The 144,179-nt window shown below is 39.6% G+C and overlaps 2 pseudogenes; both read right to left on the minus strand.

Moving 5' to 3' along the window:
* Window positions 1–24,668: 24,668 nt before the first annotated feature.
* LOC122749656 lies at window positions 24,669–61,252 on the minus strand (annotated as a pseudogene).
* Window positions 61,253–83,460: 22,208 nt separating this feature from the next.
* LOC122749664 lies at window positions 83,461–86,510 on the minus strand (annotated as a pseudogene).
* Window positions 86,511–144,179: the final 57,669 nt, after the last annotated feature.

Here is a 144,179-nt window from a genome sequence, read left to right on the forward strand (position 1 = left end):
CTACACATGCAATTTTATATTATAAGTTCCTAGAGGGCAGGTATGGTTTTTTCTTTGTGGTTTCTCATTACAGCATTTACTTATACTGTATAGCATCTATCACAGAATCCTAGATGGTGACAGCCTTAATGATTTTAGATGATTAGTGTTATCTTCATATAAATGCTTGTGGTTCATGTCATAGAGACTCACTCTTTTGTCTCACAAAACATCCCTTTTCATTACCATCAGAGATTGAATCCCAGGGCTGGACAGATCATGGTTCTAAGGGACTCATGCTGGTGGTTCAAAATAAGTGAGTATTGTTATTGTGATGTGGGGTACGTGTGTGTGGCACCAGAAGGTTTTCTTCAGGGATATTTTTCATTGCTAATTTTAAAAAATCAGCTCAAAAAAGAATGACATCAACTATCATTTTCTGGAGACTCAAAAACAGATGAATAAAAAAATAGCATTTATTAAGCACTTACTATATGCTTAATTCTGGGGTTATAATAGCAAATTAAGACATTCCTTGATTTTGAGGAGTCCACATTCCTAAGGGGAGAGACAACATATATGGAAGATTTGGGGGGCAAGTCAGATGGGAAGGTTCCATAGTCCTTTAGGGTACAGTAGCAAAGCAAATGGTAATGCTTCTTCTTTAATGTCATTTTCATTGATAAAATTATATTAGTTTCTGATATTGAACTACTCGACAGTGTCCAGGACTTTGGTGGCAAAACTTTTTTCTTTTCTAGGTTATCAGCAGTTGTGCCTGTAGCACCTATAGGAACAGTTGTCAGACTGCACTTCCCCAGGGGTTGCTTCCCAGGATGCCGCCTGAGGGTACTAGGCTGGAAGTATTGCTATTCCCAAAGCTCTTGGGTTCAGAGTCCTTGGGCTTGTCTTCATCAGGGCCAGAGGGGAGAGGGTAGAAAAAGCAACAAAACAGAAAATTTGGATCTGAGAAACTGAAGTGGGAGAATGGGTTGGTTCAACTCATTGACTGATTTGATGGAGCCAGATCCTGGCTCTGTTCTTTACTAGTAATGGCTAACATTTATACAGAGCTTTTAAGGTTATAAAGTACTTAACATAATAGTCCCAAACTACCTTTTATATTGCATTTTAAGGTTTGCACAGTGCTCTGCATACATGGTCTCATTGGATCCTCATAACACGCACTCAAAGTACCCGTAGGATCACAGTGGGATTACAGTGACTTTAGAAATATTTTTTTTTCCAATCCTTTGATTTTGCAGATGGAAGCTCACAGAGTTAAAATGATATTTGCTCAATGTACTAAGTAGCAGAGCTTGGATTTGAACCTAGGACCCAGTCCTTTTTACAGATGGGGAAACTGAAAGTCAGTGGCATTAAATAACTTGTTCGTGGTCACACAGCCAGTGTGTCCAAGACAAGATTCTTTTCAACACACTACATGTGTGACCATAAGCAAATCGCAAAACCTTTCTGAACCTCAGTATGCTCATCTGTAAAATAAGGGCATTGGATTAGATCAAAGCTTCTAAAACTGTGGGTCGTGGTCTTATAATTGAAGTGTGTGTGTGTGTGTGTGTGTGTGTGTGTGTGTGTGTGTGTGTGATAGTAAAAGGCTGTGTATACCTATTTTATATACCTATATACCCAGGGTCTCGTAAACATTTCTCGGGCGCAAAAGGGGTCGCAAGTGGGAAAAGTTTAAGAAACCCTGGATTAAATGGCTTCAAAGTTCCCTTTTCGGCTCGGAATCCCAAGATCCTAGGATCGCTCGCCTCAGGTATGCTGAACACTAGATTCGTTTCTCGGACTTTCCAGCAGGGGGCATTGTATCCTTGATTTTTCTGAGAACTAGAAAATGGCTTTCTGGTACTCACTGTGCATTCCACCCATTAATAATAACAACAAAAAGTCCACATGGCAAAGATAAATAGTAAAAAGAATTATTAATGAAGCAAAACAGGAGCTATTAAGGAATCTTACTTGCAACGCTTAGCGTTTGGGGGCCAAACATCCTTTATGTGAAGAGGTGGCCTTATTTTCTCCACTATTTACTTATGTTAGCGATGAAGTGACAAAGAATGAAGGCGCCGGGCTTCTCGCTCACAAGGAACAGTGGATAATATATTTGTTTGTACTATGGGATTGCAGTTCTACGAGAAGGAACACTTGACATTTTGATGAGTGCCTCCAGGGAGAAAAGGTACTAACTTCAGAACTTAGTTTTAATTATACTAAGGAGATTACATTATTCAAAAAGCATCCCACTGGTAAGGTGCAACATTTCCCGAAACAGTTTAGTGGAAAATGCCACATTAATCAGTTCGATATTTCACTGAGATGGCTTAATGATGGGGAGAAGTTTAAAGTACCATAGCACTAAAATACAGAAAGGGGTGAGTGGGGGTAGCAATGGGGGGAGGTGAGGGGATGTATAGGATATTCATTTAGGGGAAAAGATGGGTTTAGACACTTCAGAGGCTGCCTTGTATGTTCCTTATTCTAAAGCTGGCTGGCTGTGCTAGGAACCCAGTAGGGATCAGATGCAGCATATGGGTGCCCCATGATTCATGAAATAAAGGAGATGGTAGAGGTCTGAGAAACAGCATCAGGGGAGAAGGAACAACGTGCAGCTCTGTTCAGGGAATCTTGGCTTCCCAACTCTTCTGTTTCCAAGCCCAAGCCCTATTTATCTCTGCTGATTTCTTCCTCATCCAGATGGGCAAAAGGCCTCTGTAATTTAAAAGTGGAGGGCAAAAATAAGACCCTGAGGGACTCTGTCTTCCTCATGCACTCTCCCTTCCCCCAGCTCATTCCTTCTGGTCACCATCTTTACTTTCAATTCAGTGACTGTAAATAATCTTAGGGCCAAATCTCAGTCTCTTCTCCATCTTGGGTTCCCACTGACTTCTAGAAATCACCACCTATAGAAGTCACCTTGCCCATGGAAACTATTTATAGCTGAGAATGGCCAGACACAGAGATTAAGTCATTTAGAAAAGAATTAACATCTGTGACCAGACATGCTGAGGCTGAGGCCAAAGGATCCTTGCTCCAGAGCTGGGAAGGGACCTTGGAGGCCATGTAATCCAACCTTCTCAATGTATAGATGAGGCATCTGAGGTCTAGAGAGGTTGAGTGGTTTGCCCAAGGTTACATGGGGAATAAGGTGGGATTTGAACCCTGGTCCTATGACTTTGGGCAGCTAGGTGGTGCAGTGGATAAAGCACCAATCCTGGAGTCAGGAAAACTCTTCTTGAATTCAAATCCAGCCTCAGAAATTTATTGTGTGACCCTGGGCAAGTCACTGAACCCTGTTTGCCTCAGTTTCCTCATCTGTAAAATGAACTGGAGAAGAAAATGGCAAACCAGTCTACTCTCTTTGCCAAGAAAACCTCAAATGGGGTAATAAAAAGTGGGACATGATTAAAAAAAAGACTGAGCAACAACCTCTGATTGCCCCCAATGCACTTTCCACTGTGTGGCAGTGGTACAATAAATGAAATTAGCAGCCTTTTCTACTTGCCTGGGATTAAAGGACTGCAAAGGTTTAGAGCTAAAAGGCACCTTGTGGCTCAAATGTTACTGCAGCCAGTCAAGAGACTGGATGACAGCCACTCCTATAGGCCTTCATGCCCTCTAGGAGCATGTCAGCAAGGGACAGGGGCCACAGAGAAGCAGGAAGTATCACGACTTTTATATTTGTTGAAATTTGTAGCCAAGAGCTAATGTCATTTGTCTTCAGCCTTTGCCGCAAGGAGAACCTAAACCGCCTTTGGATTGGAGGAGAAAAATCAATACAAAAGTAGCCTAGCTAGATTGTCCTCAATGTACACACTTGTGACATTTCCCTGCTAGGTTTTCTTTTCTCTATTTCTCAGTAAATGTTATAAGGGGTTTTCACTGTGTACATGCTATCAGTTCTCTTCTGGTTTGTGCATCAAGGTCCAGCTCCTTGTATACACCTGTACGGCTCTCCCCTTGTGCTGTCACACTTCTTTTTCTCCTGATCGCTTTTGTTGCCCAGTTGTGTCTGACTCTGTGCCCCATTTTGGGTTTTCTTGGCAAAGATAACTGCTGTGCTTTGCTGTTTCCTTCTCCAGCTCATTCTACAGATGAGAAAGCTGAGGCAAACAGGGTTAAGTGACTTGCTCAGGGTCACACAGCTAGTAATTAGGTTCAATTTGAACTCAGGAAGAGAAATCTTCTTTATTCCAGGTTCAGTGCTCTATCTACTGTGCCCCCTAGCTGTCCACTCCTAATCACTACTCTGCTTCCTTGGGAAGAATTCACCTCTCTTTAGAGGTGCTCTCCTCTGACCTTTTTACTTTGTATATTTTTTAGGGTAGCTCATCTTTGCAAGAAATGGTGTCAGCCTCACCATCTTATGAGCTAACTGCTTTCTTCAGTTGTTCCACCCAGTGGGAAACAAGTTCCAGCCCACTGACTGCCCACCACCTTCCCTGACCCAGCTTGCCAGGTCCAGATGCTACCCTTTGGGTCTGATGACTACAGGTGTGATGGGATGCCCTCTTCTGTCTGCCTTCTTGCCACTGTTCCCTTCCCCCTTTCCTTTCCTGGCTGGATGCTGATCCAAACCCTCTCCTGTGGAAGAGAATAGTAGTAAATAATATGATAATAGCCAGTATTGAGGACAGCTAGGTGGCGCAGTGGACAAAACACCGGCCCTGGATTCAGGAGTACCTGAGTTCAAATCCGGCCTCAGACACTTGACACTTACTAGCTGTGTGACCCTGGGCAAGTCACCTTAACCCTCATTGCCCACAAAAAAAACAAACAAAAAACTGTAATAGATAATAGCTAGTATTTCCATAGCACTTTGACGTTTGCAAAACACTTTCTACATGTCATCTCATTTCGTCCTCAAAACAAGCCTGTGGGAGATGGATGTGATTATTATTATTCTTCCCATTTTACATATGAGGAAAATGAGGCACAGAACATTACAATGATGAGAACCCATAACCAACAAGGTAAAAGTCATCTTTTTCACAATGGCCTAAGCCAAGCTCGTGTTCCTTATCAGTGAACAATCCAACACTTGGTGAATCCTGTTTCACAAGGATAGGAAGAGCCAATATCAAAGGAACAAAAAGTGATGTAGCAGGGGGCAGCTAGGTGGCGCAGTGGATAGAGCACCAGCCCTGGATTCAGGAGTACCTGAGTTCAAATCCAGCCTCAGACACTTAACACTAGCTGTGTGGCCCTGGGCAAGTCACTTAACCCCAATTGCCTCACTAAAAAAAAAAAAAAGTGATGTAGCTATGAATGACTTTTATGATAACTTGAACAGAGAAATCATCCATATTTAGTTCCCAGGGTAAGTGTCTGAGGTAGAATAATAGCTCATATCTTTGTGACTCGAAGTCCAGCACTCTATCCAGTATGTCTACTCTTCTCCAACTCTCCAGCCCCTTTGCCCTCACGCCCTTTCTAATGATGGTGGCCCCTCTCTGGCTGGCTGGACATGACCTCTTAACATACTTGGAGGGTCATGGGAGGTGGAAGACTTTATGGCCTTTTCATTTTCTTTGCTCTTGCAGATCTCAGAGGCCAGTCCAACTTTTTTATTTTTACAGATGAGGAACTGAAGCCTAGGGAAGTGAAATGACCTGCCCAAGGCCATACCAGCAGTAAATAGAAGAGGTAGAATTTGAACCTCTGATTCTAGAGTCAGTGCTTTCTTTCTTTCTTTCTTTTTTTTAAATGAAACCACACTGTCCAGCCACTGCATTCTCTGGCCCACCATGATGTCATCCAGATCTCCAAGTATTACCAACTGACTTGATAGTGCACCCTAAGAATCCCTGAGCCTCATTATCTGCTTTTCAAGTTGAACCCTCCTATATATCTCTTCAGGCAGCTAGGTGGCACAATGGATAGAGTGACAGGCCTGACTCATCTTCATGAGTTCAAATTCAGCCTCAAACACTTGCTAGCTATGTGACCCTGGTCAAGTCACTTAACTCTGTTTGCCTCAGTTTCCGCATCTATAAAATGAGCTGGAGACAGAAATGGCAAACCACTTCAGTATCTCTGCCAAGAAAACCCCAACTGGGGTTCTAGAGAGTCTGCCATGACTGAACAACAACAACAACAACAAAATATATCTTTGCTTCCTCTATTAGAATGTGAGCTCCTTGAAAATAAGGTCTGTTTCATTTGTCCCGTTGTATCTTCCATGGTTAGTGTTGCGCTTACTGTATTAGAAATGGTTTTCATTCACTTGTACAATGGGTATAACAACGAGATAATATGTTTAAAGCACTTTGCCAAGTCTTCGAGTTCTGTTCACATGCCAGGTGTTATTCCTGTGGTAATAAAGGGTGCAGTGGATGACATTGGTGTCTTTGATGTCTGACCGAGTGCTCCGCAGTTCCTGCTTTAGCTGCCTTCATGACTATTGGAACAAATTGTTCTCATCCACCCATTCCTCCAGTCTTTCCCTGCTTGGGGTAGACATGCCCCTAGCTCACTGATCGGTTTGATGCCTGTTGGTTACCCTCAACCTGAGTTAGTCTATTTGCTGGGGTGGTTTTATGGGTGGGGCCACAACGTATACCACAGGTTCTTGGAGCCATAGTTGACAGTTGGGTGAGAGGTATGCAACTCTGCCTTACAAAGCCAATTTACACACAAGTCAAGACATCCCCGTATGATGTCATTGGTTCTCTTTGAAAATGAAGGATGAACAACAACAATAAAAATACATAGCAATATCTGTGATTCTCGGCTTCTTTGGTATTGCGAGACCCTTATGCTTTTTGGTTTGATTTTGCAACCCCATATAAAAGGTAAAAGGCCCATTTTTTTAAAAGATGAAAATGAATTCAAATTTTGTCCCATGAATTTTAAAATCTCCTATGAAATAAATGAAGAAGCCTTCAGGACATATAAATAGAAAGGACATGTAAATAGACATGTAAACCTAACCCACTTACTGATAAAGAGTTAAGTACCTGGACAGTATTTTTCCCTCCCTGGCTTCCCTTGATTTTTGTCATGTTTTGGGGTTCTTGTTGTTGTTTGTCCTTCATTCTTTTTTTTTGTGGGGCAATGGGGGTTAAGTGACTTGCCCAGGGTCACACAGCTAGTAAGTGTCAAGGGTCTGAGGCTGGATTTGAATTCAGGTCCTCCTGAATCCAGGGCAGGTGCTTTATCCACTGTGCTACCTAGCTGCCCCGCTGAGGTTGGATTTGAATTCACATACTCCTGACTCTAAGGCCAGTGCTCTATCCACTGCTCTACCTAGCTGCCCCTGGGGTTCTTATGAAATCAGGATAGAAGTCATTGGTTTTTATTTCTCTTCAACCTGTTTTACTAAACCTCCTTTGTTAGGGTTTACCTACTATTCTCCTTGTCAGATTAGGTGTTGGGCCCTTGATCTGCCAGTCCTGGGCTCCCTATATTTTCTTAACCCTTAGTCCTGATAAGGAGGCAGAGAAGCCATGGATTTAGGGAATTCATGATTAACTTAGGTGTCTTGAATCCTGTTTGCTTACCAATTGATTTCTGAGCTCAACTCTGCTGGTCATGTCCATCTGGCATACGCTTAGCCTGATAACACAATAAAATGGAGCCTTAGGTAGGAATTCTTGTGATAGTGCTTCAGGGATAATGGGGGGGTGCTTAGTCATAATTCTGAAGACAGTGTAGCCCTGAGTGTGGTTGCATCAGGAAAGGAGACAGCCTATTTCCCAGACAACCTGACTTGCACCCCTATGGGGTATGGGGTGGTTAGGAGAAGGTAGGTCTAATGAGATGGGAATGAGGGTGGTGCCTGAGAATGGTCACATTACCTGGATGGGGCTAGTCTGTGGATGCAAAGCAAGATATAGAGATGGTGATCACCTGGACAGGAAGCGTAACCCCTCTCTGTTGGTGCTCTAGGGCAAAGCCCTGGTTACCCCATGCACTAGTTCCAACTCTTTCTCAAAAGAAATTTGAACATACAAAGCTTCTGAGAATCACTCAGAGAAGGAGGAGCAGCCTGCTGTCAAACTGACTTGAAATATGGAGTGTTAATAAACAAATGTAAAAATACACTATGCCACTCACTGGTGCAATGTCTTCATTGTGAGTTTAGACTTGTTTACTTTTAATTTGCTATTCTGGTACTCCTCCATAGCCTCTCAGTTCTAGAGAGCAGAACTCCAGAGTACTTTTTAAAAATTGCCATTTTAGAACAACTGGAAAAAAATTCCATCAAAACACAATATCACATCCAGAAGAGCAAACTATTAACAGTGCCTTGTATAGTTCAGGGCATATAGTGTGTGTTCAAAATACTTATTCCGAATGAGTAAGTAGTTCCTGGTCCTTTCTGGGTAATGGTCCTGGCTGCTCCCTTGACATTCTCTTTCTATGTTGATAACTCTTTTCTCAGCTTAAAAAGTCTCATGTTATTTATTTAATGTTGTTGGAATAATGCATTTTACTGGGTCTGGTTATATTTTTTGGTAACATCTGGAGTTCTTACCATCCTTTTATGGTGATGGGTCCAGAATTCTATAGCTTATCACTGCAGTAGTCTGAAAAGAATTTTGGGGGAGCCTTTGTAAAATCACATAATGGGAGAGGGGGCTGATGCAATCCCTCCTTTGGAAGGAACTGGGAATCCTGCCTCTGGAAAGGCATGTTGATGCATAATGGAAACACCTTGCTTCCCGACTTGGCACATACACATATACCCTATAACTGGTTAAGGTGGGCTAACTCATGAGGAGGATGTGCACTACTGATTGGCTGTGTTGTTGGAAGAAAGGTGCATTTGAAAGGCCACGCACTAGCCTTTGCCCTTGATCTGATTCTTTTTTACCTTGCTGAGATCTGGTTAGAGATAGTGCCAGAAGGAGAGAGGCCTTAGGTCCTCCCAATCCAAAACTTATAGGTTACTTGTGAATTTTGTCTCTTTGAGTTGGTACTTTCCTGTTTTAGCTGAAGGAGAATGGTGAAATCTATGACCTTGTAAGCTTTGAAAGATCAGGAGAGTGAGCCATTAGAGTTCAGGAGCTGGGGTCCATGACAAGATTCTCTGAAAGCCACATAATGAGGAGCAAGACTCCAAGTGACTTGCTTGACACTGTCAAGTACTGACAGAGATGGAGATTTCATGCATCCATTGGCCATGCTGTATTTTGGAAGTGAACTTGGTAGAGTGAATACTATTTAGAAATTGTATGAAGTCTAAACCCACTCTCTCCAGGGATAGAGGTTATATAGGGAAGAGTGTGCTCCCAAGAATTGGCATAATTATCCCACCAGTCTGCTCTCACACTTTTTTTGGGGGGGGGCAGGGCAATGAGGGTTAAGTGACTTGCCCAGGGTTACACAGCTAGTAAGTGTCAAATGTCTGAGGCCGGATTTGAACTCAGATCCTGAATCCAGGGCTGGTACTTTATCCACTGTGCTACCTAGCTGCCCCTGCTCTCACATTTTTATAAGTTAATCTTCTCACCTCATTCCCTCCAGAGTGATTGTCCTCCCAGGTTCTGCCCTGGTCCCTGTTAAGCCTTTGCAGTAAATAACTCTTTGTGAAAATGAATTCATGTTAATTGATTAAGTGGAACTAGGGGTGCCAACCATTTGTGGTTAGCAATGGGTGAACATATTTGAATGGGGGTTTGAGGTGATTCAATTAAAGAAGAAATGCTCCTAACTTCTCAGGGGTACATCTAAAACACTGAAGGAGAGATGTAGCTGGCTTCATTCTGGGAGAGCATGGCCAGAGTCTTCACTATACATAAGATCTTGGGTTTAAAAACTGGAAGGGACCTTAGAAGTCACTGGGACAAGACTCTCATTTTACAGATGTGGAAACTGAGGCACATCTTGGTTAAATGACATACCTAGGGTCACATAGCTAGTGTATCTGAGTTGTTTTCCTGACTCCAGTTCTAGTGCTTGACCTACTGCTCCATAATGCATATCATTGGTGGCAGGTTGGCTCTACTCTAGGTATAGCCTCCCCTTCAGCACCCCAACACTGTTCTTTCCTGGAATCTTTAATACTAGAGGTTTGTCGTTGTTGTTGTTGTTTTTTGTGGGGCAATGAGGGTTAAGTAACTTGCCCAAGGGCACACAACTAGTAAGTATCAAGTGTCTGAGGCCGGATTTTGAACTCAGGTCCTCCTGAATCCAGGGCCAGTACTTTATCCACTGTGCCACCTATCTGCAACTAATACTAGAGTCTTGATGGAGACTTCCTGACCTTGTGCATCTTGAGTGAGAGCTAACCCCTGGCAGCTCCCTACTTGTGACAGCAGCTTGGCATAATATTGTAATGACAAGTCTGAGGATAGCCTCTCACGAGATCCTGGCTGAATACCCTTCCTCCTCCTACCATGGTCTGAAAACCATCATGTCTTAGGCACAGTGGTTCTCCTCCCTTTCATGATCAACACTCTGCCCTAGGATAGAGACCACATTGTATCCTTTTCTCTTTTGGTGACTATTATTTTCCCCCTGAACCCCTCTTCCCATCCTCCATATTTTCTCATGTCTCAGCTACTCATAAGACTATGTTGAGCCTCAAGGCTTCCATTGTGTGAATTAAAAATGAATCTGTAATAAAGGCTTACTTATCTTTAGTGTTTATTGGCCCATCTCACTCTTTTATGAAGGCCTCTAGGTCCCCACATCACCAGAATAAATTGAAACAAACAAATAGGCAGTATATCTGAGTGACTGTGTCACCAGAGCCTTACCATCCAGCAAGGGAATCCCCTTTTCCAGGGCAGGTACCAAACACATTCACAGAACATGAAACACTAAGGGTAGAGGTGGGCTGTCAGGAAGGCCACAGACATGCTACAATTTATGCCTGCAACTGTTGCCTTTCAGTGGGCTGATTGTTACCACTGCATGCTGGAATGGTGCTGTGATCTTCCCTTATTTCTTCTGGGTTTACTTCTCTTATTTCTCATACTTCTAATTTTGCCAGATTGAATCTAAGATTTGAATATCCGGTGCATAAAGAAATCCCTTTGCAAACAGTAGGCACTTATTAAATGGTCATTGCTGCATCCAGTTACTGACAAGAGAATTGTCAATGACTGGGAGAGGGATATAGTAGTAGTGGGGGAGGATTGTCTACCCAAGGCTGGAGGATTTGATAAAGTGAGAATGAAAGTGGAGACACTGTAGATGTAGCTGGCAGAGAAACCCTTCCCAAGCAATTGCTAGACTGGTGGCAGTGACAGGGTTTGAGGTCAAATGTGTGCAGGATAGCAGCTGTTTTTTTGAGCACTGAGAACAGGGCACTGCCCCCATCAAAGGTTGGATTAATATGTTTCCTGATGGGGGCACCAGAGCATGTGTTTAGCAGCCTCTCTGGGCAACCAGAGGTTGGTTGACTTTATCATTCCCCAAGTATTACTCACCAAGATACTGTTAGTCATCTTTCAATGTCTCCCCTGTTTTTGTATATTAGCCACCAGCATATATGCTCAGTTCTCATCTGACCTTCAAAAACCTTGACTCAACTCAAATATCCTATACCTGTTTCGGTGCTAAATTTCCAAAAGGAGTCATCTGCACTCCCTAACTCTGTTCTTTAGGTCCTGATTATACTATAGATCTAATAACTGTAAATTCTGATGATCTTCCTCAATCTTCATTCTCCTTGGCCATTCTGCATCTTTTGAAGATGTTGACTTCCCCACTTCCTGGATATTCTCTTCTCTCTATACTTCCATGACAACACTGTCTCCTAGCTATCCTCCCAACCTGTCTACTCTCATTTTTCAATGGTTCATTTTCTTCCCTCAGTCCCTTAAGTCTCTGTCTGTCTGTCTGTCTGTCTGTGTCTCTCTGTCTCTGCCTCTCTGTCAATCTGTCTCTGCCTGTCTGTCTCTCTTTATCTCTCTCTCTTCCCTTGATCTCATCTGTTTGTGTGGGTTCAGTGATCATTTCTGCACATGTAAGGAACTGACATTTTCACTGGTCAAAATACTGCACCAAGGTTCTCAGTCAGCAGCTGATAGATAGGCATAATAATGACAGCAACACTGGCTAGACTGGGGGAGAATACTGACCTTTCCAGTGCCTTCACATAGACCTCTTTATCCCATTCCCTTTAATCAACCCCTCTCCCTTTCTACTGGTTCCTTTCCTGCTGCCTTCAAATATGTCCAAGTCTCCTCCATCTTTAAAAATAAAAACCAAACTTCACTAGACCTTATCATCCCTGCTAGACTAGCTAACATTTTTTTCCCTTTCTCAGCCAAACTCCTTAGAAAGAGCTGTCTATACTCACTGTCTCCATTTCTAATTCTCTCACTGCCTTTTTCAATCTGACTCCTGGTTTTATGACTACTGAGACTGCTCTCTCCAAAGTTACCAATGATTCCTTAATTTCCAAAGCTGTTCTTCTTTTAGTCTTTATCCTTCTCAACTGATCTGATGGAATTAACACTGTTAGCTACCTTTTCCTCCTGAATACTCTCTTCTATTTGAGTTTTCATCACAATATTCTCTCCTGAATCTCCATCTGTTCCTCTAAATGCCCCTTAGTCTCCTTTGCTGGCTCACCATCATCCATATCATGACCCACTAACTATGAGTATTCCTCAAAGCTTTGTCTTAGGCCTTTTTTTTTTTTTTGCAGTCTCTGTGTTTGGTAACCTTATCATCCCCCAGGGTTTTAATTTTCATCTGTATTAAGATGACTCAGCGATCCTATCTAGCCCCTCTCCTCAGCTTCAGTCCCACATCATTAATTAATTTCCTATTGGACATTTCAGACTCAACACATCCAAACCCCCTTCAGTTGACAGTTCTATCTGAAGAGCTTTCCTTTTTTTCTGACAATTAGGTTGTTTTGCTGTGATAGTTTATCAGTTCTTGGCATTGTTTTGCAATTGTGATTGTATATTCTTTTATGTTTTGGTGCAAATGATCCTTTTTGATCATGGTTTTGAATGATCCTTGCAATATCTCTAGCAGTCACCGAAGTATGTCTCTTTAAGAATTACAACTTTGGTTCATTTTCTTGGAGTAATACCCATTCTTATAAACCATGGAATTACAAATGTAACAAAAGAAAGTAAAGAAACATGTGGGCAAAGGAACTGACATTTTCACCAGCCAAAATACTGCACCAAGTCTCTCTGTCAGTGGCTGATAGGCTGGAACACTGATCTAGATGGGTGGAGAATTCTGATCTCGCTAACCTCTCCATATAGGAAAATGACACTCAACTGACATAGTACTAACTAAAGCTGGGGGAACCATTTCTTCTGACTTCTGGTCAAAGTTAGATATTCTGAGTCAACCTAGTGTCAGTGGAAGCATAAACTCTTGACCAGTGTTGTTACAGAATGAATCTTTATCTTAATTATTGTTTGTTACAAGTAACTTACATACCATTGTATATGGTCAAACTTGTTCCCTTTTATTGAAGTTCTCTAATCCATCCAGTTTATTACTCATATTTTGTTCATTGGCATATAGAAACATTAGGCCATAGTTTGCCTTCAATGGAAGAAAACCGGCACTCTTCTTGGATATTCTCTCTTCTGAATTACTGGTCCTTTCTTCTGTTCTTCTTCAAATGTTGTCCTTGATACCTGCCATGGTATCTAGCTTAGCCAATCTATTTGGGCTACTTTCTCCCTCTCTCCCCACTTTTTAAATTTAAAGCAATCTCAATCCAATTATTTGGACAACAGGAAAAATATTCTTACTGGCTCTTGTGAGATATGTTCTATCCTTGCCACATTTTCCTCTGTTTTAAGCTGTATTCCAGAATTCCTTGCATTCTTGGACATCATCTTCTTAACCAAATGTTCACTTCTCAAATCTACCATTCTGTTCTAATACCCTGCCTTCAAAAGGAAGTAACAATGAAAGCACCACCTCTGTCCTTAAGATCGTCAATCTTTAGCATCCTTAGTGATGTTGCCTTCTTTTGGATAGTCTCCTTGCTAACCTTTCATGGATAACAGCCATAAACTACCAGTTTGGCATATCTTGTCACTGTTCTGGGACAGAACTATGACAGTTTTCACAACTTGGGAGACTTGACCAGAATAATGCTCTTAATTTGTGTGTGTGTGTGTGTGTGTGTGTGTGTGTGTGTGTGTGTGAAGGAGAATCTATTTGAGGCAGTACATATCCTGGGACAAAACTAGGGAGAGGGCAAGGAGTGAAGCAGAAATTGTGGCACACCGCTGGAGAGGGAGTAGTGGGTAGATATTAGTCACTGGCTGCTTCTGAGTGAGGCTTAATTTATCTATGGTGAACTTTCCACCTTTTCTCTTCATCAGAGTTCTCCACATAGTTTCCTTTTATGGCAATGAATACATTCAGGTCACATACAGAGGCAAAGAGGAGGAGATAGAAGCTGTTTAAGAAAGAGGCAGTTGGAGAAGAGCAAATAGAGAACTGGATTTGGAGTTGGGAAATTTTGTGGTTGTTTTTCCAGTTGTGTCTCAACTCCTCATGAACCTTTTTTTTTTCTTGGCAGAGGTATTGGAGTGGTTTGCTCATTTTACAGATGAGGAGACTGAGGCCAACAGGGTGAAGTGACTTGCCCAGGGTCACACTGCTAGGAAGTATTCAAATTTTGGCTCTCACACACACACACACACACACACACACACACACACACACACCAGCTCTGTGATCCTGGGCAAGTCACTTAACCTTTTAGTGTTCTAGGCAACTCTCAAAGACTCTGAGTTTCATAGCAGGTGCTGATCTGCACTGGAGGAAGGAGCTTCCTCACTAGGGATTACCCAAATGGATGAAATCACAAATCTGATCCAAAAATAAAGGATCAGCATGAGGTCTGCTGCTGGTGATCATTAGACGAGCTTATTCAGTTCTGGATGAGTCAGTGATTACAGTATAAAAGAACAGATTGAAGTCTCAGTAGATTGGCCTGGGGTCATGCATCAGAGAGACTGCTGAAGTAGTGGTGGTCTTGAGGTTGTGTCCTTTTCCAACCTTGTATGTAAATGGTTATCATTCTCCATAATTTCCTTTTATAGTGTTCAGAGCCCAGTTGGGTTGGTCTTAGTATTGGAAATAATGGGAAATCTGGAACAAGGTTCTATTCTATCAAATTTGACCATATGTTATGCAAGGAAGCTTGGGTGTGATCTCGAAGTCTCATGTCACAAAGGGCAAATTTTGTCCTGGGCTCTGACCACTAGTACATATCAGCCTGAAGCTCTAGGTACTTTTGAATGTAAGCTCCTTGAGGGCAGGGACTATTTCATTTTTTTCTTTGTATCCTCTGTGCCTACCAGAGTGGTCAGCACATAGTAGGTACTTAATAAATGCTTGTTGATAGATTGTCACAAAGCCAGGAAGGGTGGTGTGGGAATTTATTGTGATTTGGGGACCCTGCCTTCAGGCTGAGATTAAAAAGCCTTAGGCCCTCAGGGTTTTTCTCTGTGTGAGACAGGCTGGTGTCCCTCCCCCTCTGCTTCAGTGGCCAAGCTGAGAAGCCCCGTGGGCCTTGGAGCCTTAGAGGCTGCTGACCAGCCTAGAGGGCTGCGAAAAGCCCCAGCTCCCTCTGCCCTGAGGGGATCTGCCCTGGAGATCCCAGGCTTGCCCCTGCCTGCCCCTGGCAAAGCCCTGTGGAGGCCCCCCTCGAGCCCTGGGCATGGTATGCATGGCCCCTTGAGACCCCGGCCATGGCCCTAGGGCGGCTAACCAATTAGCTTGTTGTGGGGGGGGCTTGGTCCTGGGGTTCTCAAGGAGAGAGGCCTTTTATATACTGGGGTAGTTAGACAGTCAGGGAGGACACCAGAGGAATGAAGACTCTAAGGAGATGCAGGGGGAGAGGCTAGAAGAAGGTGGGTCTGTACAGAGGACTAAGGAAATGCTATGGAGAAAGGAGATGGTCAAGGGGAGCTACGAGGACGCTACAGAGATAGGGAAAAGATGTAGATAGAGATGCTGGGGGGCAGACAGTGAAAATATAGTGAAAGGAGAAGAGGGAAGGTAGTGAAAGACAAGATAGAAGGAGAAAGTGCAAGCAGCAAGAAAGTTGGAGAGGACTGAAGGCAAACTGGTCCAAGCAAGGTGTGGCTGCAGGCCTCAGCTGCAGCCAGCATACCCTCAGGCCGGTGGCGGCAACAGCAGGAGAGAAAGTTTAAAAGTCAGGTCATATTCCTTGCTTGTTTCTACATTTACTTCTAAGTTTGCTTCATATAAATAAACCCTGTTTTGATTATTTTTAAAAAGAGGTGTTTGCTTATCAATTTGGGAGAAGCAGTGTGGAAATTTTTAAACAGCCCATACTAATTTAAAAGCAGTCAGATAGCCAGTCAAAAGTCCACAGATTAGGCCCCCAGTTAAATTATTTAATAAAATAATTTTTACAGTGGCTATCAGAGAAGGAGAAAGGAGCCATCTGCCTTTTAATTATTCTAAATGTTTAGAATGGAAAAAAATATATTTGACTTGCACAGTTTGAACTAGTCTTCCATCTATCAATAATGTCCCTCATCTTTCCTCAGCCTCCTCTCTCCTTTTGCTGCCTCTCATCTCACTGGACCAAGAGAACAAAAATAGCCTATAGTAAATATACTTAGGCCTTCTGCACAAATCAGGAATCTCAAGAAAAACAAACCCAAAAGGGTTGGAAGGGAGAATCAGATTATTTTTGGATGCCTCTTGCCTAATTTTCAGATTCTCTCCCCAATTTCCTTGTAGTTGCTGCCTGATTTCTTTTAGGTCCTAAACACATGCTCCCATGCTTCTTTTTATACCTATTCACAGGAATGTTGTGAAGCTAAAATGAGAAAATGTATGTGAAAGCACGCATACTGCCTCTTAAGGAGGAAAAGTGCTGAGAAACCAAGGATAATAGGAATAATCTTTTTAGAGCAATGTTTTGACGGAGATGACTATCTACTAGAAACTAATGTGGGCTCATGCACTTTTCTGAATTCTGAGATTCCTTTCTCTTCTGTAATGCCTTACTGGCTTTCCATTAATTGTTTTGAAAGAAAGATTCTTTCAAAGAGAAGGACAAGAACAGCTGTTTCTGGAAGTTTCAAAATATATATTTAGACATACATATATACACACACACATGTAAATGTGTTGCACATAACTGCCCTTTAATTTAAAAAACCATATTCCTTCAATCTCTCCTCTAGCAGTTGGCAACAGAGAACCCAACTCTAGCTTTCAGATCTGGGCCATCAGTCATAATCTATTTCTAACTCAAGCAGGTGGTCCACAAGTAACGAATGCTGTGCCCATTGAGGAGAGGACCAAACAACAACTAAGAAAGCCTCTCCTACTCCAGAGACAATGTGCTTTCAGCAAGGTATTTAGGCTTTAGGGCCCTGGGGCCTGGCACTTGGGGTTTGGGGACTCTAGAATTCAATGTTCGCTCAGAGTTGTTAATGTGGCTCTTAGCCTGGGGACTTTTCTGCTTCCAAACCACATATGTTGTGTTTTTTTCTATTTCAACCTTCTACTCATTTCCTCTAAATTTTGTACTTTAAAACCTAACCCCATGTTTCTTTTGTGTTTTAAATTCTTAGAACTAGAGTTGTGGTTTTAGTGTCTTTAGGGCATTAAAATCTATATTTCACTGTAAGGAACAGGAACAAATCTCAAGATTTCTAACTGAAATTCTTTCTAGCCTCCCTCCCACCCCAGTCCTATATTGATGTTTGCAGTTTCATTTTGCTCTAATTATCCCCAGTGGTGCAAATAGGCAGGAACTCAGCCATCACCAATGGCTGCTGAGCTACTGCCACCTTTTCCTGCCTAAGAAATAGAATGGGTCCTGGGGGAAAAGATTAGGCCTTTTTAAAAAGTGTATAGAGTTGGGGATTAATACCTTAATGTCTCAATTTTAACTTTATCTATTGATTATTCCTGTTGTCATTACCTGGACTGCTGCTGGCCAGAAGCTCCTTTCGGAAAGAAGAGAGAGCAATTGCTGGATTAAGTCAGGGAGGCCATACAAAGGAGGTTCAGGAAGCCCTTTGGGATCTCTCAGGCTGAAAAGGAGCCATAAAATGTAAAATGGCATCATTAATAATAATACTTTTATGATCATAAAATAGAAACAACTATAACACAGCTGCTTCACCATGCAGGGCTTTTACTGGACTACCTTAAATAGTCAGGCTGATGGGTTACCTCCCCCCGCCCCCCGACCTTTCATCATTGCTCATCTTGTATTCTATAACATGTACCTCTTCAAAAGCTATAAACAAATCAGTTAACTCACAGGAGCCAAGCTAAAAGATGGAACATACATGGCTAATGCAAGCACTGCCGGGGCTGTGAGGAAAAGTCATGGCAAAAACTCAATGGATAGTATTTGCAAACATAGAGTGTGGCCTCAATGTCTAATACTACTATAATTATTAATAACATATCATTGGCTTATCAAGTGGTTATCCCTGGCACCAAACATCCTCATCTTTGCCCTGGCCATTTTCTACCTTGTCGCCATAGTCAGAACATCTCTCTCTCCCTCTCCCTCTCCTTTTCCCTCTCCCTCTCTTTCTCTCTCCCTCTCTTTTTCCCTTTTCCTCTCTCTCTTCTTCTCCCTCTCCTCCCTCTCTCTCTCTCCTTCTCTCTTTCCCTCTTCCTTTCCCTCTTTCTTTTCTCCCCCTCTCTCTTCCTCTTCCTCTCCCTCTCCTTTTCCCTCTCCCTCTCTTTCTCTCTCTCTTTCCCTTTCCCTCTTTCTCTTCCTTTCCCCCTCCCTCTCCCTTTCCCTCTCCCTCTCTTTCTCTCTCTCCCTCTCCCTCTTCCTTTCCCTCTTCCTCTCCCCCCTCTCTTTCCCCTCTTCCTCTCCCTCTCTACTCCCCCCTTCTTCCTCCTGTTCAGATAACTGTAATCAAACCAACCCTATTCTTGCCTCTGGAAAAGGGTATGTCAATGGACTGTCTTAAAGCTGCACTTAACCAACCATTTTTATGGTTTCCGAGACCAAATTGTCTTTCTTTGATTGCTACTCCCTATATATGTTTTCCCACTGGTATTAGTTGTATTGTACACAACTGGTAGAATGTAAGTTCCTTGAGGACAAGGATCGTCTTTCTTTTCTCTTATATTCCCAGTATTTAACACAGTGTTAAGTACATAATAATGCTTAATAAATACTTGTTTCATTCATTCATTCATTCATTCATCTATAGGAACACTTCTATTATTAAAGAAGCTGTGATATTTTTGAGGTTTGTATAGAGCTCACAGATGCAGATGACAACTCTTCTTATACCTTAGTAGATAGTGTCATGAATTGCTTGGGAAAAAGCATGTATCTCATGGTTGATAATCTGTGGATGAGCCTCTCTGAACTTTAGTGGTGCTAGCATGAAAGACATAGAATGTCACTGAATCTGTATTCAAACCTTTTCCAATTTGATTTGGCATTCAAAGACCTTCATAACATAGACCCACCTACTTTCCAGTCTTATATTTTACTCCCCAACACATACTCTTTGATGCAGTGACTCTGCCTCCTGGTTGTTCCACAAACAAGATACTCCATCTCTTTCTTGGCTCTGGACATTTTTTCTGGTTGTCCTCCATGTCTGGAATTTTCTCCCTTCTCCACTCCAACTACAGAATTTCCTGGCTTCCTTAAATCTCTCTCTTTTTGTTTTTGGTGAGGCAATTGGGGTTAAGTGACTTGCCCAGGGTCACACAGCTAGTAAGTGTCAAGTGTCTGAGGCCAGATCTGAACTCAGGTCCTTCTGAATCCAGGGCTGGTGCTCTATCACTGCACCACCTAGCTGCCCCTAAATCTCAACTAAAATCCTACTTACTACAGGAAGCCTTCCCCAATCCCTCTTAATTCTAATGCTTTCTCATTGTTAATTATTTCCTATTGATTTTATATGTAGTATGCTCTCTCTGTATATGTGTATATCTGTATGTATGTATTTTTATGTTGTCTCCATTTGATTGTAAGCTCTCCAAGGGCAGGGACTTTTACCTCTTTTTGTATCCCTAAGTCTTAGCACAGTTCCTCTTGTATAGTAGGCACTTAGTAAATGTTTATTGATTGATTGGTTGCTTAACCCCTTCTAGAAGCAGCCTAGCATAATGAAAAGAGCAATGGATTTTGAATCAGAAGACTTACTTTTTATTCTGGTATAATATTGTGTGTTGTGGGGGAGAACCATTAGTTAGGTTGCCACATAACTGTCTTGCATACTTCTTTTTTTTGTTTGTTTTTTGGTGAGGCAATTGGGGTTAAGCGACTTGCCTAGGGTCACACAGCTAGTAAGTGTTAAGTGTCTGAGGCCGGATTTGAACTCAGGTCCTCCTGACTTCACCACCTAGCTGCCCCGCATACTTCTTTCAAATCAGGGTTCCATTTAATCCCACATTTATTAAGGACCTAATATTTTTTTAAAGTTTTTTTTGGGGGGGGGGACGGGGCAATGAGAGTTAAGTGACTTGCCCTAGGCCACACAGCTAGTAAGTGTCAAGTGTCTGAGGATGAATTTGAATTCAGGTCCTCCTGAATACAGGGCAGGTCCTTTATGCATTGTGCCACCTAGCTGCTCTCGAGGGCCTACTAATTGACAGCTACTGTACTAGGCACTGGGGATAGAAGAAATACCAATGAAAGCAGTCCATGTGCTCAAGGACCTTACAATCCACTGGGAAATATAGAGGAACTACAAAATAGAAACAGATAAATAAGTATAAAATATATAAAAATGTGAAGTTGTTGAAGTGGGTTTGGGAGAGAACTATTAAGTGGGAAAGCAGGAAAGGCCTAGTATAGGAGGTAGAACGGGAGCTGAGCCTTGAAGGAAGGCAGGCATTCCAAGAAATGGAGATGAGGAGTGAGATCTTCCCAGGCAAGAGATACAGATTGTATGAGGTGGGAAAGGTGATGTTGGATATGCTGAAAGGCAAATGAGCCGGTTTAGTTGGACCCTAGGGTGCATGATGGGGAACAATCTGAAACTTATGAGGGGATGTAGGTTGGAGGAATATGGTGAAGGAGTTTTACTGTTAAACAGAAGGGTTTGTATTTTGTACTAGATGGAGTCACTGAAACCTGTGCCTTAGGGTCATCTAAGTAGAAATATTTAACAGATCATTGTTTTGTTTTGTTTTGTTTTTTAGTGAGGCAATTGGGGTTAAGTGACTTGCCCAGGGTCACACAGCTAGTAAGTGTTAAGTGTCTGAGGCCGGATTTGAACTCAGGTCCTCCTGACTCCAGGGCCGGTGCTCTATCCACTGCGCCACCTAGCTGCCCCAAAAGATCATTGTTGATGTGGGACTGGCATTTAAGGGAAAGAAGATAAGGGCTAGACAAACAGATTTGGGAGTTATATACATAGTGATGAAGACTGAATGAATGGGACCTGATCATCATGATGAGAGAGAGAGAGAGAGAGAGAGAGAGAGAGAGAGAGAGAGAGAGAGAGAGAGAGAGAGAGAGAAAGAAGAGGATCCAGGAATCCAGGACAAAACCTCTAAGACACATAGGGCTTGGGGTGGGGGACATGTATAATAATCTAGCAAAGGAAAATGAGGAGTGGTCAGCCAGGTCAATGGTCAGACAGAACAAGGAGAGAGCAGTATCAACAGGGAAAAGAGAGAGAGAGCATCCTGGTAGACAGTGTGGTCAAGAGTATCAAATGGAGAGAAGTAAAAAAAAAGGATGAGATCTGACAAAAGACCATTGGATTTAGCAATTAAAAAATTATTGGAGGGGCAACTAGATGGCACAGTGGATAAAGCACCAGCCCTGGATTCAGGAGTACCTGAGTTCAAGTCTGGCCTCAGACACTTAACACTTACTAGCTGTGTGACCCTGGGCAAGTCACTTAACCCCAACTGCCTCAGTAAAAAACAAACAAACAAACAAAAAACCAAAAATATTATTGGTAATATTAGAGAAGGAAGTTTCAGTAGAGTGATAGAGCCAGAAGTCAGATTTTTTAAGTGATTGAGAAATGAGCAGGAGGGGAGAAAACGGAGGCAATGTATAGAGACGGATTTCTCTAGGAGTTTAGCCATGAATGTGAAAAAAGTTATGACTATAAAAAAGTTATAGTTATAAGTTGAAGGAATAATGAGATCAGCTGAAGGATTTTTTAAGGATGAGGGGGACTTGGGCATATCTGTAGGCAGCTGAGCTCAATATCTTACTGGTACTTGTCATCTCCTAATGTGCTCTGGTACTAAGTAGTTCATACAATACATTCTCTATCTTACTCTGAATTCATTCCACTCTTCTTTCTAAGCTTCTGTGATGACTATTCTACCATTCTGTCCTGTAGACATATTGAATTTATTTCATGCTGAACCAATTCACTTTTGCTCTCTTGCCTAGTGCCCTTGATCAAACCTTCTAAAAATACTAGCTTTTCATATATTTTTCTTCCTTAGCTGCTCTTAGTGCTGGTCTCTTAAACTCTAAGGACCCCTACCAGGACTGAGGTTACTTTCTTCACATCCTTAAAGAAGCCTGGGGACTAGCAAAAACCTGTTCCCACTCCTCACACCTCCCCCCGCCCCAGCCTCAGAGGTAAAAATTCTTCTCATTTACCATTGTTTGACTCTTCAGCAGTCTGATGTCAACAGTATCTGAGAGCTAATGCCAAAAGATCCCTACATAGGGACAATCTGGGACTTGAGGCTGATTGCTTTTAGCTAAAGTCTATGGATGGAGGGATGAGAACAAGGTTGGGAACCCACAGGAAGAAGATGGTGTCTCATTCAGAAATAGGACTTGGTAGCAGAATCAAATGGACTATAATGAGTAAGACAAGAGGTATTGTCTGAGTGTCTTCTTCTGGTTTCAGTGGGAGAAGGTTGTATGGGAGAAAAAAACAGGAGAAGGACCTGAGCAAAAAAGAAAAGAGTAGAAATAATTGAGAATGAAGTTTGCAAGATATTGGAATTGTAAAGAAAGCCAGAGATTGATTTGTGGGAAAAAATTTGGAGGGCTGGAGTAGAAATCAAAGAAAGAGGTGGAGTCAGTGATTGTGTATACACAGGGTCAAAAATCACAGAGTGAATCAATCAGTGGTAGTACCCCATACTGGTGGAAGCCTGGCATTGCCACTAATGACTTAGTCTATACTTTCTTTGTGGGGTGGAAGTGATCTGGTTTCTTGAAAGCATTGCCAGCAGATCAGATGTTCCAGCAGGTCCTACATGGATGGGAAGGTTTTGAGAATGGACCTGTCATGTGAGGACCTGCCTAGCTAAGTTCAGAGAGGTTGATTACCAGTTGGCTACAGGGTAAAGAATTTTGGGGGCATAGCAACTCATAAAGATTGTGTACTGATGCATAAAGTGGGGTTATAAACTGATAGTGGAGGAAATATCCATAACACAAAATCACAGGCCCTTGAAATATGAAAGATTGGCCCATCAATCATCCTCCGTCTTTCACTCATCTTCCTTTTTTTTTTTTTTTTTTAGTGAGGCAATTGGGGTTAAGTGACTTGCCCAGGGTCACACAGCTAGTAAGTGTTAAGTGTCTGAGGCTGGATTTGAACTCAGGTACTCCTGACTCCAAGGCCAGTGCTCTATCCACTGCGCCATCTAGCTGCCCCCTTTTTTTTCCTTTTTTTTTTTTTTTTTACTCATCTTCAATATTTCCTAATCTATAGTGTTCTTCCTGCCATCAACAAATATGCTTGTCTCTCCCTCTCAGAAAAATCTTTATGTCATCCCCTCAAGTTATTGTCCTATATCTCTTCTCTCTTTCACATTCAAACTCATAGAACATGATTGTGGAACCTGCTTCTTTGATTTCCTTATTTTCTCACTTACTTTTCAACACCCTGCATTCTGGCTTTCAGTTTTACCACTCAACTGAAACTGTTTTCAAGATTATCAGAAGTCTCTTATCTGTTAAATTCAATGACCTTTTCTCAATGCCAATTTGTCTTGAGTTCTCTGCAGCTTTTGACACTGACCATTCCCTTCTTCTGGATTAATTTCTTTTCCTTAGGTTCTATGACCCTGTTTACTCTTGGTTCTTCTACATATCTGATTATTCCCTTTCATTTTTGGGAGGGGGGCAGGGCCGTGAGGGTTAAGTGACTTGCCCAGGGTCACACAGCTAGTAAGTGTCAAGTGTCTGAGGCTGGATTTGAACTCAGGTCCTCCTGAATCCAGGGCTGCTACTTTATCCACTGTGCCTCCTAGCTGCCCCTTTCCCTTTCATTTTTATTTTATTTTTTCAAGGCACTTGGGTGTTAGAGAAAAAGGGTCTGGACCCTCTCCCCTGGCATATCAGGTCATACCAGGGAGAGTTGGACATGCTGACAATCCAGGATCTGGCTGTGTCCCTCAGCCACAGCCTGATGTGTGGCATCCAGGCTAGGAAAAGTGACAAGGGCATCATGCTGAGGTCAGCCTCTGAAACTGTGGAGGACCAGGACAGAGTCTGCTGGGAGCTGGGACCCCTGGGAGAAACTGAGAATGTCCTTCATGCCAGCTATGTTCAGGAGTCCCTGCATCCTCACCAGAGCCTCTGGTTGCTGCAGCACTAAGGCAGGGGCTGGGGCCACAGCTGCAGAGGGAGCCGTGAGCTCGCCTGCAGTTGTGTGAGAGATTGGGGGGGGGGGCGGTAATAGGTCCTGTAGTTCATGTACAGCTGAGTGGCTGGTGGGAGAATAGGGGCCGAGAGAGCTCTAGCTTGTAAATGAGGGCATCTTTCAAGGCTCTGTCCTGGGCACTCTCCTCCTTTCCTACTCTCTCTCAGTGATCTCACCACCTTCTTTGGGTTTAATGCCAGACAACACCACACAGCTGATCTGGGTGTCCATGAGGATAACTGTAACAAAAATATCAACCAACACAGCTGGCGTTGCCCTCCTCAGGATCAAGAATCACTTGGCAGCGTCACCATGATTTTTATTTGACATCATAGGAAACAAAAACCAAATTACCATAATGAGAAACAACACAATGCCATGTGGATATACAAGCTGCCATCATATGTAATGGCAAATGACACCACAGTCTTGAATCTTGTCCCAATGTCTCCTTTGACCTCCTGTCCCATGCCACCACCACTTATTGGAGATTTCCAACTGGATGTTCTGTAGTGTTTCAAACTCAACCTATCAAAAAACACAAGTTATTTCTCTTTCAAATTTCATTATTTCTGTTAAGATCAGTACTATTCTTCTAGTCATCTAACTTTATTCTTTTTTTTTTTTCAGGGCAATGAGTGTTAAGTAACTTGCCCAGAGTCACACAGCTAGTGTCAAGTGTCCGAGGTCAGATTTGAACTCAGGTCCTCCTGAATCCAGGGCTGGTGCTTTATCCACTGTGCCACCTAGCTGCCCCCCTAACTTTATTCTTTAGAGTAATCACTTCCCCTTGATTTCTGCCTCCCACCAATATCCTTCCAGTTGTTTTTCAGGTTCAATTTCATGACAACTCTTTTTTTTGGAGGCGGGGTGGGGGTGTGTGTGCTGTATTTTTTTTTTTTTTAGTGAGGCAATTGGGGTTAAGTGACTTGCCCAGGGTCATACAGCTAGTTAGTGTTAAGTGTCTGAGGCCAGATTTGAACTCAGGTACTCCTGACTCCAGGGTTGGTGCTCTATCCACTGCGCCACCTAGCTGCCCCGTGTGCTGTATTTTAATTTTATTTTTTTAATTAACATTTTTATTTAAAATTTTGAGTTTTAAATTCAATTCCTTCTTCTTTCCCTCCCTTCCCTCCCCCCCTCTCCCTGAGGCAATATGCAATCAGATATAGGTTATACATGTACAATTATATAAAACATTTCCATATTTGTCATTTTGTATAAGAAGACTCGAATAAAAGGAAAAAAGTAAGAAAGAAAAAAGCAACATGCTTCCATCTATGTTCAATCAACATCAGTTCTTTCTCTGGAGGCAGATAGTGTGTTTCATCATTAGTCTTTTGGGATTGTCTTGGATCATTGTATTACTGAGGATAGCTAAGTCATTCATAGTTCTTCATTAAACTATATTGCTGTTACTGTGTACAATGTTCTCCAGGTTCTGTTCACTTCATATTCATCAGTTCATTTAAGTCTTTCCAGGTTTTTCTGAAATCATCCTGTTTGTCATTTCTTATATCACAATAATAATCCATTACAATCACCATAGCTCATTTAGTCATTCCTCAATTGAGGGGCATCCTTTGATTTCCAATTCTTCTTAGCCACACAAAAAGAACTGTTATAAACATTTTTGTACAAATAGGTCTTTTTATTTTTTTATTTTTTGGATGTCTATAGGATATAAACCTAGCAGTGGTATTACTAGATCAAAGGGTATATACATAATTTCATAGCCCTTTCAGCATAGTTCCAAATTGTCCTCCAGAATGATGGAATTAGTTCACAACTCCACCAACAGTGGATTAGCATTCCAGTTTTCCCACATCCCCTCCAACATCCAACATTTTCCTATTTTGTCATATTAGTGACTCTGATAGGTGTGAGGTAATACCTCAGCATTGTTTTAATTTGCATTTCTCTGATCAATAGTGATTTAGAACATTTTTTCATACAACTATAGATAGCTTTGATTTATTTGCCTGAAAACTGCCTGTTCATAGCTTTTGACCATTTCTCAATTGGCAGGTGAATTGTATTTTTGTAAATTTTACTCAGTTCTCTATATATTTGAGAAATGAGAACTTTATCAGAGATACTTGTTACAAGAATTCATTCCCAGTTTTCTTTTTTCCTTACAATCGTGGTGGCATTGGTTTTGTTTGTGCAAAAGCTTTTAAATTTTATATAATAAAAATGATCTATTTTACATTTCATAATGTTCTCTATGCTTCTTTAGTTCCATAAATCTGACAAATAAACCATTCCCTGCTCTCTTCATTTGCTTGTGGTATCATCCTTTATGTGTAAATCATGAACCCATTTTGACCTTATTTTGGTATATAGGGTGAAATGTTGGTCTATCCCTTATTTTTGCCATACTGTTTTCCATTTTTCCTAGCAGTTTTTGTCAAATAATGATTTTTTGTTCCAAAAGCTTGGGTCTTTGGGTTCATCATATGCTAGATTACTATAGTCATTTACTGTAGTATTATTCAAACCTATTCTATTCCACTGATCTACCACTCTATTTCTTAGCCAGTACCAGATTGTTTTGATAATTACCACTTTTTAATACAGTTTGAGATCTGGTATGGCTAGATGACATTCTTTTGTATTTTTTCACTGATTCCCTTGATATCCTTGAGCTTTTTTGTTCTTCCAGATGAATTTTGTTATTATTTTTTCTAGATCTATAAAATAATTTTTTGATGCTTTGATTGGTAATACACTAAACAAATAGACTATTTAGGTAAAATTGTCATTTTTATTATATTGGCTTGGCCAACACAAGAAATTAATTTTTTCCAATTGTTTAGATCTAACTTTATTTGTGTGAGAAGTGTTTTATACTTGTGTTCATATAGTTACTGGGTTTGTCTTGGCAGGTAGACTTAAATATTTTATATTGTCTACAGTTATTTTAAATGGAATTTCTATATCTGTTGCTGTTGGACTTTTTATGACATCTCTTATATCCATCCTCTTCTCTCTGATCACAAAGCCACTAGCCTCATTCAAGTTTTTATTGCATATTGCCTGGACTGTTGCATTAGCCTTCTAATTGGTTCTAACCCCAACTTCCATTTAAAGCATCTTCCTTTTCTAATGTGTCAGACAGCATGACTATAGTCATACTACCTCTTGAAGCATGTGCTCCTTATAACCTGGTATAGGCTTTATAAGCTTTATTTTGAGTAGTTGGTCTCAGATCCAATTTGCCAACTTCTGCTTAAATTGGTCCATCAATACTGGTTCCGTTGGGAATTTGGGGCCATTATGAAGAAGGTACTAACTGATTCCACCATGGAAATCCACCCCTATAATAGATGACACATCTGAGGATTGGCAAATTCAGTATGAATTGAGTCATCAGAGATGAAGCAGTGTGCCCAGCTTTGCATATACATCCTTGCAAAGGGGGCAGGTAGGCTCGTAGAATGTAGAGCCCCTTAGATTGTCAGATGAACAGCTCAATCCAATCATTTCCATTGTACCAGCATTCTGTTCTGTCCCTATTTGTAAGAACAGTTTGGGGACTTACAGAAGGTTTCTAAAAAGAATCAGACAGGCCAATAATGCATAAAACAGAAGCCTGCTTTGTGTTGTGATTTAACTTACAGAAGGAAAGGTCCCAAGGCCCAAAACAGGGCACTTGCTGCTGGGAAAAGGAGTGGGCAGAGACAATTAAAAGTACAACCAGAGGGGTTGGGGAACCTGAGTTGCGAAGGTCTTTAGGACACAGCAGGAGATGGGAAGAGAGAGAAAGGGAGAAATCAGTGATGGTGCTGAGAGGCCAACCTCATCCTTGGAACATCCAGGTTCCTCCAAACTCTTATCCTTTCTTCTCTACCACTTCCATGCCAGGGCAGTTGGATGATGTAGATAAAGACTGTGGGCTGTGGGATAGGGAGAAGGTAGATTTTCAACTGTATCTGGTTGATTTCCCATCTCTTAGGTCTCAGCCAAGGCAACACGGACATTTTAAGACAAGAGAAGAAAGATATGGTGGTTCTAGAGAAGAGAGAGTCACTTGGGTGAACTTGCTGGAAGGAAGAGAAGTCCCAAACCAGATTTCTTTTGGGCTATCACACTTCACCTTTCTTTGTCTGAGATAAGGATTGCTACCACTGCTTTTTTACTTCAGCTGAAGTGTAATATATTCTGCTCCAGCCTTTTACCTTTACTCTGTGTGTATCTCTCTGCTTCAAACGTGTTTCTTGTAAACAATGTATTGTAGGATTCTGGTTTTGAATCCACTCTGCTATCTGCTTCTGTTTTATAGGAGAGTTCATCCCATTCAAATTCATAGTTATGATTGTTATCTGTTGTATTTCCCTGCATTCTCTTTTTTGCCCTTGTTTGTACTTTTCTCTTTCCTTTTCCCTTGTCCCTGTGTTTTGTTTCTGGCCACCTCAGTCTACCCCCCTTTTATCAGCCTCACCTCCCTTTTGTCCTTTCTCCTTTCCCCTCCTAGTTTTCCCCTCCTTTCCATTATTACCCCACCCTTTTCTTTCCCCCTTTCCCCTTTTACTGCCCTATAGGGTAAGATAAAATTCTATACTGTTAAGGCTAAAATTCTAGCTAAACTGTCTAAAATATCTAATGAGTGGTCGCCAATAAATTATAAGCTTTAGCAAGAGTTAGACTTTTAAGCATTTATTAAGGAGAATAAGAATTTGGTAAAGAGAGAGAAAAAGGCCTAGATTCCTATCTATTAAAGGGAGAGCACATTTCTAGCTCCCTTCTCCGCCAGAGTCCAGAGGAAAGAGAGTGAGACCGAGCGCCAGTCTCTTCCTTCCTCCTCCCACTAGTCCGCGTCACTTCCTGACTCCTGGTCTTGCCCTCAAAGACCTTCCCTTCATGGGCAGAACTCTTCTACAGTAAGTATCCAGCAGGTGGCGTCATTCCAATCGTTACAGTCCCCCCTGTTGTTCCTCAAGAAACAAAATGTTTCCTTGACGGAACAGTAAAAACAATATAATAACTATTGCTAACTAATAATATGTGAACAACAATATAGAAAAGGAAGAGAGGAAAGTTTTGTCCAGAGGGGCGATTTTTTGTCCTCATGAACCGACGCTTTGACATTGGTCTTGCAAAGGGAGGACCTCTGCAGAGAGTACATGTTACAAATGGTGTATATTATAACAGAAAGAGAAAAAAACAACAAAAACAACAAATCAAAACTGTTCATTTAAAGTCTCTGAAAGTCTTTTCTTAGATGTCCTCTAGGTGTAGTCGTGGAATGGAAGTCTTTTCAGGGGTTGATGTGTGGATGCTGGTAATCAGCCAGGAATCTTTCCTACAAAATTGAGCTTAACACAACTTTAAAATAGCTTTGTCAATAATCAAATCAAACAATGAAAGTTCTCAAAAACATGTCTAAGGGAATTCATAATCTTAGTTGTTACACATGAAACATATAATAAAACAAAAATTGAAACATTCTTTAAAATTATAATATTACTATAGTCCCCCTTATGGAGGGTAATTGAGAAGACAATTGCTGCAATATTAATTATTAAAAGTAATTTTTATCTTTGTTTCATCACTTTTTGCATCATCTGCCTAATTATCCTCATGCCATTATGAGAAATTTTAAAATCTAATATAATTAGTAACAGATGTCAAGGCCAAATTCAACACTGTTATTTATCATGACACCTGAGATAATTATGGGGGTTACCATAAAAGAACAGAGAAATGATGGGATATGAGCATTCCCACACTTGAGCAATATGTACTGCCCATACAGTATGCCAGGTCTAAAATAGGTGGATGGAATATATGTCCATGCCACCGAACATATTGGAGGAAACTGAGTCAGACTTAATCAGATGCATGGGATTGAGATGTCCATGGCATCAGGCATATAGGAGGGAGCATAGAAGCCAGGTGTAGGAGCGAGATGGGTGGGATGAATACTTCCAGCCATCTGTACAATATTGTGGGGAAAAATAAAATAAAATATTAAACCAAGAGAATCCAACCTCAACATTTGTCAAAAGCCGTTCCCTCGGCCATATCTTGACTTCATGCATGTCTCCCCTCATGTGACAGTTCAGTGTCTGCTCTTGCATGTATTCCTCTTGTGATTGGATGGCATCTTGGCCAACTGGCATCTGATAACTCAGAATAAAGGCAATTAATGTTAAATGATAAGTTCCCATAATCCAAGTCTCATATGGATTTAAAAATTGAGGATAATAAATGATTGCAAAAAATGTGAATACATCTTGACTCAGAACACAATATATAATTATGCAACAATTTCAAATAATACCCCTTTTTTTAACTTAGTATACAATTACTTTTTTGAAAAATCTGAACATATTTAAATACAAGTTAAAGCACAACAGAATCTCAAAGAAAACTTTTTTTTGAAAAAAGAAAACTTTTACAAATGTTCCCCTCTTTTTTTTTTTTTTTTTGGAATGTGCTTATCAAAAATAATACTTCTAGAATCAATTTACACTTGCCATGGCAACCAATTTGCCAAGGAAATGCTTTAAAGAGTTTGATCAAATAATCAGTTGAGAAAAACAAAAACAAACAACTCAGAATATGGGACCACAATACTCCTAGAATTAACATTGTATTATGAAATCAAAACCATCTTGCAATTTTTTAAAATTAGATAGATAAAAACGAATAGAAGAAAATACACATGGAACAATAAAAAACAATGAAATTCAAACTAGGACTAAATGAATGTGAACTTAATATTAATAAGAGTATTATAAAATATAAACTTGATCACATGACTATAAAAAGCTTTTACAAATATTCTCCTTGTTTTAAAAACTAAGTATAAGACACAATCTCAAAAGCATGAAAATCTCTATGAAAATAAACCCATTACCATTAATTTCAAAATGTAGATGTAATAGCATAGAAATCCTATGTAACCTCTGAACTGATACAATTACTCTGAGTGAATTCAGAACACTTTTGATTCCGATATCTAAAATCCCCAATACTCATATCAATACCTTGCTGCTTACTTCTACATTTCTGTACAATATATACCCTTCCATGGCAAAAGAAGCAGAGTCTTGAACTATGTTGATGATTGTCATTCTTATACAGCTTAAATTTTTCTTCTTTAACCCCTCTATATTGTCTGTCAGTCTTTTCACCATACAAATGCTTTATAAGATTACTAATGAAAGACAAAAGCAGGTTAGCAAAATTATCAACAAAACGAGCATATCTGGAATTTAAAGGGTTTTCTAAGGTTGTCTCAGAAGCACAGCCAGGCTGGGGAAGGGCTGAGCCTAAAGCTGCAAATGCAGGTAGAAAAAGTTGAGCATGCGCATCAGATCTCTGGACTTCCCAGGCAGGGGAAGCAATGGGCTTGGCCATGGGAGGAGTAGAGGGTGGGGTCTGTAGAGGAGGGGAGGGACCAGCACAATTTGAATCAGACTTGATTTTGAACTCAGGCCTGGATTCCTCTTCCCCCACTTTGCCTCCAGGTGCTAGGGGATTAAAAGCTTCTAGAGGGTGGGTCATTGCCTCCAGGCATGCAAAATTAAAGCAACAATTACTGTTAGAACTGGGAAAAGCTGCGGGAATCTCTTCAGGTTTCTCTGAAAAAGCATGGTTGGGAGAGGGAGAAATATTTCCTTGTTTGAGTAAGTTGCTGGCTCTTTTAACAAAAAGAAAAATAGAAAATCCACAAAAACAAAGCATTAACATGATCTTATCTCCCATTTGTCTGGTTAAACAGACTAAAATCAAAAATAGGATAATTAGGGAGTTTAAAAGGTCCATTCGAAAAAAATTTAAAGGAAAACACAGCCAGTAAACCAGTACTTAGCAGTTAAAGGGAGAGGGAGGGGAAATTTCTTACCCAACCAGAAGATCAGAAGAAGACTGAGGTTTAGCTTTCCTCTTCGTGGTCAGCCATCTGTTAAGGCTAAAATTCTAGCTAAACTGTCTAAAATATCTAATGAGTGGTCGCCAATAAATTATAAGCTTTAGCAAGAGTTAGACTTTTAAGCATTTATTAAGGAGAATAAGAATTTGGTAAAGAGAGAGAAAAAGGCCTAGATTCCTATCTATTAAAGGGAGAGCACATTTCTAGCTCCCTTCTCCGCCAGAGTCCAGAGGAAAGAGAGTGAGACCGAGCACCAGTCTCTTCCTTCCTCCTCCCACTAGTCCGCGTCACTTCCTGACTCCTGGTCTTGCCCTCAAAGACCTTCCCTTCATGGGCAGAACTCTTCTACAGTAAGTATCCAGCAGGTGGCATCATTCCAATCGTTACAATACCCAACTGAGTCACACTTCACCTTTCAACAGGATAGTTGTGGCTATATCTTAAAATAGCCATATCCAATTGGGCACACAGGCCTTTGGTGCCAACAGGGCAGAACTGAACTTAATTGTGCAGAATAATAGAGGACAGAAGGTAAATCCCACAATCAGCATGTGTTCTCATCATTCAAACACTGAATGCTCCGGCAATGGGTTTAGAGCCCTTTTTATTTAACATTCTAAGTCAGGACATGAGGGGAGAAGGAAGGGATGGAAAAAAAAAAATCTGAGAATACTATTAATGGAAATGGTTCTCTGGTACTCTTCTCTTTCACCCATCCTTCTACCATACATTCACACTATCAGAGATGTTTTAATAAAAGGGCCTCTAAGTTTGCTTATAAATAGTTTGCTGGAGGCCACTTCCCCATTTCTGGCACTCATTGGGATCCCATCCTTGGTTAAAGTATCCCTTAGTGCCACATTTATTGCCAGTCCTTGATGTGGGCTTGTTAGACCTGTCCAGAGAGCTGGAAGTTCCCTTAGAATTTCAGTGGGACTCTTTTGCTTTAATCCTATTTTGATCCTAAGTGGAGCTGAAATCCAGAAAAGTCATTTTACATAATATGTCTTCACAACACCCTAAGGGCATAATAGGCCCATAGTCAAACAGATGGGAACTGCCCTTTTCAAAGGAACAAAATAATGGTCTTCAGAAAAGTCTAACCATCACCTACATGAGGCTGCTTCTACAAGCCTTCCCACTACCGTTATATAACCACCAGGAGCCAAGTCGCTATTCAGCTGTGCCAGGGCCAAAGCTATTATTATGGCTTCAGTATGTCAACTATTCAATTAAATTCAACAAGCATTTATTATTTGCCTACTGTGTGCCAGACACTGTGGTAGAGGCAGTGTGGTATTGCTGATAAAGTTTTGGGTTTGGAGTCAGGACAAGTGCCATCTCTGATACTAACAATGTGATGATGGACAGGTCATTTAATCTCGAATGTGCCTTTTATAACTCCTTATGGCTTCTCTACCAAGTCACAGACAGATTGATTGTGATTTGCCACATAAGTAGGCATAAGCTGGATGAAACCATAGATCTTTTCCATATTTTGAATATTTGCACATATGTCACTCATGAATACTTAGTAAGTATCCTGCTGATAGGCTCCCCTTTTGGGAGGATTGTTAATTCATGTCCAAGTCTACCACATAAATAATTATTCCTCATACTAGTTGTGTGTGTGTGTGTGTGTGTATGTGTGTGTAGCCTTCTTATTTTGGTGGCCAGAACAAAAGGCATTCTGGAGTTTCTGTGGGACGCCCTCAAAGTCAATTGCTATGGGTGATAGCCTCTGTCAGGCAGGGTGTGGCTCAGAGGGCAGGCTTGCCTATCACAGGAGACTAGGAATGAATGAGTCCATAAGCATTTGTTAAGTAAATACTACAGACAGGCACTGTCCTAGGTACTTAGCTGTACTAGGATAAAAAGAAAAAGAAAGAAAGGATCCCATACTTTCTGGAGCTTACTTTGGAATGCTCAGAGTGAAACTGCTAAGGACCAAGGCCCGTAAATAAATTAAGCTGGGCAATGAACCTGGGAAAATCACTAGCCCAAGTGGAAAACTTGGGGATGCCTCCTGGGTTCTCCCTGTAGAGTCACTAGGTGGACTTAATTTTCTTTGTAATGTTCTTTGTTTAGAATGAGCATTGTGCCCCTACAAGGCCCATTTTTGGTCATTGTTAAATAAGTTCCCCTTGAAGCTAGGTAGGTATTCTTTGGCCTGTTGCTCCTGACAGTTGTTGCTGAAGTGTTCCCACCACAATTATAAGTCCTTTTGTAGTAGGGGAAGGGGGACTTTCCTGGGGTTCTGCACAGTTCTTCCTCTGAACTCTCCTGGGGTGTGGCTTGTGACTGAAGCTTCCTTGAGCTGGGGCTGAGGATTTTCCATAGTTCAGACTGATGCTTTCTGGACCAGGATAGGCCAAGGCCAGAAGGTCATTGCACAGGGAGGGCCATAAGTGACTGCAGACATAGGGACTGGGCTGAGAGACTGGAGCAAAAGGCAGGATTTGGATTAGAAAGAGGAGACAGTATTAGGATCAAACAGTGCAAGGGATAAGTGAAGAGATGTTCAAAGGTGCAATGATTAGTAGAATAATACCAAGGTTCTGAATGTCAGAAAGAGTTCACACAATTTGCTGAACTCAGTTTCCTCTGTGTGTGTGTGTGTGTTTATGTCTATGTTAGACCAGTGTCCTTGAAAGTAATTGTAGCTGACTGTACAACTTCAGCCTGTATTATTTTCCAAGGAAACATGTTTCTGAATGGCAGAGGACATCTTCCCATTATTCTGTTGTATGAACTTTCTACTGCAGCAAAATATAGTAGTATTTTCTGGATAATTCAGGATCTATTTCTCTTTGGGTATCTCCAGGTCTATTTCTATTTCTCCCAATATGGGAGATACTGAAATGAAGAAAAAATGGTATGGTTGTTCTTTGGAATCATGTGCCTCTTTATTGTCCTTTCTCTAGCCTCTTCACCTCTTCATTGCAGAGGCCTTCATTCAAGAATATTTGGTTTGGTGTTTCCCAACCTTGGGCCAGTAGTCCATGGTTCACAAAGTTTTTCTATTGTTGGAAAACAATGATGTTCTAGGTAAAGGATTCCCAGGCCTGTACTCTCCACTTCTGGTCATTGAAGTATGAATCTAGACTCAAGCCAGTTGAGGAATGGACTTCATCTGAGATTTCAGACAATAAATGTACTGCCAAATTCCATGCCATTTACCAATGGATTTAGACTCCAGTTTAAAAGACTTTTGTCCTAGTGCTTCCTTGGACTTTTAGCTATTATAATCACCCAGGTGGATGTAGATTGCTGGGAAAATTGGAGGGATGTCTTTTTCAAAGTGATGTCTAGTTCATTTTGACTCAGGTTTTGAATTGTGCTGTTTCCTCTTTGAATGGGAGAGTTTTCCACCTGTTAGATGATAGACCTAGCTATGGTATACCTTGAATAAGGGGAGTTTTGATGTATGAATTGGCTGTTCCCAGAAGCATTTACAACTTTTGTCTGGAAACAGAGTTGAGGTTGACAAGGTTATACCTATGATAGTTAGGTTCAAGCCTAACAGAACAGTGTTGATGTTTTTACAACCATGTCTCTCTCTTCCTGCCTTCATGGCAAATTCATCTGACTCTTACAGGAGAACTGAAACTGTTTTATGATGAGTCTTTTTTTTTTTTTTTTTGACAATCTGGGGGGTTTATTCCATAAGCGAGTGTCCAACTTAGGGCTATGTCCAGGTCAGGGTTTATTTGCCCTTTTGGGCCTTGCTTGATCTTTCTCAGGTAGAACTCCAGCTCTTTGCCCTCCAGCACATAGCCGTCTGCTCGGCCACAATGGCCCGGCCTCGAGGCTATACAGGCAAGGAGCTTGCCCCGCTGAAACTGCTCCTCCAGAAGTGAGCTGATCTTGGCATTCTTCTTCCACTCCTCATATTTCTTCTGGATCTTTTTCGACCGCTTCTTATTTAAAACTTCTTCCTCCTCAGGAGTCAGCTTTGCTCCCTTCTTCTGGCCCAGGGGCAAGGCATAGTGGGACTCATACCACTGGCGATATAGATAGGGTGCTGTCGATGAGTACGATGCAGTTCTTCACCAGCGTCTTGATCCGGACCAGCTCATTGTTGGATGCGTTGTAGACCCCATCAATAATCCTTGTTCTGCGGGTGCAGCACTTGGAGCCCCAGGAGAAGTTGTCCACGTCCAGCCTCAGCGCTCGGTACTTTTTTGTTGCCTCCTCAGATGCGCACCGTGTGGATGCGGCGGAGGCTGATCTTGGTGGTGGCGGCGGAGGGCCCAGCTCATACTGGCGCTTCTTGTGGTAGGTCTTACGGCGCTTGTGCCAGTTTGGAAGATTCCCATGGTCGGCGTGAGCAGCAAAGAGCTATGATGAATCTTACTGATATTATTATTATCAGACTTCCCTCAGTATAAGTGAAGAGGTGAGGGGACTGAAAACCCTTGAATTACTTGTTTTGAGGATGCTTATATAGGGTGTCCTGAAAGTCTTAGTGCAGTTTCAAGCTTTAATAGCTTAAAATAAGCTATCATATATTAAGAGTTTATAATATGACAAAAAGGGGAAATGATAAGTGTTGGAGGGGATATGGAAAAACTAGGAAATTAATGAACTGTTGGTGGAATTGTGAACTGATCCAACCATCCTGGAGAACAATTTGGAACTATGCCCAAAGGGCTATAGGTCTGTGCATACCCTTTGATCCAGCAATACCACTGCTAGGTCTACATTCCAGAGACACCAAAAAAGGACTCATTTGTACAAAAATATTTATAGCAGCTCTCTTTGTGGTGGCTAAGAATTGGAAACCAAGGGGGTACCCAACAGTTGGGGAATGGCCAGACAAGCTGTGGTATATGATTGTGATGGAATATTATTGTGCTGTAAAAATTGAAAAACAGGATGATTTCAGAAATACCTGGAAACACTTACATGAATTGATACAAAGTAAAGTGAGCAGAAGCACGTTGTACACAACAGTAGTATTATACAATGTAGAACTGTGAATGACTTAGTTATTCTGAGTAATACAGTGATCAGAGACAATTCCAAAGGACCAGTGATGAAGAATGTTATCCATTTCCAGAAAAAGAACCAATACTGCCTTTTTTTGTTTCTCTCTGTTTAGAATTTTATTTTCCAAATTACATGTAAAACATTTTGACATCAATTTTTTAAAACTTTGTGTTCCAACTTCTCTTCCTACCTCCCTCCCCACCCACCACCCTCAAGCAATTCAATATAAGTTATACATGAGTATATATATATACATGCAAAACATCTCCACATTAGTAAGGTTGTGAAAGAAAACATACAAAAATAAAACTTCAGATTAAGGAACTATCAAAAAAATTATGCTTCAATCTGTTTTCAGATACCATCAGTTCATTCATTCTTTCTTTCTTTCTTTTTTTCTTTCTTTCTTCCTTCCTTCCTTTCTTTCTTCCTTCCTTCCTTCCTTCCTTCCTTCCTTCCTTCCTTCCTTCCTTCCTTCCTTCCTTCCTTCCTTCCTTCCTTTCTTTCTTTCTTGGTGAGGCAATTGGGGTTAAGTGACTTGCCCAGGGTCACACAGCTAGTTAAGTGTCTGAGGGCAGATTTGAACTCAGGTCCTCCTGAATCCAGGGCCGGTGCTCTATTCACTGTGCCACCTAGCAGCCCCACCATCAGTTCTTTCTCTGTAGATGGACTGTGATTTTCATAAGTCCTTCAGAGTTATATTGGATCATTACATTGCTGAAAATAACCAAGTCCTTCACAGTAGATCATCTTACATTATTGCTGTTATATTGTGTAAAATACATTTCACTCTGCTTCAGTTCATGAAGGTCTTTCTAGTTTTTTCTGATAGCATCCTGTTCATCATAGCTTTTATATAGTATCTTAAACTTGACAAAGAATTTTTTTCACAATAGCCCAGCAAAGTAAGCAAAACCATACGTTTTGCCATTATACTCAATCATCATAACTTTCCCTCCATTCTATTCCCTTCCCATGATATTTACTCTGTTTTGTATCTTCTTCTTCTTCTTTTTTTTTTTAGTGAGGCAATTGGGGCTAAGTGACTTGCCCAGGGTCACACAGCTAGTAAGTGTTAAGTGTCTGAGGCTGGATTTGAACTCAGGTCCTCCTGACTCCAGGGCTGGTGCTCTATCCACTGCACCACCTAGCTGCCCCTTTATATCTTATTTATATTTAATATAATATAATATTTATATTTAATATAAGTAACTTATTTATATTCTTTTACCCTATTCCTCCTCAAAGTATTTTGCTTCTGACTGCCCCTCCCCTGCTCTGCCCTTCCTTCTTTCACCCTTCCCTCCTTATCCCCTTCCCCTCATACTTTCCAGCAGTGTTAGATAGATTACTCCACCCAATTGGGTGTGTATGTTATTCCCTCCTTGAGCCAACTCTGATGAGATTAAGGTCTTTGAGCTACTTTTGATATGTATAAGGCTCCTTTACTTCCCCATACCTCCCCCATCTCTGCCCCCATGTCATACACTCTTTCCTGTTTCTTTCATGTGAGATTCTACCCCATTCTGCCACTCCCCTCCCCCCTCCCCCAGTATATTCCTCTCCCCCCTCAATTTTAACCCCAAAGATGTCATCATGGAGCAGCTAGGTGACACAGTAGACAAAGCACTGACCCTGGACCCAGGAGGACCCGAGCCCAAATTTGGCCTTGGACACAAGACACTCATTAACCAACTGTGCCTTCCCCCCAAAAAAGAGAGAAACAAACAAAAAAAATAAATGCTTTACAGGTATCATCCCTTCATAATAATTTCCTACCTGTGCCCTCTATATAAATTTATTCCTATCATCTGCCCTAATACTCAGAAGGCTCTTATAATTTAGACATATCATCTTCCCATGTAGGAATGTAAACAGCTTAACCTTTTAACATCTCTCATGATTTCTTTTTCCTGTTTATCTTTTTATGCTTCTCTAGGGTCTTGCATTTGAAAGTCAAATTTTCTATTCAGTTTGGGTCTTTTCATCGTGAATACCTGAACGTCTTTTTCATTGAAGTCCCATTTTTTCCCCCAGAAAGATGGATAGGTGATTTTTGGTTGTAAACCCAATTCCTTTGCCCTATGGAATATCATATTCCATGCACTCTGGTCCTTTAAAGTAGAAGCTACTAGATCCTGGGCTATCCTTACCATGGCTCCACAGTACTTGAATGCTTTCTTTTTGGCAGCTTGCAGTATTTTCTCCTTGACCTGAGAGCTCTGGAATTTGGCTGTAATATTCCTTGAAGTTTTCCTTTTGGGATCTCTTTCAGGAGGTGACTGGTGGGTTCTTTCAATTTCTATTTTACCTTCTGCTTCTAGAGTATAAGGGAAATTTTCCCTGACAATTTTTTGGAAGTTGATATCTAAGTTCTTTCCTTGACATGGTTTTCAGGTAGTCCAATAATTTTCAATTTATCTCTCCTGGATCTATTTTCCAGGTCAGCAGTTTTCCCAAGAAAATATTTCACATTGCCTTCTATTCTTTTTTTATTCATTTGGATTTGCTTTATTGTGTCTTGGTTTCTCATAAAGTCACCAGTTTTCATTTGTTCAATCCTAATTCTTAGGCAATTATTTTCATCAGAGAGCTTTTCCATTTGGCTTTTCAAGATGTTGACTTTTTTTCATGTCTTTCCAGCATCACCGTCATTTCTCTTTCCATTTTTCCCCCTACCTCTTTTTTTTTTTAAGAACCTATATATATATATATATTTTTTTTTTAGTGAGGCATTTGGGGTTAAGTGACTTTCCCAGGGTCACACAGCTAGTAAGTGTTGTGTCTGAGGCCAGATTTGAACTCAGGTACTCCTGACTCCAGGGCCAGTGCTTTATCCACTGCGCCACCTAGATGCCCCCCCTACCTCTTTAACTTTATCTTCAAAGTCCTTTTTGAGCACCTCTATGGCCTGAGACCAATTCATATTTTTCTTGGAAGCTTTAGATGTAGGAGCCCTGACATTGCTATCTTCTTCTGAGGGAGCACCTCAATCTTCCTTGTCACTAAAGAAACTTTCTATGGTCCTTACCTTTCTCTGTTTGCTCATCTTGCCTCTCTTTTACTTGACTTTTAGCTCCTTAAAGTGGGGTACTGTTTCCAGGCTGCACGGTCCCAAGCTTCAGGGGGTCCCAGGTGGTATGATTTAATGAGGGGCAGTTTCTTCACTAGCCTGGCCCTTTCTCTGGTCCATAGATAACCCCAGGCCAACTTGCCAATCAACCAGGCAGCAATATGTTCTGTGGTTGTTAGCTCTGATGAGCCTGCACCCCTCTCCTATCTGGGCTGCCACTGCTCAAGGTTTCTTCCTGGTTTCCCACTGGGGTAGGAGTCCAAATCCCCCCTTAGCTCTTGCATACACCCCTGTAGATTACCCCCCCCCCCATGCCAGCTGTTCATCCCTCTCACCAGACATTGAGCTTAATTCTAGAAGATGTTGGCAGTGCACCTGATTCAGACACATTGGGGGTAAGTTTCTCTGGTGCAGTTTGCCTGGGGCTGTATCTGTGTTGGCATGATCCTGGGGCTGGAGTCCACTCCCAGCCCAGCTCCCCCTTCTGCTGAACTTCCAAGGTGTCTTTGGATGGAAAACAATCTCAGCCATCTTTTTGTGGGTTCTGCTGCTCTAGGAGTCATTTTCTGGCTGTTTGGAGGTTTTTTGGAGTAATTGTGTCAGGAAGTCTGAGTGTCTACTGCCTTTCCTCCTTCATCTACCAATACTGTCTTAATACAGACTGAAGTATACTATTTCCTTTTCTCTCTCTCTCTCTCTCTCTCTCTCTCTCTCTCTCTCTCTCTCTCTCTCTCTCTCTCCTTTTCTCCCTTCCTCATTTCCTTTCTTATTCATGTCTTCTTGTACAAAATGACTAATATGAAAAAGTTTTACATGATTGCATATATAAAAACTATATTGGATTACTTACTGTCTTAAGGAGGGGGAGAAGAGGGAGGGATAGAATTTGGAACTCAAAACTTTAAAAAAACTATTAAATTGTTTTAACATGTAATTGGGGAAAGATAAAATTATATTAAAAATAAAACTCTGAGTTGGAAATACAATTAAAGAGGAACACTTGCTTGTCACAAAATAATAAATTACAGAATAAAATATTCATTCAAGTAAGAATATACATGCATGCATACATACATACATATACATATATATTTTAAAACTGCATTGAGATTTTTGGGATAACTCACTACCAGTCCCAGACAACTGTAACTTTTTAGAGCCCTTTGTTTAAATAGATCATCTCACTATCTACCCTGTGCCATAAACAACTGGCAGGAGTATGGTAAACACCAACCGAAATGTTCTTCAATGAAGGTCTCAGAAATGAGAGTTAAAAAGGCTAGAGGAGGGCAGCTAGGTGGCGCAGTGGATAGAGCACTGGCCCTGGAGTCAGGAGGACCTGAGTTCAAATCCGGCCTCAGACACTTAACACTTACTAGCTGTGTGACCCTGGGCAAGTCACTTAGTCCTAATTGCCTCACTAAAAAAAAAAAAAGGCTAGAGGAAAGACTTAAATAGAGATAAGCAATTCCAATAAACAACTGTATCACTTTTGGTTTTTCCATTCCAGTAACTGCTAATATTGGGGGATACAGGAATAGACCTGGAGGTACCTAAGGGAAAATAGATCCTGAATGACCTAGAGGATACCACTGAATTTTAAAAGTTTCTGACTTGGATTGTATGGTTAGAGTGTGTAGTTAAATACAGACCAAAATTAGCTAAATAGGAGGTAATTAGGAGTACAGTTGACACTGTGTATATGGTTGAGATAAAGCTATTGATTAGAGAAATCCAGAAAAGAGAGGTGAACATGGAAGGAGTCAAGCAGTATCTTTCCCAAGACCTAGGATGAAGGGTGGGAGATCTTTGGAGGTGGATAACAAAACTATTTGGAGACCTTAGTAAATGTATTCTTTTCTAAGTAAGTGTAACAATAGTAGTTATTTTTAGTAATGAGCTTTTAGTTTGCTTGTTAGATTTTGCTTAGAATGCTGTATCCAGCAACTAATCTGATATATAGTATTTTAAGGTAGAGGGGAGATCTGGGTCTTGCATTACTAAGGATGATTGGAACCATGGGATGACCACCTGATCCCAATTAAGGGATGGCATAAAGTAAGATATGGCCTACTACACATTGAAAAGAAATGAGAGGTGTGGGTGGGGAGAGAATAGATATGGATAGAATTTCAAGGGGAAGTCCCTAGACTAGAGAAAATAGGAGTATAAGCCACTTGGAGTTGCTGATGCTGAAAGACAATAGCCTCTGCCATGTAGGCAGCTAGAGTATAAAGATTTATTGCTTCATTCATAACAGATGGCTTTATACTGGTGATATGATCCCTAAGACTTCCCTTGACCCTATTGAAAATACCCACTAAGTAGATTACCACTTTTTCAGATCTGGTAGATTCTCTGTTCCATGCTGGCCCCAATAGCCAGTGGTGGCATCTGCCACCACTCAAGTATCATCTTTATGGAGAAAAAGGTAAACGAGGTTTTTTTGTTTGTTTGTTTGTTTTTTAGTGAGGTACTTAGGGTTAAGAGACTTGCCCAGGGTCACACAGCTAGTAAGTGTTAAGTGTCTGAGGTCAGATTTGAACTCAGGTACTCCTGACTGCAGGGCCGGTGCTCTATCCATTGCGCCACCTAGCTGCCCCCAAATGGGTTTTTAGCATTCAACTCAACTGCAAAAAACAGAACTACCAACATGAATCCTTGCCCTGTGATTGACAACTGTATCCATACAAATTAAATAAATTCATACTTTTAGAACCTCCTGACTAGTATCATTTACATTGTCAGTCTTTATACCATCCTTATACTTGAGAACAGGCCAGCAGCCCACAGACAAGATCAGGTCTTCCTGACTCCAAGTCCCAAACTTTATGTAATGAACAACCTAGTCTCTTTAAGTTTCTTCATGCTTTCCCCTAGTTAGAATCTCCTTTACTTTCTCACTTTAACCAAATTCATTCTTCCTGTAGGGGAGCTAGGTGATACAGTAGATAGAATGCCAAGTCTGGAATCAGGAAGACCTGAGTTAAAATCTGACCTCAGACACTAGCTGAGTGACTTAACACTGTTTGCCTCAGTTTCCTCCTCTATAAAATGAGCTGGAGAAGGAAATAGAAAACCACGCCAGTATGTTTGCCAAGAAAACCCTAAATGGGGTTATGGAGTTGGACATGAGTGGACAACAACATCCTTACTTTAAACCCATCTTGAGTGTCACCTCCATGAGACCTTCAATAACTGAGTCAGTATTCAGTGTTGACTCCTTTCTTTAAATTTTTATAGCATTTATTGTCTATATTATTCTTCTGGTATTGTCTTTTGATTATTCCACTCTTATTTTTAGTGTATATATCCTGTCACCCTAATTGGATTGCAAGCTCTTAGAGGGCAGGAATCCTGGCTTTATACTTTGTATCCCCATGGACTAACATGGTCCCCTGAACACAATTGGAGTTTAGTTAACCTTTGTTGTTATTAATAATGACAATGAAGAATGACTAAAGCTTTAAAACATAGTAAATCCTTTGTGTACAATGGTATGACAGACATATAGTTCATACATTCTTCTTTCAGCTGGGCAAAAGGCATAGGAATCATCTATCATGATTGTTGAGGAAAATTTAATATGGATATCAAATTTAATATATAAAATTATACAATATAATAAATTATGTAATTATATGTAACATGTATTATATATAATTAATATGAAATTATGTAAAATTATATAAGTTTATCCTGATATATTAACTTAGTGGTTAGGCTGTTCCAAACCTACAGAAAACAGTTATCTCCACATTTGAATGGAGAGGAAAAATTAATCTCTTTGATCAGAATGAAATGACTTAGTGATACAAAGGGTAAAATTAGTTTTAGGTCAGAATCTTAAAGGGACAGTGAGAGAGAGATTTCTGGAATACATATCTTGGGAAGGAGAGGAGGAACAGCAAGATTAGTAATATTGTCAATAACAAATAAAATATTTTAAAAGTCTTCTGTGAACGCTAGTTATTTAGTCTTTTCCCCATCCCTCTTTCCTATCAAGCACCTTGATACTCCATTTTCTTGTTGCAGATGAGGCTAAAGAAATTAATTTTCTAAGGTCCTTCAGTGACTGAAAAGCAGAGCTGGGTGTAAATGAGAATACTTAATGAGTGACTGGTGTGAAGAACCCACTGGCCTATGATTGCTTTAATAGCTGGTTGAAGAGGTACTCCATGTTGCTAGATGAATATATGGATAAGATGAAACAGAAGAGAAATGGAATTTGCTATTCTATTACTGTGAATCCATACCAATGGTTTTTCAAATGCTTTTAATGTTTTCATGTCACTCTCCTACTGAAAAACCGTGAGTGGGTCTCCATTGATTATAAGGCAAAATGACAAAATCATCAATTAACAAAAACTCAGAGTTGGAAAGAACTTCAGAGGCCAGCTAATCCAACACATATCTGAACAAGAGTCCCCTCTGCAAGTCATATAGATAGTCATCTAGCCATTGCTTAAATATTATTGGACAGATTACTGTGTAGTCTAGTTTTGCCTTCCCTACCTTGTTTCTCAAATTGATTTCTTTGAATCCAAGGACAAGACCTTGCATGAATCTCTATTAGATTTGGCCCAATATTCTACCTAGTTAGGTCTTTCTCATCTTAACTTTGCTATGCAATGCATTAGTTATCATTCTTAGTTTGAAAATTTAATAAACATTGCCATCTATGTCTTTATTCAAATAATTAATAAAAATGTTAAATGTTGATGTTTATTCATTTCAGTCATATTTGACTGTGACTCCATTTGGAGTTTTCTTGGCAAAAATACTGGAATAGTTTGCAATGGCAATGAAGGAAATGTCCTCCATATCATTTTACCGATGAAGAAACTGAGGCAAATGGGGTTAAGTGACTTGTCCAGGGTCACAAAGCTACTGTGTGAGACTTGGACTCAGGAAAATGAGTCTTCCTGACTCTAGGTCCAGCACTCTATCTGCTGTGCTACCTAGCTGTCTCTAAAAATGTTAAATGGGGCAGAGTCAAATATAGATTCCTGTGCATTCAACTAGAAATCTCTTTTGAGGTTGACATCAAATTATTAATTACTGTTCTTCAGGTCCAGTTAGAGAATAGTAGTTCTAAATCCATCTAATTTCTATTGTATGGTCTATGTCTCTATCTTGTTTACAGGAATAACATTAGAAACTTTGCTGATTATTTTGCTAAAGTTTTTGCTAAAGTGTAGATAAATTCTACATATAGTTCTATCTGTTGAGTAACTCCATTGGAAAGGGAAATTTGCTTAGGAAAATGACATGAATTAGACTTGATCATTGTGAGAACCGTTTTCCTTTTCAGATATTCATCAGACATTCCTTTAATAATACATTTGGAAAATTTTAAATGGAATGCAAGCTGAGTTTGTTGGGTCAGAGCCCTGACCATCACCTTAATCCAATAGTGGCACTATCCCTTTCTTCATTTTCTTTTTTACATTTCTTTTTATAAAAAGCTAGATAAAAAAGCTAGCTCATTCTGAGCCTTTGTACTCTGTATACTTCTTTCAGGATCATGTCATGTTTTTATACTCATCTTCCATTGTCTGTCCTTACGCCCATCTTCTACATATGCCTTTTACAAATCTGATTTTGTCAATAAGTTCTCTATGCATGCATCATCTAAGTCTCTTTATGTAGCTTCTTTTTTCTTCATCAGAATATTCCTCTGAATTTCCCTTTTGAGAATTTCCATTCATCCCTGGCTGACCACCCTTTTAGAACTAGCTCTTGAGATCATACCTTAACTTATCTGTATCACTCACTTGGTACTTTTATATGCTGGTTAGTATTGTCATTTACCTTTGAACTACAAAACAACATGCATTTATTAAGTACCTATTGTGTTTGAGGCACTATGTTAGATGCTAATCATACAAAGACAAATATGACAAATAACTAATGCCAGAGTATTATATCTACTGGGAGGGCTAGAATATGCAAATAGATAAATGAATGTAAGATATGTTGGAAAGGTAGAAAACACTAACAGGTTGGGCTTTGAAGGAAGCTGACTATCTTAAGAAGTTGAGAAAGGAGTATATTCCAGCTATAAAGGATAGCCTGTGTTATGTAAGGAGGTCTGATATGAAATGTTGAATTTGGGGAGCACCAAGTAGGTGGATTTGGCTTGAACACAGGATATGTGAAAGGAAATATAGTGAAAATAAGTCTGGAAAGTTAGACTGAGCCAGATTGTAAGGGGCTTTTTTTAAAGTAAAATTTTATTGATCTATTCATTGACTGAATGAGGAGAAATAAAATACAGGCTATGGCAGAGCAACTTACTGCTTCTATGTCTTAGGTTGCATTAAGACCCCATCACATTTTTCATGAACATAACAATTGTTCATATTTTTGTGGGGCTTCAAAATTTTCTATGTGCTTTTGAAAATATACTTTCATTTGATCCTCACAATAATTCTGTGGTTTAGGTAAGATTTGCATTGTTTTATCCATTTTACAGATGAGACTACTGAGTCAGACAAAATTTGTCCCAGTTGTGGTCAGTGGTAGAACTGGGATTGAATAGCTACTCTGATATGCAGGCTGGTGATTCCTTCTCTCTCCCTCCCCCCCCTTCCCCCATCACGATGGAGGGTCCATTGTTCTTAGTATGTTTCTATTGGAGAAACATTTTAACGCTTTCCTGGGATTCTGGGGGCAGATGGCAGGGGAGATGCTGTGCTATGTACCTCTTTGACACTCAGTGTCAGTGATGATGGTGACAACGAAAAGTTTCAACTGGACTCTGTGTAATTCAGCTTTTCTCCAAAGTAGAAAAAAAATGACGAAAATTTGATTTCAAGCAAATATTGTCAAGAATCAGCGATTAACTTGTGGGAAAAAGAAATATCTCTTAGAGAAAAGGTGGGAGGAGAATATTATGAGGGTTCTAGCATGCAAATCAGAGGAGTTTCTGATTGACAATGAAAGTAATGGGAGGAAATATCTGCGCAGGGCGAAGTAAGCATCCAAAGCAAAGCTAGCAGGGGAGGTGGGATGCTTGGCTCAGGCTGTGGCTTCTTTTGTTTTGAATGTAACTTTTTTATTTTTTATGAAGCAGATGCTTAGACAAGCATTGCCAGTGTTGTCAATAATACTGTAACATTTGCCTTCAATCCCTTTGTTGCTCAGGGAACGTGTTCCGTTCTCGGCACATTTAGCTCTGCCATTTACTTCACAAATCGCAGCTGGGTCGTGATGCAGCCGAGCTGATTTGACTGAGAATAAAAATGTGAAGGGGTGGGGGAAGCACCCCCCCTCCCAGCCCCCCCCCCCCCCCCCCCCCCCCCCGCCTTCCCAACAACCTTTCAGGCAACCAGAGCCCAGAAATGCTTTTATTTCCTCTTTCTTCCTACCCCCAACAGTTTGGTTTCAGTACAATGACACTTTCAATAAGCATCTTTCTGCAAAATTAAATCAAAAGCGAAGGGCTCTTTGTTGCTATTAAACACGACGGCAGCTTGTACATCCACACGGCATTGTGTTGTTTCTCATTATGGTAATTTATTTGTTTTTGCTTTGTATGGATATCAAATAAAAATCACGGTGACTACTGCCAAGTGATTTCCGATCCTGAGAAGGGCAGTACCCAGCTAGGCTGTGTTGGGGGATATTTTGCTACAGTTATCTTCATGGACGCCCGGAGCAGCTCTGTGGTGGTGTCTGGCATTAATCAATCAATGAACCACTATGCATTTATTGCTTACTTTGGGAGAGGAACGGGGGTACAAAGACGAAAAGGAAACATTTCCTGCCCTCAAAGAGCTTCTATTCTTTCCGGGAAACAAGTACACGCATACATTTAGACAAAATAGAAAGGAAGGTCAAGGTATTTGAGTGGGGAGGGGTGGGGGACAAGCACTAGCAACTGGAGGGGAATCACATGAAAGGCTTCGTGTAGGAAGTGGTGCTTGGGCTGAGTCCTGAAGGAAGCCAGAAGTTCAAAAAAGAAAGAGGTTCACCTGGGCCATGAGTTAGTAGGACTTCTTTTTCTTTTAAAAAAAAAATTCTATTTATTTATTTGTTTTTTAGTAGGATTTCACAAGCAACTTCTTTGCTTTCCTCTTTGTTCAGTTTTCTTCTTGTTCAAGTAAAAACAGTGTGAATTCTTTGTGTCAGTTTTATTTTCCCTCACTTCCAAGGGGCTGTTTCCTCAGTTCCTGCTGGGCACAGGGAGTTGGCACACAGCTCCCAGGAAATCTTGCCTTATGGTGAGTTCTTGTTTTTGTAGAAGAATAAATGGCAGTATCACCCCCTGGCCTGTCCACTCCCGTAACATTATGGCCCTTCCATTAACTTTTATTGCTCTCTACTGCCATCTGTAAACTATTAGAGATGTATCAATTTCTGTATGATTTCTTTTTAAAGAGGAAAAAAAAATCTTACTGAAAATAGTTAACTAGCCCCTACCTCTTTGTTAACAAAAGAGCTACAGTATCTCTACCTCTCCAGAAGCACAAGTGTGTGGGTCGGTGACATGGATGAATTCCTAAGGAAGACACAGAGACAATTAGTGATCAGCAGAGAGAACCTTCCTTGATTATAACATAAATCCCACCTGTCTGATTTTGGCACAGAAATGGACAACCACAAGAAAAAAAACTTGGTTGGGCTTAGCTGAAGTGATTCCCAGAACTGTGAAACCACAGAATATTAGAGTTGAATGCGACTTTAAGGCAATCTGGTTATTCAAGCCCAACCTGAACAAGAATGGCCCCTACACCATACCAGACAAGTGGGTTTCCTTGAAGTGCCTCCTGAGACAGCTCACTCCACTATTGAATAGCTCTAATTGTTAGTAGGCTTTGACTGATATCAAACTTAAATTGGCCTCTTTGAAGTTTCCTTTCTTGTTTTGTTGTCTTCGACAGAGAGGAGCAAATTTAATCCTTCCATGTAGAATCCCTTTAAATACTTGAAGACCACTCTTGTGTTTGGTGCTAACCCTCTTCCACCCAAGTCTCTTCCAGGCTGAGGGAATCTCTTTCTTTCCAGTCTTGCATTGATTCCTTCAACTAATTCTCATATAGCTTGATCAGGAGACCTTTTACCATCCTGGTCACCATCCTTTTTTTGCTGTCTAGTACTTCTAAAACATGGCATACACAACTGAACCCAGTATTTCAGATGTAGCCTGAGCACAGTAGACTACAATGGGATGAACATCCCCTTAGTCCTGGACACTCTTCTTCTTTCTTTTTTTTCTTTTCTTTTCTTTTCTCATTTGTTTTTGCTGGGCAATGAAGATTAAGTGCCCAGCTAGTATGTGTCAAGTGTCTGGGGCTGGATTTGAACTCAGGTCCTCCTGAATCTAGGGCCAGTACTTTATCCACTGTGCCACCTAGCTGTCCCCCTCTTCCTCTTTCAATGCAGCTTAATAGTTAGCATTTGTGGCAGTCATATCAAACTGACATATTGAGACTGTGGTCTCCTAAGCCCCCGGATCTTTTTTAGATGACCGTCTGTCTACCCATGCCTCCCTAACCCTATCCTTGTGAGTTTGACTTTTCTTTTTCTTTCTTTCTTTCTTTTTTTTTAATAGGGCAATGGGGGTTGTGACTTTCCCAGGGTCACACAGCTAGTAAGTGTCAAGTGTCTGAGGCCAGATTTGAACTCAGGTCCTACTGAATCCAGGGCCAGTGCTTTATACACTGCACCACCTAGCCACCCCATGAGTTTGACTTTTAAAATCTAAGAGTTTACATTTGTCTCCATTAAATTTCATCACTTTAGATTTAGCCTAATGCTGTAGCTTGCCAAAAAATTTTGAATTCTGATTCTGTGATCTGATGTGTTCCTTACTCCTGCCAACTTTGTACCATCTGCAGATTTGATAAGCATCCTGTCTATGCTTTATCCAAGTCACTGAGAAAGATCTTAAGCAGTATGAGGCCAATACAGACCTCTGGAGCTCCTTATTGAGAACTCTTTCCCAATTTACATCCAACCATTAGTGATTATTCTTCATGTCTTCCATTTCAACATTTTGAATGTATTTTCATTTTATCCAGCCCATTTAGATGAACACATCTCTTTATATTTTCTTTTTCTTTCTTTTTTTTGTGGGGCAATGAGGGTTAAGTGACTTGTCCAGGGTAAGTGACTGTGCCACCTAGCTGCCCCTATATATTTTCAACAACAGTAACATGAGATACTTTTACAAATGTGTTGATAAAAACAGTTAAACTTATTTATCAGTTAAATAATAACTGTCAAAAAGGAAATAAAGTTAGTCTTGTGCCTGATAAAGTCATGTTAGCTCTTTGTGATCACACCTTCCTTTTCTAGATGTTCACTAATCATCCCTTTCATAAAACATTCTAGAATGTTGTGTTGAACCAAAGCTCCCTAGCTTATAGTTTTCAGATCCCATTCTTCTTCCCCTAATCCTTTTGTTGAAAATTGGGACCAAATCTTCCTTGCTTAAGTCCTGCAGAGTCTTCTTTTGATCTTTAAACTTTTCAAAGATTAATGATAGCAGCTCAGAAATAAAATTCTTCAACCTGGAGCGATGGGCTTGAATTCTTTCCGCTGACATATAGATATATAACATATAGAGTTACTTAGATTAGTGATATCTGTTAATGTATTATGACCAAGCCTTTATAACATCTTCCATCCATTCCTTAGAAATATCCCAGTTCACTTATATTGCTCATTTTGAAAATGTTCCTCACTCTCACTGTCAAATGTTACACAGCACTATGTACAAGCAGTTCAGTGGTAAGGGAATTACTCTTATCAGTAGCAGTCCCATTCAGAGTAAAGAAACATTACCTTAATTGTTTCATGCAGCTGCTTCCGAAACACAAAGGAGAAGAGAAAAGAAAAAATGAATCTTGAGATTTTAATAAACTTTTAGCCAAACTTCCATAAATTCAACCCTTCAACCATTCTCCCATTGATTATCTGATTCCTCCAAGTGTTTTGAAGAAGGGGGTTATCAAGATCTTACTCTTGGATCTCCAGAATCCAGCTGGAATCAGTTACAATACTCCTTCTACATCTTATATTAAGATCTAGTACTTGCCAAAGAATCATTAAATCTCTTGAGTTCGAAGGGCTTTCAGAGTCCCAGAAGGATGAATTTCCTCTATAACATTCCCTAAAACCAGTTATCCAGATTTAACTCAGTGCTTAGCCTAGTGCCTGACACACAGTAAGTGCTTAATAAATGTTGATTGACTGACTTCCTTTCAAATCTTCTGGGGGAAGATAACTCACTACCTTATCATGGCCATGCCATTTTTGGAAAGCTTTAATAAGAAGCAAGGTATATAGAGGAGGCATGGGTTTTAGAAATAATCTAGTCCAAATCCTTCATTTTAAATATGACATTGAGAGGTTGTGGCTTTTCCATGTCAGAAGTAGAGCTGGGGTTTGAATCCAAGTCTTTACATTGTACTATTGCCTTATAAGGATTTTCCCTCCACTGTGCTGAAACAAAATCTACCTCTCTGAAACTATCATGAATTAGTTCCAGTTCTGTCCTCTGGGGCAACTATTAGCAAATCTAATAGATCTTCACTCTGTCCCAACCTAAGCCTTTCCTTCTTAGAGCTAAACCTTACCCTTCCTCTGATCATTTGGTATCCTGAGTTTCCACACCCTCAGTATTGAAGTGCCTCCAAGCAGCCATGTACCCTTCAGCCCACACCTCTTCTAGTATAGTTTCAGCAGGAGAATGGGGGCCATGAAGAAGAAGAGCTCACTAGGGATGTGGCCATTGTGGGAGGAAGCAGAACACCTGCTAGATTCCTCTTTGACCTAATTATTCTTGTTGAGTAGATACTAAGTTCTTTAATCTTTTTTTTTTTTTTTTTAGTGAGGCAATTGGGGTTAAGTGACTTGCCCAGGGTCACACAGCTAGTAAGTGTTAAGTGTCTGAGGCCAGATTTGAACTCAGGTACTCCTGACTCCAGGGCTGGTGCTCTATCCACTGAGCCACCTAGCTGCCCCGATACTAAGTTCTTGAAGCAGTACACTCTATCCTCTCCTTTTGTGATCTCATCAGCTCTCTTGGATTCAGTGTTCATCTTTATGCAAATGACTCCCAAATCTACATATCAACTCTAATCTTGAACTGCAGTCCTGTATTACCAACTTCCTCCTGGATGTCTTTACCTGAATGTGCTGTGGGCCTCTCAGATGAATGTATATTTCCTTTCACAAGAGGCAGTGTTGTGTAGTATTAGAGGCTGGTTTCAAAGCAAGGAAGAGCTCAGTTCATGTCATGTCTCTGACACATGCTGACAAATATGGGCAAGTCACTCAATCTTTCAGTATTCCAGTCAATTCTCCAAGACTGTAGTTTACAGAGGAGGTGCCAACCTATGTGAGTTGTGCTAACTCATTTGGGAGTTTCCTATATCAGTGAAATCATAGGTCCAGTCTCTATCCCTATTTTCCTCAAGCCCATCCCTCTTTCAAACTTCCCCATTTCTATTGAGGGAACACCCATCTTTCCAGTCACACAGCTTTATAACTTTGGAGTCGTTCTTGACTGTTACCTCTTTCTTTGACCTTCTGTATATTCAGTTAGTGACCAATGAATGATTTTGCTGATCCTCACATCTCTCATATTTGCCCCATTTTCTCCACTTGATCTTTACTCTAGTTGAGGTCCTCGTTATTTCTCAGCTGGACTGTTGGAATAGCTTCCCAATTGGTCGGCTTGGCTAAAGTTTCTCTCCTTGTCAACCTATCATTCACACAGTTACAAAAATGATATTACTAAAATACAAATCAGTCAACCAATCAGTCATCTGAACAATAAGCACTTATTAAGTGCTACTAAGTGCCAGGGGATACAAAGAGTAAATGAAATAGTCCTTTCCTTCTGACCATGTCTCTTCCTACTCAAAAATCTTCAATTGCTCTCTATTAAAAAATACTCAACCTTTAAAGCCTTTCACAAATGGGCTCCCACCTACCTTTTTTTTTTAACTTCTTCTTATATACTCTTCATTTTAATCAAATTGGCCTGATAGCTGTTCCATGAATATGACACTCCATCTCCCCGCTTTGCACAAGTAATCCCTCATGTCTGTGATGGTCTCTCTCCTCATCTCTACCACACACAATCCCTGGCTCCCTTTAAAGCATCAGAGATCATGAAGCCTTTCCTGATTTCTCTAGTGATGAGCACTCCTTGAAATTCCATTGCATAGATTTTGTATTTATTTATCCATGTATAGGATACATCTTTCAGTAGAACATAAGCTACTTGATAGTAGGGGCTGTTTCCTAATTTGTTTTTGTATACTCAGTGCCCAGAATCGTGGTTGCTCAAAAATACTTGTTGAACTGAATTTGTTGAGTACTACTGCTACTGTTCCTCCCTGAGTGTTGATGCTTTGAGGAAAATCCCCAGTCATCCTATCCTTGTTATGACTGTGTTTTGTGATGTATAAAAAGTTTGAAGGAGCAACTAGGTGGCGCAGTGGATAAAGCACTGGCCCTGGATTCAGGAGGATCTGAGTTCAAATCTGGCCTCAGACACTTGACCTTTGCTAGCTGTGTGATCCTGGGAAAGTCACTTGACCCTCATTGCCCTGAAAAAAAAGTTTGAGAGAAATGGTTTCTGGGTAATTAATAATTTTATTAATTATTTTAATAAAAGGTTCAGTGGCACTATGGAATGCCAAAGACACCTCATGGAACCCACTCGGTACTTACATGCCCTTAGAAGAGTGGGTGTTCCTGAGGGTGAAAAGAAACTCTGGTTAACAAGTAATTAGAGAATGAATATTATAATTGGAGGTGGGCTTATTCTAATGAGGATCTGGGGGACATAACTCTGATCACTTAGTCTTGGTCAGAGACTTATCTGTACCCATATCACCTTATCTAGAGTGATCTAGACAAAAGGGGAATCCACTTTCACCCAGACCCATCTGACTAAAACAAGATGGGTGGGAATCCACCAATTCACTTAAATTAGTTTTCTGTTTTGGGTGGGGTCTGAACAAGAGTGTGGTAAAAATTATTAGAGTTTAGCTGACTCATTTAGGAGGGGCCACACCTGGCCCACCCTGAAGTTACGTATGCTACTGAGGTCAGAAGTAATAAACCTTTCCATAGGCAGTTTTTGAAGGAACTCCCCTTTTCGGGGAGAAAGATCGAATGCTCACTGAGGGGAGGCTGAGTCGATTCTGGAAGGCTCCCTCTCTCCCGCTCTCTCTCCTCGGTTTTCCTGATGCGAGAGAAACTAGCAGATGTCCCAGGTGTGGTTAGTGAACACAAAAGCCCTGCATTTCTTTGAATTAGCTTAATTGGAAATGAGCTGGGGATTGTTTAGACTTAGGTTAGAGTTAGGAGAATTTATCTGTATTTCTTTTTCCCTATTTCCTTATCTTTGATTTTTATTAGTTTCACCTTTGTTGTTTAATTAATTCCCAAGTAATAAAATCTGATCCTTTTGTGGGAAAGAAGCTGTAAGGCTCCTTTCTTATTGGCCTGGGAGAAATATCTAAAAGGGGAGTTCAGAGGGTAGGGAGCTTTGAACCTACAGGTCCCTCATTATTTCTGGGACCCCAATATTTCAGTGAGTCACCCAATTAATGCTCCATATATTAAATTTGGCCCTACAAAATTGAGAAGAATGTTAGAGATGAGGAAATAGGAAGAGAAAAAATCCTGGCTTTCTCTAGTATTAAATGTTTTTAAATTGTTTTCAAAGAATTAAAAAACCTTATTAATGCAAGAGAGAAATAATAATTTCTCTCTGTTTGGGACTAATACAACTATTACTAAAATGACTCATCTCAAATACAGTTTAGTTCTCAGTACTGCAGAATGTTAGGCCTCTCCAACTTATCAGATTTTTTTGGTCTTTTTTCAAAATTTGTGGAAGACTTTTCAGCTCCTGGTTGGTTCTTTCCTTAGCATTTTTTCCCCCTAGTTTTCTCTCTTGTTTTCCACCTACCATTACCATTTCTTTGGAAAGTAAAACCCTACATTGAACTTCTCTGGAGCACAAAAAAGGTTTGCTTCTCTTCTCCCTTCCAGGAGATGAAAGGAAGATCTCCTACTTCTCCTGATGTGTGTGTTTTTTAAGTTATTTATTTACCATCTGCCTGGCAGTTTCCTTTACAAACTCCTTAAAGAAACAGAGAAAGAGCTCCTTAATGGTACATAACTCAACAACAAAAACAAAAACTAAATAGGGTGTTGATTCATTTCATCCACAGTCCAATTCAGGTTTGTGCTGCCAAAAGAAGCTCCCCATGCAATTTAAGAGAGTTGGTCCAATGATTTGACCTATTTCATTCATTCATTCATTCATTCATTCATACATTCACTCACTCATTCATTCATTTAATGAATCAACAAACATTTATTAATCATCTATTATACATAAGGCTCTATGCTGGGTCCTAGGGACACAAAGACAAAAAAAAAGAATTAAAGTCCCAGCTCTCAAGAAGCTTATATTTTAGCAGGGGAAACAACATGTAGGTAAAGATGTACAAATCTCTCTCTCTCTCTCTCTCTCTCTCTCTCTCTCTCTCTCTCTCTCTCTCTCTCTCTCTCTCTCTCTCCTGGAAATAGAAGACAAGCTTCGCAAAAATCAACAGACAGCTAGGTGGCCTTGTGGATAGAATACTGGACTTGGAATGAGGAAGATCTGAATTTGAATCCAGAATTAGATACTTATTAGCTGTGCAAGTCACTTAACTTCTGCTTGCCTCAGTTTCCTCATCTGAATAATAATAGTTCTTACATTCCAGGGTTGTTATGAGCATCAAATGAGATTACATATGGAAGGGGCTTTGCAAATCATAAAAGTACTATATAAATGCTAGCCATTATTATTTTTAAATATAGGAAGTCACATTTTCTATAATGGTTAATAATAACAACAATGACCAAAAACTTGGTATAGCAGAAAATTTCGCAAACTTCTTTATTTCCCCAATGTCTTGCAAGCCACTGCTCCTGTTTCAATCTTTATCTTGCCTTTAGAACGATCAAACTCATTTCAGTGTCAACTTTAGTTGCTGCATTCATCAGCTTGGGAAGCCAGTAGCCTTGGACAAAAGTGTCATCCTGTATATTTGATATATTCTACTCTGCATCAGTAATCTGCTCACAAAATTGTCCAATTTGAAAGTGACACATCTGATTCACTTGACATTCCCTTTTCCAGCAAAGCCAAATTTGAAGGAATTCAAGAAGTGTGGAGGCCCAAGTCACCAAGGAGAAAAGACAATAAAGGAAAGTAAAAAGCGTTCAAAAGAAGAGCGTTCTATGTCGTTAGTTATTGCAGTGAATAACAAGCACTCTGAAATTGAACTCCCCCAAATAAAATGCAGAAAAAGCAGTGCTAGAACTTCTTAACCAACCATGTTGAGTAGAATCTTATTTTCTGTAAAAAATGTCTTAATTATAAGAAGACAAATCACTCCCGCATTAAGGACTGTTCGAATGGATGGAAAAACCACCAAACACTCTCTATTGACTCATTATTATTGAGCTCTTCCTATACAGCACTAGCCGGACTCCACAATGACTTGAGAAGAAAGTCCCTGGCCTCGAGGAGCATATGATTTAAAGAAGGAACCCAGACTTCCAATTCTAAAACAGGAGAAGAATGAAAGACAGTGTGTTATCGTGACAAAATGGCACCAGATCTGGAGTTTGAAGAACTGGCTTTGAATCCTGTCTTGGGCACTTAGTAGCTGTGGGACCACAGTCAAGTCAAGAATAATAACTGCTAACATTTATATACTACCCACTATGTGCCAGGCATGGTGCTGAGTGCTTGACAAATATTATCTCATTTGATCCTCATAATAATCCTGAGTGGTAGGTGCTATTATTACCCCATTTTTCACTGAGGCTGCTTACAGCCTTAAATCTTGGGATCATAAGGCTAGAACTGCTGGAAGGGACAACCCCTCTTTTTTTTTTTAGATGAAGAAACTAAGGTTCAGGGTGCTTGTAACTTGCCAATAGGTAATAAAGTAGCTAGCTGGCCCAGTGGACGGAGCGCTGGACCTGGAGTTAGGAAAACTTCTCTTCATGAGTTGCAATCCAGCCTCAGACACTTACTAGCTGTGTGAGCCTGGGCAAATCACTTAACCCTGTTGGCCTCAGTTCCCTCATCTGTAAAGTGGGCTGGAGAAGGAAATGGCAAAGCACTCCAATATCTTTGCTAAGAAAACCCCAAAAGGGGTCATGAAGAGTTGGATACGACTGAAAAATGACTGAATAACAGCTGTCTTTGAACCCATATCCTCTGAATTGAGAGCCAGCATTCTTTCCATTGTACTTTTTAAGGTAGCCTATGTGGTCTTTGGAGAGATGAAGCTCTGGGTTTGGAGTCAGGAAGACTTCAGTTTGAATCCTGCCTCAGACACTTATGAGCTGTGTGACATCACCTCTCAGCCTCAGTTTCCTCAATTGTGAAATGATGGGGCTGGACATGAGGGTCTGTAAAGTCCTTTCCAATTCTAAATTGATGACCCTATGACTTTTCCATGGGTACAGGGCACTTTTGCCCAGTCAGGATGATATGGCTGCTCTGCTTCTTCCTCATCTTATCTAGAACCTGAAAACATTCATATCCTGTTTAGACTAGGGGTTACCACAATGAGAAAGACCAGGTGGAGACCGGGAGACAGAAGCTGCTTAGCAAAAGCTCTGTCCAAATATTGATCTATCTGTTTCCAGGATATAAACACAAGGGCAACCAGTCCTTCAGAGCTGGTTTTCCTTGAAGGAGTGGAGTTCTGGTGAACAAAACTGGGATAACCATTCAGGTACCCTCTTTGCCTCAGTTTCCTCATCTGTAAAATGAGCTGGAGAAGGAAATGGCAAAGTACTCCAGTCTCTCTGCTAAGAAAACCCCAAGTGGGGTCACAGAGTCAGACTCTACTGAAACAACCAAATGACAAAATCCTAATTCCTAATCCAGTGCTCTCTCCATTACAGAAAATATACAGACAACTCACACATCTGAGCTTGGAATCACAGACTCTCAGAGCAGGGAGGGGCACCTAAGTGACTCCCTCATTATTAGATCTGAGTAAACAGACATGGAGAGGGGAAATGATTTGTCCAGACTTATTTAGTGGGAGAGCAAGGACTCCCACATGAGGCTCCTGACTTCCTATCTTGTGTTCTTTCCATATGCCATGCTACTTTCCCAATATGAACCCAATCAATTTGCCCCAGTAAATCTGATAGGAAGTGTGGGCGTGGGGATCATATAATCATCCAGTATTCTTTTCTTTGTGGGTAGTTCAAGCCACCCCAAGCCAAGCTCAGGCCTGTACCCAACTACCCAACAACATCTTATTCTAAAGTCTACTACCTGAATTCCTAAAGCTGTGTACACACACACACACACACACACACACACACACACACACACACACACACACACACACGTTTGACCTTTTATACTGAATCAGCCAATTAGATCAGTTGAAATAGAAAAACAGACATACACAGGTGATCACCTAAAACATAAAACTACCATTATCAGGAGGGCAGTGTGATTGAGCTGTGGGAACACAAAGTATCCACTAATAGCCTTAGTATATCATTCTCTTTCCTATTCTGAGGCTACCTGTGGTCAGCATATAAGAGCAGGAAGAACTCAAGCCTTTGATGTTGCTAAAACTGCCTGGCAGGCTCCTTTATACCTTAAGCTTTATGCACTTTCTTAGTTGCTTATTTCTGATTTGTCTTGCATATTGTGTATTTGTACATAGTTGTTCAATTTTTGTGTCCCCAGTAGACTGTGAGCTCCTGGAAAGCAAGGGCCATCTTCTACCTTTCTTTGTATCCTCAGTGCTTGGCATATGGTGCTTAATAAATATTTATTGACTGACTAGGTCAAAGGACATTTGTAGTCGCTTTGGCACTGCAGTCACTGTCTTTGCATAATTTCCTATTGCTCTCCAGAATGGCAGGTAGCCCCACATACTCTGGTGAAAAAGACCACAGGTGTTCCCTCTTTGAGTCTGACAAATAGTGCTCTATGTATTTGTTCTAGTTTCGGCTCTTTCCCAAGCATTGGGTTACAGCAGAAGGAGCTTGTAGGTCTTATAATCAATTGTAAAGGTCTTATAAACAATTGGAAGACTTGTGTGTTTGAGCTCACTGACAGGCTCTGACACTAACTATTTGACTCTAATTTTTGCAATGGGCCGATACATGGCGCAGTACATGGAATGCTGGACCTAGAGGCAGGAAGACCTGAGTTCAAATCCAATCTCAGTCATGTATTAACCATGTGACCCTAGGCAGGTCCTGTTTGCTTCAGTTTCCTCATCTATAAAATAAGGTGGAGAAGGAAATGGCAAACTACTATGGTATCTCTGCCAAGAAAACCCCAAATGGGATCACAAAGAATCGGACATGCCTGAAAAACATGTTTTTGCAACATGTTTCACTACCCTATTCTTTGGCTTCTTTATCTGTATAATTGGATAATACTTTACTCATCTAACTCACAGGTTTGCTGCAAGGAAAGTGCCTTGTAAACCTAAAAATACTATGAAAATGTGAGTTGAATTGTTTTTCTCTCGTCCCTTACCCAGTTTTGCTGATTTGAATTGATTTTGCCTGTTCCCTCAGATTATTTTTTTTAAAATAAAAGTATTTTATTATTTTTCAGTTACATGTAGAGATAGTTTTCAACATTTGTTTATATAAGATTTCCAGTTTCAAATTTTTCTCCCTCCCTTCCCTCCCTCCCCCACTCCCCTAGACAGCAGGTAATCTGATATAGGTTTATATATATATATATTTCTGCATTGGTCATGTTATAAGAGAAGAATCAGAGCAAAAAGGAAAAACCTCAAAAAAGAAAAACAACAGCACCAAAACCAAAAGAAATAGTATGGTCCAAATAGCATCCATATTCCACAGTTCCTCCTTTTTTTTCTGGATTTGGAGAGCCCTTTCCATCAGGAGTTCTTTGGAACTTCCTTGCACCATTGGAATGGTGAGAAGAATTCAGTCCTTCACAGTTGATCAACACATGTTGATGATACTGTGTATAATGTTCTCCTGGTTCTGCTCATCTCACTCATCATCAGTTCATGCAAGTCCTTCCAGGTTTCTCTGAACTCCTCCTGCTCATCGTTTCTTACAGCTCAATAGAATTCCATTACATACATATACCACAACTTGTTCAGCCATTCCCCAATTGATGGGCAACCCCTCAATTTCCAATTCCTTGCCACCACAAAAAGAACAGCTATAAATATTTTTGTACATGTGGGTCCTTTTCCCTTTTTTTATGATCTCTTTGGGAAAAAGACCCAAAGTGGTATTTCTGGGTAGACTCTTTTGACTCATTGTTGGATAGACATATATGGACACACCTCTTCTAGGGCTCTAAATTTGACAGCCTAATCTTTGGTCTTTTATTGTCTCCATTCTATGGATGAAGACATTGAGGAAGAAAGAAGTTCAAATGACTTGAAAAGCCTAAAGGGTCATATATTGAGTGTCAGAGTCAGGGCTTAAACACAAGATCTCTGATTATATGGACATAGATATGCTGTCTTTGATAACTTGCCTGTGCCTCTGACATGCACAAAACTGTGTCATCTTCACACCGACCTTTTGCCACCTGGTTCCAGACCTTTTGGGACATGTGTCCTCCATGACCCCTGAGTGAATCTCAGCCAGTTCCATGCTCCCTGGCTCTGTTGTAGGGCAGAGCCTAGGGCAAAAGGGCAATCTGGAAACTCTTGCTTGCTGTGAGGTGACATCATCATCATCGACATTTATATTTGTCATTTCAGTCATGTCTGACTCTTCATGACCCTATGTGGGGTTTTCTTGGCAAAGATACCAGAATAGTTTGCTTCTCTAGCTCATTTTACTGATGAGGAAACTGAGGCAAACAGGATTAGGTGACTTGCCCAGGGTCACACAACTAGTAAGTATTTAAGGTTAGATTTGAACTCTGGTCTTCCTGACACTATGCCACCTAGTTGGATGTCTCATTGTGACTTCAGTATTAGTGAATTGGAGGCAAGATGAGATAGGATGAATCAACTATTATTTATGTTCAATAACTTAATTCTTATTGCCTTTCAGGCATGAACCCAATGTTTTCAATCAATCATCTCTTGAGTTTTGAGAAGGAATCCATCACTTAGTTTTTTGGGGAGCATTGTTTAGCAATTCTTTTTTTTTCTCTGAAAGCATTTTGATTATCTTCCAAAGACAGATGAGAAACAGTGGGTTTTAGGTGTTGTGGAAGATAGAATATATTCTGTGGCAAAGAATTTTATGACAAGGAAGGAATAGGAAATATTAGCAAGTTAATATACAAGAAGAAAATAAAACTCAAAAAATGACACAGACAGATGAATAATATTTACAACTACATGCCATTAAATTTGATGCTGGAAAAATTAAATGAAGAAAAAAAATGTTCCTAAAACCACCCACAATTATCAAGACTATTAAACCCAGAATCAAGTCATAATGAAGAATAGGGATATTTGCACGTCACTACCTGCTGCAGAGAAGAAAGAGAAGCTGCTATTTTTTTTCCTTCTAAAAAGTTCCTGTTTGGTATCAGGCTTTAACAAATGCCCATATCTCTTTAGTCCTCCCTTATCAAACACATGCTTATTTACTACCTAAATTATTCTGTGCTACAGAAATCTGAAATGGCAGACAGACATCATTCCAAGCCTTTAAGGTCATGCTGAGCTCTTCAAAAGGTTAGGATACACTGGAGTAAGGCAGGATTTTTAGCAAAGTGACTATATAGCTTTGAATGTAATCCCTGTAATGAATAAAAAAGACCCAACACACATTTCAAGGAAACACTAGAGTTTTGAATGTCATTGTCTTACTACGTCAAGGTAAATTTATTTTAGCAGTGGCAGCCCCAAAATTCTTTGTGTGATGGATGTGATAGATTGAAACAGTTTTTCAGGTTTTGTAAGAATCCACAACCAGAAATATATATATATATATACATACATACATATAGTATATACACATACATGTATATATGTATGTGTGCATACACACACACACACACACACACACACACATATATACTAAAATTCTTGCTCCATTTCACTCTGTCTTTCTGCTTCTCTATCTTCCTTCCTCTTTCCCCATCTCTTCTTTTCCTTCTTCCCTTCTTCATTCTTTGAGAATTCTGGGGTCAAAAGTGAAAATATATCCACATAAAAAATATAATTAAGAGATAGTGAATATAAGAGAGGATGGGTAATCTGAGATTGCAGTTGAATTTCTCCAGAAAACAACTAGAGATTTTCCCTGTGGTACATAATGATAAAATGAACTTTTAAGAAAGGTGGCAATGGAATATATTATAGGAGCTGCTGCTGCTGCTACTACCACCACTTCTACTTCAGAATAATAATAATAATAATAATTAATAATTATAATTATAAGAGGGATTGGACCCTTGACTTCACTCACATGGAGAACTCCCAGGTGAGGAAATTCCTTTTTACTAATGTAGTTCCTCATCTTCTCTGTTTTAGATGCTTAAAGGACCGAGAGGTACATGACTTACTCAGAGTCACACAGCATATGTCAGAGGTAGCTCATGAAATCAGGTCATCTTAGCTTTAAAGGAGGCTTTTATCCACTGTTCCTCACTCCCTCTCTATTATTTACTATATAAGTGGCACCTAAAGGTTGGAAAAGCACCTAATTTATGTTATCTCATTTGATCCTCACAACCCTTTAAGGTGGTTGCTATTATTATCCGTATTTTATAGATGGGAAAACTGGGGGAGAGAGGTTAAGAGACTTGCCTTTGGTCACATAGCTAGTAAGTGTTTGAGGTAGCATTTGAATACAGATCTTCCTGATTCTATAACCAGCACTCTATGTACTATGCTATGACAATAAAAATATAACTCATATCTGTATCTATATTGATAGATAGATAGATAGATAGGTAGATAGATAGGTAGATAGATAGATAGATAGATAGATAGATAGATAGATAGATAGATAGAAAGATAGAAAGATAGAAAGCTTTAAGGTGTCCTGGAGAAGATATGGAGGAAAGTTTAGACTGAATATTTTGTTGGTTGACAGAGAGGCCTATTAAATTATAGACCAATTTCATGAAAAAAAGAGAAAATTCAAGAACTCAAGATTTTTAGGACAAGATTTTTGTTGTTGTTGTTCAAGGTTAAAGGGAACTGTTCAGTCCATATCTCTGAGGGATGAACTTGATGAGCTAAAATATTTCTTGTTTCCAATTTCTAACAGACTCTGATATGGCAATAGCTCTAATCAAGGCTTACATAATTCCCAGGCCTCATTTAGTATGACATAAACAGGCACAGACTTTTCTGGGAAAATAAGTTGGTATTCTGAGGTTGAAATTTTGGAAGATTTCTCTTGACTCTTAGCCACATTTTCCAGTTAGCATTGTAGCAATGATTTTTTTTTCTCTCACAGGAAAACAGACTTAGGTCTGGTAAGCACATCTAGTACATACATACTGATGGGAGTAGGATAGAAGGGGAGACAAAGCTCTGTTTGTCATTGCATTTGGCAGAACCAGGCTTCTGTGGTGTAAGAGAGGCAAGCTTATTAAGCTTATTGTTTGTCTCCTTTGCAAATGTGGGGACTGAATTTGACTCTCTGGTCCCATGTGGGATGTGGGGGGCAGGGGACAGAGGTGAAGAGCACAGTTCTGGGACAGAATGGGTCAGTGCTCTTGACTCTAAACTGGAGTTTTAAAATTATAAACTGGGATCATCATTGAAACATTTCAGAGAAATGTTCTGCATGAATAAGATCTCATTATCATTGCCTTCGTCATTAAATACCACCATCATCACATAGTAATCATCCCTGGGCCTCTTGGTCTCTCCTCAATATAAATGATACAAACATTGGCTCCTCCTGTCTAGGAGCCTATAATCTATAAAAGATAATACTGAAGAAATTATAACTTGCCTATGTCTATTAATGGCATACAAATACAACAAAAAATTCAAAAAATAGAAAAAATGGCTCATATAGCTATTTGTTGTTGTTGTTGTTGTTAGACACTATACTTCTTTTCAACCAAGGAAGCCAATGCCAGATTCTTTGCAGGTTATAATGGCATGGCTATTTACTTAGAGATGGAAAGGACTTTAGCAATCTAGTCCAGCTCTCTTCTCTTACTGAGGCAGCTAGGTGGTACAGTGGGTAGAACACCAGCCCTGGAGTCAGGAAGACAATTCAAATCTAGCCTCAGCTACTTACTAGCTATGTGACCCTGGGTGAGTTACTTAAATCTCTGCTTGCCTCAGTTTCCTCATCTGTAAAATGAGGATAATAATAGCATTTACCTCCCAGGATTGTTGTAAGGATCAAATAAGATAATAATTGTAAAACAATTAGCATAGTGCCTGGCACTTAGTAAGTGCTATATAAATGTTAGCTATCATTATTATTGCAGAGAAGGAAACAGACCCAAGGAAGCAAAGTGAATTTTGTAAAGTCTCACTTAACCTCTAATTATATGACCATGAATATTAATTATATGACCACCCAACAAGGGGTCATCTGACTTCTGCTCAATGAATGACCTCTAAGAAGGGGGAACTTACTATCCCTCAAGGCAACCCATTTCCACTTTGGGAAGGAACTAATAGAAAGTTTTACCTGATATCTAGTCTAAACTTTTACCATTACTCCTGTATATGACCTCTGAGGCCAACCAAAAGAATTCTAATTTCTTCTCCAGCTGACAGCCCTTTGAATATTTTCAGACAGTTATCTTTTCTTCTTCATGTTGCTAAATACTTCTTTTAAGTAATTCCCACGTGACATGTATGCTAGTTTCTCCTTCTAGTTGCTCTCCACTGGACACTGTGTTCCTTGGATTCTGGAACCCAGCCAGAAAACTGAAAGTTTCTACTTTCTTGTTGCATAGTTAATTATTGGCAAAACTGGGACTAGAATCCACATCACTTGATTTCTACTCCACTATGGACTCCACCACATCACTTTTTTTTCGTGGTTGCATTCCATTTTTATAACAACAGTTTTCATTTATTAGGAGAATTAACTCATATTATTTGTATAAGGAAAGAGATTGACAGTGGGACAAGTTAATGGTCATGATGACTTTTAGCCAATAAGCATCCTTTACTTAAGAGAGTGAGTTTGGAGAAGGGTAATAAGAGTCCTGGACCTCCTCTCCTTTCATTCAAATATTGCTTGTTTAATATTTATTGAGCACCCACGGAGAATTACCCTGAAGTGATTTTTTTTCAAAGAAGAAATATACAGAACTCTTGGTTTCAGTACTAACAAACATTCAGGGTTTAATGATATGGCCTAGCAGATCATCTTTCTTTCTTTGGGGAACTACTTTTATATAGAAATCACCTTAGTATGCTCATAATGTATATACATAAAAACAAAAAAAATTCCTATGACAGAGCTAATTAACTAATGGACTAACAAACAAGACCAGATCATGGTGTTCCTCTAATTGATTTTCAAGAAATCCCAGAAGGGCTAAAGTCATTTCTATTGGTATCTTAATTGCTTTAAAGTACCCTGTATCTCTTGGCTCTATGTAAGTAATAAAAAGTAATAATGCACACTTATTTTTGTGTGTTGTTCCTATATGCCTGGAGCGGAGTTCACTTCTTCATTGCAAGGAGTTTATATCTGTCTGTCTTTATGATCTGTCTCTACTTTATCACCCATCTCTTTATCACTCTGTCTCTATTATCTATCTTCCTATCTCTATTACCTATCTATCATCTATCCATCCATCCATCCATCCATCCATCCATCCATCCATCCATCCATCCATCCATCCATCCATCCATCCATCCATCTATCCGTCTATCTATCCGTCTATCTATCCGTCTATCTATCTATCTATCTATCTATCTATCTATCTATCTATCTATCTATCTATCTATCTATCTATCTATCTATCTATCTATCTATCTATCTATCATCTATCATGACATTTGTAGACCCGAGAATATCAGAAACCTTAGCAGATCCATAACTAGCTAGCAATAGGAACCAGCAATCTTCTGTTTTGGGGGGAGAGAGGCATTGAAGGGGAGAATTTGTCACTATAGCAACCACAATTTCTACCACTCACTTCAAGCTACTCTGCTGTAACAGATGTCCCCTGTTCCCCTCCCCCACCTTTTAAATTTGACATGTACAAAGAAACACCCAAAAGAGAAGTTCACTGGAGATACCCAAGCGAGGAAGTGGAAGGTTCAACAAGAGGATGGTAGTAGGGCAGCCCAAAGAATTCTTCACACTGCATCCAGCACTGACACATGGTATGGTGGAAAATGCCGAATTTGGAGTAAGAGGCCCTAGATTGTTGAGCTAGTCACTTAATCTCTCTAGGTTTCAGTTTCCTTATTTACAAAACAAGGGGGTTGGATGAGAAGACCTCTGAGGTATAAAAATCCTTGATTTTATGACATCCAAACCAGAGTATCATCCTCTACCCCCTCACACTGGTCCAGGATCAAGACTCCAAAAGTGAGACTCAATAAAGGTCAGTAGAGGTATGGAATCTGAACTTGGAATCAGGAGGTCTGAGTTTGAATTTTGTCTCAGATTAAAAGGTGTGCGACATTGGACAAATAATTTAACTTCTCTCAGCCTGTATAGGTGAATTTCCTCATCTATAAAAAGAAGATCGAATGAAATAATATATAGAAAGCACTTGGAAGCCCTTAGAAGGTAATATCAGTGTTTTCTGTAATGTCATCAGGGAGCCTTGGGCACAGTGGTGATCTGGCCTTAGCAGGAAGGAGAGGGAATCATGACCACTCTCTCAAATAGGAATCATGACAGCTCTATGATCAGTGTAGCTCAGGAAATTTATGGGAAGGGAAAGGACCCTGTTGAGACAGGGAGGCACCAATTAGCCAGGAAACTATAAGTTTCTGGCCTAGAAGCTCCCTAGCTCTTCTAGGACTGGGGAATTTTAGCAAACTCCAAGATCATAGTTTTCATAGTATTTAGTTCTGAAATGGACTTTTGGGCTCACTGAGTTCAAGGATTCTTGATATAGGGTTTCATTATCTTGTATTTTAAAAAAAATGTTGATAACTGAATTTTAGCATAATTCTTTTCCTTTATAATCTCATGTATTTTATGTTATACATCTAAAAACATTATTCGAAGAGGGGGTCCTTCACATACACACACACACACACACACACACACACACACACACACACCCCCCAAGACTAAGAACCACTGCTCTAGTCCTACCATTTAATTGTTTTTACATTTAATTTTTATTTCACTTTTCTTCAGTTATACATAAATAAAAAAATTTATAGCCTTAATAAATGCTTATTGGTTAATTGATTGATAGCTACTTTCAGGTTCACCATGGCTATTTTGGTATGATCAATTATTCACTTCATGGTCCAAGTACCTATCTAATTATTTGTCCAATTACTAGATCATATAGAAAATTATATAATTGTCATGGCAAAAATGTTTATGACAACATTTTTGTTGCTATATATGTATTTTAAAAGCAATATAAATAACAAGAAAGAGAATAAAGTAATAAAAACATTGTCTGTACCTTTTCTCAATCTGCAGCCTTCTTGGCCTCTCTGAAGCCTGGGATACAGTGGTCTTCTCCTGGATATTTTCTTTCCTCTAGGTTTCTGTGACAGTGCTGTCTCCTGATTCTTTTACCTGTCTGATTGCCCCTCTTCATCCAGGTCACAGCTACTAGCCCTGGGTGGCCCCTAAGACTGACCTAAGGCTGCTTCTCTTTCTGTCTCTCTGTCTTTGTCTCTCCCTCTCATTTCTTTTGATGATCTCATCAGCATCCATGGATTCAATGGTCATTTCTGTACAGATGATTCTCAGATCTATTTATCCAGCTTTACTGGACCTGTTTATTCCAGTCTGCACTGTGCTAAGTACTAGGGATACAAAGCATGAAAAAGACAGTCCTTGACCTCAAAGATCTCAGAATATAATGGGAGAGACAATATGCAAACAGACATATACAAATAATTTATATACAGAATAAATAGGAAATAATTAACAGAAGGAAGGCACTATAATTAAGAGGGATTGGGAAAGGCATTCTGTAAAAGATGGGTGGTTTCTTTGCCCTAAATGAAGCTCCCTGTCTAGCCTCTCTCTTGTCCCACTGCACCCCTGGATCTTTCATACATACCCCTATCTGGCTCATGTCCAGATTTAAAAATATCCTTCCTTATAGAACACACTTCAATAATCAGGACATGTACCTGATGATAACATCAAAATGCTGTAGGTTCATGCACATCCCTCTGGGAAGTGAAATTCAGAAAATCTCTCCCAGTGAGTGATACCCTTTTCGTTCCAAGTATTACTGGAAATGACTTTCCAACACATGCTTTTTATGTATACTATCCACTATGTGGTTTAATCATATCACTTTCTTTTACATAGTTATTGTTTCAGTGATTTATTCTTTAACCCGATTATTATTCAGGATTTCATTGTTGAGTCTCCATTTGGGTCTGTATTTTTTGTACGAGGTCCCTGAACCAATTATTATTTTTATTGTTATTGTCTATAAAGGATCTTTAAACTATTTCTTCCTTTTCACATTTTTTTTGATATCTTTGTGCCCTAGATGTGATCAATTTTTGCAAAAATTTCATGTGGTAATGAGAAATATGGATGTTCTTTTACAGTCCCATTTAGAAGATGCCATAAGTTTTTTTAGTTCCAGTTTCTCCAGGAATTTGTTTAATTACATATTTCCCCTTTTGTTTATCTTTCTGTTGTTGTTGTTGATGATGATGATGAGTCATTTCAGTCATGACTTGTGACCCCAATTGTTTTTTTTTGGGGGGGGCAAAAACACTAGAGTGGTTTGCCATTTTCTTCTCTAGCTTATTTTACAGTTGACAATACTGAGGCAAACAGGGTTAAATAATTTGCCCAGGGGTCACACAGCTAGTAAGTGTCTGAGATGTGAACACAGGAAGATGAGTCTTCCTGACTCCAGGTGTGGCACTATATCCATTGTACCATCCAGCTGCCTTATCTTTCTGTTAGATTTGTTCAAAACAAAGAGAGGGATATTGAAGTCTCCTGTCTACTGTGTTATTGTCTATGACTTCTTGTAGCTTAGATAATATTTCCTTTATGAATTTGGATGCTAAGATATTTGGAGCATCTAGGTTTATTACTAATATTGATTTGTTGTATATGGTTCTTTTCAGCATAATCTAATTTCCCTATTAATCCATATTTATTTTTTGAATGTTTGTTCTTGCCTTGTCAGATAGTATGATTGCAATGATTTTTTTTGGATTTACTTGATGCATAGTAATTTTTTCCATTCTGTGTTTTATTTTTCATGTCTTTTTAAAAAAAATGTATTTCTTGTAAGCAACAGATTGTAGGGTTTTTGTTTTCTTATCCAATCTGTTACTTTTTTTGTTTGTTTTATTGGATTGTTTAAACTCTAAAAGAGTTTGAAGTGCTGCTGAGACTTTCAGGTAGAGATATCCAACAGACAGTTGAAATATGAGCCTAGAGCTTTGAAGAGAGATTTGGGGTATATATATATAGGAATCATTTTTAAAGAGATGATTGTTGGGGTAAGAGACTACATGAGATCACCAAAGGAGATAATGTAAAGAGATGAGAGGAGGTCAAAGACAGGAACTTGGCAGACATTCACATTTAAGGGAAAGATGAAGGGTCCTTAAAGGAGGCAAAGAACTAGTAGTTAATGAAATAAGAGGACAACCATGGTGTTAGAAAAAAAAAGAATGAAAAGATAATAAGAGGAAGGGATATATAGAGGTCAAGGGCTATGAAAATGGGGAAAACCTGAGAATTTATTGATTAGGCAGTCATTAGTGGTCTTGGAGAGATTTGTTTTGACAGGAATAGAAGTTAAATTGCAAGGAAGGAGGAATGTTAGGGAAGTGGTGACAATGTGTGGGCTATTCTTTTTAGAATTTTGCCAGTAAAGGAGAGAGAGTAAAAGAGACAGAGACATTGACAGAGACACAAAGGAGACCTGAAACAGAGACAGATAGATAGAGGCAGAGAATCAGGTTATAAAGAGGAATCTGAGAGTTCAGGATCTTGGTAAATCTAGGCCTGTGTAAATAGCCGCTCTGGGCCATTAAAGATATTTTTTTTCAATGACAGAATTGAAATGGAAGGTTCAAAAGCCTACTTATTTCCCTGAATAATCTGGATAAATTCTCCTTCCAAACCCAGTTCATTGTATCACTGTCAACCTGGCAAACTGACCTTTAATCCATTCCCAAAAGGTTTTAATTTATATGTTGATAGAAATTAAGAATTTTCCAATGATGTGCAGACTCCCTGAATGCATTGTGTTTATTTGTACTACATTCCTATGTCAAAAATAAAAATGGAAGAATTGTGATTTTTCTTCCACTTTTTCCCCTTTACTTTGAAATCCTTGTCCCCCTAACCAACAAGTATGCCTGATTTCACTTATGCACTGTAACATCTTCTAGCTTCAATTATTGTGTTTATATCTCAGCTCCCTCTCAGGATTATACACTCCTTGAGGGCAGGAATTGTGTTTCCTTTGTGTTCCCAGCACCTACATACTCCTTTGCATAAAATAGGCAGAAATAAAAAATAAAACTCTGCTATATGTTATCTGGGTGAGTTTGGATAAGTCACTTATCTCCAAGCCTGAGTGTCCTGGCAAATAAAGGTGTTGACATATCATCTTTAAGGTCTTTTATGGCTTTCAGGTCTAAGAACTCTAAACGGATTATCAGGTCTGTAATTATTACTGGACTATCTTCCTATTCTCTTCATTGGTTTAGCATTACTTCCACCTTTTGTCCCTTTGTACTTTTGATCTCTGGTTGTCCTTACTCTATTCGCTATGACTTCCATTGTTTCCCTACCATCCCCATTCTTTCTCCTTTCAGTGAGGTGGTGGATGTCTATAGAGAGAAGTGCAGCACTTATTTTTTTTAAGGAAGCAAAATTTTAATCTAAGTTGTGAAAAGTATTTTACACTATTTTTGTATAATTACATTGGGATTTATTTTAGTGATGGTACAGCTGGGAAAGATTGCTCTAATTGTGTAATTTTCTGTAACTACTCTGGGACAAAAATCTTAGTAATTGGATTTTTTTTTTTTTTTTACAAATTTAACAAGTTGTCACAATTGGATACTTTTAAAACTATTTATTTGTGCTTATGCTTTAGAAGTCTTTGGGAGCTGGTTCCTGTGTTCCAAAAAAGTGTTGTTGGGGTTTTTTTGCATAAGTTTAGAATGCAATATTTGATTTATTTAACTTTGAGTTTAAAAAAAAAAAGATTGACAACTCTGATTGTGCATTGTTTTCCCTAAATGGACCTTTGGTAAGATTTTTCAGGACTCTGCATTCCCGCCACACACTCTGCTGTTGCCATGGGAGCAGAATTTCTGTCATGTGCAGCATTATCTCCCGGGTGGTTCCATTTCCCAGAATGCTTTGCTGTTACTATGGAAATGACTGCCCATTAATCTTGCTGTCCTTTTACTACCAAAGCACCTTTAACTGTCTCAAACAATCAAGCGATGTTACCAGCAGCAGTGAAAGGAAGGAGAAAGCTGCTTCCCATTCTATAACCACAGAGCTGATTCTAATCAAGATTTAATCAAGGAGTAAAAGGAGCTAAGCTACAAAGATATTTTTCCTATTTCATCTTTCTCTTTAAATCGTTCAGGATAGACTCACCCATGATACATGGGCACATGCCCTTGATTTAGACCCCTATTAATTTTTTTAATGGAGAAAGATTCTAGACCTTTTCAAAAGTCTCTTTTCATGTTTGACATCTGTTACAAAATGTCCCAGTGGAATCAGAGTGACATAAGTGGTCACTTCTATTAATTGAGAACATTAGTCTCTTAGAAAAACACTATATCTAAGTTACGGCAATTATTTGAAGACTTGCATTCTTTGGAACAGCCATGAAAACAAACACATGCTCATGGGCCCTGAGACTTTAAACACAACATTTTGGTGGCTTAAGGAAATTAGGTTGTGGATAGAGACCAGAAGAATTTTGAGAGTTTTGCCTTTCCTTTTGATTCAGTTTTGTTTAGGTGTCTGAGGGAACATGGGTTTGGGTTAGGATTGGGGACCAGTTTGTAAAATGCAAAAAAAAAAATGTGTGTGTGTGGAAACACATTACCACTCTGCAAAGTTCTGAAGATGTCAGAAAAAAAAATGTTTTGGAAAACAAGTTAATGGGGATGGGGAGGGGACAATGGTATGTTTGGGTTGTGATGCAATTCCTGGAAAGATTATATTTTACAAAGTAGAATAAATCACCCTGCTTTGTGATCCGGACACCATCTATAAGTATAGGACTTGTTTCTGCTTCGATGGAGAAAGTACACAAATGGCGATAGGAGATGAGAATGGACTATTTTATAAAAAATGATACTACAAAAGCTGATGATTTTTCTCCCCTCCTTTCTGAGGAAGTACAAGAAGATGAATACTGTCTGACCCAGGGGAAATGAAGCTGGGACTTTGCTTGATGTTCTGGCCCTCTGCCCTGATTCTATAGGACAAGTGGAGTCCAGCCACTGTCCTCATAGTCCTTCCAGTGAGTAGGTTGGGAAGGATGCCCAGGTTTGTACAGGAGGCTTCCTAAATGGGCAAAGAATGGATATGACAGCCCCCAGACAAGATTGTGATTTAGACAAAGTTTTTCCATCAGGATTTATTTCTTCCTTTCCATTTTGGTTTCCATCCTTTTAGTATTCTCTCCTTTCAGGTAACCAGGATCATGGTGCCTGGGTCTGTGTCACTGCTAAACTCATTCACGATAAGGTCACAGGATCATAAACTTAAAGCTAGCATGGACCCCAGAGACCATCTACTCCAACCCCCCTAATTTTGTAGATGATGAATTCCTCCCATTCCCCTCCCCCCCAAAAAACCACCCCAAAACCCAGGTTAAGTGACCTGGCCAAGGTCAAGTAGGTATTAATTAGTAGGTGATCAGGCTTAATGTTATTTTAGGAGCATAATTTTTAATTTTTTTTAAGACTTGGTCTCTTTATCTCACCCAGGCTGGAAGCATACATCAGCTACTCTTGGGCCTGATCCCAGTACTGATCATCACAGATGTGGTACTGATCAGCTCTGTTTCTCCAATTTGGCCTGGATCACCCCTCCATAGGCATCCAGTGGCCCCTTCTCTTCTCTTAGGGTGCCAGACTTTGTGTGAACACTCAATCAAACACTCAATCAGTTTTAGACATACTAAAGTTCAGAACTCTCCAACTCAAGAAATCCAACTTTAGCCTCCCCAGTAGTGGGGACTACAGGCAAGAGCTATTTAAAAGGGCAGGGACTACAGGCAAGTACCAGCATGTTCACCCACTGGAGCACTGCATTTTAAAAGAGGACATGGGCAGCAAATAATGCCTAGAAATGCTGCTGCTAAAGAAATTTCAAGTATTAGAGGGTGAGTCATTTTTGACTAGGGGAGGTCTTTCCCACACCCCTTAAATCACATTGCATGAAGTCATTCTCCACCCCGTGTATGTATAAATCTGCCTTGTGGAAGGCACTTTCTCCACCTCTATAGGAGACAACATCCTATAGCAAAGTTTGGAATCTGGAGTCAGCAGACTTGGGTTCTTTCCCCGATTCTTCTCCTTGCTACCTGTGTGATAAGTCTCTTAGTAGTAGTCCATCTGTAAAAGAAATTGTAATTTTTCATGTTTGTTCATCTCCCTAAACTTCTAAGGATATTATTGATACGATCCATAGGATGTTTCTATGCTGCAGAAGGGTGGTATTGTCATTAATCTTTCAAAGATCTGTAATTTTGTCCACTGTATCCTCACTCTGTGGAAGCAGATTACCCTCCCCCCCTCATTAAATAGATGTCTGCGGCAAACCACCAACCCCCCAACCCCCCAAGAAACAAAAACAAAACAATGCAACGATGTCCATGAGCCCATCCTGTTGTGGAGCTCTGGGAATTTAGCTAGGCTGGTCCTCAGACCACAGACATATAGTACAACACCAGGCCCATATACACAGTCTTTCCAGCTTGGTAGACAGGGGCTGCTAGAGCTTGTGACATGGGGTTGGAACATATCAAAGATTTTGAGACTATTAAAATTTAAACTGGCCTACTAGCTAAAGGATAGACATACCTTGAGAAGTAAGGGAGATAAGACTATTAGGTAAGGGGAAGCTAGGTGGCGCAGTGGATAGAGCACCGGGCCTGGATTCAGGAGGACCTGAGTTCAAATCCGGCCTCAGGCACTTAACAATTAGCTGTGTGACCCTGGGCAAGTCACTTAACCCCAATCGCCTCACCAAAAAAAAAAAAAAAAAAGAAAAAGAAAAAGAAAAAAGACTATTAGGTATGGCTGCTGCCTGGTTGGTGCCAGGGGACAGAGATAACTCCAGAAATCAGAACAACCACCCCCATTCAAGTTTTCCATACCCCCAAAGGGAACTTTCCATAGTCAGGTGGTCACCTCATCAGTCTGTCCACCCATCATCTGTCCTTTATAAAAGCTTTTGCTTTTTTTCTGTTTCAAGGAGATAGGTATCTCAGAGAACCATATCTCTGAACCATCTCCCCTTGAGAGAAGTCTCTTGGTTCCTTTCTCTAGTGTCTAAATAAAAGACTATTTTGTTCAAATTGGATTTGTGTGTGAGAGGGTGTAATTCTTTAAAGAGGAATACCTAAGGACCCCCACCACCAATTTCCCCCATGACAACTTGTATTCCACTTCCATAGCCTTTGAGAAACCAGGATCATCTCTCTTCACAACAAAGATTCTGGGTAGGACCTTAATGGAGAAAAGACAGACATCTTGAGCTAGTGGAAAGAATACTAGATCTGGAGTCAGGAAAACAGGATTTGTCCAAATCCTGGCTCTATCACTGTAAAACCAAGGGCCTCAATTTCCTTATCTGTAAAACCAATTGACCAAATAATATAATCCAAAAGACCATGGGATTAATACAAAATAGTCATTCCAAATGTACATACCTTGGCAGTACTGACTCTAATGACATTAAGGTTACAGGACACAGCACTCACGAGTCTCTTTGGGGCTATTCGTTCTTTTTGTAAATATGAGTAACAAAACTAAGGAAGTAAGCAGTGAATGACAAAGGCCACTTACTGGAAATCTTTTTTTTAAATCAGTTATGGCAAAGAAAACACTAAGGAGATCTGTTCCATAATATTCTCCATCTATTTCTTTTCCAACAAAATCAGCTTTCTCTGTTACCAATGTCCATCATGGATAAATCACTTGGATCATTTATACATTAATGAAAAATTTTGGGGATGAGGTGAGAAGATTAACTTATAAAAATGTGAGAGCAGGGGCAGCTAGGTAGCACAGTGGATAAAACACCTGCCCTGGATTCAGGAGGACATGAGTTCAAATCTGGCCTCAGACACTTGACACTTACTAGCTGTGTGACCCTGGGCAAGTCACTTAACCCTCTCATTGCCCCACAAAACCAAAAGCCAAAAAACTTTTTCCTTTTCTTTTTTGTGGGGAGACGCAAACCAATGCAAATTTTTAGATTTACTACTTAAAGGGGATGTTGAAAATTCAGAAAAGGGTTAGAGGGGAGCCATGATAATGAATAAAATGTTACAGAGTAAGACCAATCAACCAATAAAAATTTATTAAGAACCTTGCTAAACATGAGGAATATAAAAAGAGGCAAAAGACAGTTCCTGCTCTCAGGGTGCTCACAATCTAATAGGGGAGATGACATGTAAACAAATATATACAAATGAGCTCTCTCTCTTTCTCCATATATATATATATGCATATACACAAATGATAAATAGTAAATAATTAGAAGAGGGAAAGCATTAAAATTAAAGAGGGATTGAGCAAAGCTTCCTATAAAAAATGGGATTTTAGTTGGGACTCAAAGGAAGCCAGGGAAGGCAATAGATTGAGGTCAGAAAGTAAAGATTAAGGGATCTGAAATGATTTGGTCTAGAAATTTTGATAAGATGTTAAATTTTTTCTTTATATTCACAGAAAGGATAAGGAGATAGACTGGATTATAACATGAGAGATTTAAATTAGATATGAAAGGGTTTCTTTCAGGGTTGTTAGAGCCTGGAATTGATACCAGGCAAAGTTGTAGAACTTCTTCTGGAGGTTCCCAGAAATAGGATAGTTTATGACATTTCTTAATGGAAATATATGAAATACATAATTTTTACCTTTAAAATGCTTATTTTTAAAAAAATACAAATAATTAAGATTAAAAATGGTTCCATTTACATTGGACATCCTATAGAATGGCACTTCCCAAAATAGTTCACTTAGGCTTTTATAGTTTACTTGCAGCCTATTAAGTGTTTTCTGTTTTTGTTTTGTTTTGTTTTTGCTGGAATTGTCCAAATCGCCTACAGGCAGTTCTTAAATGCCACATTGTGCTGCTGTCTGAGTGAGCTTCCAACTCAGTAAGGAACAAATAGAGCAAAAATGGGGTTCCAAGTGATCCTCACTGCTTAAAATGAACAAGTCACAATTTGGGGAGTTAGACTTATTGTAACTTGAAGCTTGGATGAGAAGTGATATGGTTGAATTGGACAAGATGATCTCTAACATCTGTTCCATATTTAGTGATTAACCTTTGATCTTAGCACCTTTTGCCTCTTGACTGAGATAGAAATGGGGTAGGGCACTCATAGACAGAGAGATAGTGAATAGGTGAGATAAGCCATGGAAAGCCTTATTTGAGGAGATCACATCTGAGATTTTAGTTTCATTTCTCTTTTAGACAATATAAGCTGAGGTCCCACATCCTCTTCCTTCCTTCCTTCCTTCCTTCCTTCCTTCCTTCCTTCCTTCCTTCCTTCCTTCCTTCCTTCCTTCCTTCCTTCCTTCCTTCCTTCCTTCCTTCCTTCCTTCCTTCCTTCCTTCCTTCCTTCCCTCCTTCTCTTCCTCCTCCATAATACTAACCAGAGTTGACATTTGTTTGGCACTTCACAGTTTACAAAGTACTTCCACCCACCCCACACTTGTGGCCAATGACAATTGAATGAAGCCTGCTGGGGTAAAAACATCAAATGGTCAATTTCTCACCAGTCTTCCTTACTCTAGTCACTTCTATCCTTTCCTCCTCACTTTCAAGGTGACTTCATTTTCTCATGGCAAATGGAACCCCATGGGGCAGGTGATTCTTGGTGCTTTAAACACAAAGCAGAACTTTCCCCGAGACAGGTTCAGAATCCTGGTTTTAGGATAATTTCTATGTACTCCTGCCAGAAGGCAGAGGATGGACTAGATGACCTCTAACAGTCCTTTCTGGCTCTTTGCTATTACCCACACTTTTCCAAGGAGGACAAGAAAACAACTTAATTGATTGCATTGTCTGCATTGTCTGTCATGCTCATGCTCTATCTGTCTCTCTGATATCTCAATGGAGGAGGCAGAGCCTGTGTCAGCAAATTTGAGTGGCAAAGCTCAGAGTGTGATTTCCTTGAGGTTAAAAGTGCAGTTTCTAATATTGTCATTTAATTCTACAGGGCATATGTGATATAAAGGAAAAGAAAATCACATTTGGGGAGCTTTGTGTGCAGTATGCATTCATTAAAGATTTTTCTCAGCATACGCTTGAGTCAAATTCTAAGTTCATTTAGAAGATGCATCACTAAAGGATTTTGAAACTGATTTAGGGGTTGTTCTTCCTGTGGGGGTATATGAGATGGGTGGAATTACAGATGCTAGCCAACTCAATTAGCTGTGTTAATAGATGAGGAAGATAGCATGGATAATGGAAATCCACAGATAATCCCCAAATCTCATTTTGGCTGACAGGTCCTACCTTCCCCTCCTCACAAACCTTTTTACCAGAGATGCTAACAAGTGTTCAACTTGATTGGTTTGAGTTTCAGGTCTTTTTATTTCCCTCGTCTATGCTCTGGAAGATTCGCAAATGTACCATAAAAGGGCTCCACAGCAGGTTCAACAGGAAGGAGGAAGAGCTGGATTCAGGAAGCTGGATAAGCCAGAGATGTAATAAGCAGGTCTTTGGATAAAAAAGAATGGATCTGGAGACAAAGGATCTGAGTTTGAATTCTTGTCCTGTGACTTGCTACTTGTGTGACTTTGGGCAAGTCACGTAACCTTTCTAGGTCTTAGTTTCCTCATCTGTGAAATGAAGGGTTGGACTAGATGAGCTCTGAGGTTTCTTCCAGGTCTAAATCAATAATCCCATCATAATTTGATGTGAATTCCTTGTTTTACTTCTGACTATGTTTTAGTGAAAACATGGGATGGTCATGTATGCTTGTGTAATATACATTACATACACACACACACACACATATACAGTATATACTAATATACTATAAACAGACTTAAACCTTATGTTTGGATGACTCCTCCCAGAACCTCCATTCTATGTGCCTAGACCAGCCCTCCTTAAATAGAAGATCCAAGAACAGCTATTCATCTTATGTATAGTCTTATCATTCCTCTCCAGGTTGACTCTGTACCTTTGTCTCCTTCCCTCTCCCATCACAACTTCCTTTTATGAGTGGTCTTCCTGAATCAAAAAGGAAACTTCTTGAGGGCAGGAACTATCTTCCTTTCTACTTGCTTTGGTATTCCCAAAGCTTAGTACAATGCTTGACATACAGTAAGTGCTTAATAAATGCTTGTTGACCCCATGATCTTCCATCTCTGCAGAGTGTTGTTTATAACACAGTCAATTTTGCTTGCATTGTTTTCAATGCCTGAAATACTTTCACTTTCTATTAAAATAATACTCATCCTTCAAAGCCAAGTTTAAATATTATGTTCTCTAGGAAACCTTGCCTAAGGAAGCCTGTTGTGGTGGAATGAACACTGTTCTTGGAGTTTGAGTTTGAGTCCTAATTCTGTCACTTTACTATCTACATGAGCCCGAGCAAATAATTTGCCTTCTTTGAGGTTGTTTCCTTGAATACAAAATGAGAATTATAGTACTTCTGCTACCAACCTCCCAGGGTTGTTGTGACCAAAGTGCTTTATAAGCTTCAAAGTATTATATGAATAAATGAATGTTACATATTGGTAACTGTCTTACCAGGTTCACTATTTTAGATATGACTATTGTCATGCTTCCCTGCTCCCTGGCCATCTTCTCCAAAGCTATGTGGTTTCACTCAAACTCCATCTTGGGGGGCTAGGAGCCATTCTGTTTTGAGGGGATATACTCTCCCTACTTACCACTACAGTTCTCAAACCTACAACTTCCCTCTTTGGTTGTGTAGGGAAAAGCAGAATGGGAACAATTGACTATAGCTTCTTTGCTCTATAGGAAAAAATGCTGAAGTCTAATTGGAAGACAAAATCTTGGTGAGCGAAGAACTTGGCTGAGCTTGTCTGCTTTACCCAGTGCTGGCTGGGCTTGTCCGCATTACTCAGAGAGAAAAAAACTTTTAAGTTTTATAGTTCTCTGGCTTAAAAGGGAATTATTAACCACCTCAATAATAGCTTTCTATTTATAAAACTAGCCACTCACAAGAATAACAGATTATATCTTTAAAAAAAAAACATTTTTATTTATAGTTTTGGGTTCCAAGTTTTATTCCTCCTTCCCTCCCTCTCCTCCCCCCTCCCTGAGTCATCAATCAGATATGGGTTATACATGTATGATTATGTGAAACATTACCATATTTGTCATTATATCTTAAATATCACCATTTATTTAATAACAACAAGCAATAATAATAATATAACAGGTACTCATATAAGACTAATGCAGAATTTAAAAAAAATGCATTCATCACAGTTCACATAAATCTAGCACACAGTATCCCACCAAGCATCTTTTATGAAAAGTAGACATGTACTTATAGAAACCTGGCAGGGTTTCATCACATGAGTGAGGAAAAAAACATATGCTTGGGGTAACTAATAATTTTGGCTTTGGTATCATGTGTCATGTGTCATGTGTCAAGTTAGGAATATCAACACCATATATAGCTCCTCCTTTGTTAACTCTACTGTTGGACAAATCCTTTTCTTCTCTTACTCTCATGTTGATGAAGCGGCTGCAATTTCTTTTAACTCACAATTGTCCCTAAAAGTGTGCCATGAAAGTGATCTGTTACTGAAATGACTAACAATTCCTTTTTAAAGTCAGAGAAATGTAAAATTTATCAGTTTGTTTCTTTCTGAGTAAGGCAGACAAGCCCAGCCAACTCTGGGTAATGCAGACAAGCTCAGTCAGTTCTCCACTCACCAAAATTTTGTCTTGCAATTAGTCTTCAGCATTTTTTTTTTCCTATAAAGAAGCTAGTCACTTGTTACCATTCTGTTTTTCTTTACCCAACCAAAGAGGGAAGTAGAGAGCAACAGGTACTTGTGAGAGGCTTCACCTTTTTCAAACTGTAGATGGCACTGGAGAACAATACCTGAACCAGAAATTCTCTTCCAATAAGCTTGAACAATTGAGTTCATTTGATTAGGAATCTAAGTAGCTGACCCAGTTGTGTCACATTGCTTCTGATGCTATTTTCTCCATGCAGCTTCAATATAGTTTTTCTGCCCCTCACTTGTGCTTTTTCTTCTGCTCACCTTTAGCTAGGTTCTTTCTCCTTTCACCCTTCTCTACTTTTCAGTGGCTCAAATTAGAGAAGCATCTTTCCCTTATGAGGTAAAAACTCATGAAATTTCCCTTATGAAATCAGCGGTTCTTATTTAATCATCCCGTTGTCTCCAAACTTATATTCGATTGATCATCTTTGACAGTTTTGACTTCCTTCAGGACTCACTGGCCATGATGAGGGAGTTGAAATATTCTTCTGCTCACCATTGCCAGGCTTCTTTCTATCACTACCACCCAGGAATTTCTCCTCCTTTGAGGTTCATTTAATCCATATATACCTGGCTCACAGTCTTTCTCTCCTTTCCAACTTCTGCCTTTATAGAAGTAAACTTAAACCTACCTACACATTGCTACTCCCTCAAATACCCTAAATTACTGGTTCCTCAATTGACTCATTTCATATGACCTGCTCCTTCACTCTACCTCAGCCACACATAAAGATGATCATACTTTTGATCTTGTCATCACCCACAAGTGCTTCATTTCTATGTTCTATATTCTTATTTGAATATAAGTTGTTGTTCCTCTTCCTCTCTGCCTTGCACTACCTAACTGTATTCTTCATTCTCACAGAGACTTGTACTGTATACATACATTCTCTTCCCTTACCAGTTTTGAACCCTTGACAAACCAAATTCAACTCTACAATGTCCTATTTTCCTGGGTCCCTTCTTCTCTCATCCTATTGCTGACCTTACTCTGCTAAGGCTCAACCTTGGATTATTCCTACTATCTGCTGCCTTCAATTTTATGCATGTGCTGTCAAACAAAGCAGAAAGAAGTTACAAAACGAGATTCACTAACAATTTTTTGTTACATAATCTCAATTGGGCCTTTTATATGCAATCCTTTTATATCCTTTTATATGTTCTTAATTGATTCACTATCCCACTCAACACATCCCTCCTTAAACCTCTGATGGTTCCCCTTCCTCTCTGTCAGTTGAGAACCTTACATTATATTTCACTAAAAAATTGAGGCCAATTGTGGAGAGCTCCCTCTTATCCTCTCCTCCTCATATTACTCAAAAGTCTTCTGCTACTATTATCTCTTTCACTTTGTCTCACATGTAGAAGTGGTTCTTCTTGCCAAGGTGGACCAATTTATAAGCAATCCCATTCCATTTTCTCCAGCCTGTTTTACTCCCTATCACTTACAATCTCCCATTAATCTTTAACTGCTCCTATCTTTTGGCTGTTCACCAATTGCCTTCAAACACGCCCATGTTGTTCCCCATCTTCAAAAACCCCTCCCTTGATTTGTCCATCCCTGCTACCTGTAGTCCTATATTTCTCCTCCTTTTCATGGCTAAACTTCTTGAGAAGGCCATCTACAATAAGCACCACCACTTCCATTCCCATTGGGCTATTTTTAACTCTCTAACTGTGGCCTTTGACCTCATAATTCAACTGAAACTGCTCTCTCCAAAGTTATTCCATAATCTCTTAATTGACAAAACTAGTGTCTTTTTCTGAATCCCCATCCTTCTTGACCTCTTTGCAGCCTTGATTATCCTGCCTTTTCCAGGTGTTTGTGACACCACTTTCTCCTGGTTCTCTTCCTACCTGTCAGTTCTTTTACTTCTCAGTATCCTTTGCTAGATCTTCATCCATCTTCTAACTGTGGGTATTCCCCATGATTCTGCCTTGGCCATCCTCTCTTCTCCCTTTATACTTAGTGATCTCATTGGTTTCCATTGATTCAATGATCATCTCTGTGCTGATGAATCTCAGATCTATTTGTTCAGCCCTAACCTCTCCGTTGACCAACAATCTCATATCTTCAACTGCCTATTGTATAACTTATATTGGATGTACCATCCACATATTAAACTCGATATGTCCAAAACTGAACATATCATCTTTTCTCCAAAACCTTTCTCTCTTCTTGATTTCTCTATTGTGGGTTTTTTTTTTGCGGGGTAATGAGGGTTAAGTGACTTGCCCAGGGTCACACAGCTAGGCAGTGTCAAGTGTCAGAGGCCGGATTTGAACTTAGGTCCTCCTGAATCCAGGGCTGGTGCTTTATCCACTGTGCCACCTAGCTGCCCCCTATTGCTGTTTTTTAAAAAAATTCACTTAATAAAAATTTATTGAGAATTCTTGGGATTGTTGCTATCTCCTCCCAGCCTTAGAGGGAAATCAGCTAGAGAGGAAATCAGTAAGAAATATGGGGACTGGGGAAAGGAACATCTATCAGTCTTCATTTATCCAATGAGATTGGGGAAAGAGGTAGAGGAAAGAAAGGCACCTAATGGTAGGGTGAGGGAGGTGAACCCATCTGCCAGTTCCTCTAGGACTGTAACTCAGGGAGGAGCGGATCAGCTTTCTCTTGAGGTCGAGAGGAGGTCTCACTATTTCTCCTCCCTAAGAGCTGTCACTTCCCTGGGTGAAGCTTACATCCTGCAAGTTCAGTATAAGCTTGTCAGAAGTGAGATAGATTTTGAGATGTGGCCATGGTTTTGGAGAGTTTCTGGGCATCTCAGTTCTTACAGATCTTATGAAGTTTGATGTAGCCAGAGTTCTTGCTCAGAGATTCCTCAGGCTCTTGGCTTCACCCTTGGCTTCTACAGTCTTCTACCATTGCTCTTACTTTGCCTTTTTCACCAGGAACTGAGCCCTCTGGACCTTCCTGTGAGGCCATTTGCTTGGCCTCCACAAGAGCTGCATATTTTCTGTTGAAGCTCAGCTCTGTGATGGCTATATTGTCTAGAATAAAGCTAAAGTCCTTGGTGTCAGCTTCCCTGGATCAACAAGGACCCCTCAACCTGTTGCACAATAAAGCTGTGAGTCTTTAAACTTGGCCACAACACTCTTGAGCATCTCATTCATGATAGAAGGCAACATGAGCTCCCCATAGTCCAGTCCTAGGCACTGGTACATGCTGGGCAATTCCAGAGCTCTGGGGTGGGAGAGCACTCCAAGGAAGATGTTTACCATCTGAAGATCTTTGGAGTCAGTGGGAGGAGAGATGTGGCCCAGCACAGATATAATAAATGATGGGGTTTGGAACCCAGGGATCCTTAAGTATAGACCTTTTGCAAGGACAGTGTTGTGTTACACATCAATCAATTCGTTTAAAGAAAATGGCTCTCTGCCTGCTTTCCAAAATGACCAAGGCCTCTCTGACTCAGTAAGTGAACCCCTCCCTCCCCAGTGGCTTCAGCCAGGAGCCTATTCCTTGGGACCCCAGGGCGACCACTCTAAGAAGTCCTTCAGGTTCTGGGACATATATGCTTCCTGGTGCAGCTTTGAGAGTTAGGCTGGGGATGCTGACTGATCCTCTCCATGACCTTCCTCAGTCCCTGGCTCTGGCCTGGCCGGTGCTGCCTCTCCAGAGGGCCACACCTCTCCCATGAAGAAAGGGTACCAGAAGAAAACTTTCTCCTATGATCTCTCCTGATATTCAAAGAGGACATGAACTTCCAGCACTGCCTCCATGTGATCAGAAGTTGGCTCCTGCTCCACCTTCTCCTTCCAGTGGCCCAGGTTCCCAGAGAAGGCATCTCAGCCCTGATGACAAAATACAACTTCTCTAGTGTTGTTGAAGACATTGACATCCTCTCAATCACCCAAGCTCACAACCTAGGTACCATCCTTGATTCCTCATTCTCCCTCATAGCTCCCTGTCCCCATTCATTCTGTTGACAAGTCTTACCAATTCCCCTTCTCTCCTCTGGCACTACCATCACCCTGGTGTAGACCCTTATCGTCTCACATCTGGGTTAATCATAGCCTACTAGTTGGTCTCTTTGCCTCAAAATTTTCCCAGTCTACTTTGCACTCAGCTGTCAAAGTGATCTTCCTAAAATGTAAGCCTGGCTCTGTTACCACCACCCGTACTCCCCACTCATAAACTTCAGTGGTTTCCCATCACCTCCAAATCAAATACCCAATCCTCTGTTTGCATCTGAAAGCTCTTCACAACCCTACCTTTCCACATCACACATCACTCTTCACCATAAACTCTAACGTTTGGTGACTTTGGTCTCACATCCACGAGGTTCTCCATTTCCTGTTTCTGGGCATTTTCAGTGGCCATGCCCTGGGCCTAGAATGTTTTCCCTCTTTGCTTCTACTTTCAGACTTTCTGGCTTCTTTCAATTTTCATCCAAAATCCCTCCTTCTACAGGAAGTCTTTTCTGATCCCCCTTTAATGACAATGCCTTCCCTTTGAGACTGTTTTGATTTTATCCTGTTGTTTGTAAATTGTCTCTTCCATTATTCTATAAGTCTCTTGAGGGCAGAGACTGTTTTTGCCTTTGTATCCCCACTGCTTAGCAAAGTGACCGGCACATAGTAGGTGCTTGTTCACTTCCTTTGACTTGACTAGATTTAAAACAGCTTACAAATCAGTTAAGGGACCACAATCCCTCGGTTATTTTCTTCAACAGTCTGTGTCTCTGAAAACTGGTTCTTCACATTTACATTTCATAAGGTTTCAGTACCTGGAAGTTCTTTTTCTGACCCTTTCAACCACCAAACAGTTCACATATAAAAGAGGTTGCTTTATATCCTTTACAAGGTAATTTAAGCCTTTTTATTTATGTCAAAGTTTATTTTCTGTCCCCTTTGGCAACCAAACTGCTTGCAGCTTATCTGAAAAATGTTTCTTTACATATAGGTTTTAGCAGTTTTTATTATACCAAAATTCTTTTCTGGCCCCTTTCATCAACCAAACTGCTAAACGGCTTAAAGGGACAATATCTTAAAGGGACAATTCCTTCCATATACCAAGTAATTTCTGGGTGAAGGGCATTAGCAGTAGTTTTTATTTTAATTTTATTGAGGGCAGGTACGGTATTTTGTTTACCTATGTACCTTTGTTCTCTAATAAATGCTAATGGAATGAATATAAATCGGTTGGAATTTAGAGAAGCCTGAAAAGTGGGTGTTTCTACTTTGGAAGGTGCTAGAATCTCAGTCAGTCAAAAAGCATTTATAAACAACTTTCTATATTCAACACAGTCTGCTAAGCACTGGAGATACAAAGAAAGACAAAAGACAGTCCCTGCCTTGAGAAGTTGACAATCTAATGGGGAGTGGGGGGAAGACAACAGGCAAACAAATATGTGTAAACAAGGGATGTACAGGATAAATGGGTAGTAGAGGGAAGGCATTAAAATAAGATGGATTAGAAAAGACTTCTGGTAGAAGGTGACATTTTAGCTGGGACATGAAGGAAGCCAAGGGAGCCAGGAAGTGGAAATGAAGATAGAGGGTATCCCAGGCATGGGGGGCAGCTAGAGAAAATACCTGGAGGCCAGGGCCACTGGATTGTTGGTGGTGTTCTTCATGCTTGAAGAGAAACACAATGATACCACTATGTCAGGGTCAAGGTGCAGTGTGTCCAACTGTGGCTGATCATGAACACAGAAGGCACAAACAGTGGAGTAGATATCGCTAAATTTGTGCATCTCATGTTTCTTTTGAGTTACTATAATTTTGCTTTGCTTAGTGAGCACAGTGCCTTCCTTGATGTGGGGTATGCCATGCTGGGTGGTCCTCTGCTAGTGTCTCCCATGTCTCACAATCAATTCCAAAGTTCTTCAGAGAGACCTTGAGAGTGACCTTGTATCACTTCTTTTGACGTCTGTGTGAACACTTGCCTTGCCTGAGTTGTCCACAAAATAGTCTTTTAGGTAAATGTATATTTGGCATTTGAATAACATGGCCAGACTATTACAGTTGTGCTCTCTGTAGTAGAGTTTGAATGATTGGCAGTTTAGCTCGAGGAAGGACCTTAGTGTCTGGTACCTTATCCTGCCAGGTGATCTTCAGAATCTTCCTAAGATGATTCAGATGGAAGCTATTCAGTTTCCTGGCATGGTGTTGGTACTGTTCAGGTTTCACAGGCATACAACAATGAGGTCAGCAAAACAGCTCTGTAGACCTACAGTTTAGTAGGCAGCCTAATACCTTTTCTTTCCCATACTTTCCTTTTGAGTCTTCCAAATACTGGATTAAAGGGTACATGGAGGGGCATAAGCTGTAAGAAGACTGGAAAGGTGGGATGGGAGGTTTATGTTATGAAGGGCTTTGAATGCCCAATAGAGGATTTTTATTTCATCCTGGAGATTAGAGAGGGCAATTGAAGTTTATGGAGTAGGTGAAATGGTTGGACCTGTGCTTTAGAAAAATCGCTTTGGTAGCTGAATGGATTTAACTCCTAGAACAGTACACTTTTGGCCATGAAGATCAACATCTCCTTCAATCCAGGCATCAGGAAGTCTTCATATATAGGTTTTCATCCCGGCATACCTCAGAGATGGACCAAACAAGTTTCAAGTGCAGTTGTAGCATCTTGCTACAATTGGTGCTAGAGGGTGCCCTTGTCCTATTTCCTCTGCTTGCCTTGTTTGCCCATTTCCCAACTTTAACTCCCTTTCCATTGGTCATGAATATTATTCCTGTGCTCACTCCAGCAAGACTCAGTTATCACAAATACAACTTTGATGCTGGTGGACATTGTTTCTGCCTCAAAATCCTTTCTACCTCTATGATTCCAATGATAAAAACCTTCCCATTCAGAGCCAAACTCAACAGTTGTTAGAGGGAACAATGTGGAATACTTAAACCCCGCAGGGCAACTAAGCAAGTGTACTCTACCTCAAAGACCACTGGCTCACAGGGTCCTTCTGTTTGCTCAGGTCTCTGCATCTTAAGATCATACTCCTTTAGAAGTGTTCTGATGTGGATATAAAGGATCTTCTGAATTCCAAACACAAAGAGCCATTCTCAGAAATGTGTACATTTCCATTGCTGGGGCTGTATCATACCCACATCCTAGATTGCCTCTTCTCTGTCCTGCTGATTTCAATCTGGCAGGAGCATTCCATTTCTTTGTACTCTGTGCAGCACATGTGCATATGGTGCATGCTAAATATAAACTGTATTTGGCAGGATGCTTTTCCCTCTTCCTTTGTTTCAAAAAACATAATGAAAAAAATAAAGACACCTTCTACAAAAGGAGAGAACCTCTTAGGAAGTGGAATAATCCTATCAACAAACCAAGCATTCTCAATATATTTTTGGCACTTGGCACTCTTGGCAGGAGCAAGTCTTCTGCCATCCCATGACTCAGGATGGTGCTGATGAGTATGGTTTGAAAGATTCTACAATTCATATTGATTCAATTTCTAGGTCGTTAAATCAGTAGGCAGAATTTTTAGGAAGGTGTATCCAGGTCAGTATTGGCCTTCCTTCCAAAGTACCATGTAAGATAGTGTGGTGGCAGATCATGGCAAGAACACTGGTCTTAGAGCCAGAAGGTGTGGGTTCATAATACTGGCTCTGACACTTTTTAGCTAGGTGGGTCTGGCTAAGTCAAGTAACTTCCTTAAGCCACAATTTCCTCATTTCTTTCTTTCTTTCTTTCTTTCTTTTTTTTGTGGGGCTATGAGGGTTAAGTGACTTGCCCAGGGCCACACAGCTAGTAAGTGTCAAGTGTCTGAGGCCAGATTTGAACTCAGGTCCTCCTGAATCCAAGACCAGTGGTTCATCCACTGCGCCACCTAGCTGCCCCCTCCTCATTTCTAAAGTGAGAAAAAATAATCTGTATTTCTTTGGCTTGTTGTGCTCACATTATCTGGGTCTGTTCTAACTTCTCAGCTGGTTTGGGGGACTTCAGAAAAGTGTTTACTTTTTTTTTTTACTTAAAATTTTTTTTAGAAAAGTATTTACTTTATAAGCCCTTGGGAAGGTACTGAGGTGGGAGGGGGAATCAAGTCATTATTTGGTAAAAATGTCTTTTTGTAAGGACAGAGGAAAGAAGGAAACATATGCATTAAGTGCTTACTGTGTGACAGGCATTGTGCTAAGTGCTTTACAAATATTATTTCATTTTCTCCTTACAACAATCATGGGAGATAGGTGCTATTATTCCATTTTACAGCTGGAGAAACTAAAGCAGACAAAGGTTAAATAATTTGACCAGGGTCACACAGCTAGTAAGTTTCTGAGTCTGGATTTGAACTCAGGTTTTCCTAACTTGAATCCCAGTGCTCTATCCATTGTATCACCTGATTTTCTGTAGAAGGTAGAGAGTTCTTTTTCTTTCATTCTTTAACATTTCTTTTTGAAGTTTTGAACTCCAAATTTTATCCTTTCCTCTCTCATCTTCCCATCCCTGAGGTGGTAAATAGGTTAGACATTAACAATCATGTAAACCATTTCCATATTAGTAATTTTGTGGGAAAATACTCAAACAGAAAGAAAAGGAGAGAGACAGAGACAGAGAGACAGAGATAGGGACAGAAATAGTATGCTTCAATCTGCATTCAGATGCTATTAGTCTTTTCTCTGAAAGTGGATAGCATTTTTCATCATGAGTCCTTTGGGATTGTCTTGGATCATTGTATCCGTAAGAATAGCTAAGTCGAAAAAAAAAAGAATAGTTAAGTCATTCACAGTTGTATATCATACAATATTGGTGTTACTGTGTTCAGTGTTTGCCTAGTTCTGTTCACTTCACTCTGTATCAGTTCACATAACTCCTTCTATGCTTTTATGAAATCATCCTGCTCATCATTTCTTATAGCACAGTAGTATTACATTATAATAATTCACCACAACTTGTTCAGCCGTTCCTCAATTGATGGGCTTGCCCTCGATCTTTAATTCTTAGCCACCACAAAAAGAGCTGCTATAAATGTTTCTTGTACAAATAGGGCCTTTTCCTTTAAAAAAAAATCTCTTTGGGATACAGATCTAGTAGTGATATTGGTGGATCAAAGAGTATGAACAGTTTTTATAGCTCTTTGGGCATGGTTCCAAATTCCTTTCCAGAATGGTTGGATCAGTTCACAAGTCTACCAACAACTGCATTAGTGTCCCAGTTTCCCCACATCCCCTCCAACATTTTAATTTTCCTTTTCTGTAATATTAGTCAATCTGATGGGTGTGAGGTGGTATCTCATGTTTGCTTTAATTTGCATTTCTCTAATCAATAGTGATTTAGAGGATTTTTTCATATGACTATAGATAGCTTTGATTTCTTTGTCTGAAAACTGCCTGTTCATATCCTTTGGCCATTTATCAATTGGGGAATGGCTTGTGTTCTTATAAATTTGACACAATTCTTTATATATTTGAGAAACAAAGTCTTTATCAGAGATACTGTAAAACTCCCCACCCCCCCAAGTTTTCAGTTTTCCTTCTAATTTTGATTACGTTGGTTTTGTTTGTGTAAAACCTTTTTGATTTTATATAATCAAAAATATTTATTTTATATTTTGTAATGCTTTCTTTCTCTTGTTTGGCCCTAAATTCTTCCCTCATTCATAGATCTGACAGGTAAACTAGTCCATGCTCTCCTAATTTGCTTATGGTATCACTCTTTTTTGTGGGGGGGGCAGGGCAGGGCAATGAGGGTTAAGTGACTTACCCAGGGTCACACACTAGTACATCAAATGTCTGAGGTTGGATTTGAACTTAGGTCCTCCTGAATCCAGGGTCAGTGCTTTATCCACTGTGCCACCTAGCTGCCCCTGGTATCACTCTTTATGTCTAAATCATGTACCCATTTTGACCTTTTCTTGGTATGTTGTGAGATGTTGGTCTCTACCCAGTTTCTGCCGTACTATTTTCCATTTTTCCCAGTGGTTTTTGTCCTAAAAGTTTGGAGCTTTGGGTTTATTAAACACTAAAATACTATTGGCATTTACTACAATGTATTGTGTACTTAATCTGTATCACTGATCCACCAATTCCAGATTGTCTTAATGATTACCACTTTAAAATACAGTTTGAGATTTGGTATGGCTAGGCAACTTCCTTCACATTTTTTTCCATTGATTCCTTTGATATTCTTCACCTTTTGTTCTTCCAGAAGAATTTTGCTATTATTTTTTCTAGCTCTATAATATACTTTTTTTGAAAGTTCAACTGGTAGTAGAGAGTAGTAATATACTATGGAAATCAAAGTGTTCAGGTGTCAAAGCTTAAAAAATTGTTAGTCCATTATAAGAAGGAACAGTTAATAAGCAAAAAAGCAAACATTGTTTAATTATCAATTTTTCAAACCTAGTTCAATGCCATGAAAGGTGGTGTGCTGTAATGTGAAGAGCACTGGTATTAGATCTAGATTTTAATCCTTGATGCAGTATCTTTTAGCTATTTGGCTATAGGCAAGTTATTTAACCCCTTTAAGACATATCATCTGTGAAATGGGAGTGAACATACTTTTACTTGATGATGACTTGTAACTTTTGTTCAATCATTCAAGCAGTATTAATTAAGTGACTATTGTGATATGCCAGACTTGGCGATGCTTGAGATGGAGAGACAAAAATAAAATGTTGTTTGCCTTAAAGGAGTGTGCATTATAGGGCAGGTGGGAGAGTGTGATGATACACACATTATCTCTGTTGAATTAGATGGGTGAGTGCATGAGTGGAGAGAAACAGAAGAACTTAAGAGAACTTGTGGAGGCAGAAATCAGGACTTGGCAATTGATTGGATAAGGGATGGGGGTGGGGTGGGAAGAATCACAATTACTCCTGCTTTCTAAACTTTGTGACTGGAAGGATCCACAGCAGAAATAGGAAAGTTGTGGTATATGAATGTAATGGAATACTATTGTGCTGTAAGAAACTATGAGCAGGCAGATTTCAGATAAACCTGGAGAGACTTACATGAACTGATGCTGAAATGAGCAGAATCAGGAGAGCACTGTACACAGCATCAACATTGTGTGATGATGAACTGTGATAGACTTAACTCTTCTCTGCAATACAGTGATCCAAAAAAAATTCCAAAGAACTCATGATGGAAAATGTTCTCAACATCCGGGGAAAAAAAGAACTGTGGAATCTGGATGCAGACTGAACCATACTGTTTCTACTTTTGTTTTTTTGAGGTTTCCCCCTTTTGTTCTGATTCTTCTTTCACAACATGACTAATGCAGAAATATGTTTAATGTGATTGTACTTATATAACCTATATCAGATTGCTTGCTGTCTTGGGGAGGGGGGAGAAAAGGGAGGGAGGGAGAAAAATTTGGAACTAGAAATCTTATAAAAACAAATGTTGAAAACTCTCTCTACATGTAACTAGAAAATAATAAAATATTTTTATGATAAAAAAGAAATAAGGGGGGCATCTAGGTGGCACAGTGGATAGAGCACTGGCCCTGGAGTCAGGAGTACCTGAGTTCAAATCCAGCCTCAGACACTTAACACTTACTAGCTGTGTGTGACCCTGGGCAAGTCACTTAACCCTAATTGCCTCGCTAAAAAAAAAAAAGAAAGAAAAGAAATAGGGAAGTTAAGAAGAGAGGAGGGCTTTGGGGAAAGAGAGAATGAAACAGTTTTGGGTGTTTGTTAAATGTGGAATACTCATGAAATATCCAGGGGGAGATGTGGCAGTTGGAGATGGAGTTAGCATGCAGAACTGGAGCTCAGGAGAGAGATGAGGTCTGGATATATAGATGGGGGAGCCATCTGAATAGGGATGATGGATGGAGTTGGGGAAATTTTTAAGATCCTTAGGAGAAAGTGTAGAGAGAAAGAAGAGAAGCCATGAGAGAGCATTTGGGGATGCCATGGTTAGGGAGTGGGGCACAGATGATTATCCAACAATGGAGACTGAGGAGTAGCCAGACAGGTAGGAGGAGAACCAACTTAGTCAATTACTAAATACTTATCAATCATTTGTTATGTACCAGACACTGTGCTAGGTGGTGGGGATACAAACAAAAAGAGGAAACCTCTTCTCTCAAGAAGCTTGCATTCTAACAAGAGAGACAAGAAGTCCACACATGAGTATATCCGGAATAAATATAAAGGAAATAAGTATAAAAAAATTCAGAAGGGGCAGCTAGGTGGCAAAGTGGATAAAGCACTGGCCCTGGATTCAGGAGGACCTGAGTTCAAATCTGGCCTCAGACACTTGACACTTACTAGCTGTGTGATCCTGGGCAAGTCACTTAACCCTCATTGCCCCACTAAAAAATTAAAAAAAAATTCAGAATAGTTAAATGCAAGGTAGTTTTGGAGGGAAGGTATTGATCTTTGGAAGGGCATCAAGAAAGGCTTTATATAGAAGGTGGTGCTTAGGCTGTATTTTGAAGGAAGACAGGGATTCTCTGAAGTGTTGAGGGAGTGCATTCCATGGATAGGAGATAGTCAGTGCACAGGCATGGAGATGAGAGCTGGGGTATCATGTGTGAAAAGCAAAGAAAAAGCCAGTTTGTCTGGATCATAGACTGAGGAAGGGGGAGTAATGCCCAGTAAGGCTGGAAAAACGGACTGGGGCCAGGGTCAGTTGCTTACTACGTGCCAGACATTGTCTTAAGTGCTAGAAATGCAAAGAAAGGCAAAAGACAACTTTGCTCTTAAGCTAAACAGAGGAATAAGGGATCCCCCAGGCATTAGAGGATAGAAGGATGAAGTGATAAGGTCATATCTGTGCTTAAGGAAAATCATTTTGGCCTCAGTGTTTGGGATGAGCTAGAGTGGTTAGAGACTTGAGGCAGGGAGCTCAATTAAGAAGGCTGTTAGAGGGGGCAGCTAGGTGATGCAGTAGATAAAGCACTGGCCCTGGATTCAGGAGGACCTGAGTTCAAATCCAGCCTCAGACACTTGACACTTACTAGCTGTGTGACCCTGGGCAAGTCACTTAATTCCCATTGCCCTGCGGATGTAAAAAAAAAGAAAAAAAAAGAAGACTGTTTGAACAATCTAGGCAAGAGGTGATGAGGTGAACTAGGGTGACAGCTATATGAATGGAGAGGTTTGGACACACGAGATGCTGTGGAGGTAGAAACAGAAAGATTTGGCAACTGATTGGATATATGGGATGAAGAAGAGTGAGAATTTGAACATAAAGATGAGGTTACAAACCTGGGAGAGATTTGTAGAAGGTTGGTGGCACCTTCAACTGCAATGGGAAATTTGGGAAGACAGGATAAAACTTTAGTTTTTGACATGTTGCATTTGAGTTATTTTAGGGAATTCAAGTTTAAAATGTCCAATAGGTAACTGAATGTGGCAAAGCTCAGGGCAGAGACTGGGACTGGATATATAGATTAGTGGCAACTGATGAAGTCACTGAGAGGGAGAATAGAGACAGAAGAAAAAAAGGCCCAGGAAAGAGCCTTGGGGAACATTCAGGTTTAGGGGGCATAATATGGATATAATATTCAGTAAAGGAGAATGAGCAGGAGTAGTCAGATGTGATGTTTAAAACTAAATGTGTGGTGGTCTTTTTTGAGGCATTAAGCATTTATTAAAGTATTTTAGATATTAGTAAAGAGAGAACACATGCCTCTGAAAGATAGGAAAGCCTAGCTAGTATCCAAGGGAGAGAGAAGAGAAAAAAACCCCCTTCACAAATGAGTCTCAGGCCCCAGAGAAGAAGTCCCTGTGCCTGTGAGAACGGAAGCTCCATGCGGGTCCTGAAGACAGGTAGTCCCTACACACTGCTCCAAGCTAATTGGCTGGTAGCATTCAAGTCCATTGATTGACTTGACTTGAAGGCAGTCCATGAATAGAACGTGCTGAGGTCAGAGTTCAGATCCTCTAGCTGGAACAAGGCTTTGTAAGTTAACTTCCTGGCGCTGGGCTGACCTTAAAAAAGGTCAGCCAGGCTCTCTTAGCAGGGGGGGGGGGGCCTGGGAATCCCCAAACCCCTATTATTAATAATTTTCTCACACAGACAAGGTAGGAAGAGAATCAGGAGAAAGAAATATTGTGGAAATCTAGAGAGGAGAAAGTATCCGGGAGGAGAGGGTGATCAACAGTGTCAAATCAACAGATAGAAGGAGGAGGACTGGGAAAAGATCATCTCATTTGGCAATTATGAGTTCACTGGTAACTTTGGAGAGAATAGTGATTGAGTAATGAGGAGGCCAGACTCTAAAGGTTGACGAATGAGTGAGAGGAGGGAAAGGAGAGTGTAAGTAAGGCTTGAGGGAAATGGTAGAGTCTAATAAAGTTTTAAGATATTTTTTAGCCAGTAAAGAAGGAGGGAGAAAGTCCCAGAAAGGAAGTGTCAAATGCAGTACAAGTCAAGAAGGATGGAGATTGAGAAAAGTCATCATATCTGCCAATAAATACTTTGTTTGGAAACTTTGGATAGCAGTTTCAGTTATCAATGACACTGGAAGCTGGATTATCAGACACTGAGAAGGGAATGAGAGGAGAAGAATTAGAGATGATGAATGTAGGTAGAGTTTTCTTAGAATGTGACTGAGAAAGAGGAGAGCAACAAAATGCAATAGCTTGATGGAATAGTAGCGTCAAGTCAAATTCTTTAAGGATGACTGAGATCTGGGCATGTTTAGCAGGGAAGGAGTCAGTAGATTAGGAGAGATTGAAGATTAGAAAGGGGATGATTTTTGGGATAAGATACAAAGGGATGACCCCAAAATAGAGTGTAATAAGGAGAGAGGCCCCCACCTCTTTCTCAGAGACTGGATTAAAGGAATCAAGGAGTTTGGGGATGTAGAATAGGGGCAAAGAGAGAGCCCAGAGCAAATGACTATCATTTTCTCAGTGAAATATAGGACAGGGTCCTTTGCTGAAGAGGGAGTTTAGTGGGCTGTGGTATAAAGAGAAGTTTGAAAAGAGAAAAATAATCTTGGAATAGCTATTGTGAGGAGTATGATAGAGAGTCTATTATGAATGAGTAATGAAAGAGTACTGCCTTGTAGAAGTGGGGCCTCAACTGAGATTAGATGACATAATTTGTTGGTGCCCCAGAGTGCAAGGCTGCATATCTTCTAGGACTCTTCAGCGGCTTGTGGAAGAGAACAGAGTGTGTGTGTGATACAGGGTTGTAGTTTGACAGGGCATGGTTGTCAGCAGGATAAGGGGGCAAGAGATCGAAGTGTAGAGGACAATGAATTGGTCTTAAATAAGGTCAAGACTGGTAAGGGAGGAAAATGTAGGCATGATGGCTTTGAGGGATAGAAGAATTTAATGCCTTTGTGTTGTTGAAGAATAAGTTTATGATTGTATGTATTCTTTGACCCAGTAATACCACTATAAGACATATCCCAGAAAGATAAAGAAAAGAAGAAGAAGGTGTACACATAACAAATATTGATTGCAGTTTCTTTTGGGGTGGCAAAGAACTTAAAAACCAAGGAGGTCCCCATCAGTTGGGGAATGGCTGAACAAATGATTGTATTTGAATGTAATGCAATACTATTGTGCTACAAGAAACAATAAAAGGGACTATTTCAGAGAAATCTGGGGAAACTTGTATGAATCAAAACAGTGAAATGAATTGAATCAGCAGAATAATTTATATATATATATATATATATATAAACACTATAAAGACAAACAACTTCAAGAGACTTAAGAAGTTTGATTATCAAAGGGACCAATCATAATTTTCGAGGAAATTATTTTAGAGACAAAGAGGTGATGGACTCATTACAGAATGAGACATACATTTCTGGACATGCTACCAAAGTCTTGAGTACAGAGAGTTGATGGACACAGGGTTTAGAATAAGACATACTGTTTTGAACATAGGCAAAGTGTTTTGTTTGATCAGCAAAAATTTTTCTTTTTTTTTAATAGGGTGGAGCGGGAGAGAGAGAGAGAGAGAGAGAGAGAGAGAGAGAGAGAGAGAGAGAGAGAGAGAGAGAGAGAGACTTGGTCATCAAAAAACATTTTAAACAATTAAAAAACCAAAAAAGAATAGGTTTTAGATGGGTTTGTCATAGGAATAAAGGAGGTTATGATCAGGTAGAAGAATTTTAGGAAAGTAGAATGTTTATGGGTAATGGTGATAGCAAGATCAAGGGTATGACCATCTCTGTGAATGAATGAGGTGATGTAGGTAATGGGTTGAGGAAGTGAATGAATTGGGAGGTCAGGGTGTTGAAAGACAATACCTTGTATATTAAAATCTCTAAGTATAAGAAGTGATGAGGAGTACTGATCCAGGTACTGGACTCCTTGGGAAAGATGGGACACCTTGGGGTTGACATGGAAGGGTTAATTGTCACCATTAACAAGATGATATATCTGGATGGTTCAAACCTCAAAGGAGCAGAAGTTCTTGAATGATAGTGGCAGGGGGAAGCAGCAATGAGGAGTAAGGAGTATTATTCTTCTTCCTGGTCCTTTGTGTCTGTGAGTATAAGAAAAGCTGTATTTGGTGCAAGAGAGGCCAGGGTTTTCTGGGAGGGGGCTTTCGTTTGGAGCACATTGTGTGTCACAGGGATTTCTGCCAAATGACGGAAGGAGTACAGGAGGAAAGGTTTGAGATGAAGGGAAGCTTGTTAGCTATGGGACAGGGGTTCAGTTGAAAGAGTCATGAACTTGGAGACCTGAGACCTGAGTTTGAATGTCAGTTTTCCCACTTACTTCCTTGGGCAAGTCACTTTATCATTCTGGGATTCAATTTTATCATTTGTAAAATGAAAGGATCTTACAAGATTGCTTCTAAGGCCTTTCAAGGCTCTAAGTCTAGGTTACAGAGGCAGCATTCTTAGAGTCTTTGATCCTGAGGACACAATGGAGAGGGTCTACACCTGGCTTCTTAGGAGGGCCAGAGCTGAGATAGGTGGGAATTAGAGATAAGGAGTTACAGCAGGAGAATAGGGGTTTGTAAGCCTTAATAGTGCTGTAGAATTCTGAGCTATCACTGTGACCTTAATCTTATGGCCTCTCTTAGAAGGAAAGGTAGAATTGAACAAATCAAGTGGGAAAACCATTGAAATAACTGTTTATAAGTTGATCTACTTCCCAGACTCTCTCAGGCTTTTTGGCCTCTCTTATAATCTATGCCTTAATCACTTGAGCCTATTATGCTTGTTTTGGGGAACTCAGAAAAGCTGCTATTGCTGGGAGTGTGAATGATTGGAGCTCAGGGCCAGAACACTCTTTGTTCATATCTTGAGGACTCTGTTAAATCCCAGAGTCACTTCTTTGGTCAGGACTCATGGCTGTTTCTGTGCCAACTTCCAGGGATCAAGATCTCTGGACTGATTATAGGGAACATTGGAAACACCCCCAGGAAGACTTCAGATGTCTGAGGCCAGTTGAAAGTGCCCTCCTGGCCTGGGTAATGCTGATTAAAGATGACAAGTCTCTGCTTTGGGGAAGGTTGCTTCTCATCACCACCAGCAGACATATCACTCTTCATCTCATTGGAGAAGAGCTAAGGGGAAGAGAAAATGGGATCTCTGGAGGAAGCCAACAGAACTAGGGAGAGTGAGCTCATTGTCCAGTGTGCTCACCACTTAGGGCAGAGTGTGTAGTTCAGTACTTTTTTTTTAACAGGGTCTATCAATGATCGTAGAACCAAGGGAGTGGGAGCTTCCTTTTCTTTTGATAATAACACTTAAAAAATAAAAACAACCTTTGTTTTAATGAGAAAAATTGGATTCTTCTCAGCTCCCTGTCATTGAATTTGGGTTGGGAGGGTAAGATAATTGACAACAGTGCTTGGAAAATGAAAACTACGTAATTAAATTATAAGGCATGGGGCAGCTAGGTGGAACAGTGGATAAAACACTGGCCTTGGATTCAAGAGGACCTAAGTTCAAATCCAACCTCAGACACATGACACTTACTAGCTATGTGACCTTGGGCAAGTCACTTAACCCTCATTTCCCTGAGGGAAAAAAAATTATAAGGCATGGTGATGATGATGGGCATAGACAGCATATTGTAGTGAATAGAACATTGGACTTGGGATCAGGATACATGGGTTCAAATACAACTCAGACAGTAATTAGCTATGGTAAGGGGAAGTCATTTAACCTCTCTAGAGTCTGTTTCCTTGTCTGTAAATTAATATTTGCACTACTTACCTCAGGGAGGTTGTGAGAAAAGTGCATTAAGGCATTACGCAAATATAAATCATAATGGTGATAGCAATAGGAACTGGACTTGTGACGTTGCCAGTGTAGGGAGCTCCTACAGAGGAGCTAATTTAAGGTCAACACCTTCTCTGCATCTTGAGCATCTAGAGCACTGAAAGGCTAAGTGATTGTCTGAGGTCATATTACCAGAGGCAGGATTTGAGCCCAGGTCTAACCACTATACTACACTGCTTCTCAGTGATACTGCTGCTGCTGAATCAATGAATATTTACTAATACTCTACTAGGTTCCAGGCACTATGATAAGTGCTGAGAATAAAAAGACAAAAATGAAACAGTTCATGATTTCAAGGAGCTTACGGTACAGTGACTGTTGATTGATTGATTCCAATAAGGGAAACACCATTTACACACACACACACACACACACACACACACACACACACACACACAAACACATATGTAACAAAAAGTAGTTTGGAATTCCAAGAGGCAGAGATAAGTAAGGAGAGAAAAGTATTTCGTGTGTGTGTGTGTGTGTGTGTGTGTGTGTGTGTGTGTGTGTGTGAGAAAGTAAGTTGACCAGTATGGACAGACTACAAAGTGCAAGGAGGGAAGATGTCTACATGCACTTTAGGATTGGGGTGTTAAGGTAGATGTCTATAGCTGTTGAGTAGCAAACATAATATAAACTTCAAAACAAGGGCCAACTAGTCTAATTATATCTAGTTCATTTTTAGCCACCAAGCATTCAATCTACAAGTCAGTAAGCCACCAGCTTGAAAACAGATCATAAAGCTTCATTGTCCCCATCAGATGCAACACTCTCATTAATTATAAAATATATCAGGCAATTAAATCTGATATGAGGTCTTGGCTTAATGATCTTCTGGGTGAGAGGAGGAAATAGAACTGCAGGAGAAAATGGTGAAGGATAATGTGAGTATATGGTAAGTTTTGGTCCCGGTACAGAAAACCCAGGGGAAAAACATCTTATTTTTGCTTGAATAAACTGGGAATAGTTTTGTGAATAGTTTCAAATTTACCAGCTTTCCATACAAATTTGAGTGAACTGGGGGCAAGGTCAGTAAAAATAGTGAAAATCAGAATTATAGAATATTTAAAAAGAAATGGGTTTTCATAGCTTTTAGGTACACAGAGTAACTAAAACCAATGACTAGTTTGGCAACTTGGCAAAAAAGTGTTGCCAAGAAGGGGTCTTGCCAAACCTGCTTTTTGCTATGTAAATGGGTGATGATTGTGATTTATTCACCTAATTAGGTCATCCATCCCCTCTTTAATCTTACTGTAATTTGCTTAGCAAATGTTTTATCCATATGGTGTAAAGTTAGATTTGTATCAAATAGAAATGATCACCAAACAAAATTCAATTGGCAAAGATTTGAACCCAGGTCATCTGTCTCCAAACCCAATGTTATTTCCTCCCTCCCTTCCTTCCTTTCTTTTCTTTTTTTTTCTTTTGGTTTATTTTTGCAGGGCAATGAAGGTTAAGTGACTTGCCCAAGGTCACTAGCTAGTAAGTGTCATGTGTCTGAGGTTGGATTTGAACTCAGGTCCTCCTGAATCCAGGGCCGGTGCTTTATCCACTGAGACACCTAGCTCCCCATCCCAATGCTATTTCCACTATGAAATTCAGACCCAACTGAATTTTGTTCATTGATAAATTGTATTTGGTACAAACCTTAACTTGACACCACATATGGAAGAAACAGTACCTGATATATAAGTACCAGCAAGTGCTTAATAAATACTTTCACTGATTGATTCATGAATCATATATTCTGTGCTGTCTTATTTTCTTTTTACCTCTCCATTGGGGAGACTTAGTCTCTTTAATAAAACTGTAAGTTCCTTAAAGGCAAGGCTTGATTCATTATTATTAGAATATTATGTACATTATTAGAATGTACATTTCTTGAGGGCAGGGACTGCCTCATTTTTGTATTTATAGCACAGTACCTGACACATAAATACCAGAAAGTGCTTAATAAATACTCTTTCACTGATTTATTCATTCATGAGGCATATATTCCATGTTTTCCTTTTTTTCTCTTTACCTCTCCATTGGGGAGACTTAGTCTCTCCAATAAAGATGTAAATTCTTTGAAGGAAGGACTTGACTCATACTTCCTTGTAGCCCCAGAGCCTGGCCAAGTATTGATCATAGTAGGTGCTTAATAAATGCATAAACAAAGTCATACAAGGAGTATTTCAAACCAGGTGCTCTAATTCTAGATTCAATGTAATGAGTATAATGCATAACTTCCTCAAGGCTATGACACCAGATTGTTCAGGGCCTAAGTAGGAACTGCCATCAATGTCAATTCATTTGCATATAAAATGGAAGGTTGGTCTAACACATAGGTGGTGAAACTGCCTGTTATCAACACCTGAAATTTCACTCTCAGACCATCATCCTCTTGAGTTAGGCTTTGTCTCCCATTCAATATAACTCTTGACTCTCAGCTCCACCCTAGAGGGATCACAGAATTTAGAGCTAGAAGGAACCTTAGAGATCTGTTAATGCAACCCTCTCATTTTGAAGAAGAGAAACTGAGGCCCCAAAAGGGGAAGTCACTTTCAGAGAATGAAATAGGTAATAGAGCAGCATTGGAACTAAGGTCTTCTTGATTGTGGAAGTAATACATTAATTCATTATCAGTTGCTCTTATAGTGCTGGTAAGTAGCACTTATATAGCATAAGTGCTTTACATATATTGTCTCATTTTATCCTTACAATCATGGGAGGTAGGTAGTATTATTGCCCCCATTTTACAGATGAGAAAACTGAGGCATACAGATTAAGCAACTTGCCAAGGATCACACAGTTATTATGTATATGATTCAAAAATTGAACTAAAGTCTTCTTGACTCCAGCTCCAATACTCTATTCACTCTACCACTGAACTTCCTCAGATCCAGAAACAAACTAAACACTGGTATTTTGTGAGCAGAGATAAAGTAGAAAGCACAAGAGAAAGAAGGGCCTACTAAGAAAGGCTCATGCAAAAACAAGGGGAAAGTATATTAGAGACAAAACTCACAGACTTCATAATTTTACTTCAGGTCAGCACTATATACTCTCAATTGTCTGGTTAATGATGATGCCTCCACCAACCTGAATAGTTTCAAGTTTGTACATTTATAAACATTTGTTTGTTTGGGTCACACCTTGTGGGTTATATATAGAAAAAGAGCATTAAGTAAAGAAGTGAAAGACTCCAGGTTCAGGCCCTTGAGAGGGACTTGATCTTGGGGAATAGCAAGTGTGGAAAGATAGTTTTTCTCTTCTCTTCTGCTTTTCCCCTCTTCTTCCTCCCCCTCTTCCTTCTCCTCTTTTTCCTTCTCCTCCTCCTCCTCCTCCCCCTCCTCCTCCTCCTCCTCCTCCTCCTCCTCCTCCTCCTCCTCCTCCTCCCCCTCCTCCTTTTCCCCATCTCCCTCATTAATTATGTTACCAGAAAAAAGAGACCAACAAAGTATCAAGGCCAGAGAAGAAAAGCGTATCAAGAGCAAAGGATCACCAAAGAAAGGAGAAGCTATACAAGAGAGGAGAGGAGAGGAGAGAGAGAGAGAGAGAGAGAGAGAGAGAGAGAGAGAGAGAGAGAGAGAGAGAGAGAAACACAAACAAGGAGACAGACAGATAAAGGATAGTCACCCTAGAAATGAGATCAACTTCAAGGAGTGTGACCTCTTGGACCAGAGACAGATAATAATTATGAGCCCATAAAGTCACTAATCCTTAGAGCCTCCAAAACAGCTTTACCAAAGATAACTTCATGAAGACTTTACTTACTAGCTCCTGGTGTGACTTGGGGCAAGTCATTTCAACTTCCTGGGCCTTAGTTTCTTCATCTGCCAAATGAGGAGATTGGATTAGATCACCTCTAATTAATGACTCTTCCAGGTCTTGAATTCTGTGATCCCTTCTAGCTCTAAATATATACTATGATTTTGTTTAGACCTTTCTGCCATGACTATAAGAATTTATTGAACATCTACCATGTTCAATACTTGGTCAGGCTCTGGGAATACAAAGAATTATTAGTCAAGCCCTCCCTTCAAGTAATTTAAAATTTTATTGGAGAGACTTATTTTTCTCAATGGAGAGATTAAAAAAGGAAAGGACAAAATAAGGCAACATGGAATATATATGATTCATGAAAGAATGAGTCAATAAAAGTATTTATTAAGCACTTCCTGGTATTTATGTTTCAGGTACTATGCTACAAATACAAAAATGAGACAGTCCCTGCCCTCAAGAAATGTACATTCTAATGGCGGAGATAATACTTATAGGAGAGTGGGAATGGAATTTGGCTCTAAAGAGTCAAAAGGATGATGGATGAAATCATAGGGAAGCCAACTGGCTTTCCTTTTTCAGAAACAATCATGGTTTTTATTTGATCATTCACTTATTTACCAATCAAGATGGTTCAGCTACACCAGAATGAGAGTTCCAAAATTGGCTGAATTAATTCCCTCACAGACTGGGGGCATGATTTCATAGAGGAAGAGAGATTTGAACTGGTCCCTGAAGGAATAACAGGACATAAATGCAGAGAAAGAGGGTATTTCTTTTTTTTTTTAAATTAACAAAGTATTTTATTTTTTTCTGTTTACATGTAAAGATAGTCCTCAACTTTTGTTTATACAAGCTTTACAATTTCAGATTTTTCTCCTTCCCTCCCCTCCCTCCCCCCCTCCCCTAGACAGCAGGCAATCTGATATAGGTTATATATATATATATATATATATATATATATATATATATATATATATACACACATACATAATAACATTAATCCTATTTCTGCATTAGTCATGTTATAAGAGAAAAAAATCAGAGCAATGATGAAAAACCTCAAAATAGAAAAAAACAACAGCATCAAAAACAAAAGAAATAGTATGGTTCATTTAGCATCTATACTCCGCAGTTCTTTTTTTTTTCCTTGGATTTGGAGATCCTCTTCTATCACAAGTTCCCTGGAACTCTTCTGTGCCATTGCATTGGTGAGAAGAATATAGTCCATCACAGTAGATCAACACTCAATGTTGATGATACTGTGTGAAAGAGGATATTTCTTTTTTTTTTCTTTCTTTTTTTTTTAGTGAGGCAATTGGGGTTAAGTAACTTGCCCAGGGTCACACAGCTAGTAAGTGTTAAGTGTCTGAGGTCGGATTTGAACTCTGGTACTCCTGACTCCAGAGCCGGTGCTCTATCCACTGCTCCACCTAGCTGCCCCGAAAGAGGATATTTCTTGATGATGAAGGGCATGAGAAAAGGCATCAAAGAATGGGAACATAATGGGGATGATGGAAAGGGCACTTGCTCTGGAATCAGAGGTCTTTGGTTCAAATCTTGCCTTCAACATTATTTGTGTCCCTGTGGGCAAATCACTTAATTATCTGGGCCTCAGTTTCCTCATCTGGAAAATGAAAAGATTAGATTTCCTGTGATGGTCCCTTTCAGCTTTAATTCTACAATCATATGACCAGTATATTCCCAAGGCAATGAATAGCTAGACTGTCTACACTAACCATATTCACTGGACAATTTTATTCAACTTTTTAGTTCATCTTGTCTATAGCCCTGACCCTTGACAGATCTTACATGGCAATCCTTTGTCTCTTGAATGTTCTCAGATGCTAGACAAATAAACATTTCTATCTTTGATCTATAAATAGGAAACAACACGGGTCTTTTTTTCCTCCTGGAATTCATTATTTTTGGAGGTCAGAAAGTCAAATGCTATATCAGGCTGGATGAAAGAATTGGATAATATTTTTATTAATGATAAATGAGCAGATACACATGATGAAAGGGCAACAAAGGTTACTGTTCAGGGTGAAAAATCCTTGTTTGCAGATAGTTTATAAAGTGGCATTGCATTTTAGGGCCAATTACCTGGACACCTAATTACCAAGATAATTCATCTCCAGGTTGTTGTTGTTTTGTTGTTGAGTCATTTCAGTTGTGTCTGACTCTTCCTGATTCCATTTTGGGCAAAGATACTGAAGTGATTTGCTATTTCCTTTTCCAGGTCATTTTAGAAATGAGGAACTGGGGTAAATGGGGTTAAGTGACTAGTCCAGGGTCATACAGCTAGTAAGTGTCTGAGAATGGATTGGAACTCATAAAGAGAAGCCTTCCTGATTCCAAGACTATCCAGTATGCCACCTAGCTGCCCCAAGGGTTTTTATTTATTTTAAATTTAAAGATTTCTATAATGGCTCCAACTCTCCACTTTATTTTGGTAGCCTGCTCTGTGGTGAGTGCATCATATGTATAAGGTGTGAGGTTTCATTCATTTTCATTCATTCATTCATACATACATTCCTTCATTCATTCCACAAACAATCAATCAGCAAACCAATTAAGCACCTACTATGTTCTAGGCTCTGCAAGACAAAATTGAAACAGTCTCTGCTCTCAAGGATTTTAGATTTTATTGGCAGAGATGGGTGGGATAGGAAGGGTGGGGATAAGGGAAAGGACTGGGGCATGGATAAGTGTGAGAAAAAAATAATCCTCTTCTCAATAATTCTCAGGAACTCAGCAGCAATGTGACAAAGGCTCTTTTATTTCCTTCTCGTGAGAAGGAGGCACCCTAGTGTGCAGCTAGTGAGTGCAAAGAAAGGGGGCTCGAGGGCCCTGTTTTATACCCTAGTCCCTAACACAAATGAACCCTCCCCTTTTTCATCATTGGTCCAATTACTCAAGGGTTACAATTTACATGCAAAAACTAGCTAATCAGAATGCAGTATTCCCACCCCTCTTCCTTATATGGGTATAACTCGGCAGTGGACCTTATTCTTCCTTATATGGACACAACTCCAGAGCGGACCTTATTGAAATCAGGGCTCCTTAAACCATGTGATTTTGTTGGCCAGAGGGGGAAGAAGGGATCTGAGACCTTTGTCCTACAAACAGGACAGGAGGAATATGATTGACTGTTATATCCTCATTGAGAGGAGACAACTACCCATATTCTCACAATAAGGAAATACAAAATACATGCAAAGTAAAGCACCATTTAATAGTCATAACTGTAGCAGGAATTGAGGCATTGTTCCAAAGCATATGGACACTTCTCAGCAAATTTTTGGAAGTGGAAGTTTCTTGAAATGACAAAGAGAGATCAGACACCCCCTCCCTGTCATTTTATACTTTATATGTCAGAACATTAGAATTGATTGCTTACCCATACCTTAATTTCATAGTTTTCTTCCTTCCTTCCTTCCTTCCTTCCTTCCTTCCTTCCTTCCTTCCTTCCTTCCTTCCTTCCTTCCTTCCTTCCTTCCTTCCTTCCTTCCTTCCTTTCTTTCTTTCTTTCTTTCTTTCTTTCTTTCTTTCTTTCTTTCTTTCTTCTCTCTCTCTCTCTCTCAACACATATCTCTGATAAAGGTCTCATTTCTCAAATATATAGCCAAATTTATAAAAATGCAAGTCATCCCCCAATTCATAAATGGTCAAAGGATATAAACAGGCAGTTTTCAGACAAAAAAATTAAATCTATCTACAGCCATATGAAAAAATGCTCTAAATCACTATTGGTTAAAGAAATGCAAATTAAAAACAACTCTGAGATAGCACCTCACACCTGTCAGTGTGACAAATATAACAAAAAAGGAAAATGTTGGATGTTGGAGGGAATATGGGAAAACTGGGATGCTAATCCACTGTTGATAGAGTTGTGAATGGATCCAACCATTCTGGTGAGCTTTGGAACTATGTCCAAAGGGCTATAGAACTGTGCATACTCTGATCCAGCAATACCACTGCTAGGTTTATATCCCAAACACATCCCCAAAAGAGAAAGTCCTATTTGTGCAAAGTTTTTTCTCAACATTAATATTTTTGTTTGTTTTTTTGGTGAGGCAATAGGGATTAAGTGACTTGCCCAGGGTCACACAGCTAGTAAGTGTCAAGTGTCTGAGGCCAGATTTGAACTCAGATCCTCCTGACTCCAGGGCCTCTGTACAAAGTTTTTTCTAGCAGCTCTTTTTGTGGCGGCTAAGAATTGGAAATCAGAGGAATACCCCTCAATTGGGGAATGTCTAAACAAGCTGTGGTATATGATTGTGATGGAATATTATTATGCTATGAGAAAAAACAAACAGGGGGGCAGCTAGGTGGCGCAGTGGATAAAGCACTGGCCCTGGATTCAGGAGGACCTGAGTTCAAATCCCTCCTCAGACACTTGACACTTACTAGCTGTGTGACTCTGGGCAAGTCACTTAACCCTCTTTGCCCTGCAAAAAAAGAAAAAAAAAGAAAATGACAAACAGAACAATTTGTATGAACTGATGTATAGTGAAGTCAGCAGAACCAGAACATTGTACACAGTGGCAGCAATATTGTTTGATGAAGAACTATGAATGACAACTATTCTCAGCAATGCAATGTTCCAAGACAATCCCAAAAGACTAATGATAAAAAATACAATCAACCTCCAAGGAAATAACTAATATTAATTGAACACAGGGTGAAGCATGCTATTTTTCACTTTCATTTTTTTCTCCTTTATTCAAGATTTCTTGTACAAAATGACTAATATGGTAATGTTTTTACATAATTGCGCATGTATAATCTATATGTGATTGCTTACTGCTTCAGAGAGGGGGAGGGGAGGGAGGGAAGGAGGGATAGAATTTGGAACTCAAAAATTTAAATAAAATATTTATTATTATTATAAATAAATAAATAAATTCCCAAATCCCTATTCCATTCAATCTCTAAACATGCTGCTTGACTCAATTTTTGGCTTTTTTCCCTGTCTCAGCTTAACTTTGTCTGGGTTTACTTAGACTTTAACCCACAACCCCACAGCTGAGGCTAGGCTTTCCTATTGTAGAGTGATATAGATAATGAATTTAGGCAGTGTAGACTAGGACCCACATTTTAACCTTGACCAGATGGATCAAAACTGCTTTGGGTGGAAGTTGCCTACTGCCCTTGTACATTACGGACTCTATATTTGTCTTGGTCTTGTGCTTTGCAAAATTATCTTTATTCCCACTCAATTTATTTATTTATTTGTATTTATGCTAGATGACAAGCTCTATCCAGAGAACCCCATCTCTGATATTGCATCTAAGCAGTAATCAATCTTGTAAGATGGAGATAGTTGGTAGACTGGACTGTAAGGGTAGCCATTATAGAAAAGACATGTTGCCCACTGGTCATTATCATATTGACATAGGTAGATCCTAACCCTGTCAGCAGCAGCATCTTTAAATTTGAATCTGACCTTCTAAGACACATTCTTTGTTTCCAAACTACTCTAAATTTCTGATGGAGAATAGCAGCTGCCTCAGCTTGTTTAGCTAGAGGGCCAAGAATCAAAAAGAACAATGAGGGAAGACATAATGAGATCATGGAACTTTTTTTCAACTCTAGCTAGTGGCACTAGTACATCCCCTGTGGAGATTAATTTGCATCTTAACTCACCTCACCTGAGAAGTAAGAAATTACCATTTAAGACTGATGTCAACTATTGTGACTTTATTATGCCAAGACAGCACCATCGCCCCAGGATGAATGGATATTCTTATCAATGTACATTTGAAGTGGCTATTTATTTAGTTTGAGTCACCTTGGATTGATTTGTTCTGCAGAAAATTGTAAAATGATGGTGTTGGATTAGATGGAGGGGGTTGTCGGTGAACTTATTTTTAAAAAGATTTTGATAACTGTGTAACATGGTTGATTTTGGCCTCCCTCTTTCAGGGCCAGGCCTGCTTCATTGCCCCTTAGTGTTTCAGGGTACCCAGAGGGGGTATGATCTTTTTTCCTACCCTCTGCCAGAAGACATGGGCTTTGAGGAAGATAGTACAGAGTGGAGGTGAAATGTAAAATGCCTAATTAATAGTCCTGAAAACTGCTTTATATTTTGATGAAATTGAAGTGTCAACCTCCCCGGAGAATGTATTTAAATTGTTACTGAAGCCTGTTTTAATTCTTTGTCTATCTATATTGTGGTTCTTTTTTATGTAGAAAAGAAATATCTGTCCATACCTGATTCACATTGTACTTTGAGCACCTTTTTTACTCCACTTTTGAAGAGGTTCTAACTATGAACCCAAACCTAAGCTTTAAGCAATTTTACCTGAAGTGCTAGGGTGGGAGAAGTAATGAGTTTAAGAGGATAAGAAAAGGGAGCTTAATCTCTCTCATTAAAGATCAGTCTCCTTGGACTGAACTCAATCTGGGCTATACTCCTGGGTCCAGAGAAGAGGGATTTCTTAGGAAGAAGGGAATGAATGAGTGCAGTACTGACTTCAGCAGTGCTTCTCTATGTTCAATTGTAAACTCTTTGAGCCCCCTAAATTGTTTAGTTCATTAATTCATTGATCAATCCTTCTGTGTTTGTAGCACAGTACCCTGCATTCAAATAGATTATAGGATTTATATTTATACCAGGAATGAAAATTTCAGGCCTGGAAAAGTGAGTTATCTGTTGAGCACAAGGGACTGTGTTATCAAAATAGGACCTGACCAATAAATAAAAATGAATTCTTGAATTAGCATACTTTGTAATAGTTCAATTTAGAATTTTTCAATCTAAAATAGGGGAGGCAAAAAATATATTACATAGCTTCTAACGAGCACAACCAGAACCCAAATTGAAGCTCTTAGACTACAAATCCAGTATTCTGTTCTGCTGGCTCAACCAATAAAGGAATGCCAGTGAGGTTAGTGCTATGCCTCATAGGACCATAGCTTTATAGCTGAAAGGAATCATATAGGTCATCCAGACTAACCCTCTCATTTAAAATATGAGAAAATTAAGAAAGAACACCGAATCTGCATGGAGTCAGTGTTGTGAATCCTAGCTCTGTTCCTTACTGTCTGTGTGACCTTGGGCAAGGCATTTTGTATGATTCTTTTTTTTTTTTTTTTTGTGGTGAGGCAATTGGGGTTAAGTGACTTGCCCAGGGTCACACAGCTAGTAAGTGTTAAGTGTCTGAGGCCAGATTTGAACTCAGGTCCTCCTGAATCCAAGGCCGGTGCTCTAGCCACTGTGCCACCTAGCTGCCCCTATTTTGTATGATTCTTGAGGTACCTTCTGGCTTTAAATCTATGATCCTCTACCTCTTCTGACAAGAGCCATTTACAATGGAGCTACTAGGTGGGAAAAGCATCATGGCTCTGTTTATCTTGCTTTTTCTACTCATCTTTTACAAAACATGCCCTTAGATATGCAGCTTTGTAGGGCAAGGACAGTTACACTATACATAGAACTAGGAATCTTCCTTTAAATCCTTTCCTCTCCATGCAGGCCATTGTAAAATGCCTTGTACATCCCTATATGGCCAGATGACCACCTGTTTTTCCCTGCATCTGTGGGCATTGTGGAAAAGTGAATACACACTAAATATACCACAATGAATTTAAATTGAATACTCAACCTCAATATTATAGGTTGTACCATTAAAAAACATTTGAAGAGAAATCAGATCAGGTCTTTTTCCATAGCTGTTGTTAGGTGTAGAGTTCATAACCAAGCTAGGCATAAGCAAGACATCTTACAAAAGAGAAAATAAATCATTTTAGTTAGCTGAAATTAAAAAGCTTTGGCATTAACAAAATCAATGCAGCTAAAATAAGAATTGAAGCTGCCAACTGGAAAATTTTTACATTAAAATCTTTACATTAAATATCTCTGATAAGGGTCTGATATGCAAGCTATATGAGGAACTATATAAATATATGGAATAGAAGAGTAATCCTTCAATGGGTTTATGGTCAAAGGATTTGGGAAAAAAAAAAGTAATTCTCCAGAGAAGAATTGGAGACTATTGACAACTATATAAAAGAAAATTCTCAATTACTAAGCAGAAGAAAAATGCAATTGAAAACAGCCCTAGCTTCTACCTCATATCCACATCACATATTAGCAAAAATGTCAAAAGATAGGAATAGTTAATGCTAGAGGTGTACAGAAAGATTAGTATAGATTATACTTGTATAATCTTGGTGGAAGGGTGGATCAGTTTAGTCCTAAATAGCAATTTGGAATTATGCGAAAAAAGCGACTAAGATGTCTATACTCTTTGATGCAGAAATCCCAGTGCATGGCATATTCCCCAAAAGTTCAATGATAAAAGAAGGGCCTTATATGCACCAAAATATTTATAGCAATCCCTTTTTTGCTGTAGCAAGAAGTGACTAAATAAAGTAGATGCCTTTCAACTCAGGGAGAATCTAAAAAACCTGTGATACACAAAAGTAATGGAATATTATTGTGCCATGAGAAACAATGAATATGAAGAATTCAGAGAAGTATGGAAGATACATACATTGATGCAGAGTAAGTAAAATCAGGAAAAATATGTACAAAATAGCTACAGTGACAAAAATGGAATGAGCCACCAAGATAAGAGAAACAAACGGAACTTCATATAATTATGAAGACAAAGCCTAGTCTCAGAAAGGAAATGAGAAAATATACCTCTCCCCCTTATTTGTAGAGGTGGAGGATTATGAGTATGGAACATTTTATATATATATATATATATATATATATATATATATATATATATATATATATATACACACACATACACATATACATACATACATATATACATGTGTGTCGTTTAAAATCTCTGATTCTCACACATGCATATACATATACATATACACACACATATACATATGCATGCATATTCATGTGTATATATGTATATACATATATGTGTGTTTATATCTATCTATCTAAATTTAAACTCAGCAAATGTGTCAGTTAGCTTTGTTATAAAAGATGGCTTTCTGGGTAGGGGAAGGGAGAAGGAAATAATTGTAGATGACAATGTTAAGAACAAAAGATATCGATAAACATTTTTAAAAAGTGGAAGTATAAAACATTAATACAAGCATTTTCTTTCCCTTCATTTTTATGAATGAGGAAGAAGACAGCTCTAGATGAAGGAGGAGAAATATATTTTTACTCATAAAATCATATAATTGTCAGTCATCTAGTCCAACTGCTCCTCAACTAATGAATCCTTTTAGCAACATTCCAGACCACTGACCATCTATTCTTCATTTGGATATCTCTAGTGATGAAAAACCATGTTATTTCTTGGGTAGCACTCCCACTTTTGGATAGCTCCAAATGCAGTTCATTTAAGAAGTTTTTCCTTACATTGAGTTGAATTTTGCTTCCCTGTTACATTCACTCATTGGTCCTAGTTCTGACTGTTAGGGCCAAGCAGAAGAAGTCTAATCCTTTTTCCCATATGATGACCCTTTAAATATGTGAAGATCACGGTCCCATACCTCCTTCCCTACCCTCTGCCCACCCCTTCTCTTTTCTGAGCTAACCCTTTCAACTACCTTTCATTGATCCTTATGACAATGCTTTCAGTTCCCTCATTATGCTAGTTTCCCCTCTCTGAACCTTGTTGATGTCCCTTCTGAAATATGGAACTTAGTACTAAGTGGATACAGTGGGACAATCTCCTTCTTCCATTTGGATTTTTATTAATGCAACTTAGATATTCAGTAACTTTTTGGGCTGTTAAAAGACACTACTGACTTAAATTGAGATTGCAATTAACTAAAACCCCTAGGGATTATTCACAGTGATGATTTTCCAACCAGATCTTTCCTATCCTATACTCATATGGCTGGTTTTTTCAATCCCAAATGCAAAACTTTACATTTATGTCTATAAAATTTTATCTTGTTAGCTTCTTCCCCACAGTTCCATTCTGTTAAGATATCTTTTGGATCCTAAAGCTGTTATTCAGCATGTTATTAGCTATCTTTCTCAGTTTCATGTCATCTACAAATCTAATAAGAATTCCATCTATGCCTTCATCCAAGCCACTAATAAAAATGTTCAACATTTGCTAAATTCCTTTGTTCTATACCAGTTGGAAATGAAGCAGCACTTTGAGGAAGGTTTCATAGAACCTATTAGATCTGGTTTAAACTTTAAAAGTGAGATTTTTGGTCCCAGAAATAGTGCTAAGCAATGCTAAGGATATTAGTGATGATTAGAATCACAGCCCACAATTTTCAATAGCTTCTCCAACCACTTAACTTCTCCTCAGCCAGGAAATAAGTCTATTCTCCTTATCTGAAATCATGACCTTTCATTCTGGATATCTCTGGCAATAAGGACTCCGATCTATCTCTCCTCTTGAACCAGAACAGTCAAGGCTTGTGTTCTTTCTGTGAGTCAAGCATAGACAAATGACACTGGTGATGTGCACTATACTTGACCAACTTTGACATGTTATCTAAGAGGACATGGTAGAGACTCAGGTGCAGGTGCTGGTATGCCTACAGGCCTGAACCTATGTGCTCTGTCCAACTCATTATGCTGTGTCTGTGCTCCCGCTTCTGATACACACAGGTCTCTCCCAGTTCCCAGGTGAGGGCAAGTTTCTTTTTGAAGATTATCTGTTTAACACTAAATTTGCTGGCATATTTTTCTTGGAAGAGATTTCTTTGTGGTTTCCCCCTTTTATCCTGTCTATCCTTCTTTGTGCCTGATGTGACTCCCTTTTACTTTTCTGGGTTGCTGCCTTGTGCCAGGTTCTCCTACATCTGTAACATCAGTGGAAGGGACAGAATAAAAAATTTATGTCATTCATATGACAAGCCTAAAAAACTAGCCTCTCATTTAAATATTGTTAAAAAAAATCTGAGTTATATGCTACATAAGTGACAGGAGAATGGGGCTCTTAATCTATGGGAAAGGAAATTGGATTCAAGTTGTTTTATCTCTTGCAGATGTTCAACATTATTTTTGTCAGCTAGTAGTTAAGTTGAAGAGAGACATCTTCCTCAGAATAGAAACATGAAATAATAATGTCCTCCAGCATCATCTCATCACGTTAAGCCATGAGATGGATGATCTCTGGATAGGAAAAGATGCAAATGATATCAAGTTTTGAAATATTTGTTGGGGATGGGATGGAGACCGAAGTTCATTTTCACTGTGCTTCTTCTTGGCAAAAGGGAGAGAGAGGTCCATTGAGTCTTTTATGAAGTAAATAAAAATACAGTACATAATTTTCTTCTTTTCTTCATTGCTTTGTCTAGTTGTCACTTTCTTTATGTCTCTGTGTCTCTACATCCCTTTCCTTTCCTTTCCTTTCCTTTCCTTTCCTTTCCTTTCCTTTCCTTTCCTTTCCTTTCCTTTCCTTTCCTTTCCTTTCCTTTCCTTTCCTTTCCTTTCCTTTCCTTTCCTTTCCTTTCCTTTCCTTTCCTTTCCTTTCCTTTCCTTTCCTTTCCTTTCCTTTCCTTTCCTTTCCTTTCCTTTCCTTTCCTTTCCTTTCCTTTCCTTTCCTTTCTTTCTTTTCTCCTTTAATTTCCTCTTCTTCTCTCCTCTCCTTGTATTACTAATGTTCTTTTTTTATATATCACTATCACTATCACTTTTTTTGGGTGGGGCAATGAGGGCTAAGCGACTTGGCCAGGGTCACACAGCCAGTAAGTGCCAAGTATCTGAGGCCGGACCTGAATTCAGGTGCTCTATCCACTGCACCATCTAGCTTCCCCAAACAATTTTAAACTTTCTTTTTTTTTGGTGGGGCAATGAGAGTTAAGTGACTTGCCCAGGGTCACATAGTAAGTGTCAAGTGTCTGAGGTCAGATTTGAACTCAGGTCCTCCTGAGTCCAGGGCCAGTGCTTTTTCCACTGTGCCACCTATCTGCCCCAACTATCACTTTTCAATAACTTTCCCCATCCCTCCCTAGAACCCTTCCTTATAACCAAAAAGTGCAGTTAAACAAAACAACTCAACACATTAGCTGGCAATATCTCACAATGTATACCTTGCAATGTGAGTCTCATTATATATCTCTGCACAGTGCACACCTATAGTTTACTACCTGTCTACGAAGAGGAGGGAAGCTTGCTTCAGTTCTCTTAAGTCACAACTGCATTGATCAGAGGTCTGAAGTCTTTGAATGTTATTTTTCCATAAATTATGCTGTGGTCCATGTATAATTTATTCTCTTGGGTTTTCTTACCCTGCCCAGCCTCAGTCAATACAATAATATTCCATTGTATTCATTTGCTAGAATTTGACTGGACATTCCTCAATTGATGGGTACCCACTTTCCATTTTTTTCTACTACAGAAAGTGCTGCGATACATAATGTTATATATGTGGGATCTTTCCTTAGGCTTAGGTATAAGCCTAGGGTCGCTGAATCCCACAATCTCTCTCTCTCTTTTTTTTAAGTGAGGCAATTGGGGTTAAGTGACTTGCCCAGGATTACACAGCTAGTAAGTGTTAAGTGTCTGAGGTCAGATCTGAACTCACGTCCTCCTGACTCCAGGGCCGGTGCTCTATCCACTTCGTCACCTAGCTGCCCCTCACAATTTCTCAACAGAATTATGTTGGTCTCAAATTTACTTAAAACTGAGATTAAATAGTCTTATTGGGGAAGTCTGGGCTGTAAATGAAAGATATAATGAATGAATAAAGTGTTTATTGGGTGCAAAGCACTGTGCTAAGTGCTGGAGATATGAACAGAAAAATAAGATAATCCCTACTCTCAAGGAACTCACATTCTAATGGGGGAGACAACATGTTCAATGCAGTTGAGTGGCACATTCTGGAAGGCCCAAGTTAAAATCTGGCCTGGCATTTATTAACTGAATGACCCTGGAAAAGTCATTTAACCTCTCTCTACCTCAATGTAAATGTAAAATGTGGAAAATAATAACATCTACCTCCTAGGATTTTTGTGTGTGTGTGAGGATAAAGTGATACAATATTTGCAGATGGAAAAGCTATAACAATAACAATAGTAATTTTTTATTATTATTTAAATTTAACAAATGCATCTTTGGGACAGTTCCAGTGGCAGACAGGTCAATGGGGAGGATATGGACCTCATTCGGTTCCCACATGATTTTTATTTCTTCTGCTAGGTCTCTATAATTTGAAAGCTTTTCATTCCACACAGCTTGAAGATTATGAGTATTTACTGTGGTTCCATTTATGAAAAAATGTTCCTCTTCAATGTTTATGAATAAGTGTCATGTCTAAGAAATTGTGTGCAATACTTCTGTCTATGATAATCTTCTAGTTCCAGTGTAGCTTTTTTGTCGAATTCTCAAGGATGTTTTGCCACCTGCATTTGTGGCACAGGGATTTGTATATAATCCTAGCCACCTGGGCTTGTTTACTAGGTATTCAGTAAGTGCTAAATTTTTGCAGCCTGCAGTGATGTGTCTCATAATTTATACCATTGCTTGTCACAATCTACATAGATCAGTTGTTTCCCATTAGTTCCAGAGGGTGAGAATTTCCTTGACTGTGAGCAAGTCCACGATGGTTTGGTCTGAATGCCTTGAAGGAGCATGGCTACTCTAGTGCTCCTTTCGGTTTGGAAAATGAGTAGAGAGGACAACTTCCATTGCTCACAATGGCTGCTATCATGATCTAAAGGGTCTAAGTCATGGGGATGTCACTTCTAGAGTTGAAAAAGAAAGAGACAGAGACAGAGAGAGACAGAGAGACAGAGACAGACAGAGAGACAGAGAGACAGAGACAGACAGAGTGAAAGACAGAGAGAGACAAAGACAGAGACAGAGACAGAGCGAGAGACAGAGAGACAGAGATAGAAAGAGAGACAGAGAGAGACACAGAATGACACAGACACAGAGAGGGTCAGAGAAAATGCGATAGATAAAGAGACAGAGGGACAGACACAGGGAGAGAGACACAGAGACACAGAAATATATAGGGGACATAGGCAGAGACACATACACACAGAAAGACAGAGACTGAGAAAGACTGTAGCTGTCAGAATTTTCTGAGCCAGATTGATGTTGAAGCTGCCACCCTCCTTCCTCATCTACTCTCCCTCCCTCTCCCAGGTAAAGTGAGTTCCTGTTCCAAAGTTTATCTCGGTTTTTTTAAGTTCCATTTTCTCTTTCTGTTGAATTCATTTTGAATGCCAGTTAAATAAAATTTGATTGGTTGTAGCTGCTTCTGATCTGTGTGCTTCATTATTTGTGAATGTAGGGATCTGCAAAAAAGACATGGGAGCAGGGGCTGGGTAAGGAATACAGATGTAAGAGAAATTGGACAAAGAACACTGAATCTGAATTGGGGGTGTCAAGAGATCCTAAGCTCTGGAAGACAGAGAATCTTATTGATTGTTATTTTTTTTTATAAACTTCCCAAAGCAGAGTAGATACATGGATCTGGTGGTTTTATTTTTCCTTTTAGGCTAAAGGATATGTGTGCTTTAAAAAAACACAGTTCGGCTGTCTGGCTGGGGTAGGATTTTGCTGCTGGTCCTGAGATTCTTAACTCCACTGTTATCCTCCCAGAGGCAGAGAAATCCCTCTGTGAGAGTGAAACCCAAGGCAATGACTAGAGAGTCAATCATACCTGATAGGAAAAGACCATATTCCAAGGATGAGGCCAGAGAAGAGAGTGAGAATCTTTTTGAGCAGGTAAATTTCTCCATCTTATACAAACAACCCTTGCAGACATCTGGCTAAGTATAGTATTTTCAGTTTAGTGGTACAAGCTGTAAGTGCTTTGTATAAAATATATAAACATACAAATAATTGTCCTATATTTGGAGGGGTCATTGGTGTCATCATCTTTTGGTAGTAGATGAGTGATATCCTCTGTTAAGAAAGATAAGATCAAGTTTGCATCCAAAGGGAAGTTGGCAAAGAACATTCCTAGTACTTCCGGAGCAATAGTGAAGTATTCGAACCAATAATTGTGGGAATTATTTGCTTCTGCCCCTTTCTACTTTTGCAGAAAAGCTAGAGTTTTAGTCATTTCCTTTTATATCAGGGTGTGAACTTTCAGTTTCATGTTTGATCCTACTTGTGTTTCCATTTTGTTGGACTACCTGAGACCATATGGATGACCAGTTATTTTCCATATCCTCCTTATCCAGAGCTTCTCTCTGTTTTCTGATTTCATTGTTTCCCCAAAATCTGTAGTCAAATTTTTGATTGATTTTGAATGATTATTTATTTGGCTTCTTCAACTCTTTGTACCACTAGGACCTTTTAACTTTTTGTTTTCAATTATTGATTAGTAGAATCTACCAATTCTAATATCCTTCTGTTTTTGAGGTTCTGTTCTACATGTTTCTTTCTTATTGCCTTTAATTGGACCATATGGTATTCATTTCTCCTACTGTGTGTATCCGTGAGATATTGATGTAGTCATTAGATGTCTTTTTACACATCTTCAGTAGCTTTTTCAAGTCTCCCCCCCCTCCCGCCCCCTCTCTCTCTCTCGGTGGTGTTGGATGCTTCTTCTTAGGGATATTTCTTGGTAATTCCATTTTTCCTCCTATGCTTCATACTATGGCAACAGCTACTGCATATACTTTTGTGTGTCAGTCTGAAAATGTTTTCTCATCTTCTGTAACATTTTGTGATATAATATGTTCATTCATGATGGTTGTAGCAAATTCTAGTTTTTAAAAAATTTAAACATTTAAATTTTTAAAAAATTTCAAATTCCAGTTTAAAAAATTAAGTTAAAAAATTACTTACATCAATTAAAATGTTTTTGGTATAATTGACCTTTCAATTGGGCCCATGCCATTAAACTCAAATTGAAATTCCAATGTAAGTATATCCTTTTCCTTTTCAAAATAATTTGAGGTGTCAGTATTGTTTTATGAACCATTTAATTATTTTTAATTTTAAAATGATAACAAAAATTAATACTAATGATCATTTGCAACCTGCTCTTTAAACACATATGTTCTATATAACCCCTGGGGTTGGACTTTTGGAAAGGATATCTCTCCAGTAACTTGTGCTGTACTCTCAACTCTTGGCCCTTTTTTGGAAGGTGTAAGAGTGGCAGTGGGATGACTCTCTATGAGCTGAATGCCCAATGGTCTTGCTGTCTGATAATTTTACTTAACCTGTTTTATGGTAGTGTTTCAAGTCTGATCAGTATCTGCTTTTTATACAAATTTTAATGATACTTTTGAGTATATATTTGCCTAAAAGAGTCTTGGACTAGAAGTCAAGAGATCTGGGTTTGAGGGCCAGCCAGGTCTGCTGCTGGTTTATGTATGACCTTAGGCAAATATCTTCTTTCTGGGCCTTATTTTCCTCCTAAAATGAGATAGATTAGATGATAAGAGAGATGTTGTGCTGGATGATCACCAAGGCACTCATAATGCAGGGATTCCGTGATCACAAAGATCCCTTTTCTGTTCTAATTATTGGTTGAATGGCCTAAGTCCTCTTTGGATCTTCTTTTCTTCTTTATAAAATGGGGAGGTTAGATGTCTGCAGTTACTTTAAGCTCTAACATTCGGATTCTATGCCACTGTTCTTGCCTTAACAAAGCTTTGTTCACAGGATCATAGACTCTACCTTGGAGGCCATCTGTGCCAACCCATCACATGCCACACCTCTACAATGTAGTTGACAAGGAGGTTCATAGGCTTTGCTTGATGACATCCAGAGATGGGGAGCTTATGGCTTCCAAAGGCAGTCCATTCCTCTTCTGGATAGCTCTAATTGTTCGGAATGTTTTTCTTACATCAAGCCCTAATCTGTCCCATTGTAACTGCTATTCATGGTTCCTCTGAGGCCAAGAGACAGGCTTGATCCCTCTTCCATTTGCCAGTCTTTCAACTACTTTACGCTTGTGTTCCCCTTGAGTCTTTTCATCCCTAGTTCTTTTCCTGCACTGTCTGGAGCTTCTTTTGCTGGGGGTCGGGGCTGAGTCACCAGCTTTCTGCTCTGAGGCGTCAACAGCTTGTGGCTTCTCACTGCACTGGAGTGGCGGAGTTAAGTTGGGTTTGTTGGGTAGACAATACCCCAGCTTGGAGATTGCCTTCTGTGTTGGGGCTGGAGGCCTCACAATTGGACTGCTATGTCACCAGTTTGCTGTGCTAGTACTGTGGGTCCTCAGCTATTGATCTGTGTTGTGATTAAGAGCCTTTTGCTGGCTTGTCCCAACACCCTCTGTGCTGAACTGTGCTCCACTTTTACCCAGATGAAACAGACCTTTCCTGAATATCTTCTACATTTTCCTTAGTTGAAATATTATTTCACTCTGGGTTTTTTTTTTTGGTTTGTTTGTTTTTGCAGGTTTTACAGCTCCAGAATCTGTTGAGAGACTTAATTTAATGTTGTTTCTGAGGGAAATTTGAGAGAGCTCAGGCAGCTTCCTGATTTTACTCCATCATCCTGGCTCTGTCTCTGAAGCTGTTTCCATCTTTAGTTTTTTTAACTGATTCTCATATGGCAAGATCTCAAGGCCTTAAATTACCTTCCTCTGAACACTCTCAAGCTTACCAATATCTAAAATGTGGCACCCAGACTTGACTACAATAGTCCATATGTGGTCTGACCAAGGCTGCATACAGCAATACTCTTCCCTCCTTAGTCCTGGATACTATTCCCATTTAATGTGCCCAAGATAGCATGAACTCTTTTGGCTGTCATACTATTGATTCATATTGAGGCAGCAGGTGGCACATGGGAGAGAGTACTGGAACCGGAGTCAGGAAGATCTGAGGTCAAATTTGACGTTATTAGTACTATAACACTGAGTAAGTCACTTAGCCATTGTCTGCCTCAGTTTCCTGATCTGGAAAATGAGGATAATAATAGTACCTACCTCCCCATGTGGTTGTGAGAATAAAGTGAGATATTATATGTAAAGGGCTTTGCAAATCTTAAAGCTAGCTATTATTATATTGAGAAAAGCTACAGTCTACTAAACCTCCAAATCATTTAAAGATGAACTGTTGTTTAATCTAACCTTCTCCATCTTGTACTTGTGAAGCTAACTTACTATTGCCTCCTGAATAAAATATAAATGGCTGTTGGTCATTCAAAGCCCTTCTCAGCTTGCTTCCCTCCTCCCTTTCCAATATTCTTCCACTGTGCCTCTTTACACTCTCCGATCTAGTAACGCTGTCCTATTTTTCACTGGACAGGACTTGCCATCACTGGACTCTGTGCCTTGTTCTATCTATTCCCCATGTTTGAAATGTTCTCCCTCTTCACCTTCACTTCCTACCTTTCTTGCTTTCCTTTTAGATAGCTCAAATCCCTCTTTCTTCAAGAGGCCTTTCTGGGTCTCCCTAGCAGTTAATGGCTTCCCTCTTAGCTGACCCTCCTTCTACACTGTATATGTCTTTTTTTTTTTTTTTTTGGTGGGGCAATGGGGGTTAAGTGACTTATCCAGGGTCACACAGCTAGTGAGTGTCAAGTGTCTGAGGCCAGATTTGAACTCAGGTCCTCCTGAATCCAAGGCTGGTGCTTTACTCACTGCACCACCTAGCTGGCCCCTACACTGTATATATCTTTAATTTGCATGTTGTATCTTCCATTAGAACATTAGCTCCTTGAAGGCAGGGATTTTGTTCTTCTTTGTATTCCCAATCCTTCGGGCAATGCCTGGCCCATAGTGAACACTTAATAAAATGATTATTGATTAATTGATGATCTAATTTAAATTTTATCTCATGTTTTAACCCCTTAAGATAATTTTGAATCTTGAGCCTGACATTCAATACTCCCCACTACTCCCCAATTTTGTATTATCGGTAAATTTGGTAAACAATGCTATCTATGTCTTTTTCCAGGTCTTTGATAAAAATATTTTAAAAACACAGGGCCAATTTTCAATCCCTGGGGCATTCAAAACAAAACAAAACAAAGCAAAGTGACAGAACCCTTTTCATTGTCCTTGCCTTTGCATACTAGCTCTGTCTCATTCTGAGTTTCTAGGCACCTTACACTATTTTTATAGTCCATGCTCACTAAATTTGTATATAGCACAATGCCAGGGAGTGGTGTTCTACTACCAGTATAAACAAAATATGACAAGGTCAGAATTACATGTTGCCTTTGTGAGTTCTCCCCCTTCAATGTCTCAATTCTTTGACTTGATTTTAGGCATTTGGATGCTAGAGATGACCAATCAATAAAAATTTATGAAGGCCTACTATGTGCCTCTTGATAATGGAAAAAGAGGAAAGTGTAAAAAAAAACTAAGATCATGGCATCTGGTCCCACTACTTCCTGAAAATAGGAGAAGAAATGGAAGCAGTATCAGATTTTATATGTTTGGGCTCAAAGAGCACTGTAGATGGTGACTGAAGTCATGAAATTGAAAGACAGGGGGCAGCTAGGTGGCACAGTGGATAAAGCACTGGTCCTGGAGTCAGTAAGACCTGAGTTCAAATCCGGTCTCAGACACTTGTCACGTACTAGCCGTGTGACCCTGGGCAAGTCACTTAACCTCATTGTCCTGCAAAAAAAAAAAGAAAGAAAAGAAAAGAAATTAAAAGACACTTCTTCTTTGGAAGAAAAGCTATGGCAAATCTTAACAGCATACTAAAAAGCAGAGATATCACTTTGCCAACAAGGTTCATATAGTTAAAGCTATGGCTTTTCATGGTAATATCTGGCTATGAGAGTTGGACAATAAAGAAAGGTAAATGCCAAAGAATTGACACTTTTGAATTGTAGTGGTGGAGAACTTTTGAGAGTCCCTTGGAGAGCAAAAGGATCAAATCAGTAAATATATAAAGAAAGTAACTCTTTCTATTCATTGCAAGAGCAAATACTGAAGGTGAAACAAATACTTTGGCCACATAACGAGAAGATAGGACTCATTGGAAAGGACCCTGATGTTGGGAAAGATTGAAGGCAAAAGGAAAAGGGGATGGGTCAAGAAGAGATGGATAGACAGTATCATGGAAACAATAAACATGAACTTGGATAGACTTTGAAGAGATAGTGGAGGACAGAAGGGTCTGAGGTGCTACATAGTCTATAGGGTCATGCAGAGTTGGATATGACTAAACAACTGAACAACAAAGGCTACATGCTAAGGACAAAGGACACAAAAAGAGGTCAAAGACAGTTCTTGTCCTCAAGGAACTTACAATCTAATGAGGAGACAGCATGCAAACAAATGTTTACAAAACAAAGTATATAGGAGCAAGCATAAATAGGGAATAATTAACAGAGAGAAGGGACTAGAATTAAAGGGGATAAGACCATATCTTATCCATATTTTTATAGCAATTTCCTAGCACAGTGCTTTGTAAATAGTAGTTAGTCAAAGAATGTGTGGGGGCAGCTAGGTGGCGCAGTGGATAAAGCACCGGCCCTGGAGTCAGGAGGACCTGAGTTCAAATCCAGCCTCAGACACTTGACACTTACTAGCTGTGTGACCCTGGGCAAGTCACTTAACCTAACTTGCCTCACCAAAAAAGAAAAAAAAAAAGAACGTGTGGAATTAAATTAAAATTATTATTGAAAAGTGGGGCAAGGTCCAGACTGAAGCAGGGAAGGAAACAGAAAGCCATTGTAATCTATATGTAGTCATGATGTTCTGTTCATGGAGTTCTGGTCCTCTCAGAATTAACCCCCTTTCTTGAAGATGAGCAGTGGCTTCTTCAACTGCTTCCATTCCCTCACATTTAACAAAGACAATTTGGGAAAGGCCCAGAAACAGTATTGCTATAGTAGAATTTGATTGAATTTGGATTTATTACTCTAAGCAAGTAGGCCCCTCTAGAACACTTGATCTTAAGTACATCATCACCAAGCACAGTCACTTTCTTAGCCTGGTCCAAACTTAGCCCTATGAAGACTACTCTTCTATTCAATCACAGGAATGCTCTGAGGGCAGAAGAGAGAGACATGTGAAAACTCTTCTAGCATCTTAACATAGATTTATATTTTCTCTTCATTTTGCATACTTGGTCTTTTTTTTAATGGAGCAAAAAAATATGTTGCCAGAATTCTATATGGCGAAGGGAGCTCCATTTGGTGTAAAAGTCTTGGTAGAGAAGGAGACCTAGGTCTTAAAGTCTCCCAAATGACTATCTTCTGGTTTTCCCCTGCCTACCATCTATTTGGCAAAATGCATGTATATACATATACATACACACATTATGTATGTGAGTAAATATGTATAGATATACATGACACATGTTATGTGTATCTATACACACACACATCTAGATCTAAGAGATAGATTTCATCTTGCTCAGAAATATTTGGTACCCAAATATCCTCAGAATAAAAGCTGAAGTCCTTTTAATTTTTAAAACCCTGTATAACACACACTCACTGTGCCTGTTCAATGATCTCTCCTAACACATTGAAGACAGGAATTTTACTCCAGTTAGGCTAGTTTCTTATTGGTCCCACACTCATTCCTGCTTCTGTTGATTTTCCACCTACTATTCTCCTTACCTAGAATGTCTTTTCCTGCTCCCTATTTATCCACACAGTTATCTATCTATCATCATTTGTCTATCATCTATCTGCCTATCTGTCTGTCTGTCTGTCTATCTACCTAACTACCAATCTATCATGATAAATCAAACTATATATGTCAAATGGAGACTCACAGCCACTAATAGACAGTAATAACACACAGAGGGATACGATTTTCAAAGGCTTCGCCCCATTTGGAAGAAGGAGGCACTTCTGTTTGTCCCTTATATTCTGGTTCACCACTGATTTGGGGTGAGAGGACAATTTTAAAAGATGATGCCTTGGAATATGCTTGAATAAAGCTTCTTTCCCCCTGGTTAACTTATAATTCTGGTAAAGGTCAGTTTTTATCTAGGGAATTGTCTAATTTTCCGCTTCATTTCTCTCATCCTGGTCTGGCTTCTGCACATGCGATTGAGGTCTATTTCGTGGCCTGGAAGAGGAGAACATTCCCTCCTGGAGAAGCTGTTGGCCCTTCCCTGATTTAGGAAGGAACAAAGATCTTCCTCTCTGCACCTTCCTTTTGCCCCATAATCACAGCCTTCCTTCCCCCGGCCCCCAGGATATTTTGCTGACAAAAACTCCTAGAGGAAGCTCCTTTATTAAATACAGAACAATGGTGCTGTTGAAACTTTTGAAGGAGCTAAAAAGATGAAACTGTTTTCTTTCTAAGCACCACAGCCAAGCCGGGGAAGGGAAGCGTGTGCCCCAGACTTGGAGAGTGCCAATGCCTCAAGCTGCAGCGTTTCTTTCACCAGCTCCCAGCAAGTAGCCATTTAGTCTTAATTGCTCCTCACAGCGTAGTCCAATTAAGAACGGGCATCAGCAGGGCAAGGACTATTTGTTAATCCATAAAAGGTAGGAGAGACAGTGTGTGTTGTGTTTTGCCTTTGCTTTCTATTCATGTGTTTGGGTGAAAGTCTCAACAGCTGGAACCCTCTGCAAGTAATATGTATGTGTATGGGTGTGGGCTTTAGCTCTCAGATATGGGGGCGATAAAAATATAACTGGGTCTTTCAGAAAAACAAAACTTATTCTAGTACAAAGGAAGAGCCTGAAAAGAGGCAGACGTTCCAGGGCCTACCAGAGACTTTCCTGACAGGCTAATTGGAATATTTGAAAATCTTCCTAGGGGTGGAGCTAATGAGAGGAAAGAGCTCCTGGAAAAAAAAAGAGGGGGGTAGGGAGAGGAGAGGTGGGAGGAAGCAGCTTGGCTCACTGCAAAGAGCTTAAAGTCTCTGGGGAGCATTTCCTCCATTAAGGGATAAGAATCTATCAGAACAGATAGAGTGTGATTTTGTAAAATGGTCCTCTTTAAATGGGGATTATTTTTTAAAAAGAATTTTGTTTCTGAATAGCATTTTGATGTTAAACAGGGACAACCAGTTCTGTTAGTGGCCATCATTTAGTTCTTTCTAAGCGAGTGATTAACTGACTTGAGTTGGGTGGCTGCATGGTATAGTTAATTAATCGAATATTGGACTACTTTTGGTATTTCCAGTGGTAACGGGGCCTTGGCCAATGGAGCCCCATCCTCAGATCATAGGCGATATACTCTGTACACTGACACCCACAAGGAACAAAGTGCTTCCCCAAAGGTGTGATGATGCATAATGGAAGAACCTTGCTTCCTAGTCGTATTGACTACATGAAGAAGAGGAGTCTTGATGAGTTGCAGATCTGGAACTGAGAATTTATTCAAAGGACACTAACCAGTCAAAGTGTTTCCTTTTAGGCTATCTATGTTCTGGTGAGAAGGTAAGGACTCAGTAGGGAGAGAGGCCTCTCTCTCAGCAGCTATGGGGGTCCATTGGCTAGGCCCCTACTATATCAAAGGAAACATCAATTCAGTTTCAGACAAAAACCAAAGAGGTTGACATGGGCGAGGCCATTGGAAGTCTGTATCTTTTTCTTTTATGAGGCATGTAGAGAGACATTAGTTTACCAGGGGTGCAAAAATATTAGAGGAAAACCTCATACTCATTTCATGAGATCATAGCATTTGTAACTGGAAGGCATCTAATTCAATTCCCTCATTTTGCAGCTAAAGAAACTGATCCCCAGAGAGGTGAAGTAAGTTTTCCAAGGTCACAAAGCCAAAAGGTTGCCAAGCTGGGATTCCAGCCCAGGTCTTTTGGCTTTAAAGCCTTCCCTCTTTCCACTGTATTACACTGTGTCTTTTGTGCTGTTATTAAGTTCTTGGGGTTAGCCAAAGGCTGTGTAGGGATGTGATTCAAAGTGGAAAGTCAGTGGTTTAACCACTCATTTGGGCTTCCACTGGTACAAATGACTGACCAGAAAATCATCCAAGGATTGTTAAATCGGGACAGGACCCGTGAGCTCACATAATAGTTCAATGCCTTCATTTTGCAGGTGAAGAAACTAAGGGCCAGGAAAGAGAAGTGATTGCCCAAGATCACACAGCTTGTCAGAGCAGTGTTCACATTTGGTCTCCTAATGCCAACTTCAGTGCTTTTCATCATGCCAGTGGGTTAGGGACGGCATAGACAAAGGCTGGGTTTAGCTTCCTGCTGTTAAGTGGAAGTTCTGCCAGATTTTAACCCACTCTTCGCCATCACATTGCCATCATGGTGGCTAGGGGTTGTACTGGCACTGGCCCTGGAATTAAGTAGACCTGAGTTCACATTAGGTGGCTAGGAGGGGCCATAGTACACAGAGTCAGGAAGATTCCTCTTCCTGAGTTCAAACCTGGCCTCAAACACTTGACACTTACTAGCTGTGTGACCCTGGGCAAGTCACTTTTTTTTTTTTGCAAGGCAGTGGGGGTTAAGTGACTTGCCCAGGGTCACACAGCTAGTAAGTGTCAAGTGTCTGAGGCTGGATTTGAACTCAGGTACTCCTGAATCCAGGGCTGGTGCTTTATCCACTGCACCACCTAGCTGCCCCCTGGGCAAGTCACTTAATACTGTTTGCCTCAGTTTCCTCATCAGGAAAATGAACTTAACATATGAAGAAAATGGGAGGGAAAAAAGTAGAATTTCACATGCATTGTAAAGATCTAAATGTTGACCTGTACAATTGACAATTATTTTGCTATCTCTAGTTCTCGTTTCTAAGTATGCCATAATCAAACTTCCACAGAAAATGGTTATTGCTGCATCTCAAGAATCTTCCTGGAAAATCCTCCTAGTTAAGAATTGCTTCTCTCATTCTCCCTCCCTCTTTCCTTCTTCCCTCCTCTGTCTTTGTCTGCTTTTGTCTCTATTTCTCTCTCCCTCCTCCTTTTTGTCTCCCGCCTCCTTTCCTTCCTCCTCATCTCCCACTTCCTCTTTTCTCTTTTCTCTCCCTCTTTCTCCTCCCCTCCACCTTTCTTTCTGTCTCTGCCTCTGTCTAAGCCCCTCTTCCTTCCTTCTTTCCTTCTGCTCCTCTCTCCCCTCCCCCACTTCTTTCACTCTCATTTCAAAAGTGTAAAATATGTCTTTGGCCTAAACCATTCTTCCTTTATTCTAGGGCAGGGTCAGACCAACATAAAAATTAATGTCCAATCAAACCAAAGGAATAAATCACCCATGGACAATGCCATCTGAATAAGCGAGGCTGACATTGAGATTTCCTAGTAATCTGGGATTACTAGACTATCTACTGGAAATACAACTAAAATCTCATGAATATCAAGTTGGTGGTGTTATTTTATATGAAGAGTAGCATGTGACAGAATCATAGAATCTCAAAGCTGGAAGGGTACTTTGGAGCCCATGTACTTTAATCTATTCCTTAAGGAGAATCTCCTTATTCCATTGCTGGCAATAATGATTCTCATTGTTGCTATCATATATATGTGTGAGTTTGTGTGTGTGTGTGTGTGTGTGTGTCTGTATAAATATATAGTGATTTAAAGTTTACAAAGCTTACAAAGTTTACAAAATATAAACATATTATCTCATGTAGTCCTCACAACAACCTTGGGACTGGGTGCCATTATTATTTCCACTTTACAGATGAGAATCTGAGGTAGACTGAGGTTAAGTAACTGTCTGAGTCTGGATTTAAACTCGTCTTCCTGATTCCAGAGCTAGCATTCTACCCACTGAATCACCTGTGCCTTTTACAACTGGTTATTTCATTTCACTTGATATCTCCAACAAGGGGGAACCCACTTTGGTCCAAGGCAGCTCATTCTATTTTTGGACCACTTGAGTTTTTAGAAAGTTGTGAATTCTATCAAATGTAAATGTTCTTCTCTGCAACTTCTACCCACTGCTCCAGGTTCTGCCCCATGGGGCTAAGAGGAGCAAATTTAGTTCCTCTTCTACATCTGTGAGATCAAACTCAAATAGAAGTGGAGGCCACCAATCTATACATAAGAATCCCTATGAGCCACATATTGACTTAGTTTTAAAATGCTATATTATCTATGTCTTATGTACTTTTATTTATTTTGCTAATTACTCTCTAATCACATTTTATCTGGTTCCCACTGCACTCTGGAGCATTGTAGACAGTATGTGGGTTCATAGACGTGTGTGTTTGAGACCTCGGCTCTACGTGATTTACCCACTCAAATACTCTAGGGCATCTGTGATCTCAGATCCATGACTGAGATGTTCCCTCCTGGCCATCAACAAACATTTATGAAGCACCTATGTGCCAGGACAAGTGCTGGTTATACAGAGACAGGCTCCCTCAAGGAGCTCATACTCTAATGCAGGAGACAATATGCAAACAACTATGTACAAAGAAGATGTTAACGGTGCACATTAGAGATAATCAACAGAGGGAAGGTGCTAGCATTAAGGGCAAAGGTGTGCTGGAAGCAGCTTCAGCTTATTGCTGATACTGTTAAATTTCCAGTGTGGGCATTTACAGGTCAGAAATTTGAAAATGCTACAAATCAGGGCTTGATTTAATGTTTTGTTGATTGTTATAGATTTAAGAAAGTGATGGAGAAAATATCAATGATGCAATTCAAATTTAAAATTGTTTTCTGCATATATTTTATTTCCCGGAGAGTCTGTTTTTAAAAATCATTTACCAGCACACTCTTGGAATAAGGTATAAGAGGAATGCAAAAGTAGGAAAGGGCCAAGTTATGAAGGACTTTAAAAGTCAAAAAGAAGGTTTTATTATTGATCCTGGAGGTGATAGTGAGCCACTGGAGTTTATTGAATTGGTGGGGTGACGTGATCATATATGGGTTTTAGGAAGATTATTTTGAAAACTGAGTGGAGGATGGACTAGAGTGGAAAGAAACCTGAAGCAAGGAGACTAGCCAGCAGTCTATTGCAATAGTATAGGCATGAGGTGATAAGGACCTGCACAAGAAAGGTATCATCAGCTTCAGAGGAGATAAGGAGGCTTATACTAGAGATGTTAAAAGGGTAGAATTGACAGGATTCGGGGCAGTTAGGTGGTGCAGTGGATAGAGCACTGGCCCTGGAGTCAGGAGGACCTGAGTTCAAATTTGGCCTCAGACACTTGACACTTATTAGCTGTGTGACCCTGGGCAAGTCACTTAGCCCCAGTTGCCTCACCAAATAAATAAACGAATGAATGAATAAGTAAGTAAATGAATGAATGAATATATAAATAAATAAGATCATTAGTTCAGTTTTGGACAAGTTGAGCTTAAGATGTCTACAAGATATCTTTAATTTGAGATGTCCAATAGACAGTTGAAGATTTAACACAAGAGGTTAGGAGAAAGGTTAGGCTAGATAAGTGGATCCTAGAGACATGACAATTGAAACAGAGAACCAATGAGATCACAAAGAAATAGAACCAATTAAAGCAACTGAGAAGAAGTGGGTCAGACAAGTAGGAGGAGAACCAGGAAGGAGCTGTGACACAAAAACTAGGGAGAAGAGAATCAAGAAGAGGGTGATCAATTGTGGCAAAGGCTGCAGAGAGGTCAAGAAGGATGAGGATTAAGAAAAGGCCATTGGATTTGATGATTAAAAGATGATGAGTAGTTTTGGAGACAGCAATTTCACTTGTATGATAAGGCCAGAGGCCAAGCTGCAGAGAGTTAGGATGAAAGTGAGAGGAAAGGAACTGGAGGTATCAGTTGTAGACAATTTCCTCTGGGAGTCTAGCTACAAAAGGAAGAGAAATAGGATTATAACTAGGAGGGATCGATGGATCAATTGTGTGTTCCCATAAGTTTCTCACAGGGAGTCCTTGCAATATGCTGGAGTCTTTCCCATTTTCTCTTCATAGAGCAAGGATACCAGTGTCATAAGGCAAGCATACACAGACTGTTCATTGGTTATTCTCCACTCTCACTTGGTGTGACTCGGTTGTCTGCTTTCTTTGAGCTTATATTTCTTTCATGACACCCTTTCTTCTGGTTCTTTGTGGTTCCTGATTTGTAATAAATCACACCATGCTCAGGTCCACCATGTACTTCACCATTGCCCTCTGAATGATAATCATTTAGAATTCTTCAGAAATTGCTATATTCCATGACTCATAGCCATATATCAACACTAGTGGAATATAAAAGAGATGGTCCTTTGTTCCAGGGAGAAATCTGAGGTCATTAAATGAACTTTGTGATTTCTTTAAGACAATACAGCTCCCATTTATGTTTGAGCCCAATGTCCATTTGCAGCTTCTGTTCATTCTCATGAATCAACTCTATAGGTTGTCCATTTAACTATATGTCAAAGTCTGGGCAATAGGCATACATCATTAATTTTGTTTTTGCTGTGTGGACTGTTAGACCAAATGTTTTTGAATGGTCATGTATTGGAGGATCTTTAATATTCAGGACTCAATGCAACCAGCATAAGGTCATTTAAAAACAGGAACACATGGAGGACTCACAATCTATATAGAATACCTTTATGACTTGGATTCTGTGGTATATCTTCTCTAGGACAGTAAAGAACACCTTTGGCAAGCATTGGTCTCCCTGTTTAATGAATTACCTGATATTAATTATTAGAGTGTCACTGAATGTAGTTATTTCTAATTATATTTTCCAAGGAGTCTTTCATAATTTTAACATATCTATGGGAATTTTCTGGAGAAGAGAGTTAAGTTTCTGTTTCCTAAGCTCCTTGAGGTGAAAGGCTATCTTATTTTTGTATTTGTATCATCAACACCTAGCACAATGACCAGCACAAAGTAAGCACTTAATTGATGCTTCTTTATTGCTGAATTATATTCAATAGAAAATAAGCACAGTGGTATCTTATATTCTACATCTTCAGTCATTTGTATTGTGGTAAAAATATAATCTATTGTGTAATATCACATGTGAATAGCTACCTTTTATCCACTAATACCCTCTAAAGATTTCATTGATCATTCTCATCAAAATTTCACATTTATGGTGAAGTAGAGATATTAGGTAGGAAGATGTAGATATTCTTTTGATCTCCTTTTGTTATTAAGATCTGAGATTTTTCCATGCTTTTTGTATCTTTCCCATCCTTCAAATGCCATATGAATAGAACCCTCAATATCTTCATAATTGTAATGCCACAGAAATGGGTCCTTTCTAAGTTCTTGTGGTCTAATTTAGTCACTTTATCCTTATTTGTTTTATTTAGTGACATTTCTGCCTCCTCTATTAGTACATTCAGGACTGTGATAAAGTTCAGATGTGGTGGTTTCACTCTCCTTGACAGTGAAAACAACGTTGTAAAAAATCTTTGCAATTTTTCCCCATCTTTCATTTGCTTGTTGTCCTTCCAGTTTTATCTTTGAATGTCTCTGAAATTAATTTGGTTAGTTGAGTTTGTCCACAAGCTTTCTTTAAACTGGCCTTACCTTCCCTTGCTTCTCTGTTTTATAGAGCAATACTGTTCATAATCTTGTACCATTCTCCATTTTCTATGTGACACTTCTTCAAAATGAAAAAAACAACACTCTCAAGAGGCTTCACTCCCAATGCAAGGCTCTTCTTTTAAAGAACAAACATATCCAGTTCCTTCAACATATTTTACTGTGAAATAGCTTTTAGCTTTCTAACCATCATCATCTTCATCCTCCTTTGGAGAGATTTTAATTTGTCTTTGTCTTTCCTAAAATACGGTACCCAGACTTGAACACAGTACTTTAGGCATAGGCTGATACAGGCAAAGAGTAGCAGAATTATCACCTCTCATATTCTGGATACTTAAGACTCTCAATGCAGCCTAAGGTTGCATTAGCTTTTTTTGGCCTAATGTACAAACTTTAAAGGGCTATATAAATATCACTGTTATCATAATAATCATTAAACTTGCACTAAAACTCCCAGATTTTTGTCATAGGGACTTTTGTCTAGACATATGTCTCCCAGTTTTTACTTGTGAACATGACTTTTTGAATCTAAGTATGTCTTTGCATTTATCTCTATAAAACTATCTTATTTATAGCAATTACAAATTTGAAAAGCATGCCTTCTATAACTTCATTCAAATTGCTAACAAAACTTTTGGAAAATGTGAGGTGATGTGTTTTTGATAGCACAAAGCAGGCTCTCATGAAATATTTTTGGTTTTGATTTGTTTTGGTTCATAAGCTGGAAAAGAATTTAGAACATATATATGATAAGAATCAGGGATACAGGTAATTAAAACAAACCAGTTTTAAATTATCACAGCAGGTGAGAAGACGTGAATTTCTTTGCAAATATCTGTGATCATGCAGTGACCTGTTGGAAACCATTCAGAAAAGGTAATGGGTGGCCCCAGTTGGCATCCAGTGTGTCTAGGTCTATGCTACTCCTAGGAACATTGTGATCTTTGACTTTCTTCTCTTTTCTACCACATGTCCCCTCAGACTTTTCTTGACTTCTTATTCCCATAAATCATGCCCTTTGATATTGTGTGAAAACAGGAATAAGTCAATTTCTCACATTTATCACATTTGTGCCTCAGTTGTTTAAAGTGTTATCTTAACATTGTGGTTTAAAGCCTCATCTAGGCCAACTAGCTTTGTGTCATTGCATGGTCCCACCACTATTTCTAGACAGGCGTCTTGGTGAGTTCATATTATTGATTACTAAGTAGATGTGGGCTGGAGAATGTGGGTGGTTAAGAGACTTGATGGTGCAGTAGAATGAATGTGGGTCAAGAGGCAGAAGACTTAGGTTAGTGTTCTGACTTGGCCCCTTACTAGCCATGGGACTTTAAGTCACTTTACTTCTCTGTCATGGAGTTGTTGTGAGAAAAGTGCTTTGAAAACTTCAAAGTCCTCAATACATGGGAGTTGTGGTTATTTTTTCCCCACATTCTTTGCCACAACTTATGGGTACTTGATGGAACTTTAGGAGTGTTTTCTCTGCAGGATGGCGCATTAGGTGGTATCTTTCTTGTAGAAAGCTCCCAGTAGTCTCTTAGTAAATATTGGCTGATTTGATTTGAGTCAGCATAAAGATCGATGGGGATTTTAGAAAATAAGCAAGACTAAGAAAACAGAAATAATAATAACAGCTAGCATTTACATAGCACTTTAAAGGTCACAAAGCACTTTACAAATATTATCTTGTTTTATCCTCATAGGATACCAAGGGAGTTAGGTACTATCATTATCTCAATTTTACAGATGAGGAAACTGAGACAGAAAGAGATCAAATGAATTTTCCAGGGGAATACAACTACTAACTCTCTGAGGTTGGATTTGAACTCAGGTCTTCTTGTTGCACCAGTTAACTACCTTAAGAAGCTGAGAGGAAAATGTGTATCTATTAAATATTTCCAGATGGCTCAGGTTCTCAAACATCTTTTTATCTGAAAAGGAATAAATGTGAGTACTGCATGGAAATTTTTCCTAACAGTCCTTCACAAAACTGGACACAGTTTTGTGGGGCTTTTGCTCTTCAGAGAAGTGGAAAGTAAAATAGGACATTCACATGTCACATTCTTTGGAAGGAACATACTGTAGTATAAACATCTCTGAATGAGGAGGCAGGGAATGTGAACAAACATTGATTAGCTTTGTGTGTCCCTGAGCAAATTACTTCATCTCCTTGGTCCTCAGTTTCCTTATATGTAAAATTCAGGGTTAAAATAAATGATCTTGGGGGCAGCTAGGTGGCACAGTGGATAGAGCACTGGCCCTGGATTCAGGAGGACCTGAGTTCAAATACGGCCTCAGACACTTAACACTTACTAGCTGTGTGACCCTGGGCAAGTTACTTAACCCCAATTGCCTCACCAAAAAATAAAATAAAATAAAATAAAAGTTAAATAAATAAATAACTGATCTTGTAGGTCCCTTCCAGGTATTGCATTCTATGGTTCCAATGAGGCATTGATCAGCTAAGGAAGGAGAGTCAGCTGCTTCCTCAGGCACAGATACTTGTGATTGCAGAGAGATCATAACCAGATAAGGCTGGAGGAAAAGAAAGCAACCCTGAATGGAAAACAGAAAAAAAAATTGGACACAGCTGGAAATGAAACATAATTCCTTTATCAGCAAAGGTCAAGACCTCTGAAAGAATAGGAAGTTCTTCCTTTCTGATAGTAATGATAAATAGATGACTGATTGAGGCCATTTGATGTGAGCTCTTCTCCCCTTTTCTTTATCTTAAAATTTCTTGAGATCATCTTCTACCATTTCCTCTTTTTCCCCATGCTCTGACCATGAGGTGGCCCTTCTTGCCAAAGCCATTCCCTTTATGGAGTGTCCTTGATCCCATCACCATCAGTGACATTTCTTGGATACTTCCTCTTCTTTCCTCTGATGCTGCTGTCACCCTGGTGCAGACCTTCATCACTTCACAACTGGACTATTGCAATAGCTGCTGGTTGTTCTTCCTCTCTAGTGTTTCTCTCTCCACTCTAGCCCATTCTTCACTCAGTTGTCAAATTAATCTTCTTGAAGCCCATGCTTGGTAATGTCACACTCCGAACCATTTTCCCCATTCAATAAATTCCAGTGGCTCCCTATCACTTCCAGCATCACCCCCCCAAAACCCAAAAAACCCAAAAACCACATCCTCCAGCACTCAAAGCCCTTCACATCCAGTCCCCTACTACCTCTCTAGTCTTCTGAAGTCTTCCTTCTTCCCCCTAAATACTCTGTGATCCAGTGACTTGGGCCTCCTTGCTGTTTCTACAATAAGATACTCTTATCATCAGTTCCCATGGACTCATCTATAGGATGTCCATGTAGATGATTCTCAGATCTAGATATTTAGCCACAGTTTTTTTTCTAAGTTTTAGTCTTGGATTATCAATTTCCTATTAGACATTTTCATCTAGATGTCCTAGAGACATCTCAAACTTGATACGTTTAAAATAGTACTTATTTCTCCCCCTCCATTCAAGCCATCCTCTGTTTTAAACTTCCTATTTCTGGAGCCAATTCTGTCATCCTTCAAATCACAGGTTCCTAATCTCAGCATGATCCAGTTCACCTCACTCTGTAAGTCCAATCAGTTGCCAACCCTGGCCTTCTCATCATCCACATCTGACCCCTTTTCTCCATCTGAAAAGCTACCATTTTAGTTTAGGGTCTTTCAGTTTCATTTGGAACAGCCTCCTAATTGGTCTCTCTGTCTTAAGTATCTCACTACTCCAGATTATCCTACAAGATGCTGATAAAGTAGTTTTCTTTAAGCACAGCTCTATGTGACTCTCCTACTCAATCAATTCCAGTGGCTTCCTATTGCTTCTAGGATAAAATGCAAACACCTCTGTTGAGCTCTGAAAGCTTTATACAACTTTGCCCCAATTTATCTTTCCAGTCTCATTTGACATAACCCCCACTCCTGCACCCTCTTGGCTCCTCACATAAGAATCCCTCTCTCATCTTCCTGCTTTTTCACTGGTCTTCTCCCACACCTAGAATGTATTCCCTCCTTATTGCTGCTTCATACAGTCCCTTTCTTCTTTTAAGAAGGAAGTAAACCACTACTTTCTACATAAAGCCTTTCCTGATCCCTCCAACTGCCCAATTTTTTTTTTCCTGAGCAAAATGATTTTTTTTTATTTTTGGCCTGTTTGGCAGACACTAACCAGTACTACTGAGCTGAATTGAAGCCTTCCTCATCCTCATTGCTGAGCAGGCAGATTAATGATCCTCTTCAGGAAATTGCAGACAACAACCTGCCTTCTGGTCTGCGTAACAGGCCACTGAGGCTGAATCCAGGTAATGATATTTACCTAGTTCATTGAAATGTCATACTTAGGATCGTGCCCTATCAATTATTATTGTGCTCATGTTATATTGAGAAAATAAAGGTCAGATGAGAACTCAGATAAATCCAATCATATGATGTTTCTGAGAGTTAGGGAAAAAGCCCATAAGAGGGCTTCCACTTAAAAGTGAGCATAAGGGACTACAGACTTTCTTTCTTTCTTTCTTTCTCTCTCTCTTTCTTTCTTTCCTTCTTTCCCTCTTTTTTCTTTCTTTCCTTCTTTTTTTCTTCCTTCCTTCCTTCCTTCCTTCCTTCCTTCCTTCCTTCCTTCCTTCCTTCCTTCCTTCCTTCCTTCCTTCCTTCCTTCCTTCCTTCCTTCCTTCCTTCCTTCCTTCCTTCCTTTCTTTTTGCAATAGAGAGCAGGAAATAACTGCAGAGGTAATGAATAGTGCTCAGGTAGATAAGTATCAGAATGCCAGAAATGGGACAAATGAAAGCAAAGCACAGTCAGAATTGTCCAAGAACCATATGTACATACATATGACATAGATATATAGAAATAGAATATGTATATATGTATTTTATATATAGTATAAATATGTATTATATATACATATGTGGGTATATAGGTACATATAGTATATGTATATACATTATATATGTGCATATATTATTATAGGTATATTTTATATATTATATGTATATATAATATGTAATACATGCATGTCTATCTTCCAATTTTAGGCAACTTTTTTCTTTCCTTATAAGATATTTTTATTGTGAATTTAATCATCAACTAACAAAAATATTTTAAGATGCAAGGAAAAGGGTAGAACATTGCAAAAGAAACCAAATTTCTATTTTGTACAATTAAAAATATATACATATATACTGTTTATTACGTTTAATTCAACTTAATTGTTCTTTTATTTTCTGTACCTTTATCTAACACTTTTTTTTTCTTCAAATAATTCAAGGAGATTAAAAGGTTGGGGATAAATAAATTCAGGGGTGAGAGAATTGGGAATTTATCCTCTCCTCACAGCAGGAGTCTCCTTTCTCCCTGCAGCTGCAGATTTTCAGTTGAAGCCTGTTTTGTGGCTTGGGTAAGAAGGGAGCCAGTTACCTGAGCTGGGTCCCCACTATCCAAGTGGTCATATTGAAGCTTGTGGCTTCTTAAATACAAGTCTTATCACAAATCTGGACACTAACTCAACCCCAGACCCTAGATCCCTTTCCTTCCTTCTGGCTTTGCCTAGCCCAAGGATGCAGCCCAGCGAATAATGAATGATAAATGATGATAATAACCCCTAGAGGTAGTGTGCTGGTGTGAATAGAAAGTCTGAGGCTGGGCAGTGGGGGGGAAGCGAGTATGGCTGTTGTCTCTGCGGCTGCATCAGCGTGGCGAATAAATCACAGCCCCAGTGTTGTTAGCTGTCAGGGCAACAGCTCTTGCAAGCACTTAATAAAAAGTCCCAAACCATCTACATCAAATGATTTTCCTTCCATAAAATTTGGCTTTTGAGCTTTGAAAGAATCTACTAGGCTCACCCCCATTTTTCTTGATCACTTATCATCCTTTCAGGGATTATCTCAGGAGAATGTAGCCAGACAGAGCATGATGTTTGAAGGGTTTAGCAGTCCAAACCATAAACTGGAAATGAATTGCCCTCATTTGAGCAGAAGGCGAGAAGGCCTGGTAGATAGTCTCTTTTTTATCTCTAATTTCTGTGATTCATTCTACTTCCCTCCCCTCCCCCCCCTTTTTTAACCTTCCTCAATTTAGTCTCTGGTTCCTTAGTTTAATGTTCTCCCTTTCCCCATGTTCTTCTTCAGTTCCATTTTATCTTTTATTAGCTCTTCGACTATCATCATCATCAAAAGCAATTTACTGAACGCCTACTGTGTGCCCATCCCTGTTGCAGACACTTCTATAAAAAGAGAGTTTATGTACACCATCATTCAAAGCACTTTGCAGAATTCATCATCTCGGCTAGAAAAGGAAAGGACATAATCACGTTTCTCAAATGCCATAAATATAGCACAGATTTGGTAATAATTCCCACCCAACCATGCCTTGCTATTACAACTATGGTTAAGTGACTGTACTTAATCATAATTGGATTAAATACCATATTCATTTCATAATTCTCGCCACACCTATCACTACTCCCATTTTGAAGAGAAAATGGAGAAAAATATTTCTCCTCTTCCCCTACCTTAAAATTATTATTATTAATTATAAAATAGCAACTGCTTCTACTAGGAGATTGTTTTTTCTAAGTGCAACTTGCTTTGTTTATGCAGGACTGACACAAGGTCAAATGAAAGAAGCAAACTGATTACCACTGGATGGAATAAGACCTGTGGTGACTGGGGACTTGGGGGATATCTAGTCAGGAGGCTTTTTTCTGCCCCTTTTTCATATACTTCCTTTCCCTTTATCTTCATCCCTTTCCTATTTTTCTTTGACTGGGAAGCAACAGTCCTTACCAGGGTGCTTTAAAGCAGTGAATTGGGATTGTAGCAGTTGGATCCAAATCTTGACTTACCTGCAGACTTGGAACTAAAAAAAAGACATCCTAAATGTAATACCCTTTTTGCAGTCCCTTGCAAATCACCTCTCTCTCCCTTTCTCTCCCCCGCCCCATTTCTTTCATAAATGTCCTTGAAGGCTTATGTAAAGAGGACCTTTATCTAAAGGAGGAAGAAAGAAAGGAAGAAGAAATGAGGGATATCTTTTATTTGTTTGTTTGTTTATTTTTGGCAGGGCAATGAGGGTTAAGTGATTTGCCCAGGGTCATACTGCTAGTAAGTGTCAAGTGTCTGAGGTCAATTTTGAACTCAGGTCCTCCAGAATCCAGGGCTAGTGCTTTATCGACTGCACCAGCCAGCTGCCCCCAGAAATGAGGAATATCAAGATTTATTTGTTTATTTACTGTTATCATTTATTTGTTAAAAGACTTAGATGGTCCTCTCCCAGATCTAAATCTTATGATACTATAATCCTGATTGTAGTTAACTTTGCCACTGGTTGCTATATAATTCTGGAGGAGTCATTGCTCTGGTAATTTATGTGAGAATCTCAATCAACCAACAGGCATTTATTAACACTATTGTAGACAGGAGACTGTGCTAGGTGCTAGGGGTTCAAAGACAACGAATGGAATAATCCTTGTTTTCCAGGAGATCACATTCTAATTTCAAGGATTGATTCACATTAATGAGGGTGGTAATACCTTATTCTTCCTTTCCTGGTAGAATGAAAATAGCAAGGAAAAAAGGGGAGTTAGGGAATATTTAGTTAAATTCAGATTATAGAGTAAAATCAGAGGTAGGATATGTAGAATACTCACTAGTGATAGTGTTTTCCCATGCTCTTTGGTTCATTTCATTTTTGTTGAAGTCTCACCACAGTGCCACTAGGTGGTACCCATATAAAACATTAGTTTTCTTTTAGAAATCCTCATTCCCTACTGTATTGCAATGTTTCTTTTAAAAGCTCACCTCTCAAATCATACAGGATGCCCCCCTTTTTTCCAATATAACCCTTATTTTCAATTAAATGTTTGGTGAAATATGGTATCTACATGGGAAAAAAATGCCACGCCACCATTATTTTATCTTATGGAAGAATAATTTGCCGTCATGGTGTTTGGGCAGCATTAACAGCTCAAGTGTTTCTCGTTTGTCCTGACTGTGAAACACTGCGTATGCAACTTGTATCCTTGTTTGGTGTAGTTCCAGAGAGAACCTGCTACAATTATTTAGTCTGTCGAAGCATTTCTGGAGACTGACTACTTAATTCTATTCTCACAGGGTACTACGAGTTTGATAAGTAAAACGTCAGAAATAATTATGAAAAAATATCTGTGTGCCCCCAAAGAGTAAAGACATCTTTGGGAAATGGGGAAAAAAGTCTCTATTACCCTCATGACACATTAGCATATCATGTTGTGTTAGGTTGGGAGTCATTTAGATGAGATCTTATCCTGTGCCATGCCTGAATTTGACATTTGACAGCAGAGGGCTTCCTCCCCCTCCTCTGATGAAAAGAATAGAACAACCACAGATTTCCAATATTCTTTTATGATAGTTTGGGGAGTTCCACAACCTTCAAAACAGGAAAGTGATGACTCTTTCAGAAGGATCACACAACTCGTGTGACTACAGTATGGAAACATTTGAGGGAAGGGAGTGCAGAATAGCCTCTCGTAGGTTGGCAAGCTAAGCTTTGGGGGGAAATGGCATAGGATGTGAGTCATGAACCTATCCCATCCCATTCCAGTGAAGGAGCATGGAAGGGGCTAGGGGAAAAATTGTTTATTTATGTACCATGTTGCAGATGTCAATATCTCCATGTCTTCTTATCTCATGTTATTTTAGTCTGTGTTTTCCTATAAATTCTCCCTAGATGATATACTCTTCATAGTGGCATTTTTTTCATTCTTTTTGTCTTATCCATGATTGGCTACCTCCTTTTCCAATAGTACTTGAGGGATCATAGCAATTCATGAACAACTATGAGTTTGTTATGGGCCCATAGCACCCCAGAAATTCTCTGGGGCACATCAAAGAATCTTCTCCTTGAGAAACTAAACCAGAGGACAGACACACCTAGAGAGATAAGTGCAACCAGATCAGACTGAGCTAGCTCTGCCACCACCACCCTTCATTCTAGTCTCCCTCGACCCTGGGACAATAAGATTAGGTATGGCTGCTTCCTTTGTGTCCTGAGATGGCCTGAGAGATCTGCAGCCACCCCTCACCCAATTCCCCCAGCAACCACCAGTGGGGGATGGTCCTCCCTCATTAAAGGAACTTTCCACAGTCAGATGGTGACCCCCATCAGTCCTCTATAAAAGTACGTGCCAGTCTCCTGTTCGAGGAGATTGGTATCTCAGAGCCACTCTCTCTGTGCCATGCCTTTCTCCCCATGAGAAGTCCAAGGACTTCTTTCATGGTTTCCCTTCCCTTCTCTTTCCCTTCCTCAGTCCCCAAATAAGCTACTATCTTATTCTAATTGCTTTTGTGTGCAAGAGGGTGTAATTCTTTAAAGAGGAATTCCTAAGGACCCCAAACCCCTAACCCCTACCCCTACCCCTATCCCTTCCCAAATCCCCTACCCCATTTTCCCCATGACTAGTTGATCAAATAAATTTCACCAGTTAAAAATGAAATGAAACAATCAGTGAATGCATTCAGCAGAAACAGTGAATTATTTTAGTTTGATTACCCCCTGCACACACAACCACCACCCCCCTCCAAACAACAACAACAACAACAACAAAAACCCTCCTCTAACTGTTGGAGACAAACACTTGAGCCAGCTTTACCATCAATTGTTTCTGGCTTTTTATCTGTGCCTTACAGGGTGACCTTGGAGCTTGTGCCCATTACCTGGAGTCAGGAACACTGAATGGTAATTCCAGCTTTACTCTTTGCTTACTGTGTGGCTCTGGGCAAAGCACTTAACCTCACTATGTCTCACTTTCCTCATCTGAAAAATTAAGATAATAGTATTTATCTAAAGCAAAGGGATTTGGAGAGGATTAACTAATATGCAGACTCTATTCTTGTTATCATTATTTTATAGAGAAAGACTGAAAAGCTCTTTAGTAAATTACTTCATTAACATGGAAAAGTAAAAAAAGAAGAAACCTGTGGATTGCTGTTGAAACCTACATGATAATAATATGTAAAGACCCAGTATATTGAAATTAAGTAAAATTCCATCTTCTACAGGAAATCTTTCCCAACCCCTATTCATTTTAGTGCCTTCTCTCTCAGTGCCTATTTATCCTGCATATAGCTTTTTGTACATATTTGTTTGTTGTCTCTCCAATTACATTGTAAACTATCTTAGGGCGGGGATTATGTTTTACGTCTTTTTTCTATTTTTAACACAGTGCTGGGCACATAGTAGGTACTTAATAAATCTTAATTAATTGGTAAATGACCCAAAGCCATTAACCTAGCCCATCCTCATTTCTAGTTTCATTTACTTGAGTCATGAAGGTTTAGAGGAAGTTCTGGATTATAGCATTGTGGGTTTTTTTTTTAAACCTAAAATTTGGGGTGGTATGGGTTTTCCTTATGCATCTCTATAAGGATTGCCTATTTAAATTTCCTTGCTTTCATGCAATAGGAATCTAATAAATCATTTTGATGATAGTGACAAATAACAAAATAAGTGACATGCAAAATATATCTTGATCCTTTCCTTACATTTTGTATAAACATCTTCCTTATCTCAATCTGTGTCTGTATTTTCTTCCTGACAAATATGGACTCTTTGGGCAGGTGTCTTTTTTTCCAAGGACTAATTATCACTAAGTCCCAACTCTAGTGCTTCCCTGTGGCATGAAGGTGGCCCAGCATTGAAGTGCTACCAGAATACAAGTTCTAGCAGGTCCTTCCAAGCTAGAAAGTTTTAAAATAGAGGACCAGCAATAAAGTACATGTCTATTGTCTAAGGAAAAGCCTACCTAAGTGTGAAGAGGTGACAACAGTTATGATGATGAAGAGAATATATCATATAGTGCTTTGCAATACTTTACCATACTTTACCTCCTTGGATCCTCACAATAACCTTGAGAGGTAGACACTATTTACAGATGAGAAACCTGAGGCTCAGGAAGGTGAATTGACTTGCCCAAGGGTGACATGACTAGTACCTAGCTGAGGTGGGAGTTTAAGCCAGATCTGCTTGATTCCGAGTTTGTGCCCTATCACTATGTCTCCTTGACTCTAGAGGAATGTTTTGCTATAGAAAATCATTAAGATTAAAGTGTAGAGAGATTATATCTGCACTAGGAAAGGAATTAGCCATACCAAAACAAAACCAAAAACCAAAAACTAAACCCACAGGCCCTTGAAGTACTGAGGAAATTATTGTTTAGTGAATTAAAATTATAATCTTATCATATTGTTTGAGGTATGAGGAACCCAGAGATCATCCAATCTAACACCCTCAATTTATAGATGATGAGTAACTGGAGCACAGAGAAGTTAAGTTAATCAGTCAGTCATTTGTTGTTGAATCATTTCAGTCCTGGCTGACTCTCCATGACCCCATTCGGGCTTTCCTTGGAAAGGTACTGGAGTAGTTTGCCATTTCTTTCTGCAGCTCATTTTACAGATGAGGAACTGAGGCAAACAGGGTTAATTGACTTGCCTAAAGTCACAAAGTTAGTAAATTTCTGTGGCTGGACTTGGACTCAGGTCCTCCTGACTCCAGGGCTGGTGCTTTATCCACCTAGCTACCAATAAACATTTATGAAATGTCTGTTCTGAATTAGGCACTGTATTAAGTGCTAGGGATGCAAAAAGAGGCAAAAGACAGTCCTTTCCCTCAAAGAGCTCATAATCTAATGGAAGAGATAATAAGCAAACAAATATGTATAAACAAAAGTTATAAACAGGACATAATTAGGAGAGGGAAGGCATAAGAATTAAAAGGTGTTGGGAAAGACTTATTACAGAAGATAGGATTTTAGTTGGGACTCAAAGGAAGCCAGTAAGTGGAAATGAAGAGGGAGAAAACTCCAGGCATATGAGATAGCTAGAGAATATGCCCTGAGTCAAGAGATAGATTATTTTGTCTGTGAGCCAGGAGGCTAGTGTCACTGGTTCAAAGAGCTTGTGGTAGGGAGTAAGGTGTTAAAAGTCGAGAAAAGTAGGAGGCTGTTATGAATGGCTTTGAGTGTAAAAACAGGATTTCCTATTTTATTTTGGGGGTAATAGGGACCCACTAGAATTTATTAACTGAATATGAATGTGGGTTGACATGGTTGGATTCCCTTTGGGAAAATCACTTTGGTGGCTGAATGGAGGTTGGATTAAAGTGGGGAGAGACTTGAGGAAGACAGACTTACCAGTCAGCTATTGCAATAGTCCAGGCATGAGGTGATAAGGACTTGCACCAAAATTGTGGCAGTTAGAGGAGAGAAGGGGGCATATTTGAGAGAGGTTCCAAAGGTAAAATCAACAGGCTTTGGCAACAAATT

The sequence above is a fragment of the Dromiciops gliroides genome, chromosome 1 (assembly GCF_019393635.1).
Source record: "Dromiciops gliroides isolate mDroGli1 chromosome 1, mDroGli1.pri, whole genome shotgun sequence".
Taxonomy (NCBI): Eukaryota; Metazoa; Chordata; class Mammalia; order Microbiotheria; family Microbiotheriidae; genus Dromiciops; species Dromiciops gliroides.